At 37.5% G+C, this 129566-nt stretch overlaps 1 protein-coding gene across 3 annotated transcripts; it reads left to right on the forward strand.

Moving 5' to 3' along the window:
* The first annotated feature begins 23740 nt into the window (after positions 1-23740).
* Positions 23741-121413, forward strand: MTM1 (myotubularin 1). 3 transcript variants are annotated; one of them, XM_074206707.1, is made up of 15 exons: positions 23741-24004; positions 56214-56286; positions 58903-58975; positions 61179-61273; positions 74691-74801; positions 89358-89459; positions 93699-93782; positions 96690-96839; positions 103591-103779; positions 107441-107626; positions 109553-109759; positions 111043-111135; positions 113231-113344; positions 116116-116292; positions 118836-121413. In XM_074206707.1, the coding sequence occupies exons 2-15, from the start codon at positions 56224-56226 to the stop codon at positions 119001-119003; spliced, it is 1812 nt and encodes a 603-aa protein (XP_074062808.1). In that variant the 5' UTR covers positions 23741-24004; positions 56214-56223; the 3' UTR covers positions 119004-121413. The 3 variants fall into 3 exon arrangements, with proteins under 3 accessions (XP_074062808.1, XP_074062810.1, XP_074062809.1); XM_074206709.1 differs by having other exon boundaries at positions 23880-24038; XM_074206708.1 differs by lacking the exon at positions 23741-24004 and adding an exon at positions 49262-50562.
* Positions 121414-129566: the final 8153 nt, after the last annotated feature.

A 129566-nucleotide genomic window follows, 5' to 3' on the forward strand; every position in this document is an offset into this window, starting at 1 on the left:
AGAGAGCAGGGCTCTGAGTGCTAAAGACTGAAGCAAACAATGGGATGCACATTTCAAAGGCATGTTCATCAAAATAAAACCTTCCATTCAACTCTGTCCAGAAATCCTTAGGTTTGGGCAATACCTACCTAGAGCAGCCTCCTCCACTAAGGGAGACTTTGTTGCCACAATCAGGGAAGCAGGATACTGAGCTATGGGAACAATGTTGTTAGTTGGTTTTAGTCGATAAAGACTCTGTGACTCCAATTTGAGTTGGTTTTCTTTTTTGGCAGAGATACTGAGTGGTCTCCAAGGTCTTCCTTCTCCAATTCCTTAGACAGATGGAGAAACTGAGGCAGACAAGGTGAAGTGTCTAACCCGGGGGTCACATAGCTAGCAAGTGTCTATGGTTGGATTTGAACTTGGGAAGAGAAGTCTTCCTGACTCTAGGCCCAGCACTCTACCCACTGTGCCACCCAGCTTGCACCCTCCTCCACCCTTACAAATCTAATCACTGTGCCACTAGTAGACCCTAGCTTTGCAGACAATAAGGCAGTGATTGTTGGCAATAGTATTACTGAGAACAGCAACCCCTCTCCTACTCTGAGACTATAACAAGGATTCTTTTCTTTTAAATTGATTGATTTATTTATTTTGAATTTTACAATTTCCCTCCCCCATCTTGCTTCCCTCCCCCCACCCCCCACAGAAGGCAGTCTGTTAGTCTTTATATTGTTTCCATGGTACACATTGATCCAAGTTGAATTTGATGAGAGAGAAATCATATCCTTAAGGAAGAAACATTAAGTATAAGAGATAGCAAAATTACATAATCAGATAACGTTTTTTTCTCCCTAAATTGAAGATAATAGTCTTTGGTCTTCGTTCAAACTTCACAATTCTTTCTCTGGATACAGATGGTATTCTCCATTTCAGATACCCCAAAATTGTCCCTGATTATTGCACTGATGGAGTGAGCAAGTCCATTAAGGTTGACCATCACTCCCATGTTGCTGTTAGGGTGTCCAATGCTCTAGTTCTGCTCACTCACTCAGCATCAGTTCATGGAAATCCTTTCAGACTTCCCTGAATTCCCATCTCTCCTGGTTTCTAATAGAACAATAGTGTTCCATCACATGCATATACCACAGTATAACAAGGATTCTTAACCTGGGGTTAATATGCTGATGATTTTTATATCTATTTATCTAGCCCTAACCTCTTCACTGACCTCCAAGCTCACATTTCTACCTATTTATTGGGCATCCTGAACTGAATGCCAAGAAGATTTTACTTTTTTTTCTTTTCTTTTTGCCAAGGCAATGGGGTTAAGTGACTTGCCCAAGGTCACAGAGCTAGGTAATTGTTAAGTGTCTGAGGCCACATTTGAACTCAGGTCCTCCTGATTCTAGGGCCAGTGCTCTATCCACTGAACTACTTATCTGCCCCTGCTAAGAAGATTTTAAACCCAATATATCCAAAAATTTATTCATTATCTTTTCTCCCAAACCCTACCCTCTTCCTCCCTTCCATACAGATGTAATTATACATTATATATAATTTATATGTATATAGATATATAGAGAGAGATACAGAGAGAGATATAATTATATATTATATATAATCTCTCTCTATATATACAGAGAGATGTAATTATATATTATGTATAATCTATGTATATATACATATATACAGAAAGACGTAATTATATATTATATATAATCTATGTATATATTATATATACAGAGAGATACAGAGAGATATAATTATATATTATATATAATCTATATATATACACACAGAGATGTAATTATATATTATATAATCTATTTTATATATTATATAGAGAGATATAATTATATATTATATATAATCTATATATTATATATACAGAGAGATAATTATATATTATATATAATCTCTGTATATATACATATATATACAGAGAGATGTAATTATATATAATATATAATCTATGTACATAGATTATATAATATATATACAGAGAGAGATACAGAGAGAGATGTAATTACGTATTTTATGTATAATCTCTGCATATGCATATTATATATGTATACAGAGAGAGAGATACAGGGAGAAAGAGAGAATTAGGGGTCAAGGATGATACCTTGGTTGTGAGCTTAGGTTTTGGGGAGGACAGAGAGAGATGTAATTATTAAGTAATGTAATTAAGTAATATAATTATTCATTTGAACTCAGGTCCTCCTGACTCCAGGGCCAATACTATATCCACAGAACCACCTAGCTGCCCTGACCCCTCACTCACTCCTCCATATCCAATCTAGTTGGTGCTTAGGTTCCCTTTGGCAGCTGAGTGGAAAAGGATGAACTGAATTGGGGAGAGATTTGAGGCAAGGACCTGATCAGCAGGTTATTGAAATAGTACAAGAATTAAGTGATGAGAACCTTTCCCTGGGTGGTAGTAGTATAAGAGAAAAGGGACATATAAGAGAGATGTTATAAAGGTAAAGGGACAGTAATAGCAGCCAACTTTCAGGGTTGTTGTGAGGATAATGCCTGCCACATAATAAGCACTCTATAAATGTTAGCAATTCATTGTTTATTTATAGGTTTCTTTATGGGTCTGCTTTTGTTTTTCCCCTTTTTGATGGGTTTCTGGAGAAAGTATCACACACTAGAATGAATTGCAAACCTCTTGTCTTAAAATACCTAGAGTATTTTAAAAAACAATTATGATACTGTATAAGCTATTTGGGAAAATAGGCAAAGAAAGAATCCTACCATACTCTTTATGGCACAAATCAAGAATTGATACCCAACCCAGGAAGAGCCAAAACAGAGAAAGAAAATTGTAGACCAATTTCCCTAATGAATATTGATGCAAATATTTTAAATAAAATACTAGCAAGACTATAGCAATATATCACAAAAATCAGACACTATGACCTTGTGGGATTTATACCAGGAATGCTGGATCAGTTCAATATTCAGCACAACTGTCCATATCAATAACAAACCAACAAAAATCAAATGATTATCTCAATGGATGCAGAAAAAACTTTTGACAAAATACAATACTCTTTCCTATTTAAAACAATAGAAAGAATAGGAATAAATGGAGCTTTTCTTAAAATGATAAGCAATATCTATCTAAAAGCCAAGAGCTAGTATTATCTGTAATAGGATAAACCAAAGGCCTTCTAAATAAGATCAGGGGGTGAAGTAAAGATACTCATCATCACCACTATTTTTCAATATGGTACTAAACATGCTAGCTACAGCATTAAGAGAAAAAGAAATTGAAGGATTTAGAATAGGGAAAAAAATATTACTGTTGGCAGATGATATGGTGGTATACTTGGAGAGTCCTAAAAATTCAACCAAAAATCAAGCTGAAATCATTAAGCACTTTAGCAAAATTACAGGATATAAAATAAACCTATATAAAGCATCATCACTTCTGTGTGTGTGTGTGTGTGTGTGTGTGTGTGTATAAAACCAACAAAGTCCTGCAGCATGAGACAGAAAAAAGAAATTCCATTTAAAATAACTTTAGAAAATATAAAACACTTGGAAGTCTACCTGCCAAGACAAACCTAGGAATTGTATGAAAACAATTATAAAACACTTTTCACATGAATAAAGTCATATCTAAATAGCTAGGAAAAATATCAATTGCTCATGAGTAGGCTGAGCAAATATAATAAAAATGACAATACTATCTAAATTAATCCACTTATTCAGTGCCATACCAATCAAATCACCAAAAATTATTTTATAGAGCTAAAAAAAGAATAACAAAATTTGCCTGGAAGAACAAAAAATCAAGTCTATCAAGGGAGTCAGTGAAAGAAATTTATGAAGGAAAGTGGTCTAGCAGTATCAGCTCTCAACCTCTATTAGAAAGCAAATATATCAAAATGATCTGGTACTAGCTAAGAAATAGAGTAGTAGATCAGTGGAATAGATGAGGTATATAGTAAGTACACAGTAGTAAATGACCATAGTAATCTAGTGTCCAGTAAAGGGAAAGATCCAAGCTTTTGGGACACTGACTCACTATTTGACCAAAACTGCTGAGAAAACTGGAAATCAGTTTGCCAGAAATCAGGTATGGACTTTAGACTAACATTGCACATCTCCTAAAAAGAGATGCCAAAATGAAAACTCCCATGAATACTATGGCCAAATTTCAGATCACCCAGATCAAGAAAAAAATATTACAAGCAGCCAGAAAGAAACAATTAACATATCGTGGAGGCACAGTCAGCATCACACGAAATTTAACACTTCTGCATTAGAGGATCAGAGATCTTTGCAGAAGACAAAGGAGCTAGGATTGAAACCAAGAATACCCTATTCAACAAAACTGAGTATAATCCTTCAGGGGCGAGGGGAGAATGGATATTGAATGAAATAGAGGTGTTTTTATTCAGTATTGGAAATTTGTACTTTATTAAGTTGGCAATACTGGGTTTTGAGGACAGTGATATGAGGACAACACATTTACTCAGATATCAGCGTGAGGTATGGATTGGAAGGTGATTAGTCTAGAGGCATGGGGGCAGCTAGGTGGCACAGTGGACAGAGATGGGCCCTGGAGTCCAGAGAACCTGTGCTCAAACTAGACCTCAGACACTCAACAACTACCCAGCTATGTGACCCTGGGCAAGTCACTTAATTCCATTGTCCTGCAAAAAAAACAGACCAGAGGCAGGAAGACAGATTAGTCTCTTACAATAGGCTGTTCAAGAAGAGAAGACCAAGTATACTACGTGTTTTAAGGAAATTGGAAAGGAAGTAGCTGAGATTAACTTTATTGCAATACATTCTGGTAGAAAAGATAAAATGTCCCTGGATTTCATTATGATAAAAGGCATGATGTGATAAATAGGATAAATATTAAGGCTATGCAATGTAGGAGAAAGGTGACTAGCTTTGGAATAAGAAGTAAAAATCATTTTTTTGCTACTTATTAACTTCTGTGATCGTGAATAGTTCATTTAATCAACTCTGGGACTCAATTCCCTCATCTGTAAAATGGAGTAGATATTCTAGATTCTAAAGTCCCTTCTTGCTTTAAGCCTGTAATTTCCAAAATCCCAAGTACAATATAATAGTAACGAAAAAAGTATCATAGAGAAGGAAGAGTGTTCTTTTGATTAGTGATAAGTGAGGAGAACTTTAAAATAATAGTAATAATACATAATACATAATATTTTTATTAAAGATTTTATTTATTTTGAATTTTACAATTTTCCCCTAATCTTACTTCCCACCCCCACCCTAATACATAATATTTCCTTAAGGTTTAAGGTTTTCAAAGTACTTTGTAAATATATTATTTGATCTTACAACAATACTGAGAAGAAACTATCATTATCCTCATTTTACAAATGGGGAAACTAAGATGAACAGAGATTTAAATTATTTGTCCAGGATCACATGGCCAGTATATGTCTGAGATCAGATTCGAACTGAGATCTTCCCAACTCCAAATCCAGTGCTCCATACACTGTGGCACCCAACTGCTTCTATCAATGGAGACTGGGAGTCTAAGACGGATACATGAAAACTAGCTACCCAAGTATAGTAAGTACCTTACAATCCCTAAAATTATAAGCAATGTCAAGACACCTAGTTGAGTCAGTTAAATAGCATTATTATTTTCTTGTCATTTCTTCTATTAAACTATGAGCTACTCCAGGACAGTAACAACTTTTGCTTTACCTTATGTCCCCAGTCCTTAGCCCAAAATGAATTTAATAAATGTTTGAAATAGAGGTTTGTTGAGCATTCCTGATGAAAAGACCAGAGCTAAATAGAAAATCTGACTTCCAAAATTACTCAAAAGGTCATAAAAAGGTATAATAAATAATAAAGCATTCAATAAAGTTAAACTGTTTGCATTTCTATATGGGAAGATGATAACTTGCGACCCCTAAGAACTTTATAATTACTTTTTTCAATGTGTTCATTTTTTTAAAGATTTTATTTGAGTTTTGAGTTTTACAATTTTTCTCCCAATCTTACTTCCCTCCCCCCACCCCACCCCCACGGAAAGCAATCTGTAAGTCTTTATTTTGTTTCCATGTTGTACATTGATCCAGCTTGAGTGCGATGAGAGAGAAAACACATCCTTTAGGAAGAAACAAAAAGTATAAGAGATAAGATATGTTTTTTCCTAAATTAAAGGGAGTAATCCTTGAAATTTGTTCAAACTCCACGGCTCTTCATCTGGAGACAAATGGTATTCTCCATTGCAGACAGCCCAAAATTGTCCCTGATTGTTGCACTGATGGAAGGAGCAGGTCCATCAGGGTTGAACATCACCCCCATGTTGCTGATAAGGTGTACAGTGTTTTTCTGGTTCTGCTCATCTCACTCAGCATCAAGAACTTTATAATTATTAAGGCAAATTAGAATGAATATACATAGAAAGGGCACAAGTGTGAGTTGACTATAATAGAATGATATTAAAAAATACATCAAGGAGTGAGAAAAAGGGATTCACTAGGAGAAGGGGAAAGAGAGAGGCAAAATGGAGTAAATTATCTCATATAAAAGAGGCACAAAAGGAAGAGCTTTTACAATGGAGGAGAAGATAGGAATGGCAGGAAACACTTGAACCTTACTCATTGGAATTGGCTCAAAGAGAGAATAGCATATGCCTCAGTTCCTTATGGAAATCTATCTTACTCTACAGGTAAGTAGGAAGGAAAGGGGATAAGAGAAGGGGATGGGAGTTGCTAGAAGGGAGGGTGGATTAAAAGAGGTAGTAATCAGAAGTGAAACAGACTTTTTAGGAAGGGTAAGATTATCTTTTTTAATTTTATCAAAGAAGAGAAAGAAGGATCACCAGGGGAAAAAAGAATGGAGGTAAATACAGAGTTAACATTCATAACTTTGAATGTGAATGGGATGAACTTACTTATAAAACAGAAGTAGATAGCAGAATGGATTAAAAATCAGAATCCAACACTATGTTATTTACAAGAAACACACCTGAAACAGAGAAACACACAGAATAAAGATAAGGGGTTGGAGCAGAATCTATTATGCTTCAGCAGGGATGGCAATCATGGCTCAGACAAAGCAAAGGCAAAAATAAAACTAATTAAAAGAGATAAGCAGGAAAACTACATTTTGCAGAAGGTACCATAGACAGTGAAGTGATAGCAATACTAAAAGGCATAGCATCTAAATTTATAAAGGAAAAGTTAAATGAGTTATAGTAAAACTACACTATGGGGGACCTCAGCTTTTCCCTCTCAAAACTAGATAAGTATAACCAAAATTAAATAAGAAAGAAGTTAAGGAAATAAATAAAATTTTTAAAAAGGTAGATATGATAGAACTCTGGAGAAAACTGAAGAGGAATAGATAGGAGTACAACTTTTTCTCAGCTGTACATGACACCTTCACAAAAATTAACCATGTATTTAGGACACAAAATCTCATAAGCAAAGGCAGGAAAGAAAAATATTAAATGCATCCTTTTCAGACCACAATGAAATAACAATTATATTCACTAAAGAGCTAGGGAAACAGATTAAAAATCAATGCAAAACTAAACAATTCTAATAAGTGAGTCAAAGAACAAATCATGGAAACAATAATTTCATTAAAGAGAATGACAACAATGAGACAACATACAAAATTTGGGGGATGTAGCCAAAAATGGTACTTAGAGGAAAATTCAGATCCCTAAATGCTTACATTAATAAATAAAGAACATATTTATGACTTGCGCATACTGCTAAAAAAATCTGAAAAAGAACAAATGAAAAAATCTCCAATTAAACACCAAATTGAAAATCCTGGAAACCAAAGGAGAGATTTATAAAATTGAAAGTAAGGAAACCATTGAACTAATAAATAAAATGAGGAGCTGGTTTTATGAAAAAACCAATAAAGAAAAGGAGCAGAACCAGAACATTGCACACAGCAACAATAATATTGCACACTTATTTCTATTTAAAAACTCTAGAAAGAATAGGAATATATCCAACCTTCTTTTATCAGTCTTGGTGTTTTTTTTTGGTCTGGGTTCTCTTTTGCAATGTGGTTAATATGAACATTTTTTGCATGACTGCACATGTATAATCTATAGCAAATATCTTGCCTTCTCAAGGAGGAGGAGGAAAGAAGAGAGGAAAAGAATTTTGAACTCAGTTTTTTAATGTTAAAATTTTTTGTTTACCTGTAATTGAGAAAAATAAAAAATATAAAATAATTGTTTTTATATGTGAGAAAAAATAAAATTTTGATATGTGAGAAAAACAATTGTTTTTATATGTAAGAAAAATAAAATTAAAAAAAAGAAATAACATTTGGCAGACCCACAAAGCAAAATACCCAGAATATACTAAATATGTATTCTTATGTGTTAATGACTCTCTTTGACAGTTGGTGACAGCAATGTCCTTGACAAGACCACATGAGTTATTTTCTCTTTGCTCTTATTTCCCTATATCATGGAATCCTGGCAGACAATGGTCAAGGCTGCACCTACTTCCCTGCATAAAATAGGTCTATATTTGATTCATAATGCATAGGTACCAGTTTCAGACCAGGCAACAGGTTACCCTATAGCACATCAACTCCAAGTAGAAGAAAAATAATCCCTTCTTTCTCCACCTTCCACCCAGATGTTCAGAGGTATGCTCGGACCTTCTTGGGATTGGGATGAATATATTCCTTAGTCCCCTCCTGCCCACCCAATTCCAGTCACTATTTAAAATGCTTTAATAAGTAATATCTATCCCCTGTCCTTTTCAGTAGGACACTCACCATACCTTCCCCATGGTTCAATCTCTAAAATATTCACCATCCCCATTTGTTGAGCCCACCAACATATTGAATGCCTTCCCTGTAATGGAGAGAGACTTGATTATATTTTTAGGAGGACCTGGGTTGAAGTCTTGCTTCTGTCACATAGTAAACCCAAGGCAAATCACTTAAATTCTCAGCACTCCAGAAAAATCTTTATAAAGCTGTAATTTAATAAGTTGGCCACCTGCATCAATAGAGGGAATTTCCATATTGGGAGTTTTCCACATATATGAAATCATGGGTTTGGATCCTCCAAAAAAAAAGGAAAAATATTTGTACTACTAATTTCAGGTTTATCATGAGAAAAGCCATGTCCAAGCCTTAGTATATCATACAAATGCAAACTGCCCTGGTGGTGGTAGTTGCTATTCTTCTGTCACTCTTTTCATCCCCACCCCCAAAGGACACCTGCTCCCCCAGACATCCCAATGGTTTCTCTGGCAATCATTCCACTTTAGTGTCACCCTGATCTTTTAAGGCATGTAGACTAGAGCAGAGCAACACCCCACCCCCAACAATTCCTCCCAATGCCCAGCATTCAATCCTGTCACCACTTGGAATGAGGCTGAATTTTTTATTAGCATGGGTAATCTATCCTGTCTGGAAGGAAATTCCAAAAAAGAGAATTGCTAAGCCTCCCTCCTCACTGACCTTTATAAGCATGGTAGCCTATTTCTCTGGAGGCTCTCAAGGCAACTTTTAGAAGATTTTATAAAATTTTACAAGATTTGCCTTAGTGATAATTTTATTCTTTAAAAGGTACAGGGCTAGGTGATGCAGTGGATAGAACACTGGCCCTGGAGTCAGGAGGACCTGAGCTCAAATCCGACCTCAGACACTTAATAATTACCTAGCTGTGTGGCCTTGGGCAAGTCACTTAACCCCATTGCCTTGTAAAAACCTAAAAAAAGGTACAGGAGAAGAAGAATGTTGTATTCTAGATCTGATTCTTACCAATAGAGCAGAATTGATTACTGGGGCAGAAATGATGGGAAAGCGGATTTCAAAGGATTATGAGAATGGATGGGATCCTGTGGACTTAAATTCTCTAGAAGTGAAAAATGTAGATATATAGAGAACTCCTCAACCAAAGAAATATGCATAGGATGCTAGCTAGCAAGACCAGATGATAAAGAATGAATATGAGTGGAGCATGGTCCTAAAAAACCAGGTCAGAAGTGTTTAAGGTCAGAATGAGTGGAGGCTGGTAACAAAAGAAATAAGGACAGCAAAAAGGGAGGATTTGACCATGTTGAGGAAAAAAGGGAGGGTCATTGGCATTGTTTGGAACACTGCTGACTGACAACTGGGAGAGATGACCAAACTACCCAGTGCTTACTTTGTTTCTGTTTTCTTGGCCAAGGAGAATGACCTTTGTACTTCAAATGTCAGAACAGGGGGCGGTTAGGTGGCGCAGTGGATAGAGTACTGGCCTTGGAGTCGAGTATCTGAGTTCAAATCTGGCCTCAGACACTTAATAATTACCTAGCCGTGTGGCCTTGGGCAAGCCACTTAACCCCACTGCCTTGCAAAAACTAAAATAAAAAAATGTCAGAACAAAAAGGACTAACTGGGAGCTGCTACTCAGAGTTAAGAAAGCAAACAGTAAGAGGAGCACCTAGTTGCCCTTGTTGAGTTCACATCATCTGGTCCAGATGAACTATATCCTTGGGTTCAAAAACCAGGCACATCATAAATACTTAAAATATGCTTACTGACTGTAAAGAGATGATTGAAGAACATTTCCAAATGGATGTAGTGATTACAAAGAGTCATCAAAATAGGTCACTAAGAGATGATTGAAGAACATTTCCAAATGGATGTAGTGATTACAAAGAGTCATCAAAACAGGTCACTACAAACTAAATTTATTTTCTTTTTGACAGGACTGCTAAATGGGAGAAATGCAATAGATATAGTTAAAGGTTTCAGCAGAGATTTTTTAAAGCTATTTCTTGCTACTTTTTGAGGCAAAGATGGAGAAATGGGACTGAGCTATAATTCAGCTACAGTGATTCAAAACTGGTTGGATGGCCAGTCTCAAAGAATAGTGTTTGAATGTTCATGTAACAGAAGGTCTCCAGTAGAGTACCCCAGGGGTCAGTTCTTGGCTCCACCCTGTGTAACATCTTTATTAATGACTTGGATAAAAGTACAGATGGCATAGACTTCGTATTTGAAGGTGACACAGAGCTGGAGGCACAGTTAACACACTGGATGCCACCATCAGAAACTAAAAAAGGTTTTGACAGGCTAGAGACAGAGGCAAGCATTCAGGGTGTTCTGGGTATGCCCTGGATCTCTCTGTTGTTTCAAGGCATTAATATCCTACAAATTTAGTTGTTCATTTTAAAAATTAATTTTGTTTCTGGATTTTTTGTTCGACTGATAAATAAAAACAATGTCCTTTGTAATTAATAAAATAAATGTTTGCCTTTAAAAAAATAAGTTGAAAGGTACATACCATAATAAAATGTCATACACACTTGTGAAAACAAAGAGCTGAATCTACTAAGGTGACTTTGAATAAGGATAAAAATACTTGGGTACTAAAAAGTCAACTTCACAGGTAGAAGAGGGAAGAGGCCTGGCTAGATAAGACTTTGTCTGAAAAAGAACTGGAAGGCTTAGTAAACCAAAAGCTCGATATGAGTCAGTAATGTCATGTGACAGTCAAAAAAAAGTTAAAGAAATAATAAGCTCCATTAAGAGATAAATAGTTTTTTGAATCAGGAGGTTCCTCTGTATTCTACCCTTGTCAGACCTCCTCTTGAGTACTGAGTTCGGTTCTGGACAACTGGGGTGACAAAGGGCCTGGAATTCATGGATTTTGCTGAAGATATTTAGGTTCCTTAACTTGGAGAAGAGAAGATTCAAGTAGTTCAAAGACTGTCAGATGGAAGATGGATTAGATTTGTTCTGTTTGACCTCAGTGGGCAGCATCAGAAACAGTGAGTAGAGGTTCCAAAGAGGAAAGTTTAGGCTTGATGTCAGGAAAAAACTTTTCATTAGAGCTGCCCCCAGACAGAGTGGGTGGCCAGTTCCCCTGAAGACGACTAGTTGGTACAATGGATAGAGCATTAAAGCCAGGAGCTGGGAAGGTCGTTCAAATATGACCTCTGACACTTAATAACTGTGTGATCCTGGGCAAGTCATCATCTCTGCCTGCCTCAGTAGAGGCAAATTTCAACTATAAAATAAAACTTCAACTATAAAACTATAATAGTAGCCTCTACCTCCCACAGATGTTGTGAGGATTAAATGAGACCATATTTCTAGAGCACTTAGCAGAGTTCCTGGTGCTTAATAAATGTTCCTTCCTTTCCCCTCTTTGGAAGTCTTCAAGGAGATAATGAATGACCACTTGTCAAATACATTGTATATTCTTCTTAGTATGGATTGGATTAGATAGTAACTGAAGTCCCTTCCAATTTTCCAAATCTGTGATTCTGTAGAAAGGAAGTCTTTCTCCCCAGACCGTGAGTATTCATAGTGAGCCTTTTGATTTAAACATACCATGGCTCTTTGTACTGAGGAATGGCATTGACAATGGAGAGAGCTGGGTTTTCATGTGTGATGGCAGCCAGCTGTGTGGTTAATATAGCAATAGGTCTGTCTGGCAGAGTCCATATATGCTGTAGCTAGAGCAACCCATATTAGGCCAGTACTGTGACACTTTGCTTACTGATGGGATAGGAAGCATCCTAACTTCTAATAAAATGAATTCTTTTTAATGTTGTTTATTTTTATTTCTTTCTAAAGTACATGTAAACAAAAAGTTTTAACATTCATTTTTTAAAATTTTGAGTTCTCAGAAAAACACTGAACACACTAACAGCAACATGGGGCTAATGATCAACCTTGATGGACTCACTCATTCCATCAGTGCAACAATCAGGGACAATTTGGGGCTGTCTGCAATGGAGAACACCATCTGTATCCAGAGAAAGAACTGTGGAGTTTGAACAAAGACCAAGGACTATTACCTTAAATTTCGGGGAAAAAAACTGATCTCTTATACTTTATGTTTCTTCCTTAAGGATATGATTTCTCTCTCACCACACTCAATTTGGATCAATGTATACCATGGAAACAATGTAAAGACTGACAAATTGCCTTCTGTGGGGGTGGGAGGAGGGAAGTAAGATTAGGGGAAAAATTGTAAAACTCAAAATAAATAAAATCTTTTTTTTTTAGATTTTTCAAGGCAACGAATGGGGTTAAGTGGCTTGCCCAAGGCCACACAGTTAGGTAATTATTAAGTGTCTGAGGTCAGATTTGAACCCAGGTACTCCTGACTCCAAGGCTGGTGCTCTATTCACTGCACCACCTAGCCACCCCCAAAATAAATAAAATCTTAAAAAAAAATTGAGTTCTAAATTTTCTCTTTCCCTCCCTCTTCCCCACTTCTTGAGAAGGCAAACAATTTGATATATAGATATACATGTATGTGTACAGTCATACAAAACTTATTTCCATATTAGCCATGTTACAAAAGAAAACACAGACCAAAAAAAAACTCCAAGAAAAATAGAAAGTTCAAAAGAAAGCATATTTCACTGTATATTCAGACTCTTTCTCTGGAGATGAACAGCATTTTTTCATCAAAAATCTTTCAAAATTGTCTTGGATCCTTGTATTGATAAGAAAGCTAAGTCATTCACATACAATATTGCTGTTACTGTGTGCAATGGTCTCCTGGTTCTGCTCACTTGACTTTGCATCAGTTCATGGAAATATTTCCAAATTTTTCTGACAGTATCCTACTCATCATTTCTTATAGCACAGTCCTATTTCACCATAATCACTTAGTTGTTCAGCCATTCCCCAACTGAAGGACATCTCCTCATTTTCCAAAGCTTTGTCATCACAAAAAGAACTCCAAAATATTTTTATACATATTGGTCCTTTTCCTTTTCCTTTGATCTCTTTAGGATATAGACCTAGTAGTGATATTCCTGGTTCAAAGGGTATGCACAGTTTTATAGCTCTTTGAGCTATAAACTCCATTCAAAACTCTACTAACATTGCATTAGTGTCCTTTTTTCCCCCTACATCCCCTCCAACATCTGTCATTTTCATTTTCTGTCATGTTAGTTAATCTGATAGGTATGATGTAGTACTTCAGAGGTGTTTTCATTTGTATTTCTCTAATTAATAGTGATTTAGAGCATTTATTCATATGATTTTGGATAGCTTTGAGTTCTTCTGAAAAACACTCAGCAGAACGAATTTTTTTAGGGTTTTTTTATTTTTTGCAAGGCAAATGGGGTTAAGTGGCTTGCCCAAGGCCACACAGCTAGGTAATTATTGTCTGAGACCAGATTTGAACCCAGGTACTCCTGACTCCAAGGCCAGTGCTTTATCCACTACGTCACCTAGCCGCCCCACGAATTTTTTTTAAACATTTATTTTTGTGCAGTTTTTTTGCAAGGCAATGGGATTAAGTGATTTGCCCAAGGCCACACAGCTAGGTAATTATTAAGTGTCTGTGGTCAGATTTGAACTTGGGTCCTCCTGACTCCAGGGCCAGTGCTCTATCCATTGTACCACCTAGCTGCACCAACAGAATGATTTCTAACTGATAAAATCTAGTGTCTTTTCCCAGAGTCATAATCAGGAATTCTGGCACCTAGTTCAAATTCAATTGTGGATAAGGCCCTGGTGACAACATAAAAGACATCCCGACTGCATAAAGTTAGGTTAGGTTGGGAGACTGAGGCAGCTGATCTGCTGAAGAGTCTGGACTGAAACCTCAAAAGGGTTGGGAGGGGAAAGTGAGTCCTGGAAGAGGGGTGCCATAACAAAGAGATTCTAGGAGTGAAGGTCCTAGGAGTGGTTATGCCATACTGGGTTCAGATTGGTGGAGGAATGCAAAGTGAGGTGGAGAGACAGTGGTTGCCTTATCCCAAGTCTGAACGTTGGCACACTCCAACAATGCATCCTATGCTAGCTGGTCTACCTAACACCTAGCCTGGGGCTCCTTCCACTTCTTTCCAGAATGCCTCATATAGCAAAATATTAAAAAATAACAGCAAAAGACTAAGATACATAAGCTGGGTCAGTCTTTAGGCTGAGAGAGAGAGAGAGAGAGAGAGAGAGAGAGAGAGAGGGAGAGAGAGCAGTGAGAACTGTCAAGGAACTTTCCAGAAGCTGTTATCATAGTCATATTCCATTCACTAAAGGAAGAGACACTGGGCAAAGTGAACTTTTTAGTAAGTCAGTCAGGGTCATAAAGATAACCCTTGGTCTCCCTGTCCCAGATTTTATAACCATATAAGTTGCTGTCTTTCACTGCTTAGAAATTGTAGGAATGTAGTCCTGAACCTTGATCTTTACTTCCTACATGGGTGTGCCTCAGCCACTCTGAGCCAAATCATCTTAGTCTCTTCTGAAGAGTTCAGATCAGTCAACCTCTTTCCTCATAAACAAATAATTCAGAATGAAATGAACCTCCTTACCTCATACCTCTTCCCTAGTAAGTCAGTTTGTAAGTGAGTCCATGCTGGTAAGTGTGGTTTTGGAATCCTGCAGCCCCAGGCTGGGGGGTCTTCACTGGTCCCATGTTGTCCTTGAAGGTTCAACCTGATTTCTGTCTTCATAGTCCAGGATGCTTCTCTAAGAGACCAGATCATTTCTGGGATTGGTTTCACTTGGGAATTTATGTATACTCTAAATCAGAGGTATCAAACTCATTGGGCCAGGCGCAGGAGGGTCAGTTGCTCAATGATATGGTCAGTCCGTGGATGCTGGCTACCTGAGTGAGGAGTAGCTATGTGACAGACTGAATGGACTGAAGATGTGGGCCAAACCTTCATTCTACTTGACCCAAGGTTTCCAAGCACAGATCTATCCAAAGGAGAAGGCCTTGCTGGGATGCCCAAATTCAACCCCAGCCCCTTCTGGCTTGGCTGGGGCTGGGATGGGGTCGGGGGGACACCACAAGCACAAAACAATCTTCAGGTGACCACAACAGACCAAGGCCCTGTTGCTCCTTCATAGCTCTGGTTTCCCCAGGACCTGGTCTCTGTGGCCAACTCCAGGGCCCTCTTTGTCCATTACAGCAGGATTCAGGCTACTGTTGGGGGCGGGGGGGGGTGGTTCTAGAAGTTTAGCCTCTGAATAAGTGGAAGGTCCAGGACTATGGCAAGCCTGTCTTCATACTGGGTACATGGACTGGGTACAGGCACACTCACCCTCCTCTTTTAGCTACTGACTGATACTCTTGGGGAAAGGAAGGAAACTGGTTCCTGCGAAATGGCTTCATGTGGAGTTGCTCTTTGACTTTTTTTTGGTCTGGTTCATGCTGTTGTTGAGCAGGTCACTCTCAGGATCTATAGAGAGTAGACAATGCACAATTCACATGAGAGCTTGCATGGTTCTCAGAATGCTGCTTGGCCAGAGCAGCTGGGCTCTCTTTGCTTACAATCAAGGCCTGAGACAGGTCTTCTTTTTTTAATTTTTGAAAGATTTGTTTTTGAATTTTACAATTTTCCCCCAATCTTGCATCTCTCCCCCAACCCCCCACAGAAGACAGTCTGTCAGTCTTTACATTGTTTCCATGGTATACATTGATCTAAGTTGAATGTGATGAGAGAGAAATCATATCCTTAAGGAAGAAACATAAAGTATGAGATATAGCAGAATTACATAATTAGATAGCATTTTTAAAATTAAAGGTAATAATCTTTGGGCTTTGTTCAAATTCCACAATTCTTTCTCAGGATACAGATAGCATTCTCCATCGCAGATAAATCAAAATTGTGCCTGATTGTTGCCCTGTTGGTATGAGCAAGTCCATCAAGGTTGATCCTTACCCCCATGTTGCTGTTAGGGTATGATGTTCTTCTGGTTCTGTTCATCTCACTCAGCATGAGTTCATGCAAATCCCTCCAGGCTTCCCTGAATTCCCTTCCCTCCTGGTTTCTAATAGAACAATAGTGTTCCATGACATACATATACCACAGTGTGTTAAGCCATTCCACAACTGAAGGACATTTACTTGATTTCCAATTCTTTGCCACCACAAACAGAACTGCTATGAAGATTTGTGTACAAGTGATGTTTTTACCCTTTTTCATCATGTCTTCAGGGTATAGACCCAGTAGTGGCATTGCTGGATCAAAGGGTACGCACATTGTTTGTTGCCTTTTGGGCATAATTCCAAATTTCTCTCCAGAAAGGTTGGATGAGTTCACAGCTCCACCAACAATGTAATAGTGTCCCAGATTTCCCACATCCCTTTCACCATTGATCATTGCCCTTTCTAGTCCTATTGGCCAGTCTGAGAGGTGTGAGGTGGTACCTCAGAGATGCTTTAATTTACATTTCTCTAATAATTAGTGATTTGGAGCAATATTACCTATGACTGTGGAGTGCTTTGATCTCCTCATCTGTAAATTGCCTTTGCATAGCCTTTGACCATTTGTCAATTGGGGAATGGCTTTTTGTTTTAAAAATATGACTCAGTTCTCTGTATATTTTAGAAATGAGTCCTTTGTCAGAATCATTAGTTGTAAAGATTGTTTCCCAACTTACTACATTTCTTTTGATCTTGGTTACAGTGGTTTTGTCTGTGCAAAAGCTTTTTAGTTTAATGTAATCAAAATTGTCTAGTTCATTTTTAGTGATGTTCTCCAACTCTTCCTTAGTCACAAAGTGCTTCCCTTTCCATAGATAGGTAAACTAGTCCTTGATCTTCTAGTTTGCTTATAGTATTGGTTTTTATGTCTAAGTCCTGTAACCATTTGGATCTTATCTTGGTAAAGGGTGTGAGGGGTTGGTCTAATCCAAGTGTCTTCCATACTAACTTCCAATTTTCCCAGCAGGTTTTATCAAAGAGAGAGTTTTTATCCCAATAGCTAGACTCTTTGGGTTTATCAAACAGCAGATTATTATTATCGTTTCCTGCTATTGCACCTAGTCTATTCCACTGGTCCACCACTCTATTTCTTAGCCAATATCAGACAGTTTTGATGACTGATATTTTATAATATAATTTTAGAGGGGGTGGCTAGGTGGTGTAGTGGATAAAGCACTGGCCTTGGAGTCAGGAGTACCTGGGTTCAAATCCGGTCTCAGACACTTAACAATGACCTAGCTGTGTGGCCTTGGGCAAGCCACTTAACCCTGTTTGCCTTGAAAAAACCCTAAAAAATAAAATAATATAATTTTAGAACTGGTAAGGGTAAGCCACCTTCTTTTGCACTTTTTTCATTAATCCCTGGAGATTCTCGACTTTTTATTTCTCCATATGAATTTACTTAGAATTTTTTTCTAACTCATTAAAGTAATTTTTTGGAATTTTGATTGGCAGGGTACTAAAATTATTTGGTAGACTTGTCATTTTTATTATACTAGCTCAGCCTATCCATGAGCAGTTGATATTTGCCCAGTTATTTAAATCTGATTTTATTTGTGTGAGGAGCATTTTGTAATTGTTTTCAAAAAGTTTCTGAGTCTGTCTTGACAGGTAGACTCCCCGATATTTTATATTGTCTGAAGTGACTTTGAATTGGATTTCTCTTTCTAGTTCTTTCTGCTGTATTTTGCTAGTCATATACAGAAATGTTGAGGATTTATGAGAGTTTATTTTATATCCTGTGATCTTGCTAAAGTTGCTAATTATTTCCTAGTAGTTTTTTTAGATGATTTTTTGGGATTCTCTAGGTATACCATCATGTCATCTGCAAAGAGTGAGGTCTTCTTTGGTAACAGCCTGGTTGTCCAGTTTCTGCAGACTGGGTAGATTGCAGAGCACCATCTGTAATGCTTAGGTCAGTGCCACAGCAAGGGTTCTCTTCCAACCGCAAGATCTTCAGGCAGGGCAGATCCTTCAGGTAGAGGAGCTAATCCAGGCTGGGGATGCTCATTTTCCATAGGTAAAGCTCACTCTGAATCAGGCAGTGGCTCACAGGCTCCAGGAATTGAGATACTGCTGATGCTAAGTGTGATCACTTTGATGCCAGGCAAGCTTCAACAGGTGGAAATACTGGCAAGATGGTCCTGAGGGCCCAGCAAGTGAGCTTGGGACCAAGACAGACTCCTAGACATATCATATTAATGTCATTGGACAGTGTTTAAGAAAAATAAACAAAAATATGATACAACACAGATAATGTTAATTTGTGGGTTTCTATGTCAACATGAAGTCTACAGGGATCCATTTCAATTTCAGTTTGGTCGGACTGCTCTACAGTAGTCCAATTCATATTAGATCACTAAGTACGAGGATACCCCATCTCAACCCTAAATAGCCCTGGAAAACCCAGCTTGTCTTTGAAGGGCCCTCTCTGGTTCTAGCATACTCTATACTAAAGGAAGACACAAAGCTGATATGGAAGACTAGCCACGGAAGTGGAAAAGTGAGATCCTGATCACTTGTTCATCCTTGTATGGCAAACCCTCTCTGCTTTCTCTTGCTCAGTTTCATGGACATTCTACATAAAAGTGCAACTGAGGCCTTAGAGTTCTTTGCATTCTTCCATTTCTTAGATAAATGAGCCACTCTTCAGCACTCTTAACGTTTTCTCTACCAAAAAGATTTAAAACTCTTTTGACAATTAACCACAATTCAGTCCAAAATGTCTCATGGGTTTTACTAATGCTCAAAAGATCACTGAAGTCACTAATCTCGTGTAGTTTGGTAACCAGCTAACTCTGTTTAAAAAATGTATTTTTTTCCTTAAAGGAAACACCAGAACAGGAAAATCTAAGCACATGTAGTTGACCCTCCATCTTTCATTGGAGGGTCATTCCATCATTCCATCATTCCCCTTCCATCTATTGAAATCCTTGTGTTGGAAACTCCATATCATGAAAGGTCCATTCCAATTTGGGGGTTCATTATATCTCACTATATCTCACTGCCTCATTTGCCTCTCTGGGGAAACTTGGATAAATGTATGTACAATAACCTCCCTTGAGACTGTTTCCCTGCATGCAAGGTAAATTCCTAAGCATAGTCTGGTTCCTCCCTGTTTGGTTTCCAGTTGATCCCAATGATAATTTCCAGGTATTGCTCCCAACAGGCACCATCAGATTTTGTCATGCATATTTTGGGGAGAATGTGCCATAGATTTGTGGTGGAAATGTTCTCTTGCAAATTTTTCTACTATGGTGTTTCATGAAATACATTTGCTTTGAACTAATTGTGTCTTCTGACTGACTTGAAAAGAAGGAAATACATTAGTGAGTACTAATAAGCAATGGTTTTAAATGGATTTGGACCCACAGAGGACTTCATACCTGGGAAACTTATTCTTGGGGTTCCAGGTGCTACAGCAGAATGTGTGAGGGAGAGTAAGGTAACTATGTGGTACAGTGGGTAGATTGTTGAATCTGGAGATAGGAAGGCCTGTTCAAATTTAACCTTAAACTGTGTGAACCTGAATTCTATGACCTTAGGCAAGTCACCCTCTGTTTGCCTCAGTTTCTTTGACTATAAATTGGGAATAATAGCAGCACCTACCTGAGAGAATATTGGTACAATATTGTACCAATGTCAGGAAAATGGTGGGCAGCATATAAATGCTTATTTTCTGTCCTTCCCCTAAAATAAATAAGAGTGGAAAGGTAGGTTGGAGTCAGATTGTAGAGGCAAGGGCAAAGAGTTTTTTGCTTATCCAAGAAGCAGTAGGCCACTGAAAAAGATACTTGAGCAGGGAGTTGGCATAGTCTTAGGACACTGAGGTTGATTGTTGTGTGGAAGATATATTAGAAAGGCAAGAGATTGGAAGCAAGTAAATCAAGTGAGAAACTATTGTTATAGTCTAGGAGAGAGTGCCAATCAGGCAGCACTTTGTCTAATTGTAGATAGTAATCTGGACATGGATCCTTTTCCACTAGTTTTTCCCCCTTATTGTTTTATATTAAATCCTCTCTTATGTTCTGATGTGGACACAGCAACTTTTTTTTCCTTTTCTTCCTTTGTATTTAACTTTAAAATAATTTAATTTCATTTATTTGAATTAAATTTATATATCATATATATTATAATGTACATAATAAATATGTTTATATATAATTATACAAAATACAATATAATAAATAAAAAATTATTTGAATTAAATTTATATATAATAAATTAAATAAATTATGTAATAAATATAAATATAACTTTACAAAAATTAATTTAAAATAATTTAATAAAGTTATTTATCAAAAGAAAATTTTCACCCAGTGTCAATGACTAGTCCATAAATTTCACTGAGAAAGCCCTGTAATGTTCTAGGGCTTGACATAATCTAAGCAGTAGCATCTGAAGGGACCTCACCTGTAAGGAATTTCTCTTCTGTTTGGATTCCATGAAAGATACCTTCCAAGGAATACCTCTGGACTAGGTGAACATGTCTTCTTCATCTAAACCTGTCTTGATATTAATAATCAGAGGATTATTGAGAAAAGTTCTCTCTTTGATTGCATTTGATATATCATCTAAGATTTATTCACCATTCCCAAAATAGGAACATATTATAGATAGATAGATAGATAGCTACATTTATATAACATGATTCTCCACTGTAAATTCAAGAGGATGACGGGGTGGCTAGGTGGCACAGTGAATAAAGCACTGGCCCTGGAGTCAGGATTCCCTGGGTTCAAATCCGGTCTCAGGCACTTAATAATTACCTAGCTGTGTGACCTTGGGCAAGCCACTTAATCCCACTTGCCTTGCAAAAAAAAACAAAACAAAACAAAATTCAAGAGGATTCTACAATGCATCTTTCTAGGTTTTGAAGAGAAATAAGGCTCTCTTTTACATCCTTTAGTAACATAAGCACAAAAGCTATTTCAATGGAGTAGCTGTTTACCAGAGGGCTTTGCCCTCTCTTAGCCTCAGACAGCATCCAGGTTCAGTTCAAGTCTCAATAATCAGATTCCAGTGTGTTGTTTTGCTAATTTTTCCCTGAGTCTTGCTGCCTAACCATATTTCCCCCATATACTTACACTATTCTTCCCCTAAAGCTCTCCTGTGAGGTTTGAATTTCTGGTACCTGATTCTTATTTCTGTCCTTGGATTCCTCAATAGCCTGTGCTCTTTTGACCAGTCTAGATTCCTAACAATGATACCAGATTTTTGCCGAAACAGTCTTCATATCTTGCCTTTTTCCCTCTGATTTGGCAGGACACTAACCTAGTTTCATTCTCTGGGATTCATAGAGATGGTGGGATCTCATTTATATTTACTGGCATCCATAGATGTGATGTCTTCTGTGGATACTTCATCTCTCATCTCTTTAACTTTACATTACCTGACTCCCTATACCTCAAACTCCTGGAATCCCTGGTTTCGTCCAAGTTTCAGTTCAGTAGTATGTCATACTACAGGAGGTCTTTTCTGGTTGCCTCAGCAGCAGGCCTCTGCTCCCAGGTTACATTGCATCTGATTTGTCTATACATTCTTCTCCTCCGTTCTTCTCCTTTCTGCTACGTCCAAAAAAATTGTAGAGAAAGGTTAAAGTCCTTCTCTTTCCCCCTTCCTTGGACATTACCCAGCAAGTATACAGCCCTGGTAGGACTTGAATCCAGGTTTTCCTGACTTCAAATCTGGCTGGCCATGCCTTATTATCAACTGTCACATTATTATTATTTTTTGGTGCAGTGATGATGATGTGTCTTTTGTTCTGGAAGAAGACCATGAGCACATACATTGGATTTGAGGGAGGGAGGCTGTAAGGCTGCCAGCCTCACTTTCTCCTTCCAGAGCCAACTGGGTCCAGTGGCCAAATAGGAATCAGGATGACTGGAGATGGGCCTGGATGTGAGGCCAGCAGGGTTAAGTGACTTGTTCAAGGTCACACAGCTAATAAGTGGCATGTGATAGAGGCTGGATCTCTTGTCCTCCTGACTCCAAGACCAGTACTCTATCCACTGTGCTACCTGTGTAGCATAGTGGAAAGAGCTATTGTGTGGAGGAGGAGGAGGAGGAGGAGGCTGAAGGCATAAGTACACCAATAACTAGATAGCCATATAACTTTTAAGCCATCTACTTCCTCATTCTGCTCCTCCAGTGTTCTAAGATCCTTTGCAGATCAGCCATTCTATGGTAATGGAATGATATCGAGGAACTAAAAGAGATAAAACATAGCAACTTGGCCGTGTAAAGGTAACACATGATACGCATTTCACTCAGTGGGTCGGGTTCCTTTTTCAAAGTTTTCTTTGATTGCAATTTTAAAGTGCTGGAGCACAGTTATCATCTGTAATCTGGAAGTCCCCTAGAATGGACATTTGCTCACAAGTTAAACAACAGGAAAGGGGAGGTTGTTCTGATGCATCGCTGCCCTTTGACTCTCAGGAGCGTGCAGAAAAAAATGGGCTATCTCTATCCCAGAAAAACTTGCAGGCGGCGGTCAGGCGGGTAACTCAGAGAATCTGTGCTAGGCAGTGACTGTTCTTTCTCTCCTTCTACCCTCTTCTTCCCAGTTTAAACGATCTGGAAGGTCATTTGCTGCAAAGACCCTAGAGGAGAATTTCTTTGGTGGGTTTTCCCCCTTTGGAACGAAACGAGGAACAAGCTCATGGCAATTCTGGGGTCCTGAACTACATTTCCCAGCAGATGCCGTTCTGATTCTAAGGCACTTGAGAAAGTGAAGAGAAAGTACCCCTTTCGGCTCCATTACACTACAATTCCCAGCAGCCCTTGCAACTTCCCGAGCATTCCAACTCAGAAGAAATTTCCCGGTCACCATCGCGGCAACATTCCCAGCCAATCACGTAAGAAAAGAGAGACCGGGGCAAAAAGGAGACCCTTTCCTTCCCCTCGGTTCTGATCCACCCACAGCCGCCCGCCCCGCCCGCCCCGCCCGCCCCCTTGCGGGTCACGTGACCCCCCCCCCCCCCCCGGGAGCCTGTGGGAGGAGAAGCGCGAGGAGGGAGGGGAGGAGAGGAAGGCTGGTGGGGTGGGGAAAGGGAGGAGGATAGGGAAGGGGGTCGTGAGGGGGCGGAGTGCGGCCCCCGGCGCTTGAGCAGCCTTGGCAACAGCAGCAGCGGCCGGGCCCGAGGTGCGTCAGGCGGCCGGGGCAGCCTTGGCTCCAACCCGGGCGGCGAGGACACTCCTCTCCGTGCAGTTGAAGGAGGCGGCGGCAGCGGATCCCTGAGCTTCCTCGGCCGGACTCCTCGCCCTCGCTGCCAGCAGGCCCCAGCTGCCCCTTTCGGGAGCCGCCGACGGACGGCCGGACACACGCCCGGGCAGCCTCAGGCCGAGGTGCGGAAGGCTGGCTGTCAGGCCCAGGCCGGGGGTGAGCGGGCCAGCAGGGCGCCCACGTGCTTCCCCCCTTCTTTCACTCCTCTTGCTCCCGCTGGCCCTTCCCTGCCTCCGCTTCTCCGTGCCTTCCCCCTTCCTCCTGCCCTGTGTGGCTTTGCCCATTGCACGATGCTCTCTGGCCTTTTCCATGATTGCCCCTCTCCTCCCTTGCTCCCCCTTGCCAGCCCTTTGCGCTTTGCCCCCTTGCTTCCCCGGCCTTCGCCCTTCTTTCCTTCCTTTCCCCCGGAGCCCCCTTCCCCTTGCCTCCTTTTCCGCTTTTGCCTCTTTTTCTTCTTCCCTTCTTTTCTCCCCTCGTGCCTCCACCTGTCCAGCTTCCCTCCCAGCCGCTAGCCCCAGAAAAGGGAGAGGAGCGCTTGGCTCGGACTCCAAGCTAGGCAAGGCTGGGAAGGGACTTCCTTGACCTGCTTTCGCAGATTTCTTGAGTAGTCGCTATCGGAATCCAGCTTCCAGTGGGCTGGGAAGCAGCACAGCCTCTCTAACCTGTTGCTTCTCTTTTGCTCACATCCATTTCATTTGGGCTATCTGGACCCTGGATGGATAAGGAAGTTGGCAAAGGAAGCCACTTTTTCATCTTGGCAAGGTTTACTCTGAGAATGTCGTCCCTGGAATTCCACAAACTCCCAAATATTCTAAATAGGGAAACTAGACATCGGCTACCGCCGTGTGTGTTCTCCTTCAGTGTCTCCACTGAAAAATGTTGAAGGTTCATTCTGATTGCCTTTGGAGACGCTCATTACATGATGACCTGGAAAGAGTCTCGGATTTATATCCCAAAGATCTTTGGAATCCGGGATTTATTGCGGGAATTGAATGAAGGCTCTTAGACTAAATGATTTCCAAGGCCCCTTTTAGCTTTAATTTCTATAATCTTCTGATATTTATGGAGCATGCATATTTTACCAGATAGTGCACACAAAGCCAGTCACCTCTCTTCTAGAAGTTAAAATACTACAAAATCATATGGAGGAACCTTCCCCCCCCCCCCCTTCTCACAAACTGGGAAATTTGCACTAATCTACCTACATACAATTAAGAGGACAGCTTTTGAGGAAGTGTGAGCCTCTCCCTTACTTTGAGAGAAAGAATAGACATTGAAATTGTTACGGGGAGCTGAGAGAGCAAACTAAGAAACTAAGTATGCCCTACCAGTTACACGCAGCCAAAAGTATATGCAATCTGGATAACTTGTATTTTAATTTGCCATGTACTCAGGAAATCCAAACTATTTTAATATATCCTTAAGCAAACATAATTAGAAAGATCCAAAGTGGGAAGGGACATTAGATACCATCTTGTCCAAAATTAACAGGGCAACTTCAATAATGGATCATCTAGGGGCAGCTAGGTGGCACAGTAGATAGAGCACTGGTCCTGGAGACTGGAGGACCTAAGTTCAAATCCGACTTCAGATACATGATAACTTACTAGCTGTGTGACCTTGGGCAAATCACTTAACCCCATTGCCCCCACAGAGGACAGAAGGAGGGGAAGGGGGAAAAATTAGTCAACTAGCTTTTACTTGAAAACCTTCTGTGAGGGGACATTGCCTATCTCCTGAGTCAGACCACTCTACTTTTACTTTGGGTTTTTTTTTGTTTTTTTTTTAAGGTTTTTACAAGGCAATGGGGTTAAGTGGCTTGCCCAAGGCCACACAGCTAGGTAATCATGAAGTGTCTGAGCTGAGATTTGAACCCAGGTACTCCTGACTCCAGGGCCAGTGCTTTATCCACTGCGCCACCTAGCTGCCCCCAAAAGATATCCTTTTTTTTATATTTTTGCAAGGCAAACGGGGTTAAGTGGCTTGCTCAAGGCCACACAGCTAGGTAATTATGAAGTGTCTGAGCTCAGATTTGAACCCAGGTACTCCTGACTCCAGGACCAGTGCTTTATCCACTGCGCCACCTAGCTGCCCCCAAAAAATATCCTTTTTTTTTTTTTAGGCTTTTGCAAGGCAAACGGGGTTAAGTGGCTTGCTCAAGGCCACACAGCTAACCACTACTTTTAGATAGTTCTGATTGTTAGAAAGTTTCATTCCTGCATCTAACTGCCAGTTTTAACCTTACTCTTAGTTTTGCCCTCATTAGTCAAGAAAAACTGGTCTTAGCTATCTTGTTTCCCCTAAACATTCTCTAGGCTAAATAGATATTGTTTCTTCAGGACTTTCACTGTTCTTGTTGCCTGACTGTGGATGGTCTCAGGCTTTCTAAAACATGGTACCTCTAATTGAATTCAGTGCTTTAGAGGTGGTGGAACTGTTACTGTCCTAGACTTAGATTACTATCCCTTTCCTAATACAGCCTCAGTTATCACTGATTTCTTTTTTGTGCTTGCTGTATAAATATGCTGGGAAACAGTGTAGCTTAGTAGATAAAGGGCCAACCTTGAATCGGGAAGCTTTGGATCCGAGCCCTGATACTGAAAGAACAATCAGGAAGCAAACCTTTATTAAACACTTACTACTAACACTGGAAATACAGAGACAAAAGTGAAATAGTCCCTGCCTTCAAGGAACAGATATATATATATATATATATATATATACACACACACACACACACACACACACACACACACACACTCAATAAACACATATAGGATGATGTTTGCTTTTGAAGAAGACTATGACATCAGGGAGGCAATGCTATGACAAGCACATGAATTGGTTTGGGGGGGGGGGCTGTGCTAAGTCATCAGCCTCACTTTCTTTTCCTGAGACATCTGAGTACAGTGGTCAAATAGGAATCAAGACATGACCCTGAAGTGACTTGCCCAAGGTCACATAGTAAGTGGCTAAGGCCAGAGTTGAAATCAGGTCCTCCTGACTTCAGGGTACTCTAAGCACTGTGTTATCTAGCTGCCCCACACAAAAGCATACATATACATGGGGCAGCTAGATGGCACAGTGTCTATAGCACACTGGACTTGGAGTCAAGAAGTTCTGAATTTGAATCCATCCTCAGGTGCATTACTTGTATGATCCTGGGCTAACCACTTTACCCTGTTTGCCTCATTTTCCTCATCTGCAAACCACTCTAGTATCTGCCAAGAAAACCCTAAGTGGGCAACCATGAAGCAACTGAACAGCAACAACAATAACATATACTTACGTTTATCCATGCTCATCCATATGCATACACACAGAATGGATACAAAATGATTACAAGGTAGTTTTGGAGGGGTTGTAGTAGCAACCAGAGGAGTTGGGAAAGGCATCATGAAGAAGGTGATGCTTGAACTCAGTCTTATAGAAAATCAAAAGGTGTCTAGTGGCGACGAAGGAGAGAATTCTGGGTTGAGACACTGCCAGTATAAAGGTGTAGAGATGAGAGATGTAGCATTGTGTGTGTGGAACAGCAAGTAGGTTAGCATGACTGGATCAGAGAACAAAGGGAGGGAAGTGGAATATAAAGGGAAGAAAGCTGAGGCTGAGTTGTACAAATGTTTAAAAGTCAAGCAGAGGAGTTTATAGTTGATTCTTGAAACAATAGGAAGCCACTGGAGTTTATGGGGGGGGGGGATGATATGCTTTGGAAAATCTCAGATATGTGGAATATGGATTGGAGTGGGGAGTGATCTGAGACAGGGAAACCAAATAGAAGGCTGTTGGAATAGTCTAGGTAGGATGAGGGCCTAGATTTCAGTAGTGGTTATGTAAGTAAGAAGAAGGGGATAGATTCAAGAGAGGTAGTAGAAAAACATGATTTGGCAAGTGATGCATATATGAGGAATGAGGCTGGCATTGAAATTATAAACTGGATGAAAGAATGATGATGCCTTTGATAATAAGGAAGTTTGGAAGAAAGGTGGGTTTTGGGGGTGGCTAGGTGGTGTAGTGGATAAAGCACCGGCCCTGGAGTCTGGAGTACCTGGGTTCAAACCTGGTCTCAGACACTTAATAATTACCTAGCCGTGTGGCCTTGGGCAAGCCACTTAACCCCATTTGCCTTGCAAAAACCTAAAAAAAAAAAGAAAGATAGGTTTTTGAGGGAAGATAATGAGTTTTGTCTTATACATATTGAATTTGAGGATGCCTATAGGCTATCCAGTTGGAAATGTTTAGGAGGAAATTGGTGATGTACATTTGGAACTTTGCAAAAAGATTAAGGAGGGCTGCATATAGTGATGTCTCTAGAGAAACAGATAAAAGCTAGAGAAAAGAGACCAACTAGAAAAGGGTGGTCAATGATATCAGAGATTGAAGAGAGATGAAGGAGGATCAGAACGGAGGGAAAAAACCTTTAGATTTGGCCAGGAGAATGTCATCGGTAACTTTGGAGAGAACAGTTTTGGTGAAAGGATAAAGTTAGAAGCCAGATTGCAATAAGAGGAAGTAGACTCATCATGTACTACTACAAAGTGCTTTTTCAGGGAGTTTAGCTGGAAAAAAAGTAGAGATACAAAGTGATAGGAGGGAATCTAATGAGGATTTCTAAGGAATGGGAAAGTCTTGAGTAGTTTGTAGGTCGCAAGGAAGGAACCAAATAGCTACAGAAAGATGAAACATTAGAGGGGGAGATGAGAATGGAACAGTTTACTGGAGAAGAGGGGGTGGAATCAAGGATGAATGTAGAGTTGACCTTAGTGAGAAATATCACTTCTTTGAGGCTGGGGTAGAGGATGTAATAGTAGGGTCATTCTCTCAGGGGTTTCTAAGGAGAAGGGGAGAAAACGGAGTTTTTGTTAGGGAGACTCAATTATTTTCAGAAAAATATGAAGCAAGAGCCTAGCAAGAGCATGGCAAGAAGGCTGCTGTTGGAGGTTGAGGAATGAAGGGAAGCCAGAAAGCACATGTGGCCAATGTGATAGAAAATCATTTTGTTGTTGTTTTGTTGTCAGTTGTGTCATCTGTAACCCCATTTGGAGTTTTCTTAGCCGAGATCCTGGAGTGATTCGTCATTTTCTTTCTCCAGCTCATTTTACAGATGAGGAAACTGAGACAGAAAGGGTGAAGGGACTTGTCAGGGTCACCTGACAAGTAAGTGTTTGAGGTTGGATTTAAACTCAAGTCTTCCTGACTTCCAGCCCAGCATTCTTTCTGCTGCAGCATTACCCAGCAGCCTGGAAAATCAGTTAGGGAGAAATAAAATGTTCCTTGCTGCAGTGAGGGTTTAGTTGAGATTAGATAGCATAAGTCTGTAGTGAATCTAGTCAGCACAGCTGCAGGACTTTCTCTGGCTCCATTCAGCAACATACACTAGCTGTCAGTTAACCCCTTAGTTGCCCCAAACAACTCTTTAAGTCTCTTCATCACAGAGAATTCCCAGGCTCTTTCAGTAGATGAAGTTTCCACAATGACAAAATCCCTAACAAAAAACTTTTTCATTTTGCCCAATGACACTACTATTTGAACCCATTTTTTGGACTACTTTCAAACCAATTTGAGCCATATGAGGAAAGTGGTTGACCCCAAATTAATTTAAAGAAACTGAACATATACTTTATTCACCAGTCTTGAGTCCCAACAATCTTAGAACGGAGCTGAAAGGGACTGGAGAAACTGAGGAGCAGAGAGATTACATGACATATCCCAAGTCACACAGATAGGTGATGGAGCTGAAATTTGAACCCAGGTCCCCTGACTAAAATGTAATATCTTTTCTGTTATACCATTTTTGCCCTGATTTTTGGATTTTGTCAAAAATGAAATCCAGTGTCAGGAGGTAAAGATTTCCAATTTGGGGGAATATTCAACAAATTATGCTAGGCTCTGAAGAGTCACAGATATTTTTGAGCCATAGTGGAAAATTAGAATAAATAGTCCTATGGTGACTACTTAAAAAGAACAAAGATCATTTGGATGTACAAGTTGTAGAGAATAGCATTAAGAAAAGTTATCAAAGGCCTCCCTATGCCTCAATTTCTTCATTTTTAAAATAAAAAGATTGGATTAGTTCCTTTCAGTTCTTATCTACAAGCCTGTGAGTCATAGGAAAGACTCTATTGAGTTAAATAGTTTTCCTTTATGTAAAATTTACAGAGATATAGACAAGAATCAAGGAAGATGGCAAGGTATGCATAGGGTATGATTTCTACCACTAGAGTAGAATACCTCTATCAATGAAATAATGGATCCTCGAAAGAGACTTTTTAAAAAAAATTCTTTTTTATTTCTTTAAGGCAGTCGAGTTAAATGACTTGCCCAAGGTCACACAGCTAGGCAATTATTAAGTGTCTAAGGCTGGATGTGAACTCAGGTCCTCCTGATTCTGGGGCCCATGCTCTATCCACTGTGCCACCTAGCTGTCCCAAGAGACTTTTTTTTAAAGATCAGTCTTATTATTTAACATTCACACATGTTCTGCATCAAATTATTTCTTGTTTGGTGGTGTTGATGGATTTTGGCAACTAACCAAGTTGAAATGAAAATCTACCCAAACCAAAGGATTTCTTTAGATTCCTAATTTCACATCCCATACATTTCATCAATTTTGATAACTTATTCATATGCTAGGAAAGTAACAGTTTGGGGCAGCTAGGTGGCACTGTGGATAGAGCCTGAGTTCAAATCCAGCTTCAGACATTTGACAAATACTAGCTGTGTAACCCTGGACAAGTCATTTAACCCAGACTGCCTCACCAAAAAAAAAAGTAGCAGTTAAAAAATATCTAAATAGACAGTCTTTAAAGCAACCATGTTTGTTTTTAGTTCCTTCATAAAAATCTATCTAGAGTTCTCTATTTGTCACTAGTTCAAATCCATTATCTTGTCAGAGTTGTCAAAAACTTCATTGCAATCTGCAACACTCCCTAGTGCCTATTGTGGTCTAAACCAGATTAAATTGTAACTAGGAAGTATTTAATGAAATAAAAATACAACAGAACCATAGATAATTCTAATATGTGGTTTTTCTAAGTCAATCTATGGCCCTTGGAGACAGATCCTTTTTGGATGTTGTAGCCTTTCAGGCAGAAGAGGCCTTAGAAACCATGGAATCCAAGCCTACCATTTCACAGATAAGCAAGTTGAGGACCAGGGACATCTTATGTCATAAGTAGTAGAACTGGGATCCAGACTCAGATTATTTTATTATAAATCTGGTACTCTTTCCAATTCATCATGCTAAAGATTGCTTTTCTCATTTGACTTATCAATCAGCAAACGTTTATTAAGAGCCTACTCCGTGTCAGGCAGTAGAGTTAAAAATCAAAGTGATAAAATAATCTCTACTCTCAAGGAAGTTATGTTCTAGGAAGGGAGACAACAAGTACATATGTAAGTACAAAGAAAAATAATATAAAGAGAATGCTAATAAATTCAAGATAGTTAAACATACATTATTGGGGGAAAGCAGAACTTAGGCTATGACTTGAAGGAAAAGAGAAATAATGGGAGGCAAGGGTGAAGATGGGATTAATTTCAGGCATGAGAAATGACCAGTGCAAAGGCACAGTCAGAGGTAATGGAGTGCTATGTGTGAGAAACAGAAATGTGTCTGGACTGTTAGAATATGAGAGGAGATGTAGTAGACCAATGAAGCTGAAAAGACAGGTTGGGGTTGGGTTCTAAAGGGCTTTAAAAGCCAAACAGAGGTGTTTACATTTCATCTTAGAGGTAGTAGGAAACCTCTGGAATTAATTGAATAAGGGAGTGACATCATCCTATCTATGCCTAAGGAAAACCACTTTTTAGCAACTTTGTGAGGATGGACTGGAATATGGATAGGCTTAAGGCAGGAAGACCAATTAGAAGGTTGCTGAAGTCTAACAGAGAAGTTGTGAGGGCCTGGACTAAGGTGAGAAATAGTGTTAAAGAGAAAGTCAGATATATGACAGAATGTGGAAATAGAAATGATAAGATCTGGCATTTGATTGAATATGTGAGATGAGAGTGAAGAGTTGAGTTTACGAGCCATTGAGGCTCAAAGAATGATGAGGGCTTCAGCAGAACTAGAGAAGTTAAGAAGTATAGAAGCTGTGGAGGAAGAATGAGTTCTGTTTTCGGCCCTTTGAGTTTGAGATATCTTCAGGACATCTCATTGGAAATCACCCATAAACAGCTGAGAGAGAGTTGAGGGCCTGAAGTTCAAGGGAGAAATGGGAACTGATTAAATGGGGCTTGAAGTAGTCTGAATAGAGATGATAAACTCTTGGGAGCTAATGAAGTCACCAGAGAATGGAGAGAGAGAAGATGTACTATAGATGATGAACCAACCAAGGAAACTGAGGAAAGAATAGACAAAAAGAGAATAGAAAAATCTAGAGAAGAGAATATCCAGAAGAAAAGTGATCAAGAGTGTCAAATGCAAAAATCAATGACTGAACTAAGCTGATTCATTTGACAATTAAGAAGTCATTGATGACTTTATGCTTGGAGGTTGTTAGCTGAGCCATCCTGTTGTGTTTTGTGGGGCTGTCAGAAATTATCTTTGAAGGATGCCAGTTTATTCTTGGGGATTTTGAAAATCATAATTGAGTTCCAGACTTCTCAGCTTGTCCAGAATGAGTTTAGTGTACTAAAAAAAGGTCAATGTTGTTGGCTTTAAAAAAGTATATCTATTTAGTGTCTTCATTCCCTAGATCCTTCCTCTTCCCACTTAAAAAATGCTTTGAAGAAAATATCACCTGTTTAAAACCTGATGAAGTGATTCAGCTATAAGGATTTTCAAATGCTTTTTTTAACAGAAATGAAAGGGGAAGTCTAACAAGATACTGTTTCCAATTAGTTACTGAAAGAACATGTGATTATAGTTCTAATGGATTCTTTTTTTTTTAGTTTTTTTTTTTGCAAGGCAAATGGGGTTAAGTGGCTTGCCCAAGCCCACACAGCTAGGTAATTATTAAGTGTCTGAGACCGGACTTGAACCCAGGTACTCCTGACTCCAAGGCCAGTGCTCTATCCACTGCACCACCTAGCCGCCCCCTAATGGATTTTTAAACAAGAAATAGGAAATTTTCACTATAGACAAAGGGTTTCAAAGACTATACATTCAAATTATTTCTACATCTGGGGTGACTTTCTCAGAAGTTCATCAAACATATGAAACAATAGAAACATCTAGTTCTTTTGGTAATTCTTAGGTGATTTTTCTCCCCATCTCTGCTTCTTTTAAAATTGTTTTATGGGACAGCTAGGTGGCGCAGTGGGTAGAGCACTGGCCTTGGAGTCAGGAGTACCTGGGTTCAAGTCCGACCTCAGACACTTAATAATTACCTAGTCTTGTGGCCTTGGGCAAGCCACTTAACCCTATTGCCTTGCAAAAATCTAAAAAAATAAAAAAATTGTTTTAAAAATAGTTTTATTGTTGCCTTTTTATAATAATTTCTGCTGTAAAAACGTTTCCCCATTTCTTAGCCTAAGACTTGACTCCTTTGTAATAAAGGCAAAAAAAGTTAAATATAAACAACCCATATGTTGAACATCTGACTTGATCTGCAGATATTTTACCCCCTTGTAGCTTTTATTCTCCTGAATTTCTGCTGAGAGAAGTTATATTTCATTACCAATCTTAGGCAATGACTTCTGGTTTTAAATATTTGTCGGTTTTCTATATATTTTATATATCAGACATATCAGAGATATTTGATGCAAATAGTTTTTCCATTTTTTTTATTCTATCTGCATTTATTTTGTGGTACAAGATATTTTAATGTTATGTAATTGAAATTGTCAATCTTGGCTTCTCTAATCATCTCCATGCCTTGCATGACTGAAGAATTCTTCCCTTGACTATAGCTACAAAATATATTTCATTCATCATAAATGATATATCCTTTTATTTTTAGGTTGCATATCTGTTCAGATTATTGGGGGATATAGCATAAGTTGCTACTCTGTCAAATGCTTCCCAGTTTTCACAACAGTTGTTCCCAAATAGGGAGTCCTTCCCTTGGTACCTTATGTTCTGGTATTTATCAGCCACTGGGATATTGTTTTTATTTGCTTTTCTAGCCTGTTCCATCAATCTATTTTTTCTGGTTTATGTTTTAATCAGGACCAAAACCTTTAAAATGGTTTTTGCTTCATAATACAATTTGAGGTTTGGTTGTACTATATTCCTTTTGTTCCCACTTATAAAAATTATTCCCCTTGAAATCAAAGCCCTTTTGTTCCTCAAAAGGTATTTTGTTACTTTGTCTGGTTCTACAAAGTAACCCTTTGGTAGTTTGGTATGACATTAAATCTATAAATTAATTTAGATAGTAGCAATATTTTTATTTTATTGCCAAGGCCCAATCATGATCACTGAATATCTCTCTGGTTATGTAAAGTCTGTTCTAAAAAGAGAGTTTTTAGTTTAATTTATATAAGTCCTTAAATGTTACCATTCTTCCATTTATCCTGAGTTTTGGTGGGGTTTTTATTTTAATCCAGACATGTGATTTCATAGTACATGGACCTCCCTTTGTAGAAATTTCCTGTCCTACTGATGATTAGCAACTCCATAACTGATCATGTTATTTGTTTGAACCACTGAAAGATTACCCCCGAACCATAAGACTATTCTCTTTCCACTTTGCCAGGCTGTCTCTGTCTTAATAAGTTAGGTATCAAATTATCTTATGGGTTTTGTAGTTATTTTGAGTGCTCTTTTCTCTTAGCATTTCTTCTAGAATTTTGTTATTCCAACATAGAAATATCAGTGATTCTTGTGACTTTATTCTGTATCCTCTTATATTACTGATGTTATTAATCTTCTCATTTTCTTCATTGAGTCACTGGAGTTTTATAAGTAAACCATATGCAAATAGAGATAATTTTGTCTCCTGATTGCTGCTGTTCATACCTCCAATTTTCTCCTCTTGCTTGATTGCTCTGGCTAGCAATTTTAAAAAGTCTTTATTTTTTTTCAATTAACAAACATTAATTTTCTCTCACTCCCATCTCTCCCCAGTTGAAAAAAAAGAAAAAGAAAAACCAAAACCCTTGTAGCACAAATACTCATAAATAAGCAAAATAAATTCTTGAATTGGCCATATCTAAAACTGTAGGTCTCATTCTTCATATTGAGTCTGTCACCTATCAGGAGGTGGATAGCTTGCTTCTTGATTCATGGTTGGTCATTTCATTGGTCGGGTTTTTTAAGTCTTTCAAAGTTGTGTGTCTTTACACTGTTTCATTGTATAAATTGTTCTAGTTCTGCTCCCTGAGCTCTGCATCTATTTATACAAGTCTTCCTAGGTTTCTTTAAAACCATGTCTTCCATCATTTCTTCTGGCAAAATATTTCCTTACATTTATATGCCATAATTTGTTGAACCATTTCCCAATTGATGGACACCCCTTTGGTTTCCAGTTCTTTGCCATTGTAAAAAGAGTTATACTATTTTCATACATATGGATCCTTTCCCTTTTTTTCTTTGATTTCTTTGGAATTTTGCCTATTGTGTTATTTTTAGATCAAAATGTATGCACAGGTTAGTGACTTTGGGAGTGTAATTCCAAATTGCTTTCCAGAATGACTGACCCACTTCACAACTTCACCAATGGGGCAGTATTGTATCTGTTTTCCTATAGTTTTCCAAAATTTTCCTTTTCTTTTTTTGCCCTCTTCACCAATCTGATAACTAGCATTTTAGAACAGTGTCAGATAATAATGGTGGAAAAGGGCATCCTTGATTTGTCCCTGTTTGTATCAGAGAAATTTCCGTTGTTCTACCTTTGCCAGCATTGCTAGCTCTTGGCTTTAGTTTGTCTTTGTGTCCTATTAGTGAAGGTTCTTTCCATGTCTGTGTGTTTTGGGAGTTTTAACATGAATGAATCCTGAAATTTGTTATAGTATTTTTTATGTTGTCCTTTATTTTTTAACTTCTCTGTTCATAATTCTATTTTTGTACAAAACCAAGAGCAAGTTTTTCTGCAAAATTGCATGTGCCATTTGATTTTTACCAACTCTATTCTTTTTTTCTTCAAAGACAACTAAGTCTTCTTATAACTTTTGAAAGTCATTGAGGTCTGTTTGATTTTACCTATAAATTTCTCTGTATTTATCTCATGGTTCTTTGCTCAGTGCCTAGAAAGAATTATTACCCTCCCTAACCTGGACAGTGTCGTGCACCAAATCAGGTACTGCTACTTTCATCAAGCTTTCCCTAAACCCTAAACTTTCCAACTGAAAGTGATCTTTCTTTGCATTTCTGATACTTTATTGAGATCTGTTCCTGGCACTCACCTCACTCTCTCTTGTATCTGCAATCATTTTCCATATTCAGTGACCCATCACCTTGAGAACAGTGTTTGTTGTAGGTTGAGGGGGAGAGATTGGAATGAGGGAGGGGAAGACACCTGCTTGCTAGAGTCTTTATCAATGTAAATCTGTGACTTAATGTCTTAGTTGCCAAAACACCAGTACTCTGGCACTCTACCAGGTTTCCTTGGACTTTAGACATAGTAGAGAACTCTGTAAAATATCTGTTGAAGTGAATTGCCCAGAACTTTTTATATAGATACCTTACCTCCCTGATTAGTAACAATCAGCTAAGTTTGTCCCCAGCAAAATTTATCATACCTTTAGACCACTGTTGTATTTGCTTCTCTAGACCAAAGGTAAATTAGGAGGCTTTTTGTCTTTTTCTTTTGGTTTCGTGGCCAGGGTCTATGATGTGCCAGGAAAGTGAAAATAGCTATAGTCAAACCTAGCAGTTATATAACTATCTCGAATTAGAGAAATCTTTTGGAATATGTTTGTTCCCTAACAGTCAGTAGGTGTTAAAACTTTAAAGATTTGCAAAGTACTTTATCATTGGATTCTCACACTCTTAGATTGCTTTATTATCTCCATTTTGCCGATAAGAAAGCTATTGTGACTTACCTAGGGATACACAATTAGTCTCAGAGACAAGATTTGAATCTTTTTGCTGTCAACACACTGTCAGATCCTTCCATCAAAGGAAGTATCATCAGATCATTTTTTTGCTTCTTTGACCTGGACAGGTGACTATTAGTGCACTTTTCCATTTCTCATTTTAGTTGTGTGTGTTCTGTGAATGGTAGTGCTGCAAGCATGAGAAATTCAGGGTAGCAGATAGATCCAACCCTCTCCCTTAATAGAATACCAATATGAAGAAAACTTGGTTTCTACACTTAGAGCTTATTGCTTCATGACTGCTTGGAGATCCTTTCCCCTTTTTTTTGTTCTCAGCTAACCGGATCAAATACTCTGCCTCCTGGAGTAAGGGTAGGCTGGGCAGGGTTTAACAGAATTTCTTGTACTTGAGTTTGGTACTAGTTCTCTTTCTGCTGATGGAACCATTGCTTTAGATGTTTAATTCTTTTGACATTTCTCTGGTCCGAGTTCATATATGTTGATCTTGGGGCTGCTAAGTGGTGCAGTGGGTAGAGCACCTGCCCTGGAGTCAGGAGAACCTGAGTTCAAATCCGACCTCAGAAAATTAATATTTACTTAGTTGTGTGACCTTGGGCAAGTCACTTACCCCTATTGCCTTGCAAAAACAAAAATTTTATCGGTGCTGTAACAAGGAAATAGCTTTGTTAAACAGGTCCCTTCTTTGTAATAGTATGTTGTGTCTCTCTGTGTAGTGACCACAAAGCGTGGCATGGTGCAGTGTTCTTCAAATGTTTTCAATCCAGCACCCCACTAGTAAAAGAAAACTTTTCAACATAATCTCACAACAGAAGTATAATGTTAGTACATATTAGAAAGATATTAGTATGATATTGCATGTATATAACTTATAAAAATGATAAAAAAGTATTACTAAAATGTTTTATGCTTTATGAAACACATAAAAATAGACATTAAAAAGAATTAGGTGAAGTTTAAAAAAAGATTTTTAAAATGTTTATTTCACTAATGATACAAGATTCATGTTTATTTTACTAATGGTACAGAAATGGTTTTGTTCTAACTATATGATGTTATTAATAATATTTTGTACTGAAATCAATGTGATTTAATGTGATGCATTATTTCTTTAAATCTTTATGTCCTTGGGGCAATGATGTGACCTTGTAAATAATTGATGATAATTGATTATTAAATTAGATTAATTATTTTTAAGATACTTTTATTTTAAGACACCGAATGCAGCAATCACGCAGCAGATTATAAGTCACTGCCATAACTTTTTGACAGGAGTCATATTTCTTTGTGTGTCACTGAACACAGTCCAGTAATAACAAGCAGGAGTGAATGGCCTCTGATTTAAACTGAGCATAAATTTTTCAGTATTATCCTTTTTTCTTAACATGGTCCTGCCTGAGAGATAGCAGCATACCTTAATTTAGTTTCCTAATCCAGATTCTGGTAGCTATTAATGACTGACTCCAGGACATAATTCCTTTCTCAATGAGTTTAGTATTTGATTCATAGTCTTTTTTCCTTTTCCTAGGGTATATGCTGCTGTTCCCCCTAGTCCCCCTAACTTCCAAGTTTCTCAGTCTATTTTTTTTTGCAAGGCAGTGGGGTTAAGTGACTTGCCCAAGGTCACACAGCTAGGTAATTATTAAGTGTCTGAGGTCAAATTTGAACTCAGGTACTCCTGACTCCAGAGCTGGTGCTCTATCCACTGTACCACCTAACTGCCCAGTTTCTCAGTCTATTTAACTTATGTGACTCCTTTCACCCTGCCTCAGCTATGCACAGGGATGGTCACTGCCTTGATCTTGACATTACCCATAAATGTTCCACTTTCATGTTCTAGAACTTGGAAGTTTCCTTCAGAAATGCCTCATTCCTTCTAAAACTGTGACTACAAAGATCTCTGATCTCTGCATTGTTCAGTAATATCCCAGGCCCTCACCCTTGCTCCCTTCCCAGAAAAGCAGAAGACAGTCCCTGCTGGCAGAGAGCTCACATTCTAAAGGAAGAGAGAGAACACATCTAGTTGGTTCAACTGTAAAACGAAATGGGAAGTACCTTGGTCCTTAGGATGCTGTAGCAAGGAAGATGATAATGGCACCCTCTTTTGTGTCATTTCCACTGATAAAATTATCTGTTTCTGCTGTTGAACTATTTGGCAGTGCCAAGACAGCTTGGGTCTGGAGTCAGGAAGACTCCTAAAATTCAAGTCTAGACTCAGTCATTAGCCATAGTACTCTGGGCCAGTGACTTAACTTCTGTCTGCCTTAGTTTCCTCAATTGTAAATTGGGGGTAGTAGCACCTACCTCCCAGGATTGTTATGGGGATCAAATGAGATCATATTTATGAAGTGCTTAGCACAGCGATTGGCACGTGGTAGGTGCTTAATAAGTATTTGTTCCCTTCTTCCCAGCTCTTCACCCCCCCCCCCCAAGGACTTTGATGTTGAGAACCTTTTTTCCTAGATCTTCAGGATCTGTAGTTTCTGAGGTGGTGGGTACCAGAGAACATGGGAAAGGGAATATAATAACCAATATTAAGGCTAGAAAGGCAATTTGGAACTAAGTAGCTACGTGCTTTCAGTGCCAAATGGAAGAGTTTCTATTTGATCCTAGAGGTAATAGGGACTTCCTGGACTTTACTGAACTGGTGGGAAAAGGGGGGGGGGTAGATGGGACAGGGTATTACTGCCTTTGCTTTAGGAAAATCCCTTTGGCAGCTGTGTAGTGGTTGAAGGAATATAGGGAGAGACTCAAGATAGAGACTAATTAGAAGAGACCATTGCCATAACAGTCCAGTGATCTAGCGGCAGAGATAGGTAGGGGAAGATCATCATTATGATTTTCCTAATGGCATCTGTTTAGCTTTTATTGTGTATGACTGATGGCATTTAACTTAAAACTACCCTAAGTAGCCAGAACCCAGGACAGAAGGGGAATGGTCAGAAGCCTAAACAGTGGAGGGCAGAGCCAGACTTAGAGGAATGATAAGAAAGAATATGGAAAGAACAGGTGTAGTAGTATTGAAGGCAAGTCCCATTATTGGCTGTGGTGGGCAAGGTGGGAGGATTCTTCTTCCCAGCTTCCATGTGATCACATACCCCTTGGGGTTGTGCTGGATCCCCACTTTAGAGGTCTCTGGAATAGTAAAGAGAGTGATGGATGTGGAGTTAGGAAGACCAGGGTTCGGGTTTTGCTGCTGACACTTTGGTTCTGTGTGACCCTGGACTAGTCACTTAACCTGTCTTAATCACAGTTTCCTCTTCAGTAAAATAGGAGTATTAAGACCTATAGCACCTATTCCTTGGGGTTATCATGAGACTCAAATGAGATAGTATGTGAGGAATGCTTTGCAAATTTTAAAGTGCTATATTAATGTCACATGTCTGCCATCATGATTTCCTTGGTCTTGAACCTGATGGATGAAAATACAGTTTCAGAGGATTGAAAGACACCCTGTGGAAATGCCAATTTGAACCTCGCCAGGGCCTGTGAGCTCACTGGCCCTCGTGGTTTTTGAAAAGTTGCTAATGTCAGAATGTTCCTCATTGTATTAGGCTGAAAGTTTTTCCCTGTAATTTCTCCCCATTGATCCCAGTTTTGTTAGTTGGAGCTACACAGAGCATTATTCTTCTTTTGTTTGTGTTGGAATACACTGTCTTATCCCTTTTGAATCTTCTCCTGTTCATATTATACCTTACTAGTCCCTTCAGTCATTGCTCATGCTTTCCAGATCCTTCACCATCCCTTCTTTAGACAAGTTCTTCTCTGTCATCTTTTTTAGGACACAACACCTGGAGCTGAACGGAGTATGGCAGGAGGAGTCTCACAAGTGCTTTGCAAAGAGGGATGCTACCCAGAGATCAGGGCTGTGCAACTTATTCCAGCAGGGTTCTTCAGCCAAAGTAGACCGTAGGCATTAGTTATTCAGGAATAGGATGGCATGAGATGAACGACTGATTCAGAATTGTAGAGTTCTAGTCCATCCCTCTCAGTTTTTTCACTCTATATGTTTTAAAGAGAGGTTTGAGAATTGGGAGTAGAAAGAGAAATTAGAAACAAATTCTGGAATTACCAATTGTCAGAATTGAAAGAGACCTTAGAGAACATAGGGTAGGCATTGGATTTGGAGTTAGAGATTCATATCCCCCTTCTGTACATCTTAGATTAGTCACGTCACTTCACTTTCCTGGCCCTCAGTTTCCTTATCTGTAAAGTGAGCCCGCTGGGCTAGATGGTCTCCAGTCCCCTTCAACTCTAAATCAAGGTACATACTTCATCTTTCAATTCTAGCCTGCATGAGATTTTAGCAAAACATTTTATCTAATTAACTGTCACACATGAGCTTATAGGTCAGTAACCTCTAAAAATCCTGTCTATGTGGCCAAATGTCTGGCTCCACTTGGCTCCTTGAAAGCTGAAATTCAAATTCCTGTGACTTGAACATTTGAAGAGTGGAACTTTGACAAGGTAGGAAGGAAAAAAGCACAGAGTTGGGGAAGGACAGTGAGGGAAAAATTGTGGGATACTCGTGTTTTTGGCAGCCTTAAATCACGCTTTGTAGGTGGTTTCCACTCTTAGTGTTGTTGGTCCTGGAAGCTAGCCTGAAATCTTTCTATCTGGCAGGACAGTGTTGTCTCAGTCAAACTGACAGAGACAAAGACCCTTTTGTCCTGTGTCTGTATTTCACCTACTAGTTTTAGAGCCTTCCTGTACATAGCCAATGAGAGAACACTTGGAAGCACACACACATTTAAATCAGTACTTGAATTAGCATCACTTTTTTCATAGTATGTCTCCTGTGGACCCTGAGAGAGAATGATTGCTTTTTAAGTACCAATGAAACTTGTTTCCCCTTTAAAAAATCTCCTTACGGAGTTTATATTCCCTTGGTGAATACAACATATAAAACAGATAAGATATGATTTTGATGAAAATGCTGAAATGGTAGTGGCCCCCAAGTTCTTGGATATCTTTTTCATGTGAAATTGTTTTTCTGCTCATCAGATTTCTCTTGTATTGTGAAGTGTTTATTTCTTTTTGCTTGATATGCATATCATCTATGTTGAAAAATAATCGTGAATGCCTTTAATGCTTGCTTTTATTTTCCTTTTGTTACTTTTCTTCTTAGTTTTAAAAGTCTTCAAATCAGAAAATCCTTTCTTCAATATTATAATCATTCCTCTAAATTTTCCTTGTTTCATGTTGTTTAGCCCTCTCACGTGCCTCTTCCATATATAGTCAAACTGTATTAATGATTTCTTACCATAAGAACACAAACATACGCACACAGACATACACACATAAATAAACCCACACAAAAATATACCTACAAAGCACAATTGTACCACATTTATCTCTTTCAAAAATATTCATCAGCTTCATTGTGATGGTTTGTTAAATCTTTTTTTGAAACTAAATAAAACATACTTTAAACAATCAATGTTAAATGAAACTATTGGGAATTTTTTTTAACTGTCACCATCACCTTATTACCATTTCTGGATTTGGATTCGAGCTTTATTTAGATAAAGCTTAGATAGTTGTACTTTTTAAGACTTCTGTAACTCATCTAATTGCTACTTTGAGGGGTGGCTAGGTGGCGCAGTGGATAGAGCACCGGCCCTGGAGTCAGGAGTACCTGAGTTCAAATCCGGCCTCAGACACTTAATAATTACCTAGCCATGTGGCCTTGGGCAAGCCACTTAACCCCATTGCCTTGCAAAAACTAAAAAATAAAATAAAATAATAATAATAATAATTGCTTCTTTGAAGTTTACAATTTTTGTCTTTAAGAAAATATTTTTGATCCCTCAAGCCAGCTTTTCTACTTGCTCAGAACATTGATTCAGATCAGTTGGTTCTAGGTAAGTGACATATTAACATTTTATTTTTAGGCATTTCTGAAACTGTGCCAGGTTTACTTGCCTTTTTGTTCGTAGAGAATAATCTTTAAAATGAGCATATGCTTTCGCTTAAAATCAGATTTTGCTTAAAGAAAAACATACATAAAGCCGTTAGATATTTGGTATGCAATAATCCTGTGTTATCTAATACTAATTAGCTTATTTTAAGTATAACATGTAGTTATCATTGTGGTGCTGATGCCACCTTTGATAAAGTGAAACCATAAGTCAGCAAATAGTTATTGAACTATGCTTTATGCTTAGTGTAATCCTTGGGTCCTGGTTAGCCACTGTTCATTTTAGTTGTCAGATAAGAGGGAAGTTGACATTAGGTGGATGAGAACCATCAGATTCAATCAGAGGCTGGAGCTGTTTTAGGTGGATTGTGGAAAACTATGACAGGACATGCTGCCTTTCCTCCAGTAGTCCAGAAGGGTTTGGAGACTAAGGGGGAAGCTGACTCTTCTACTGTAGGTAGCTTGTTGATGATACAGAGAGTCAAGTTATTCATATAGTTATTTTTGAAAATCATTGTTCTTTTAACCCTTCCCTCATTAATAATCTTTTTTAGCATTCAATAACTCAAAGACGAATATTCTTTTGAATTCCCAAAGATAATATCAGTATTACTTAAGCTCTAGAAGTAAGTACAGGCCTGGTAATGCATTGTGTGTCTGGCATCTGAGGATCAGCCAAGTTAAGTTTGGAAAAGCTCATCACCGGAAAGTTGGCTGTGAAGAGATTTTTGTTTTCAGCCATAGCTACTCAAGAAACTTTCCCCCTAAGTATTTAGGAGCTACTGTGTGAAATGGTGGAAGGTTTCTTTATAATGATGAAACCATGAATCCTTCAAGTAATTGTAATCATAATCTTAGTAATGAAAGGTAGCATTTTTATAGTGCAGAGGAGGTCAGCAAGCTGTATTGTGGGAGCCAGATCTAGTATTCCAATTGTTTTTATATGACCCACAGAATGGTTTTTACATTTCAAAATACAATAAAATTTTTTTCAATATGTAAAAACCATTCCTTTCTCATTGGCTATATCAGAAGAGGGAAAGGATGAGTACCATAAATTTTCCAGCCCCTGATCTCATGAGTGCTTTGAGGTTTCTAAAACACTTTCCATGTATTCTCTCATTTGATCCCCATAGCAATCTTCTTTGAAGTTCTTCACTTCCTCTTGCTAGGTGTTTGTGGTGCTTATCAGAAACACTGATGGAAACTCTGTCTTCAAGCAGCTAACAAAAGCTACCTGGGAAACTCAGACACACACATCGAACTGAGAAGAGTACAAGTAATAGTAAGCCTTAAAAAGTACAACATATGTGATGCACTTAGGAAGTAGTAGGGAGAGATTTAATGCAGGCTGAAGTACTTGAGGGAAGCTTCTTGGAGGAACTGAGCTTTGAACGACTGGGAAGATTTAGATTAGTAGCTAGGTGGCACAGTAGATAGAATTCTGGAATTCAAATCCAGCCTCAGACACTTACTAGCCAAGTGACCCAGGGCAAATCATTTCACTCTGTTTGTCTCAGTCTCCTCTTCTGTAAAATGAGCTGGAGAAGGAAATGGCAAATAACTCCAGTATCCATACCAAGAATACCCCAAATGGGGTTTTGAAAAGTTAGACTCCAGGACTGAATAACAACAATAGGAAACTGCCCTGACTTGAATGACAGGGTTGTGAGTACTGGGAGTTAAGAGCTAATAGACAAGTTGTGGTCAGATTATGGAGAGTTCTCAAAGGCAAGCAGAGAAGTTAGATTTGACACACTAAGAAATATGGAGCCACAGAATATTTTTAAAAAAGACACGAAAGTAGTGATTGAATGAAAATTATTAGTGAGAAGGGGAACACTAGAAATCAGAGAAGTCAATCAGCAGGCTCTTTTGGTTATTCTTATATGAGATGAGAGTTAGACTAGGGAAATGAAGGGACAGATACCTAAGGCATGCCGAAGGAAGGAAATTATAAGCATTAGTAACCAAATCTGAGAAATAAAAGAGAGGGAAGAGTTAAAGATTATTCCAAGATTTTAAGTCTTAGAAAGTGGGTAAGCGATGGCATCATTTACAGGGATGAGATATTTAGAAGAAGGAACCAATCAAGTGGAAGAAAACGAGTTTGAGGTTATATAACATCTAAGAAGAAATATTAGAAATAAGGGAATGGACTTTGGGTAAGATGATAACATTTAAAAAAGAAATTGTGTAAGTCTTGAAGGGAGAATGTATGTATACACACTTTACTTCCCCATGTATAAGACACATCCTTTTTTTCAAAAAATTTGGGGTCTAAAAACTGGGAGTGCCTTATACAGTGGTTATAGATTTTTTACTTGCATTTCCTACATCTTCATGCTTATTGTCTTCATGCTCATTGTTTCTCATTTGTTACTGGTATATTTGCTACGTTCTGCCTAGAAATAGCTCAGAAAAGATTTCCATACAGTGTTGAGTTCAAGTTCAAAGTGATTCAGTTTGCAAACGTGAATGAAAATCATGCTGCTGAACATCAGTTTGGTCCTCCTCCAAGTAAGACAACATTCCAAGACTGGCTATGGGAAGAAGAAACCTGACTGAAAAGGCCCGGCGGAAGAAGGCCATGAGAGGCAAGGCAGCCAAATGACCTGATTTAGAGAAGGAATTGAAGAGATGGATTGAAAAGCAAGGGACCGTTGGAATTCCTGTGTCCAAAAAGATGGCTCAGCAGGAGGCCAGAAGAATTGCTGATAAAAAGAAGTGACTGATTTCCAAGAAGGACACCATTAGTGCTTCAGGTTTATGAACCGGAATGGATTAAGCATGCATCCATGCACCAAACTTGCCCAAAAGATGCCTGAAATCTGTGAGCAGAAGATCCTTGAATTTTATGATGAATAAAACTTGAGTTCAATAACTTAATGTAATATTTTTTCCAATTTTGGGCCCCCAAATTAGGATTCATCTTATACATGGAGGAGAAAAGGAACAGTTGATAAGTATTATTTTATTTATTTGGGTGTGTCCTACCTTATATGTCTCCCTAATATTTTGAAAGAAAATTATTTTAAAAATAATTCTTCAACCCCTTTTCTTCAAAAAAAAGGGATTTTTTTGCAGCTGTCATTGCTAAGACTTGTTTTGTATAGTGTCACAGAGTATAAAACTATCAATGGGTGGAAATGAGAGAGACCCATTTCAGCTATTTATATGGGGAAAAAACCTTTCAAATACAGCAGTTTCTGATGAATATCATAGGATCATAGTTATAAATTTAGAATTAGAAATGACTTAATCCATAGCTTCTTAATCTGACTCTATGAACTTTACCAAAAAAATTCTCTTTTTATAACTGTATTTCAGCATACTTGATTTTCCTTTATAATTTTATATGTGTTGTTTTATTCATTTAAAATGATTACTCTGAGAATGTATCCATAGGCTTTATCAGAATGCCAAAGGGATCCCCAGTAGAAAAAAAAGATAACATCTAGTGCAGCTTTCTCGTTTTATAGATGAAGAAATTGAAACCCAGTAAGGTTGAGTGTTTTGTCCGTAGTCACACAAGGTTGTGAGCCTTAATTAAATGAGGGGTTGGACTAGATGATCCCTGAAGTCTCTTCTAACACTTGATCTCCACAACCACTTTGTGAGACAGGCGCTACTATTGTCTCCATTTTACAGATGAGGAAACTGAAGCAACAGAGGTGAAGGGACTTGCCTAGGATCACTCAGCTAGAAAGGTCAGATTGGAACTCAAGTCTTCCTGATTGCACATTCAGTGCTCTGTGCCCTGTGCTACCAGCTGCCTCTCATGCATGCACATTGAGAGGTTCAATTAAATGACTCTCAAGATCCCTTTCAGTTATGATTCTTTGAGTGGGTGACTATGGAAAAGAAATGTTAAGTTCATAATAAAAAATGAAAACTTGAAAAGCCTTTAAAACAAGGTATTGGTGCATAAGTTTAAAAAGGGTGTATTAGGTAGAACTTAGCCCTTTCTTTGCTTCTACTGATGTTGATGCTATTTTTAAAAACTTTGCCTCTCCATAAAGTTTCATATGTAAACATTAAAAGTAATTTTTCTGGCTTATACAACTTTAGGGGGAAATTCAACAAAAGTTTTCTTATGATCTAGAGTCAACAATTCAATTCAGCAAACATTTTTATGTAGGGGGGTAGAATTTGTTGGATGCAGAGGTTGCACTGCCAAGTGATTGGTACGTTGGCACAATTTGGTCTTCTTGTTCTTATTATTTTAGACCTTTGTGCATGCTCAGATATTAAGTCCATGGTGGTGATTTGACAGATCCCACGTAAGTGGGTATGTGGTAGGGGTTGAAGGAAGTGATATTTTTGGATATTTGAAGTGATTAATTATCTTAGTTATATAAAAAATTTCTAGTTCATGTAGAAAACTTCCAAATGTGTTTTTCTTGTGCCTTCCTATTTCCTTTCTATATAATGGTACCATGGTTAGGATAAAAAAAATGTCAAAGTTCATACTAATACTTTTGCCTTAAAGCACATAGACTTGAGATTCACTGTCTTATTGTTGGTAACCTGGGTCGCATGGGTGATACAATCTTGAGTTTGTATACCTTAGACCCTGCTTAGTAGGCAGGGTGATATTAGGGTGTCAGGTTCTGGTTCTAACCACAGTAGGCTTGATGACTTGGGGGTTATGTATTTTTGTGGTGACTTTGAGTTCCATGCACTTGTTGATTGTGGGTTTGAAAGTCATAACCTTGGAGTATGTGTTGTTAAAGACCACCAGTTCTAAAGCCTGCATCCAAGCAGGGGTGAACAAAATTCACCCCTGCTTAGGTGCAGGCTTTAGTTAGTGGTCCAGATCTTTTTAGTCCTTTCTTCTTATGCCTCTTGGGTACTTGGGTTTAACATCCTTTAGACATACATATCTCTGTGACTTGGACTTCTATTTATGTTTGTTTGTGCTTAGTTTTGTTATTTTTTCCAATTAATAAGCCTTTTTTTCTTCCTCCACCCCCAATTTAAATAACCAAGAAAAAAAAGAAAAGAAACAAAGAAAGCTCAAATAACAGATATGCATAGTCAAACAAAGAAAATTCCCTCATTGGCCATTCTGTATTTTGAATCCTATACCTCTTCCGAGAATGGGTACCTTAAGAATTCTGGTTTGTCTTTGTATTTTGTTCACTCTTTCAAGGTCATTTGTTTTTACAATGAAGTCATTATAAAAACTGTTCTTTTGATTCTGTTCAGTTCCCTCTACATCATTCATACAGATCTCCCCAGTTTTCTCTGAAACTGTCCATTTCATCATTTCTTGTTGTACAGTTCATTCCATTCATATACCAAAATTTGTTTGGTCATTAACTCAAAAGCTGGGCACCTCTTTAATTTTCCAGTTTTTTGTTATAAATGGAAAGAACCAGTATCTTTGATTCCTTTGCTATTTATACCTAATCATGGTGTCATATGGTCAAAGGGTATGCCCAATTTAATGACTTTTGGGGCATGGTTCCAAATTGTTTTCCAGAAAGGTTGGACCAATTCATAGTTCTCCCAACTGGGAAAATGCTGCTTATTTTCTCATGCCTTTGTCATTTTCATCCATCTGATGGGTATAAGATATAGTCTACGAGTTGCTTTCTTTAATTTGTATTTCTCTAATTACTATTGTTGGAGGATTTTTTCCCACATCTGTTGCTAGCTTGGATTTCTTCCTTTAAAACTACCTGTTCATATCCTTTGACCATTTATAGAATGGAGAATGACTCTTATTCTTACAAATTTAGATCAGTTGTTTATATATTGAAATAATCAGATTGAGGCTATGTCTTTTTTAATTGAGACTATTTATAGTTAATTGATTTTTTTCCTGTAATTTATCTAAATCATGATTCCTTGTCTCTGAACTTTAGTTCAGAAATTCAACCAACCTGTAATGAGTTAAGTTTAGACATCCAGTTCTCCTGATCATCACTTTTCTATTTTTGTGTCATGAAAATCTCTTTTGAAGGAAGCAGATGGACACCAGGAATTTTGGTCTAGAATCTTTATACCACCTACCTATTCTTCAAAGGTGTGTGTTTTGATATCCAAAGAAATTTGGTCTGCTGTCACTAACCTTACTGGTAGATTCAAACAATGAACATTTCTTAGTCACAGAAGGGAAAGAGGAGATTGTTGCTAGTCCCCCTTTTTCAATTCCCAACCAATCATCATCCCTTCATGCCTAACCTCCGTAACCAGTCATATTGGTTTTGTCATTCATGATGCTGAACTCTTTTAACCAGTTGTAACTTGTCCTGGTCTTTGTTCGGTCCTCCTCAAAACTGTAAAAAAGAGCTTTCCCCCTCAAAAGGGTCTTAGTTTTGCTGGGGAAGCTAAGATCCTATTTATTGGTAAATTTGCTCTTTTCTAATATATTGATAATTCTCATATCTTTGAGCCTCAGTCTCCCTTAATTTTAATTGTTACATTACCCTGGATATGAGACCTTTATCAGAGAGACTTGCTGCAAAGATTTTCTTCCAGTTATACAATTCCCTTTGAATTTTAACTACATTGGTTTTATTTGTACAAGTTTAAAAATTTTTTTATATTTTCAAATTTGCCTATTTTATCCCCTATGATGCTCTCTGTCATAAACTCTTCTTCTATCTGTGTATTAGAAGGGTAAATTCTTCATTGCTTCTCTAATTTCTTTATGATGTCACCCTTTATAAAATAAGTCTTGTATACATTTAGAATTACTCTTGATATCGGGTATCAGTTATTTGATCTTGGCTTCTTGATGTTGTTTTAGTCATTTGTGATATAGTTCTTGAACTTGACCATCTTTGCCTTGCTCCTGGAGGTACCAGAGATTGGAAGCAGGGTGTTTTCCTAAAGAATTTACAAAATATTTTCCTTTTGCAAGTACTTTGATGGAAATTACTAGGGTAAATTTAGGAAGATGTTCCAAAGTCACACCGTTCATGTATAGGCCATTCAAATATCTTGACATCTTTGTCATTGGTCACAAGCATCTCTGTGGCTGAATTTGTCCAAGACCCTCACCAGTGTAAGAAAAGTTTAAATAATCCAAAACACATTTCTTGGCTCAGAATCTTATTGTTCTTGGCTGAAGGTTATTATGTGTTTTATAGAACTAGGACCTTTAAAATTTACTGTAAAGATCAATAGGAAACAAAATTAGAGTGAATTTCTAAGTGTAAGAAAAGGTAATATATTAAAGTTGATTGATTACATAGAGTCTCCTCTATGGGTCATGTAATCAACCTCTTGTTGATAAGCTTACCCTTTAATTTTACAGATAAAGAAGCTGAGGCCCAAAGAGTTTAATGATTTGCCCAAGGTCACAAGCTGAATAAATAGTACATAATTGTCTATTTGTTTTTTCAGCTTTTGTCCATGGCACAAAAGAAAGAAATCTGAATTAGGAGTCAGAAGGTTCAAATTTAGGTAATATCACATTAGCTGTGTGATATTGGGTGAGTCACAACTTCTTTAGCCTTCATCTTCCTTTTTTTTTAAAATGAGAGGGTTGGTTAGATGATCTCTGGGGTTCCATTCAGTTCTAGATAAATGATCCTATGATAAGATCTGGTATAGCACCAGGTTTTGTTTTTTTATTTTATTTTACTTTTTAGGAAACCAGTCTAATTAGATCCTAGTTCTTAAAATACATATTTATTACGGACAGTAAATACTTTATTTCTTCTCCCATTGTGCTCAACTAGATACTAGTTAACATTACACCCTCAAGAAACTTCTGGCATGGTTCTGGATACTTGGGGCCAAACAAAAGGAAATATACTAAGAAATTATCTGTTTGGACCTCTACAAGAATAAATACACAGGGTGAGTCTAATATAACTGCTTATGATCATGAAAATGGACACTTTTTAGAAGAATATAGCTAGAAAGACTTATTTCAGCTTTGGAAAAAGTGAGACTGACCATGTTGGGATTACTTTTGCTTATCATAGCTGACAAAATTTTTGAAATGGTTGCATCTAAAATCACTGACTGAGATGATTCGAGGATGCATTGTGTTAATTGATGAGGTATCCAAGGCATACATAAGCATTGTGCTATTAATTTTTTGGGAGAAAATAGACTAGCCCTGAAGCTGTCTATAGTAGTTATAAACATAGTACTTGCAGTTTTGAGGTTGGACAGACATCATTTTAACAGAACATAGCCTAATGATATTGTCTATAGATTAGAAGCATAATCTTACAATACGAGACATAGTACACTATCCTTTTCCATAGCTAAAGAATGCTCTTTTTCATTTGGAAACAATCTACTGTGATAGGTCAGAGGAAAAGTGTATAAGATGAAACAAATGATCGTTGTTAGTTTTGATAATTTGTATTTAATTTTTTAAAAAACTAAAAGCTCGAAAAAAGAAATAAATGAGTATTGACATATCATAAAATGTTTTCAAAACTGGTAGAATTATTAACATCTTTTCCTTGCTTTCCCAAATTTCTTTTGTTGGGGAGAAAAAACTTTAAGGCTTGCTTTAAATTTACTTGTCATCATAGGTAGCCTAATAATCTGAACGCCTTGTTTATACAGTGTCACAAAGTATTATGTAACTTAAGAACTGCAAATCAGCATGAGCTCATACAGTAAATTATGGGTTAACTAGCATTTAAATTATAGAAGGGAACTCTCACTTAATTGACATTTTTTTCAAGGATAGAAACACCAAGCTCAGGAAAAGGCAGCCTCAGATAGTACTTGAAATTCTTTGATGCTCAACCTACATAAAAGTTGAGACAAAAGAAAAAAACTTTCAGAAATCCCCTGGAACGGTTTTACTTATTTTTCAAATTTCATGCTTTTCAAAGATACTCTAGGTATAATAGTATTCTTGAATTTCACTTCCCCACTTCCCTGGAAAAGTGAAAAAACAAGGGAGAAAGTACACTTATATTTAGCCACAAACAGTTCTCAAGGTAAAATAAAAACCTAGCTAATTAAAATTCAATGCTTGTGATTAGGAGAAATACAATCCTCCTTTGCCCATATAGGCTTGCCTCTTATCCAGTTGTCCCAACCAACATCTTTTCACAATAACACTATTAATACCTTACAATCAAGACCTTCTCTTTAGTCCTCGAGCCAGCCCCAGGAGACCAGACCAGCTCACCCCTGTTGATCAATTTGAGTCTTTGTTTTTCCTTTGTGTTATTAAATATTGCCAAATAATGTTAGGCACTTAGAAAGGCCAAACCTTCCCTAGAAGTGGCCCTATTCACAATAAAGAAGCACCAAGTTGATTATTGATTGTTCTCCCTTCTGAAACACAAAAAGAAGAGAAAAATAATGAAGTTTTTGAAAGCTTAAAAGCCCAACTTGTGGAAGTTCAAAGCCACTTCCATTGGTTGCCCAACTCCTTTAGTCTCTTGAAGAAGAGAGGTCAGGGATTTGGCTTCTAGAAACCTCCTCCCCCACTCTACCTTCTTTTTTTCCCCATCCTCTAGCTCTGATCATTTACCTTTTCCTTTCTATATGCTGTATTAGAGCCCAGTACTTTACTGTTGACCTGTTTCTCTAGGGAGATGGTTTTTACCTTCCTGAGCTGTGGATTCATTTTTTTTGTCGTTTTGGAGAAAAGAGAGAAACAGGAAAAAGAAGCTTTCATTTTCTCTCTTTCTCTTTCTCTTAGAGAAACTGAAGGGAGGAGGAGGGGGGATGAGAGGGGAGAGGAAGAGGAAAGGAAAGGGGGGAGAAGGGGAGGGAGAAACTGTTTTTCTCCAAAAACAAAGAAGGCAGAGTAAAAGAAAAAGCTAGAGAGTCTTTAAAAAGAGTAACTTGTTCTGTTTCACTTAGAGAAAGGGAAAGTAACTTGAGAGAGAGAGAGAGAGAAAGAACAGAAAAAATTTCTCTGAGAAAAAGCAGATAGAATAAAAAGAACTTTTTCTTTTTTTCAGTCAGAGAGAGGGTGAAAATTTAACTTTCTATTTCTTTTTAGAGAAGGAGAAAGAATAGAGGAAAGGGGAAAGAAAGAAAAGGAGAAGGAAGAAAAGTGGGAAAAAGAAATTAAGAAAAGAAGAGATAGAAACCCTTTTGTTTCTGTTTCTCTAAGAGAGACTGAGAAAAGAGGAAAAGAGAAAGAAGGAAAGGAAGAGGATCTGGGAGGAAGAAGAATAAATTTCTCTTAATCCTGTCTTTCTCTTCTCATCCCACCCTCCTACTCTAATCATTCATCTTCTCTCTTCTACTTTTTGTACTTGGGCCTAGTACTGTTCTGTCACCTTGTTCCTCTTTCGAGATGAATTCCACCTTCCCTGGCTGTGGACAAATTTTAATAGTTGAGAAACAATGCCCAGATTCATGAGGGTTGTCATTTCTAGCCAGATCTTCAGCAAGAGGTTAGGAGATTCAAGAGAGAGTTCCTCTTCCCATGATGTCATGAGATTCTTGCTGCTTGTCTTCTTGCCAGCCTTTAACCCTCTTGACTATCTCAGGGACCCCTCTAATGACTTGGTTTGTCAGGTTTCCAAGTGGCAGGTCTGTTTGCATATCCAAGTAGCCTAGCCTCATTATACTGTACTTTCAAGTCTTTGTAATGACCTATTTTAAGCTTTTATTTATAGTCTAAATTTTGGCTGTCTAATTTATTGATTCAATATATTTTTTTAAAATCATTTCCTTGGTCAGGTTTTGATCAGACTTTCATATGTTGTTTGTTCAATCAATAAATATAAGAAGCTTCTTTTCTTGTCTTTTGGGGACGGCAAAAATAGCTGTGGTGCAGTCAATCTGTCTTCATTCTCTCCTTATTTGAAAACATACAGTAGATGGAGCTGCTCCTCTCATGAGAACTGAACCAATACAACTGAAATTTGTTTTTTATTCCATAATGCAGACTTTATTTAGAGGTCACATTGATCTAAAAAAAAAAAAAAAGCAAATAAAGCACAGCTTTAAAATGCATATGGCATCCCTCATAAAAATCAGTCCTCTGGCACTAACTAAATTGTGAAGAATATTTATATATAAAAGAATATATTTTTTCAAGGAAGGCTTGATTAAATCACATTTTCTGGACACATTTAAACTGATTTAAATCAAACCCATTATCTTTTTAAAACCTTTTAACTTGAAGAATATATATTTATATGTCATATTAAATTCTTTAAAAAATTATTAATTAAAAAAAGAAAATTTTATTATTTTTATTATCTCCTACATTTTCCAATATATCTGTTCCCCCACTTTAAGAGAGCCATTCTTTATAATAAAAGAAAAACAGTTCAGCGAAACTAATACACTGAAAAAAGTCAGACGTGTAATGTTTCATACCCATAGTCCCCACCTCTGAAAAGAAAAGGAGGAAGAGGTACTTTTTCCTTTCTTTTCTTACCAAGTTTAGTCATTATAACTTCATGGCATCCAACTACAATTATTATGTTGTTTTTCTTATTTACATTATTGTGATCCTGAATGATATTTTTCTAGTCTTCCTCTTCTACTTTGTATCAGTTCATATAAATTTTCTGATACTTCTCTATACCCATCATAGTCATAATTTCTTATAGCTCACTAATTTACTATTACATTTGTGTACCACAGTTTGTTTGACCATTCCTCAGTTGGTGGGCACCTATTTTCATTTCCATGTTTTGGGCACTACAAAAAGTACTGCTATAAGTATTTTGGTGTATATGGGGCCTTTCATTTTATCATTGACCTCCTTGATGAATTAGGATCTTGAGGACAAAAGCCATGATTATTTTAATCACTTGCTTAGCATAATTCCAAATTGCTTTCCAAAATTTTTGTACCAATTCACAGTTCCACTAATTATGTATTAGTGTCTGTTTTTCTACAATTATACAACATTGATTCTTTCCTTCTTTTCTTCACTGCATTAATTTTCTGGTTATGAGGTAAAACCTTAGACTTGTTTTGATTTGTTTTTCTATTGGTAATTCAGAACCACATTTTTATTGTGCTAATGTTCTTTTGAGATGCATGTTAAACTCTTGATTCTACTTTCATATCCTAATTATTTCATTATTCCATTTGTCTATAAAATTAGGATATGTAGGGGGTTTTGGGGGGGGGGTTGCAAGGTAAATGTGGTTAAGTGGCTTGCCCAAGGCCACACAGCTAGGTAATTATTAAGTGTCTGAGGCCACATTTGAACTCAGGTACTCCTGACTCCAAGGCCAGTGCTCTATCCACTGTGCCACCTAGCTGCCCCCAGGATATGTAGTTTTGAGGCTTGATGAAAATATTTATCAAATATGTGTTTCAGGCAGTGTTTAGCAGGGATATTCATCTAAATTTCATGTGTGAGTAAATGTGGACTTTTAGGAACATGCTAAAAAAATATATGCTATTTCTTGGGAAAAGAACATTTAGGAAGAGGTCACTGTAAGAAAGTGGGGGGAAATTATTGGCTGCAATATTTAAGTATACAGAATTGTGTAGTTATGTATCTGGTATTCAAAATTTTGCTGTTATATCTTACTTGTTCCTCAACTTTCCACATCCTGTCAATCACTTTATAATTTGTCCAGTTTCTGTCCTCTTCTTCTTTTCTTTTGCTGCTGATCAGGTGCTAAATAAACCCTTAATAACCATCTGGTTGAATTCTTGGAATAGCCTCCTAATAAGTTTTCCTTCCATCCCCCCCCCTTCAATCTATCTTTTTTGTTAGAGTTGCCAAGCTACTGTTTCCCTATGAAGAGTTATGATTAGGTCACTATTTTGCTCAAAACCCTTCAGTGAATCCCCAATGACTACTGAGTAAAGTTCAGATTCTTTGACCTAGAGTTCAAAAGGTCTCTAAAATCTTTGATTGGTTTTTTTTATCATACTGTTCCCTTCTACATGCTGAATACTCCACCCAGACTGAACTACTTGCCCTCCCTTACACTTTATGTGTTTTCCTACCTCCGTGTCTTTACTCGCTTTGTTCCTATGCCTAAAACATTCTTCCCACTCAAGTCTGTTAAATTCTTGTCCATCTCTTAAGTCCAGTTTAAAGGCTAAACTTTTCAGGAAGCCTCTCCTGATTCATCTAGTCAAGGATGAGAATCTTCCACATGGACTACTTTGCTTATAATACATGCATCTCAGGATCATAGATTGAGAGCAAGAAGGAAAAGTTAAACCATATATGCATCTATAAACCTATAAGGAAACTGAGGGCCACAGGTTAAGTAGCCTAGCCGTAATCACAGAGATGCTAAGCAATAGAGTGGAGATTTGACTTCAGGTCCTCTTGACAGTTATTTGGGTGTCATTTTCTACCTGACTAAATAAGTAGAGGATAGGGACCCCCTTTTAAACATGATCTCTTTTTTTCTCCCTACCCCCCTCCACCCCTGCACTGGACAATGCTGTCTCTCTGTGTTGTGAGAGTTAACAAGTATTTGTTGCATTGAATTGGAAAATATATAATATTCCAATTTAAGTTATTATTTATGCTTTGGTTGGATACACAAATTCACAGGATGCTTAAATGTTACATTTCTTGTCAGATTTTCCAGTATGGCTTCAGCACCCACCCCTAAATATAACTCCCGCTCCTTGGAGAATGATTCTATCAGAAGGGTAAGTAGGTCTTTTCTGCTTGTTTTTATATTATGTTCATTAGTTGATCACTTGAATTTTTCTTCTGTTATTATATTGATATAATACTATCTGTTATGGTGGATAGAATGGGATTAAAATTATAAAAGACAAGTTTAAAATAGATTTGTGACATATATTAATTGTTAGACCCTGAACAAGTCTCTTAAACTCTCTGTGCCTTTATCTTCTAAGTCATAAATGACTTTATTGATGGAGGGAGCTCCCTTACTGGTGATTAAAATCAGGTCCTTTCTTATTTGCTTTTATACTGAAATAATATTTGATATTTGTGAGTACTTTTCAAAGCACTTGTCATGAACTGCTTAGAGCTTATAAAAAACCCTGTGAAGTCAGTAGGAGAGATACTTCAGTTCTCATTTTACAGATGAAGAAACAGAGACTCAGAAAAGGTTAAGTGATTTGCCAAAGATGGACAGAGTGCTGAACCTTGAATCAGGAGGACCTGAGTTCAAGTTTGACTTCAGGTTCTGACTGACTGGAGCAGCTCAGTGGCACAATATATAAAGTGCCAGGCCTGAAGTCAGGAAGATCCATCTTCCTGCATTCAACTCTGGCCTCAGACAGTGACCCTGGGCTAGTCACTTCGCTCTGTTTGCGTCAATTTCTTCAGCTGTAAAATGAACTGGAGAAGAAAAAATGATTAGACAATAAATTTACTAGCTACATGACCCTGGAAAAGTCACTTTACCTCTCCCTACCTCAAATTCCTCATCTGTAAAATAGGGCTAGTAGTAGCACTTTGCAAACCTTCAAGCTCTTGATGATGCTTAGTGTTATCACAAAACTGGGGCTAGAACTCAAAATCTTTCATATCTTCTTGAATCAGTGCTAAATTCACATGGTGACCCAGGGAAACAAATTGAATTCTTATGTAAAGTGGAGTTGTCAGACATTCCTGCAGGTTGCCTGAACCAAATTAAATTGTAATTGTGAAATATTGAACAAGATCAATAAAAATGTAATAAAACATAGATAACATTACATTTTCTAACTAAGTCAGCAAGCAGCCATCAGAGCTCCTTGGACTATTCCAGTCGAGGGCCCTATTTCTATTTGAGTTTGACATTACTGTCTTAAAATATAGAATTTCCCCAAAGTCTTAATGCTGTTTAAAGTTAATCTCTAAAATTGCACTAAGTCTTTTAGTCCACCCTATCTATCCTGTTTGATTCAGATACTAGTTGCTGTTATCCAGATGCTTTTTTTGAGAGTGATCATTAATGCTTTCTCCCACTGGCCCAGTAATTTGGTTTTCAAAAGGTCCATAGAGCAGTTATGTTTCTGTCTGCTTCTTCTTAGTGAAATGAAGTATTAACTGCCTGTGTCAGTTTCTCCTCGGTTTGATGATTCATGACTTAGTTTTCTTTGTGTGTCTTGAGGGGTAGGGTGGGGGGGAGAGGGAGAGTTAGTAAGACATTCCTGGCTTGAAGCACTTGTGTAATATTCTCCTCATTAAAATGTGCATTACAAGCTTGCTGCAAACAAATGCAATTTACATTTTTCTAAGGCTGCCCGGTAAACTTGCTTCTAATCTGAAAGAAAACAGGTGGTCAGAGGAGCCTCTGGCATTCTCCAACTAAAGCCCCTCTCTGGAGGGGGTGGGCTGAACACTGCTCTGAAATTCACACTAAGGTATTTATGGCATTTACACATGAATTAAATGCAAATTGGAAAATGACAAAACCGTGGAGAGAAAGAAGTGAAAGACTTACATGAAAAGCACCAAAGAGCCCTCCTAAAGCTTGATGGTTTATTAGGTGGGTCCTTATACTTCACAAGTCACTAGGGAAACTAGGCAACTAGGCCAGGATTACCACTAAACCCTGAGGTCACAAGAGACCTCTTTTTTTTTTTTTTTTTTTTTTTTTTTTTTACCCCTTGCCTCCATGTTCTGTGAGTTTGCCAGACCTTGAGTGAAAACTTGAGGTTACTAGCTGCTAGCTTGGCTTCTTAATCAATTACCTTTGGGAGAAATCATTTTAGTAAACTCTGAAATGTAATATATATGATGAGCTAGACCTGAGAGAAGGCCAATTTGTCATGCCGGTGAGTTGAGACCACATGGAAACAAGACTTTCCCTTGATCCTAAACTATAAGATTACTCTGATGAATATTACATATTGTATGCAGAAAACTTGCCAAAACAGACTTGCCTATTATGCTTATGCTAACATTTTTTTCTGGGAATAATGGGAAATCTAGAATATTTTAAAAGTATTTTTAATGTTTGGTTTTTAACTCTAAACTAGGTTTTTATTGGCCGTGCAAAGCCACTGTGTCATTGATTTGAATAATTTATAGAAGAAAATGGAATCACTTGATGACCAATGCCATTTTTGAAAAATACTCAATATTATTTTTAAATCAGACAGCAACTGCATAGCAAGTGAATCGATAGTAAATTCCTTTTGTTTTTATTAGAATGTGACTCGCTAATTTTATGCCATTATTAATATCATTTTTCTTCAGTTTTTTTTGTTTTAAAAAAGTATCTTTCTCAGTTTGTGTTTCTGAAATTTAAAGAACCTGTACAAGGTATTAGAATTGTTTCTGACACTCCTATTTTATTTCAGAGCTCAAGAGATGGATTCACTCGAGACCTCTGCGAAGAAATTCCTCGACTTCCAGGAGAAACTAGAATTACGGGTAAGGATTGGTAGAAATTGGTGAGATGAACAGAAATATTAGGTGGCTGTGATTACTTTAGGGCTTCCCTTCTGAAAACAAAATTTAGACAAATAGGACACTTTTATTCAGGACTGTTGAGAAAGAATTTTATTTCTTTCATTGACTCTTTGATGTTATATCTATTTCAAGAACTTTGTGTTAACTTTATTGTAATTGCTATTTTTCCATTCCATAGTCAGAATTGTTTAGGAAATCTGGTATTTATATTTAAAAATTTTCCTCTATGAACTAAAAACTGATTATTTATATAGTAGGTCCAACATATTATTAAGTTATTTAGCCTCCATATTTTAAAATATTTCTTTACTTAGAATTGTAAATATACCTGCTATAAATACTTATTTGTGAATTTTAAAAATTAAAATCTAATATATTTAGCCATGATCTCTTATTAAACCTCAAATTATAAAGTCCAGCAACTTAGAAGGTAGCATTCTAAAAACTCGGTAGGTTTATAGATTCACAAATTATATTTTAAAACTATTCTAGTTGGAAGTGATTTTCCAGATAAGAAGTTGGTAAGCATTAGTTTATTTTTTTCATGATAATTTATCTTTAAAAGGTGCTACCTTCTTTTTAATGGTAGATCATTCAACAAGAATATTCATGAGCTTTATCTGAGCCAAGTACCTAATACCATAATGTTTTTAGTTCTTATAATATTCCTCTATCGGTTTCATATTTACTCCTTTGACATCCTGTGTACTTACTAATTGTGGAAAGCTGTAGGAGGCATTTTTCCCTACTGGGAACTCTTTTGGTAGGGTATTTTTTTCTTTAATTTTAAAAATAAATACTACTTTTCTTTTTTAAAATATTTACTGTCCACTAATGCTGTCCCTACCCCAAGTCCCCACCAGTCTGATCAGTGATGCCTTATTCTCTTCCAAGGGGCTTTTTTTTTATTCACATGTGCTGGTAACTTTTTCAGACTAGAAATGGTAGTATCTTTCTAATTCTTGTCAACATTTAAAGAAAAGAGTCTTGTTGGAGTGTGATCAAGGATACTGAGGCATAAATTCTCAATAATTTATCATATCCTATTGCAAAGCATATTAAGTCAACAAGTCAAACCAATATGTGTTGGGTCCAGGCAAGCTCAAGGAATAGTATTCATGGAATGTTATTGTTGAAAAACATTTCATAATTTGCAGATAGTAGAGGAATTGTTCATTAGGATACATTATTATTATTATCTTTTAAATCCAACTAATACTACTCAATACTGAAAACAAAGCATGTTAAACATTGTTTCAGGAGGGAAGATTGTAGAGATGAAGTCTGAATTGCTTACCATCCATGAGACTAATGAGATCAAGTTTACAGGATTGGACCCATTATAGACCATTAACTTGACTCAGGGGATAAGTGTTAGTCCATGGTCACAGTCCATACATACAGAATCTCATGCTTGTGAGATTGTACTTTTGACCCTAAAGGGAACTAGGTGAAAAGTGTGCAACTTGCCTACTCAGGGAAAAGCACCACAAAATCTATATCCAGCTCAACTCGTCACTGTCCCATGTGAAAGAATATATAATTGTCAACACCATTTATAGAAGGCAGGACCTAACTCTTGGTAACACTTAAAGGTTGTCATTTAAGTTACTGTGAAGTGGACTTATGTTATGACTGACTTTACACTTGAGCAGAAAAGGGATATCTATTATAAAAAATGAAAAGTAGTTAAGTAATTCAAGTTACTCCATAAATACATTTAGCCTTCTAATTTAGTTTTTCTTTATGCTTCATCTTACCACAGACTCTGTCATTGTCCTTTCTTATGTCTTTTTAATGCTTAAATATTTGAACTTAAACTTAGCCAAACTTTTTGTCTAATGTCTTCTAAGAAGAGAGTAGATTAGGAACATTTGGCAGACTTCCTTTTCATAAGAATCCATTAATTACCAAAAACTATCATTGTAATATTTGTGTGTCTTAAACCAGAACTTGGCAAACACAAATACTTAGATTCTTCCATGCCTCAGGTGTCATGATGACTGTGGGAAAGCTCAATGAGGCATTCCTTCTACCCTGGATGTGTCACATACCAATTTATTGTAATGCTTTATACTTTCTTGGCATGATAATGTAAAAACATTGCCAGTGCTTACTTTAAACCTCTCTAGTTCTTACTTGGATACTTTTTTTATTTCAATAGACAAAGAAGTCATTTATATATGTCCATTCAATGGCCCCATTAAAGGACGAGTTTACATCACCAATTATCGCTTGTATTTAAGAAGCTTGGAAACGGTAAGTAGAACATAAGAGCTTAAAGATGACTATGAATGATTAGAGATTATAAGCTGGGTCCTTAATTTTCTTTTGCCTTTAGATATACTGAATGTTAAATATTCATGTTGTCCAATATATTTGCTACTCACATAACAATGATTGGATTTACATACAGTCTGGAACATGAGATCTTTACATAAAGGGATATAGGCAGACAGTTTGATGTTTGTAGGGGGACAGAGAGCAAAAAGTTTAGGATGATCTAGTTTAGTAGTTCTTTATCTGGGTTCAATGAACTTAAAATATTTTAAAATATTTTAATATCAGCATTTTTATGTAATTTGTTTTCTTTGCAATCCTACATGTTATACATTTAAAAACACTGTTCTGAAGAGTCCATAGGTTTCAGCATATTGCTAAGAAACTCCATGACACAAAAATGCATAAGAATCCCTGATGCAGAACATATCAGCTCTACAAAACAGTCAAGTTTATAGCAGCTTTGAGAGCTTAATTAGGTCTTTTCCTTGCAATTTGTATTCTTAAAAAACATATGGTTTTGTGGTTCTAACCTAGGGTTTGCTAACCTTTTTTCATTGTGTTGCAAATTTGGAAATTTCCAAATTTGCCACTGCATACCAGAGAAAATCTCAGTCACTGCTGAAAATTGGTGAGGTAGGGGAAAATGCAGTTGACCAATGATAGTGAAGGGGAAGAAAGGGAAGAGAGATAGGAGTGGTGGTCACTTGGATACACCTGCAAGACTTTCCAGTGTTATAGATTGCTTGTGCTCAAAGCAAGTGGAAGGTAGTAGGGACTTCATGATGAGAAATTACAGGGCAAAGCAGGGATGAATGTGTGTCGGGAGTGATCCTAGCAGCAGGCTGTGAATGAAAGGATCAATATGCTAGTTCTTTAGGACAGCAGTAGTCTCTTTTTTTTTTTTTCAAAAAATTTACTTTTCATTGATTTGTTTTGGAATCTCACCCACATTTATAAAAAATTCCCCCTTTCCTCATCTAGTGAAATATCCTTTGTAACATGAATAAAAAGGAGGAGGAGAAGCAATTCAGTAAAACTAATGTATTTATCAACTGAATCTGACAGTATATGTAATATTCCACATCCATAATTTCACTTTTTAAAATTTTTTACCTTTTGTTCTGATTCTTCTTTCACACTCTGACCAATATTGAAATATGTATAACTTGACTGTGTATAGATAAAACCTATACTTGCTATCATAGGGTGGGGGAAGGGAGAAAACTTTACAAAAATGAATGTTGAAAATAATCTTTACACAGTATTGGAAAAATAAATAAATTTATTATTTGGAAAAAAAGAAAAGGCCTGAAGCTGAGCAGAGTAGGAATAACTGTCAACTGGTCAACTTTCACTTGTACCCTAGAGTTAGGTCACAGATGTTTTATCATTAAGGTATTGATCTTCATCTAAGAATGGTGACCAGGGTAAGTAGCTGTCATGGCCCTGAGACTGTACTGGGCAAGAAGCAGAAATAGAAGTGAACAGCAGCTGTGTGACTCTGATCCAGTCCCCAGCTCTATCTGAAGACTGCAATTGAATAATCAGTGCAGGGAATTCAAACCAAAGGGAAATCTGCAGTTATTTTGTTCTTTCTCAGTCTCCAATTAGCTGAGAGAATCGAGGATCAGAATGTCCATTTTGGAACTCCAAGCAGGGGCATGACCAAAGATGTGTTGCCTAGACTCAAACTGAGATCAGAAGCTTGCAAAGCTCAGTTCTGGGGAGCAGTGTTCAGATTTCACTTTTCAGTTAGACTGCTTTGGGTGCAACTGAAAGCTTGCAAAACACCAATCTGAGCTTATCCTGATATACATAAAGAACATAGCACTCAGTACCCAGAGAATGCAGAAGTAGGACCCAAGAAAATATAACACAGGACCATGTAAGGCCTAGATGTTCCTTCTAGAAGCATTGAGTGTGGCCCTAATACAAAGTCCAAATTTGAGAAGTAAGGTTAAAAAAAATAAGTTTACAAAAAAATGCTTCCACCATAAAGAGCTGTTATGAAAACAGGGATTCCTAAGATATAACTTAAAAGAAAGAATGGCTGGGGGCAGCTAGGTGGTGCAGTGAATAGAATACCAACCCTGGACTCAGAAGGACCTAAGTTCAAATTTGGCCTCTGACACTTAATAATTACCTAGCTTTGTGACTTTGGGCAAGTCACTTAACCCCATTGCCTTGCAAAAAAAAAAAAAGAAGAAAGAAAGAAAGAAAGAAAAGAAACATTTGTAAACAAGGACTCAAAACATAGCTTCACAACAAACTCAACTAGACTTTCTAGGAGAAATGAAGCAAAAGGTTTGTTTTTTTTAAGAGTTAAAAATGGTTTTTACAAATTAAATCAGAACTTTATAGCAAAGAACTACAAAAGAAACAAGGGCTATAGGAGAATTAACAGCATAAACCTTGCTCAAGCAATAGATTCCTTGAAGATTAGCATGGTAAAATAAAATTGAAATACTGAATAAAAATGGAAGAAATTTTAAGATATTATGTGAAAAATAATTGAACTGTGAAACAGATCAAGGAGAGAGAATTTTTAATCATTGGACAGCCTACAAATCTTGACAAAAAAAAAGAACCTGAATGTTGGATTTCAAGAAATCATGAAAGAAAATTGTCTAGATCTAAGAGAACAAAGTGAAGATAGAAAGAATCTACTTGATCACCTAGAAATCCAAAAGGAAAACTTGGCATATAATAGGCGCTTAATAAATATTTTTTGACTTAAAATAGAGTATTTCTAAGTATCTCTGATGAAAAGATTGTAACTAAATAGAAAATTTGAAATACAAGAGAATCAAGATAAACATAGCAAAAAAAAAAAAAGCCTAAACACTGTCTTTCAAGAAATCACTATTGAAAGCTGTCCAGATCTGTTAAAACTAGAGGGCAATGTAAAGATAGAAAAAAATCTACCAGTCACCTCCTGGGAAAAAAGTAACAGTTCAGGATTAGCCAAGATCTAGAGGTCCCATATCAAAGAAAAAATACTTCAGATTTCTATAAAGAAGCAATTCAGGTACCAAAGAACTACAGTGAAAAGCATACAAAACTTGGCAGTTTTTTTTTTGTATACCTAAGATCTTGCAATATGATATTACAGAAGACAAAAGAGATAGACTTACAACCAAAATCAACTTGTTCTGCAAAGGTGAGAATACTTCTTTAGGGAAAACTTTTAAGCATTCCTTATGAAAAAACTAGAGCTGAGAGGAACTTTGAAATGCAAACACAAGATTCAAAAGAAACCCAGAATGGTCATTGGAAAGGGCTATATGATGATATATAGTACTGACTTTCTACATGGTGGGGGGGATGGAAACCAAGTGATCCTTCAGAACCTAAATATCTTGAAAAAAGAAAAATAGAAGGTCCAAGTTGGCCCCAAGATGGTGGTGCAAAGCTAGGAAGCTCCTGAAGCTTTTCTTGAAACAATTTTGAATGAAGCCTCATTTAGGAAAAGGTCTGTCATATGGATTAAAGAGGAGTATATCCCAGTGTAGGTGGGAGAGCTGAAGCAAGCAAGAGACTTTTATCTATGGTGTAGCTAAGGTCCCAGCACAACTCTGGCAGCTCTAGATCCCAACCTCAGCTCAGAGGCAAGGTTTTGAGCCCTGGGGAGGTGGTGTGTGGTGTTGGGCTACCTTAGTGCAAGGAGCAAACTGGGAAGGCTGTAAACACCATAGTAGAAAGCCAGGACCAGAACCCCTGGTCCCCAGCAAAAAAAGTTTAAGACAATATGCCCATATAACAGGAGCAGCACTCAACTGACAAAATGACCAGGAAAATAAAGAAAGCGCTATTGACAGCTACTATTCTGTAGGGGTGATAAAAGCACCATTTCAGAAGAGGAAAAACAGTGAAAAACTACCTACATGTGAAGACTCCTATTTTCCTCTAACCATAGCTGACAAGAATAGTCACAAATAAAACAAACTTCCTGATCCTGAATAGAATATTAACATGAGAAAATAATGGGGGGGGGTGAAGAACTAGAAACTAAGAGAGTGCCATAATTGCTTTAACAAATTGTAAATAACTGAATTTATTGTGCTATGGAAATATAATGGAAGATTATTATGCCATAAGAAATTGTGAAAGAGACAGTTTCAGAAAAACCTGGGGAATGAACTGATAGAGTAAACAAAAGCAGGAGAACATTTTATACAGGAGTAACTACATTGGAATGACTCAGTGTAACAACATTGAAAGACTGAAGATCTCTGATATTGTAATAACCAACTCTGTCTCCAGAGGACCTGTGATGAAGCACATTACCCATCTCCTTACAGAGTGGTGATGGACTGAAGGGGTAGAAAGAGACATATACTTTTTTTGGACATTACCACCGTGTGGATTCATTTTGCTCTAATATGCTTGTTACAAGGTTAACCAACCTGGGGAGAGGTTTGGAAGAAAGGTCAATGGCAACAGTGATCCAGCTTTCTGAGGCTGGATATGTTAAGGGGCTTCCAAAGTGGTCTGAAATAGGATTGAGACAGCTAGGTGGCTCAGTTGGTAGAAGGCTGAGCCTGGAGTCAGGGAGACCTGAGTTCAAATATGGTTTCAGACATTTACTAGCTTTGTGATCCTGGTCAGGTCATGTAATCTGTTTGCCTTAGTCCACTAGAGCTGGAAATGGTATAAACTCTACCATGGTGGTTTGGTGGGTGAGGATGATAAGGAACCAAGAAAGACCCTTCAAAAGTATGGTCCATGGAATCAAGTAGAGTTCAATACAACTGAATGACTGAACAATAACAGGACTGCAATTGCCCCTGGTCTTATTTCACACTTCCCCTGAAAGAGAACTGCACAGAGATTAGTGTTAAGGATATTGACATTTATTAGCTAGAAGGGTAGAGAATAAAGTGAGTTAGTAGATGAGTTAAGAACCTGACAGAATTCTCTGTTTAACCTTCTTTACCATACAAGTCAAAGAGTTTTATATAAACATTTTGATCTATTAGCCATGACCCTAAGTTTCTGCAGGTATAAAGGTAGGCAGTTACTTGAAGCAAAACTTTGTATAAAGAGAATCACCTAAATTAGAGAAAAGCATAAAGTCACAGTGGTACTTTTTGTACTTAATGTAATAATAAAGAAAGGTGTTGATTTTACTGATCAATTTGGAAATGTGAATGTGCCACAGAGCTGTCAGTTCAATTGCATTTTTTTGTAGTGGATCCCTGCATATTTCAGGTCCTTTGGAGATATGTAAAAATGGTATTAAGAGAACTCAGAATCTGTGCAGTTGATTCTAATTAAGGGTGAGTTAGTCAAAAGAGCCATTTCATAATCTGGAATTGGACCTCCATTCCTTCTCCTGAATGAACTTTTCTGGTAATCCCTCACAGCTCTCTATATTGTGATGGACAGAAAAAGTAAGGCTAAATAATGGAAGTGAACACAGTGAAGTATCCCTTTTTATTATAGATACAGCAAACTCCCCATACAGACACTTATGGTCACTTCTTAGTATTAGATCCCAGGAAATTTCAGCAACATTTTAGCATCCCTATATTTAAGCACCAATATTGCTTCCGGACCACAGGAATAAGTAACTCCGGGATGGCTCTTGAATGGATCTGGGTATTCTGGAATTGCCCCCTGGGTACAGGCCAAGGCTACAACCTTATTTTTGAGGTTTGTAGGGCAGCAAGTTTTTTCCATAGTTGCCTCCAGGGTTAATACACTACTGGTGAAGATCTAGTTCACACCATACCATTTACTACTGCTATCAGTGCTCCTTGAGAGGAGTCAGGTAAGAGACAGCAGATGGGAAAGAGAGCTAATTCATTCCTGTGGCATCTCTAGGCTTAGAGTAGACACACTGGAGATGGTTTTGGGATAATATTTAGAGCCATGCTGATAATTCCTAAAGTCTTCTTGAGATTCATTAACAATAAAGAATTCTGAAATTCCTATATTAGACCATAAATCAGTTATTTTATTTCTCTCTGTCTCTCTGCCATCCTCCTCTTCTCCTTACCATCTGACCCTGGACTCCACCCCCACCCCAGTAAGCTCCAGTAGCCCCTTTTTTGCCTTTAGAATCAAATATAAACTCCTCTGTTTAACTTGCCTTTCATAACTTGGCTCAGCTTCCCCTTTCAGCCTTGTTATGTAGTACTCCCCTTCCTTAAAACCTTAGTACTGTTAGACTGGGCTTGCTGCTACTCCAACAGAGCATTCTTATTTTCTGTTTTATAGCATTTTCACTGGCCTCCCCACAGGCCTAGAAGGTACTCCCTCCTCACCTCCTCCTCTTAGAATCATCTCTTTCCTTCAAAAATCAGCTCAGATGCCACCTTCTGCCTGAAACCTTTCTGAGCTCCCTCCCTTTTATACAAAATTGTCTTGTGTTTCTTTTTATATATGCTTGTATATGGACAGTTTTTCTCCCCAGATAACTAGAAAGCAAGGACAGGGATTGTTTCATTTTTGTATTTTTATTCTTAGTTCTTATCACCGTGCTTCATCTGTAGTAGGTAGGTACTCAGTAAATGCCTCTTGAAAAATTGATTGATTTGGGGCAGCTAGGTGGCACAGTGGATAGAGCACTGGCCCTGGAGTCAGGAGGACCTGAGTTCAAATCTGGTCTCAGCCACTGAATAATTGCCTAGCTGTGTGACCTTGGACAAGTCACTTTAATCCCATTGCCTTGCAAAAGAAATTTTTTTTAAATTATTGATTAGGACCTAGTGATCAGTTTGTTATATGTTTAATATAATATTAACAGAACATTATATATTATTTTTATTATCTTATATACATAATACTATGTATTAATATAGTAACATGAAGGTGTAATGCCTGCTTTCTTTACAAAAGAACTTGAGATGGCTCACAAACCACAAGAAGTGCAAAACAGCATTTCAAAGGATAAAACAGAACTTGAAAGAAGCAGGAGGAGTACATGCTTTGGGGCACCCAAACTGGACACATTTTTTTAATATTTGGGTAATCAGTATGGCTGTAAATTTTCTGGCTGCTAAGATAAAGCAAACACGTTTGATTGTAGAGTTTTTGTTTTCCGACAAAAGAACAGATGTAAATCCATTTAGAGACAGAATCTTTTCCTGGAACTAAAGTCAAACAAATTTATTGTTTGAGTTCCTATGTAAACGGTTATTGAGTGACATAATGAACAGATACCTTCAGCTGTAGTTTTGCAAAAGATAAACAAATGCTATTCAACTGTCAGATTTTCTTATGACCTTGCTATATAAGACACATCATCATATTATAAATCACCAAAAGGATTTGTGCAAGGGCTTGAGATACATTGATTGGGGACTTCTGGGATAGAGCCAAAATGGTGGCGTGAAGCTAGGAAGCTCCCGGGGCTCTTCCCAAAACAGTTTTAAATGAAGCCTCTACACAGACCCTCAAGCTGCAGATCCCACTAAAAAAAAAGAGAAACCAATTCTCAACTCAAGGTTGCTAAAGGCCTGTCTCTTCTGAGTAAAAGGGAAGTATAGTTCAGCATAAATGGAAGAGCTTGAAAGCCAGCAGGAGATTCTTAGCCGCAACACAGCTCAGGTCTTGACTCAGTAAGCTAGTAGTGCAACAGGCCAGCAGTGAGTGTCCCAGTCACTTAAGAGACATAGTTGAGAAACATTGGTTGGCTTTCTGTTGATAAAATGGGAATAAAACTTGGAGAAGCTAAGATCAGACATAAATAGTTAATGTGCCCATTAGTTGCAACTCTCAAATGTTAGATATCTTAACCTTTGTAGAGGGACTGGAGCTTATTGAAGTCAGAATAAAATCATCTAACACGTGCCAGTAGTACTGTTAATTTATATTGTTCATTACAATGAAAGCTATGAATTTGGTAGCATTGTGACCTAGATTTGTGTTCTTTTTCAGTCCATCCCATATCAGCACTAACAAATAGGCAGCAGGATTGGCTACTGATAGATTCATCATTTTTTTTCAAGAAATAGCATTTAAATCTTCTCAAGATTACAACCATTTCAATTCAGTCTCCTTTCCAACTGTTTTTGGGACCTGTTTTCACTTTCATTTTTATGAAAGTGACCATGAGAAATCCTAGTGTAGTTCTTAGCTATATAGCATGTAGAAGCACCTTCCAACCTTGAGGTCTGGCTCATTTGAGAAATGAATGGTATAAGATTTTATCTCTGTTGTTCTGTAATGATAACAGTTATTTTTCTTTTTGTAGTTTTATTTACTTCTACTCAAAATTAGATTCAACTCCTTTACATACTTAGTCATATTCATAGCCCTTTGGTGCCAAAAGGAACCCTAGAGATCATTTGCATATTTAATAATATTTGGTCAGTTAACACTATCAAGAGAAGGCAAGGATAATTTTCTTATTCCTGGACCTTCCAGTGTGTAGATAGATAGATAGATAGATAGATAGATAGATAGATAGATAGATAGATAGATAGATATCTGGGCAGCCAGTAGATAGCCTGTCATTGCAATTCTCTTTACCCAGGATCCTTTCCATTGGATAGGTTAGTTGAGCTCAGTCATAGAAGATAAAATATGTATGTCTAGGCTTAATCTCCAGAATACAACATTACAATTCAGATCACCAGTGGCTCTGGACCAGCATGGGGTTAGACCGCAAAGCCATATGCTAGGCCCTCAGGGAATACAGATTTGCCATGTAAGCTCCTGCTTGCCTCTCTCAGAAAGATTAATGTCCAAGGCCACACCTAATATGGAGCTAAGTGGAAAATACTAGCAGATTACTATAGCTAGGCCCCCTCTGACTTCTCCAGAGCCTCCCTGGCTGCTTACCTTAAGCATAGTTCTTCATGAAACTCACAAAGGATAGGCTGGCTTGACATTTGTACATTTGTCCAACAGTATTGACCACAGTGTTGGCTTCAGGGTGGGCCATACAGAAATGCTTTATTTCCTCTTCCCTAGTGCTTATTACAAACACCTCTACTCCTTCAGAATCCTCTTTTCTCTTCTGTCTTGAGTCAGTTCTACTGTACTTTCTTAGGGGGTGCAAAGAACACAATGATGTCCTCCACGGTTTTTGTTTTTACATTCTGACATAAATGTTGGTTGTAGAGTAGTGAATGTTAACTTAGCATGCAAGTATATTTTTCTTAAGGAGATGTTTCAGAAGTTGATAAATACAGTTTAACATTTAAAAATTTCACAGAACTCCATAAATCTCAGTGGAGCATAGACATCCTTATTAAAGGTGCCTGATGTTTTCCAATTATTTGGCAGTAGGTGAAAGTTCTTTTTTTAAATAAGTTATTGGGTAACAATTTTCTCTTAAATCAGTCAAGTTCAAGTAACATGGTAGTGTCTCCTTGAGTCATGGTAACATCCAGAAAAATGTTACTTTAAAAGTGTAATCCAAAACATTAATGGAATCTTTGACAATTGATCTGAATAAATAAAATCACAATTTTTGCAGCTTTTCCCTCTTCTATTCCAGGTTCCTAAATGCTTTGATTTCTAGACAAGTTTTAAAAGTTGTGTTTAAATTTTATAAAGAAAACATTGGCTTTTAGTATTCATTAATTTGACAGATATTTATTAGATGCCCATGCCATGAGTAAATATTGCATAATTTAGCTATTTAAAACTTTGTGTCCCTAAAAGGTGATCAGTTGGCAAGGGGAAAAAATGAATAATGCCCCAGTTTCATAAGAAGTATATAGATGCACTGATTGCAAATCTCTAGAAATATAAGTCATTAATCCTTGATTTTTTTCAATCAGGATCTGCTATAGATGTTCATTTTCCAGCATTAACAATTGCTGGATTAAAGATTTGCCTTGAGCATTGAATAAGGAAAGAAAAATGTTGAAAGTGTGAATAAGGGTACAAAAATGCAATTTAAGTAAAACTCTGAAGGTTGTGGAATATGGCATCAGATTATAGATTAAATGTAGATTATAAATTTTTAGAGGTAGAAAGACCTTGAAGTGTCATAGAATCTCATCTCTTCTTTTTCCAAATTTACAACTGAGACCCACAGGTTAAATGACATGCTCATGATCATACATCTTGGTATAGCAGAGCATACTGAGGCCTTTAGTTTTCTCCTCAGAAAAATCAACAATGGAGGAAGGGAATTGTGGAAGTTAGTAGAATAAGGTATGAAATTCTCCCCTCATTTAACTTTAAAATAATGCTTCAAATTACATTTTAGAGTGGCAGAAGTAATAAGTAGTCCTGTTAAAGCAGTCATCCAGTCTAAAACAACCAGAGAAAATGTTAGGAAAGATCTTATCTTCAGGTTGGTGGTCTGGCTGGGAGGGATGTGTCAACAAAGAGCAAGCCCTTGGAAATGAGTGAAGGGCAGCAACTGTGTGACTTCTGGAACTTTTACCCCAGTGACAGAGTGAGGGTCACAGTTGATTAGGGAGCCCTTTACTGTTAATGGATCAAGACCCAAACTTATTGGCTGGACACAGTCTCAGGGTAGCCGTCATAATCTCAGACAAAATTTAAGCTTAACTAGATTAAACAGGGAAACTATTAAGTTTAAAAAGTGAGTGGGTCAAAGAAAATAATCATAGAAATGAAAAAAATCATAATAATGAGACAATTTAAAGCAAAACTAGGATGCAACAAAAGCAGTAATCAGAGGAAAAAATTATATGTCCAAAGCTTATATCAGTAAAATAGAGAAATCAGTGAATTGGGTATGCAATTTCAAAAAATTAGAAAAAAAGAAATTTAAAGTCCCAATTATGAGAAATCCTGAAAATGAAAGGTGAGATCAATAAAATGTGACTGTGAAAAACCCATTGAATTGGGACAGCCAGGTGTCTCAGTGGATAGAGCACTGGCCCTGGAGTCAAGAGTACCTGAGTTCAAATCCGGCCTCAGACACTTAATAATTGCCTGTGTGACCTTGGGCAACTTACTTAACCCCACTACCTTAAATAAATAAAAATTTAAAAAACCATTGAGTTAATAAATAAAAAAGGAGCTGGTTTTATTTATTTATTTGTTTGTTTTAGATTTTGCAAGGCAATGGGGTTAAGTGGCTTGCCCAAAGCCACACAGCTAGGTAATTATGAAGTGTCTGAGGTCAGATTTGAACCCAGGTACTCCTGACTCCAAGGCTGGTACTCTATCCACTGCGCCATGGTTTTATTTAAACAATAAATAAATAAATAAATAAACCCTTGGTTAATATGATTTTTAAAAGAGAGAAGAAAACTAAATCACTGGTATCAAAAATGAGAAGGGTAAATATACTACTAAAATGAATATGAAATTAAAGCAGTTAATAGGACTTATTTTTGCCCAATTATACACAAATAAATTTAACAATTTAAAGAAATGGAAAAATACTTAACAAAAATATAAACTTCCCAGAATAACAGAAGAGGGAATAGAATATCTAAAAGGACATCTTTTAGGAAAAAAAATTGAACAGACCATAAATGAACTTCCTAAGAAAAAAGCATCAAGACCAATATTAAATAAATTATTTGGGCTAATAGGCAAAAAAGGAGTCCTATCAGACCCCTTTTATGAAACAAATTTGGTGCTGATACCTAAACCAGGAAGAGCAGAAACAAAGAAAGAATTTCCCTAATGATATTGATGCAAAAATCTTAAATAAACTACAAGCTCAGAAACTACAGTAATATATCACAAGTTTTATACATTGTGACCCAATGGGATTTTACCAAGAATGCAGAGCTGGTTCAATATAAGGAAAATTATTAACATAATTAATTATATCATAAAAAGTATCAAAAATCATGATTATATTAATAGATGCAAAAATATTTTGATGAAATATAACACTCATTCATATTAAAAACCTTTGAGAGCATAGGTAGAAATGGATTTTTCCTTAAAATGATAAGAAGCAGCTACCTAAAGCTATCATTAAGCATTTACTGTAATGGAGGTAGGCTAGAAGCCTTCCCAATAAGATCAGTAGTGAAAAAAAAAGAATTTCCCTTATCATAAATATTGTTTGGTATTGTGCTAGCAATGGCAATAAGAAAAGAAAAAGAACATTGAAAAAAATCAGAAAGGGTAATGAGGAAATAAAACTCTCTTTTTGAAGATGATATGATGTTATACTTAAAAAATCCTAGAGATTAGTTGAAAAAATAGTTGAAATAATAATTCAAGCAAAGTAGCTAGACGTAAAATAAACCCATATAAATCATCAACATTTCTTTACATCCCCACCAAATCCTGACATGAAGAGATAGATATTTCATTCAAAGTAACTATAGACAATATGAAATACCTGACAAGAATTGTATCATTATATCAGCACAATTATACATTTTTATATAGAGTGAGATTTAAACAATTCAAAAATAATCACTTCGTCATAGATGGTAATCACCAATATAAAATGACAATTATGTCGAAACTAATCAACTTATTCAGGGCCATCCCAAATAAACTACAAAATATATTTTATTGAGCTAGAAAAAATAACAATTCATTTGAAAGAACAAAAGGTCAAGAATAGCAAAAGAATCAATAGAAAAAATGAAAAGAAAGGAGATTTAGCAGTGCCAGATCTTAAGCTATATTATAAGGTAATAATCATCAAAACTATCTGGTACTGACTAAGAAATAAAATGGTGGATCAGTAGAATAGAGTTGTATGCAATATATAGAAGTAAATTATTATAATTTGTTTGATAAATGTAAAGATCTAAGCTCTTGGGATAAGAACTCACTATTGGCAAAAATTCCTGGGGAAATTGGAAAGTAGTCTCTCAGAAACTCAGTATAGACCAATATCTTATACCACCTACCAAGAGAAAGTCAAAAATAGATACATGACCTGGACATAAAGGGAGATATCATAAGTAAATTAGAAGAACATGGAACTTAGTACCTATCACATTTATGCATAGAAGAAGAATTTATAAATAAACAAGAGATAGAGAACATTAGGGGATATAAAATGGATCATTTTGATTACATTATATTAAAAAGGTTTTGTACAAATAAAACCAATGTACCCAAGATTAGAAGGAAAGAAGAAAATGTGAGGGAAATTTTTTATAAAGTTTTTCAGATAAAGACCTCATGCCTTAGTCAAATTTATAAGGCATGAAAGCCTATTTTAATCCTTGGTGTTTATGTATGTTCTATTTGTCTCACTTTTATCTATAAAGTTTTAAGATTTCAAGATAAAAAATTCTCTAGTACATTGCCTGTGAAGTTTTGATAATTCATGATTTGTTTAGGGCAGAAGGATGGGAAAGTGATTTCATTAATGTAGGAAACTACCGATGAGGACAGTCTCTCTGCAAATGCAGATCAACAACTAATTTATATCATAGAGTTATGAAGAATTGCTTAGGACCCAGAGAAGTACTATTGACTTCTTGATTTTTAACAAAAATATTTCCTTTTTAATCTGTGTCTTGTTTAGGATACTGGAGCATTACTCGACATTCCTCTGGGTGTCATTGCAAGAATTGAAAAAATGGGAGGAGCTTCAAGTCGGGGAGAGAATTCCTATGGACTAGACATTACTTGCAAAGTAAGATATTTAACACTCTTATCAGGAAGCAAAGGATAAATGCTACCAAACAAAAATCTTTAGAAATTGAAGCACCTGTATCGGCCTAAGATTTTGAAAATGTTTCTCTATTAAGATGCTTATCTCCACCCTCAATTGTATCATACATTCTCAAGATTTAATTTCAATATCCCTATATCCCTTTAGTATAATTATTAGCACAAGAGCAGGGGTATAAGGTGTATTCAAGGAAGACTAATATCTCTGATGTGAGGGCTGCCAAGCACTTTTCAGGGCTCCTTTCCACCTTTGATGTGCCCCTGAGCCACCTAACTCTCATCTGTGGCTTTAAGAAGCTGTAGCATGCACAGTGGCTAACACCCCGGTAAATTGTGTCAGCAGATAGGTTCAACCAGGTTGAGACTAACTGAAAGGTCTCAAACCCATTGGTGAATTGGGGGTATCTACCCCAAGCATGTGAAGTGTTCTGTTGATAGAATGGGAGGATGAGAACAGTTTGTCCAATGGCCATGAAGTTAGCTGAAGCAGGTACTGTGGAGCACTTAAATCTTAGTTAGACATTGAAGAAGACACCAAGGTCATTCACTGCATATAGAGCCATGAGCAGTTGTCTTGACTCTGTCTTGCCACTGGACCATGATGACCTGGGAAGGAGAATGAGGCTGATGATTTCATGTAACTCTGCCTCACTTAAATCCAATTTATGCATGAATCAAGAGACATCACACATACCATTTTTACTATTCCTATCTCAGAGTCTTGTGGCAACAAGCAAGTGACAAAGCAGCAGGTGCAGATACACTGGGACCACAGGTGTCCCACAGGGTAGTCTCCTCACTGGAAGCAGCAGTGGGATTTGGCAACCCCCTGGGCTTCTGAGCAACCTTTTAAGGATCACAGTGCTCACCTCCTGGTGTGAGTAAGGGGCTAGAAAAGGTGCCCTAAAAATTGTCTGCTTACCTAAGGTAGACAGGGATCCCACTTCAATAGTGGACAATGCTATTGTGATTTCCTGGTCACCAATGGAGTGAAACAAGGTTGTTTCCTTGCTCTCGTGCTTTTTAGCATGACTTTTTTCAGCCATGTTACAAAACAGTATCACCAGGGATGAACACAGCATCAAGGTCAGCTACCATACTTCTGGTGAATTCTTTACCCTGAAAAGGCTGCAAGCCAAGACCAAAGCGGAGGGAGTGTTGGTGCATGATGTTCTGTTTGCAGATGGTTGTGCCCTCAATGCAGCCTCTAAAGCTGAGAGTAACAAAGAATGGATTGATTCTCTGCTACTTGTGCTTACTTTGACCACACCAAGAAACCACAGGTGTTCCATCAGCCAGCACCACACCATCCATAGTGGAATCATCAGTTATAGCAAATAGAGAAATTTTGAAGACTGTGGATAAATTCATTTCCTTTGTTAGTGTACTTTCCAGGGGGATTAACATTGACAATGAGGTTGACACACATGTTGCCAGAATTAGCTCAATATTTGGGAGGCTCCAAAAGAAAGTGTGGGAAAGAAAAGGTATTAGATTGACTACCAAACTGAAGGTCTACAGAGCCATTGTGCTGACCTCATTGCTATATGCTTGTGAAACCTGGACAGTCTACCAGCACCATGCCAGAAAACTGAATCGCTTCCATTTAAATTGTCTTGGGGGTGGGCAGCTAGATGGCACAGTGAATAGAGCACTGGTCCTGGAGTCAGGAGGACCTGAGTTCAAATCCGGCCGCAGATACTTAATAATACCTATCTGTGTGACCTTGGGCAAGTCATTTAACCCCATTGCCTTGCAAAAAACTAAAAAAATTAAATTGTCTTAGGAAGATTCAGAAGATCACCTGGCAGGAGAAAGTACTAAATACCGAGTCCTTTCTCAAGCTAAACTGCCAAACATCCCAACATTACTACAGAGCACAACTGTGGTGGGCTGGTCATATTGTTAGAATGCCAGGTGTTAGCTTGCCAAAAAAAAACTATTTTATGGAGGACTCACACAGAGCAAGTGCACCATGGTGGGGGGGGGGGGTGTCAGAGGAAGAGATACGGGGATACCCTGAAGGTCTCTCTTAACTTTTGGATCATGCAGTACAGTCATGCAGCCTGGGAGACACTGGCACAGGACCACCAGCATGATGTGCCCTCATTAGAGAGGATGCCACACTTTATAGCAAGGCAGAATGGAAGCAGCTCAAAGGGAATTTGATATACGTAATGTTAGAGTAACCACCCCAGATGTGCACATGAACTATTTGTGTCTGACCTGTGGTAGAGCATTCCAAGTTAGCACTGGTCTGATCAGCCACAGATATTCTGTAACTCATCTCTAACCTAGTGATGCAATTTTGATCTTCAATAATGAAGGACAAGAACCAACCAAGCAAGCAAGCACACAAGCAAGCAAATCCATTTTTTGGAGGGGGCATAGGAGAGCAGTATATTGTTTTTTCCTGCGGAATTTTCCAGGTGGCCCTTCCCAAGAGCATGTCAGTAGAGGTTTTGATTTTAGTAAATAAAGCATGGTTTTATTGAAATAGAAAGAACTTCATCAATTTTTGGCTCACTGAGTGATTAGAGAATAAGGTAGTGTTTTAACATAGCACAAGTCTATGCCTTCTTTTACTTTCAGAGGAGACAATAAAATTAACTGCCTTTTAATCAGTGAGATTTATTCTTCTATTAACAGGAAATAAAGCAAAATCCCCTTGGAAAATAAAGCTAGCCTTTGATGTATTTTGTATTAGAAATGTCATATATAGAATACTTATATCATAGACTCTTAGAACTGGAGAGAAGATATCTAGTTCAACCTTCTCATATTACAGATGAGGAAATTGAGGCCTAGAGAGAGAGCAAGGGACTTCCCAAAGTTCAAAGATAGAGCTAACAACTAGAACCCAGATCTCCCAACTTCTAAGTCAAGTGATTCCAGATAGATTTTCTAATTTTCATAGTGAATATAATTCCCAGTGTGGGGGTTTTCCCTTCAGTTTATTAAGAAGTAATTTACTGCTGTGTTGGAAACTGAAGAAATTTAGGAATTCTGTCCAAAGCAGAAACATGTCTAAATTTTTTGTCCAATTTCTCTTATTACTGTTAGTTAGCTGTAACTAACAGCTACAACCTTGATATGCTTCTTAAATCAACATTATATCTCTTGATACATAAGTGACTTGATCAGCTTGAACATGGGGAGTGATGATTTGTCCTTATTTGGGGGGGGGGGGCTGTTCCACTTCCTTCTTTTTCATTGTATTTGGAAATCCACTGATAGACAAACTTACATTTCTGATTGAAATTGAGCTTCGGTGAACATACAAAACTTTTAATAGTTTAATTTGAGATCTCAGTATATTGGAAATATTTTCTGCAACCTTCAAAACTCCATGCCCCAAGCAATGGTTTTTCTTAGAAATTTATAAGATTCTATTTTATTAGTGTTCTCAGAGACTCACTTGAGCTCTTCTTATAATATTCAGAGAAAAGTGATTGTTAAATTGATTTTGCTGGTAATGCTGTTACCAGAGTTAGAGTGATAGGACCATTCATTGGAATCATTAATACTTGAAAATAATTGTTAATGAAATAATTTAGAAATTGATTAGATTTTTTTAGATGAGCAGTTATGTATAATTTTGGGGATGTTCTTTTATTCCTTTTAGATATTAGGAAACAAGTTGTTGACAGTTGAAAGAACCGAAATGCTTCCATTTAGAATGCTGGAGCCTTAGGAGTGAGTACAGATGTAATCAACCATTATAGTTGCAGCTGTGGACAAAACCTAGCTTTGAAAAAGTGCATTTCTTCCTCCATTTGGCTGGCACTTGGATTTATGGAAAGACAATTAGTATTTTGATTTTTTCCAACTATGCTTTAAGTTATTCAAAATCATTATGATGTGAATAATTAAATGTATTTGTCAGAGTTTGTATTTAGGTGGTCTTGCTCTTTTAAAATTATATAGAATAATAAAACTGAAAAGACTGTAGAAATTCATCTGAATAGCTTGATCAATTTTGAATCATTGATAAAATTTTGAACCATAGTCTTGTCTTCTTACTATATATATTTTGTGGAATCCTGCATATAGTAGAACATTTGTTGAATCTGTCAAAACATCACATGTATTATATTCAATGAAGGTTTATGAGGACTTCTGTTCAAGTTAGTTTCCTGAATAGAGTTAGGCAGCCTAACCCCCACATATCTAGTCTAGCACAAAACCTAAGGATTAATGTTCAAGAAATCCATTAAAAAATGACTTCACAGGGCAGCTAGGTAGTACAATAAATAGAGCACCAGCCTTGGAGTCAGGAGTACCTGGGTTCAAATCCAACCTCAGACACTTAATAATTACCTAACCATGTGGCCTTGGGCAAGCCACTTAACCCCATTCCCTTGAAAAATCTAAAAAGAAAAAAAAATGACTTCACCCACTCCAGAACTACACAAAAAGTTAGCCAGAATTCCATTGGAGCTAGAAAACAAGGCATGCAAGAAAATCCAGTTCAGCCTGCACAGTCATATAAGAAAGAAGCTTCATATTGTAACTAGAGATACCAGAGATACCTGACTTACAAGACTTTGTATCTAGAGGAAGAAATATCAGAGAAAACCCAAGATTGATCAGAAACCCAAAGAATAAACTTTAGAAGCAAAGCCCCAAGACTCCATTTAGGGCCCTCCAAATCTAGTACTTTGAACTTTAGAAATCCAGGGAAATCTAAATCATATCAGCACCAGTAGATGAAAGTCAGTGCAAAAACCCAAGATACCTATGTTGGGACCAAACAGAGCCCACCATTCCACCCAAAATCACAGTTGGCTCTGGCACAGAGCCACAATTTAGGAACTAAGGTTAGAGATATAAGTAAACAGAAGGCACCAACAACTATAATTACTATAGAACCAGAAATACCTAAAAAGTCAATCTAGAAGGTTAATAACTCCACAATAACTCAAAATAATGATGCCAAGGAAAATTTCCCATGGGGACTACAAGAATATCTGGAAAAAATAGACTAGAAATAAAAATAAACTAAAATCTCTAGAAGAAATAATGGAAGGAACAAATACCTTAAAACAGGAAGTGAAAAACCTTACCCCAAAATGCCCTAGAATGTGCTAGAATCAAATGTTGTAGATCAATCATAATTCAGTAACATCACAAAAATATAAAGTATTCATAATCAAACCTGAAAAACAGGCCTAGGAGATAACAAGAATCAACAGACTTCCTGAAAAACCATGATTCTTAAAAGTCTAAGGGCAGCTTGATGGCACACTGGATAGAGCACAACTCTGGAATTAGGAGGATCTGAGTTCAAATTTGACCTCAACCATTTAATTACCTAGCTGTGTGACCTTGGGCAAGTCACTTAACTCCACTGCCTTGCAAAAACAAAACAAAAAAAAAGCCTAAGTACTATATTTTAAGATATCATAAATGAAACCTATTAGAACCAGATGATAAAGTGAAGATAGTAAGAACTTACCAAATATATCCTTAACACTGAAAGAAAAAGTACTAAGTATTCTTAGCTATTGCCAAGAACCAGAGCTTCCATATCAAAAGTAAAAATATTAGAGGAATCCAGAGACTCAAGTTCCAAAGAACTACATTCAATATCACAAAACGTAGCATGTTCTTCTTAGACTGAAGGAGATCCTGGAATACAATATTCCAAAAGGAAGGCTTACAACCAAGAATAACTTGGTTGCTGTGTATAACAGTTGAGTATAGTCCTACAAGGGAAAAAAATAAACTTTTAATAGACTAAAAGACTTTCAGGCATTCCTAATGAAAAGATGAGAGCTGAATAAGAACTTTGAAATGCAAGCACATAAATCAAGAGAAAATTAGAATGGCCCCTGTTTATTTGAGCAATTGAAGGTGGGCTTTGCAATGATAAAATGGTAACATTTTACTAAGAGAAGTAGTAAGTATCCCTTTAATATCTTAGTTCTAGTAATTAGAGCTAGTAATCCTGGCAGAGGTAAAACCATAGCAAATGGGTGTAAATAACTTTTCTTCCTACAATTATTTGTCATTGTTCTAAAAGCTAGATCATACCTATCAGATTGGCAAAGAGGATACAAAAAGGAAATGACAAGTGTTGGAGAGACTTTAGAACAGGCAATATTGGTGATTTGATCCAGCTATGACAATTTGAATCTATGCCTCAAAAGTCAATTAACTGTGTACACTATTAGAACCCCACTTCTGTCCCAAAGGGATCAAATGAAAAGAAAAAGGAGCCATTATATGTATGTGTGTGTATATATTTATATATTTATTTATACATATAGATTTATATCTATAGTAGCACTTTTTTGTAGTAAAAAACTGGAAATTAAGGAAGTTTCCCTCACTTGAGGAATGAATGAACAAATTGTGGTCTAGGAATATAATGAGATAATATGCAATGTACAAAATGATGAAAGAGGTGATTTCAGGAAATCCTATGAAAACTTATACGAACTAATATAGACCAATAACAACATTGTAAAGAAAAACAACTCTGAAGGACTTGACTCTCATCAAGATGAGTACCAACTATGACTCTGGGTAATCTCTGAGAAAGGTTCTTTTGACAGAAGGATTATAGACCTAACATATAGAAAGAGTGTGTGTGTGTGTGTGTGTGTGTGTGTGTGTGTGTGTGTATTAGATCCATTATATGACCTTATTTTGATGTGTATGCTTGGATGTGTTTAATTCAGTTTTATTCTCAGATCCACATTCTCTACATCCTACCTACTTTTCGCTGTTCCCCATTATAAAAGCAAGAAAAGCAAAATCCCTGTTACAACTTTGTAGAGTCAAGCAAGAAAAATTTTCCCATTGGCTAGATTCAAAAATAAAGTCTCCATACTGCATCCTGAGTCCATCACCTCTATCAGGAGATGGGTAACATGTTTCATCATGAGTCCTTTAGATTATCAATTGGCCATTATACTAATCAGAGTTCTTAAGTCTTTCATAGTTGTTTGTCTTTATAATACTATTGTATTGAATAGTATTGTATAAATTGTTCTTGTATACTCATTTCATCCTCCATCAGTTCATATAAGTCTTCCTAGGTTTCTCTGAAACTATCCCCTTCATCATTTCTGAGAACACAATAGTATTCCATCATATTCTTGTACCCTCACTTGCTAATCCATTCTTCATTGGATGCTTACCCCTCAGTTTTCAGTTATTCACCAAATTTTTCATTGGCCATAACCTAAAAAAATTCTCAGTCTGTGATCTGAATTCATTACATTTCTAACAGGAGTTAAGTATCATGTTTTCATCATGAGTCCCCAGGAATTATGATTGTTTATTACACTAGTCAGAGTTCCCAAGCTTTTGTTTTATATATAATAAAACCTTCTCACATCTAACCTTACCCCTTTTGAGAATATAAGAAAAACAACCTATTACACACATGAATAATCAATCAAAACAAATTTCTAGTTTGGCCATTATTCCCTATGTATTCTGATAAGATCTTTATGAGGTTTTATTCAGAGAGTTCATGAATGAGAACTTTAACAGAGAAACTTGCTGAAAAAAACATTCCCGTTTATCTTCTTCTCTTCTGATTTTAACTGCATTCGTTTTGTTTGTGCAAAAAAAATAACTTTATTAAATTTTCCATTTTACCTCCTGAAATCCTCTTTATACCATATGTTATATACATATTTGTAGCTTTTCTTGGTGTATATACAGTGTGAGATGTTAATCTATACCTAGTTTCCTGCCCCATTGCTTTCCAATTTTCCCAATAGATTTTGCCAAATAGTGAGTTCTTACCCTGGGAGCTGAGATGTTTGGGTTTATCATACAGTGGATTTCTATTATCATTCTACTGTGTATACCTACCCCAATACCAAATTGCTTTTATGATGACTGCTTTGTAGTATAGTTTGAAATCTGGAACTGTTTTTTTTTTCATTAATTTTCTTAATATTCTTGACCTTTTTTTAAACTCTAGAATAGTTTTGTTTTTATTTTTCAGTTCTATAAAGTAACCCTTTAGTAGCTTGATTAGTGTGGCACAAAATAAGTAAATTAAGGTATTGTCATTTTTTCTTTATTTCCTTGGCCTACCCATTAGTAATTAACCATTCTCTAATTATTTATATTTGCCTTTATTTGTGTAAAGCATATTTTGTAATTGTGTTCATATAGTTCCAGTATGTGTTTTGGCAGGTAGACTCCCAAGTATTTTATTCATTGTGCAGTTGCTTGAGTGGTATTTCTCTATCCTTTTCCTGTTAGATTTTGTTAGCATTATACAAAAATATTGGTGATTTGTGTATATTTGTCTTATAGCCTGCTAAAGTTGTTATTTAATTTAGTTTTTTATGTGATTCAAGGATTTTCTAAGGAAACTATTACACCATCTGCAAAAAAAGTGATAATTTTGTTTCTTGTCTTATGCTATAGCTAGCATTTCTAGTACTATCTTAAACAGTAATGGAATGAAAATCATTGTCATACTTCTTCGTTATTTCCATTACAAATTATACTGTCTCTTGGTTTTAGATGGATATTCCTTATCATGTTTAATGAAAGATTCATTTATTTCCATGTTTTCTAGTGTTTTGAACAAGAAGAGGTATCATACCTTGTCAAAAGCCTTTTCTGCATCTTTTGACAAAATCATATTTTTTGTTCTTGTTTTTAATATAGTTAGTTATGTTTATAGTTTTCTTAATATTGAATCACCCATTGCATTCCTGGTCATAGTATATAATCTTTGTGATATGTTGTTTTAATCTCCTTGCTAATATTTTATTTAAAATTTTTGCACCAATATTTATTAAGGTTATTGATCTAGAATATTTTTATTATAAGATTTTTTAATAACTGAGAGGTAGGGCTTTAAGGGGGAGAGAGGCTAATAGGAGTGATTTTCCCTCCCTCTTCCTTTCACTGGAGAGAAGAGCACTAAGACATTTTTAATGTACAGAAGAGAACAGAAGCACAGACAGGCAGGATGGCTTTGAAAATAATATGCTGAATTATATACTTTTTCAAATAACAACACCACCACCAGGCTATATGCAATAGAGATTCACAGTTTCAGGTACAATTATCTTTTATGTTCTTCTTGGCATATAAAAATGTTCACTTTTGGGAGGGTTTACTTTCAGAATTTTAAAATGTTCATTTTTAAAATGAGAGATTAGAAGAGTCCAAGAATCTTGAGTTATTTGATGTTAGAATGTCTTGAGAAGAACAAAATGTTGTGCAAATACTTTATGGGAACATTCAGTGATGTTAATCATGTAAATTCTAAGTTATTATCTAGCTTCAAATTAAGTTTCACTCATAGATACTCTTATCCATATGAAAAGTACAGCATGGCCTCCCTCCTGAAAGCAAAGGTAAAGAGCTCAAAGAATGTTTCCACTATCTAAATGATCAGGGAGAATGAAATGTTCCTTTACAAAAGAAGTGAAGAGCTTCAATGTAAAAACAAGAAAAAAAATAGGATCTGAAGAGGCAGAGGCAAATTCTCTCCAATGTCAGGAAGAAAAAAGAAAGAAGAGCTGCTGTTCCTGAACATGAGGAAACTGGACCCACTGCAGGCGAAGCAGATGCTTGTCCTTCAAGGAATGTTCATGTGAGATGCAGTATGGTATAGTGGAAAGAAATCAGGAGTTATGAGTTTGAATGTGGGTTCTGCCACTCTCATCTTTGTGACTTTGAGCAAGTCAGCCTCTCAGAACTCATTTTCTTCATCTGTAAAATGAGGGAATTGGTCTGGATGACCTCTAAGGTCTCATTCAGCTCTAAATCCAGGATCCTGTGATAGGTAACATTAGATGAGAAATTGTCCAGTAAAGGTCAGAGGAAGAAGCAGTCAGGCATTGGTGGTTAGTGACTCCTTGACAGCACCAGTAGAGAGCTCCTCTATTCCCCTAGGGTGTGCACCCAGACCATGACAGAGAACTTCCCAAGACTTGTCATACCTGATGATGACTACCACTTCTGGGTGTGGACAGAAATGATCATGCCAAAAGGGACCAAGAAAGCATTGCTAATGCTTGAAAAAACAAGGACCTTAAGGGCATAGGTTGTCTTTACTCACTGATGCTGCTACTCATTAAAGAAAAAATGATTCAGAAGAGCAACAGAGTTGGGCTGTGAACAGGTTAAAAGCAGCTTTTGAATAACTGGCCTAAGGTATGGGAATAATGTAGAAAAGGACTTAACAAGGACTGGGGGGAGGGAAGAATGTAATTTTCTAGGATCTTGAGAACCATATAATATTATGTTATAATGTGATATGATGTAATAGAATGTAGAAATTGAAAAGCAAGGGCAGAAGGCAAACAGTAATGTCTAGCTAGCTAGATCCTCCAAGAAAAATGCCATTGAGAAGAGCTGCAATGTTGGAAGATTAGCAGTAGATAACCCAATAAAGGATTTAAGTAGAAAACCCATAGCCTCAGATTTCTATTTTTAAAATGTACAAAGTATTGTTAAGAGAATGAGTTAGAGGGGCGGCTAGGTGACGCAGTGAATAGAGCACTGGCCCTGGAGTCAGGAGTACCTGGGTTCAATTTCGGTCTCAGACACTTAATAATTACCTAGATGTGTGGCCTTGGGCAAGCCACTTAACCCCATTGCCTTGCAAAATCTAAAAACAAAAAGAGAGAGAGAGAGAGAGAGAGAGAGAGAGAGAGAGAGAGAGAGAGAGAATGAGTTAGAGCTCCTAACTCAGGAAAGCAAGTTTGACCTGAGGTTCTCTAATTCCAGATCTGTTATTTCTTACATAGTACAAAGACAAAATAGCAGTATAGCATTGTAAGAATGCACACTCACTGAGGAAATTCAGGAACCACAGGGGGGAAGCATGGAAGAGAACATTTAAGTGAAGATCACCAAAATCCAAAAAAGAAGCAGTCTTGGTTTCAGAGTATATTCTAGACCATCTAGAGTAGACAGAAGGCATAGACAAGAGTCTAAGCCTAGGAGGGAGACCTGATCTAGTAGCATTGCCTTTCTTGAAAGATTAGAGCTAGCACCATTCAAACCCAGATCTTTCTAACCCAAATTGAAACACCCTAGCCAATATGGGCTTTTGCCTCTTACTACACCACCCTGCTTTTCTTTCCCTGAGAAAAAGGAGGGAAGAGAAAGGGGAAGGTACAACAAGAGGAAATCAGGGCTTAATTCTGATAAAAATGTTAGACTTTAGAAGAGTAGATTTCTGAAGAGTGGAGAGAGAGAGACAGAGACAGAGAGACAGAGAGACAGAGACAGAGAGAGACACAGAGAGACAGACAGACAGACAGACACTAAGTGGGAAAGAAGAAATTAGAATCCCACGGATTAAAATTCTCCAGTCGAAGTCAGACCAGAGGGATGGAAAACTCAGGAATGGAACACTGGAGACAGTAAAAGAAATAGTTCTGAATGGGAGAGGGACAGAGAGGCAGTTGGCTAAAGAGACAAAGGGAACCCCAACCATCTGAGATTTTGAAAAGCTCCAGAAGATGAAAGTAATGACAGGTAATTTTACAGCATAGCACAAGCTAATAAAAAAAGTGCCAGAAGCAGTAACTTTCCTAAACAGCTGAGGGATTTTGGAGCTTTTTTAAAACTATACCAAGGAACAAATGAAAAGAGAGTTGGAGCTGCTTCTTGGCATGGCCAGAAACATACTAGCAAGCTTCTGGAGGGAGGACAGAGCTGCCTATGGAGTCATCTTTTCATTGAAAAGGAAGGAACACAAATGGATAACGGGGAGTTAGTACCTAGGTGATGGTCCCAGAGGTCCAAGCTCAACATCTTTGAAGCATCAGTCCTGTGCCATCCACCACACTATGTGCCAGAGGTTCAGAGACAAAAGCTCACATTCTAATGGCAGAGACAGGATGTAGTTCTATAAATATATGTATGTACAAGAAACAGACTGATATTAGAAGCATAACCTCTAGGGTGAGCAAGGAAATCCTTCCTTGCAGAAGATGGCATATGAGCTCAGTTTTGAAGGAAATCAGAAGTTTGAAGAACTGCAAGTAAGAAGGGAAGGCATTGCAGGAATGACAGACAGCGCAAAGACCCAGAATCCAAGATGGAGGGGCAGCAAATGGGCTTTTGGGGATGGACCAAAATAGGAAGGGGCCAACTTATGAAGGGCTGTAAATGCTTAGCACTGGAGGCAATATTTGATCCTAGGAGCAATAAGGAACCACTGAGGTTCCTGTGATTTAGGGAAATCACTGGCAGCAGTATGAAGGAGAGATTGGACTGAGGAGAGCTTTAAGGAAGGAAAACAAAATAAAGAGCTGGAGGCTGGACTTGAGAGATGAGGTCAGAGGTCACCTGAGGGTCTGAACTAAGGTGGCTGTGTGAATGGAGAGAAGGGGAATATAAGCAAGAGATGTTATGGAGAGAGAATTAGAATGTATGGAATAATTGAGAGGAAGAGTCAAGAATGAACACATGGTTTTGAACCTGGGTGACTGGAAGGATAAATGATTTATAAAAATAATTTTTATACCTATTGAATTGCCCCTCAAATGATAATTTGGTACTATTATACAGTAGAAATTAATTGTGGGATTTTTATTTAAGGTATTTTATTTAAGGCAAATTCTCTAGTTTACTAAGGAGGTAAAGCTCTAACAACATATTGATTTTTGTTTGTTTGTTTTACCAAAAATATGTTCTTTGATGTTGTGGGACTCTTTAACATAGTTTAGAAAGCTATCAAAGTGAGATTGGACATTGAAAATACACATCTTGGGGGGGTCAACTAGGTGGCACAGTGGATGGGGCACTGGCCCTGGAGTCAGGAGTACCTGAGTTCAAATCCAGCCTCAGACACTTAATACTTACCTAGCTGTGTGACCTTAGGTAAGTCACTTAACTCCACTGTCTTGCAAAAAAAAAGTTAAATAAAAAGAAAATACACATCTTGAACGAAACTATAAGGTACAATTCAGTTTTTCCAAATATTACTCTGGCAAAAAAGTACTAGAAGAAAATGGCATATTTGTTGAGATATTTTAAAATTTCATATAGTTTGGTGACATTGATATCCAACCTTTTTAAAAGTAAAAATAAATGCTTTCTAATTACCTAGAAATAGTTTTATTAACATTCAAGAATCATAAACTGTTAAATTTTAAAAACTAAAGTGTAATCACTTGGGAAACAAAAAGAAAACCCCTAGTCCAATGCCCTTCTAAGGCACCTCAGGCCTAGGGAGATTAAGGGTCTTCTGCTTTCTAGTCTAGCCCTTCTGCTTCCCTGAGATGCCTATCCCCATACTCAGTTCAATTCAGTGATTCCATAAAATTCAAAAGGCAAGGAATTTTTTAAGCTTAAAATTTTTGCCTTCTCTTTAAAGGTTCTGTATTTGTGGATAAACTCCATTGAGGAGGCTGTCTTTTCTTTTCCTCTCACTCTTAACTTTCTGCAGTCTGACTTCAGAACTCATCATCATTCAACTCAAACTGCTCTCCCCAAGTGACCTTGTACCTACCAAATCTAATGGCTTCTTCTCAGTTCTCATCCTTTCTATAGTTGTTAGCACTGTTGATGATCCTCTTCCTTAATATGTTTTTCTCTAGGTTTCTGTGACCCTGCTCTCCCCTAGTTCTCCTTTTATTTGTCTGACACTTGCATCTCATTCTTCTTTCCTGGATCTTCAATTAGGATGTAATTCAAGAAAATGACATATTTTTAAAGATGTTTTAAAATTTCATGTATTTTAAGATGTATATGATGACATTGATATCTTGCTTTTTTAAAATGAAAAACCAAGTATTCCTAATTACCTCGAAATGAATTTTGTTATATTTACAATGAAGAATCATAAACTGGACCCTCTTCTCCCTCTGTATTCTTTCACTTGATGTTCTCATCAGTACCCTCAGATTCAACTTCATCATTTTTACCCCCTGGCTTCCCTGAAAATCTTGAAATTTAAGCAACAGTCCTACAAAAAGCCTTTCCCAGGCTTCCATTATCTTAGTGCCTTCCCTCTGAGATGATCTCAATTTACCCTGACTGTATTCTGTTTGTACGCAGTTATATGCATGTTATCATTCCAGGAGATTCAGAGCTCCTTGAGACCTAGGACTATCTTGGTTAGGTATTTTTTTTTTGCCTTCCTTTTCCAGTATTTAGCACAGTGTGGTACATTTTTATTGTTGTTCAATCATGTCAATCATATCTGTTTCTTGATTTTCTTGTCGAGACTTTGGAGCAGTTTGCCATTTCCTTCTCCAGTTCATTTTACAGATGAGGAAATTGAAATAAACAGGGTTAAGTGACTTGTCTGGGGTCACACAGCCACATTTGAATTCTGGTCTTCCTGACTCCAGATCCAGTACATTATTCACTGGGCCATCTAGCTGTCTGCCTGAGCTTAATAAATGTTTATTTACAATTTTATAAAATCAGACTTTTTTTACTTACATAGAACAATTGTCCTTTTAAAGTTCATTCAATTTAAAAGTTTGTAATTGATCTGAATATTTTTCCTTCAAATGACTGTGAGGATGCTGTAGTAATCTTTTTTTTTAACTCTTCCCTTTAGGATATGAGAAATCTGAGATTCGCTTTGAAACAGGAAGGTCATAGCAGAAGAGATATATTTGAAGTCCTCACAAAATATGCTTTCCCACGATCACATGGTTTGGTAAGCTAATGTTTTTTCCCTTGAGTTCTGGAGTGTCTATGTTCCAGAATTTTATTTCTTTCTTGTTTCATTCAGCAATAAATTTTTGAATAAATTAATGAATGAATAAATTAAGCAAGCAAGCATTTATGAAGAGCCTAGTATGGTAGTTGGTAGGGGTTGGTGGTTGCTGGGGATACAAAGGCAAAAAAATGTAATAGTCTCTGCCCTCAAGGAGCTAACATTTTGTTAGGGAAAACATCTCATACATAGAGAAGTAAATACACAATTAACACAAAACCATTTCCTGAGGCTACTGCCTAGTATCATCTGGTAGGCCTCATGATAGTCCTCATATAGATGATGGTGCTTGAGCTGAGCCTTGAGAGTAGGGAAAGAGGGAATAACAAGTATAGAAGTAGGAGTTATGAGAAAACCCAGTAACTAAGCTAGTCTGAATGGAGCCGAGACTGTATAAGAGAGGATAATGTGCAGTAGGAAGCAATGCCGAACAAAGGAATTTGCATTTTATTCTAGAATCAGTAAGGAAATATTGAAGAGGTGCTTGGAACAGGGGAATGACCCAGGGCAGCAGGCCTGTATCTTTGTAAAGTTGGTAGAAGCTGGATTAGCAAGAGGAATAACTGGGGTCAGGGAGAAAGGAGGAGTCAATAGTCTTAACTAATCAGGTAGCCAAATGAATAGGAAGGAACAGGTGTGTGAGATACTTTAGATTAGAGGTTGAGTCAACAAAATGTGGCAACTGATAGATTGGGAGGGGTGAATGAGCTTGGAGAATTGAGGATGAGTCCAAGTTGTAAACCTCAGAGATGAGAATGATGGTGGTACAGCATCAACACAAATAGGGAATTTAGGAAGGGGATGAGTTTGAGGGGAAAGAAAATAAATTCTGTCTTAGATGTGCTAAGTTAGAGATGCCCACATCCATTTAGAGATTGCCAACAAACAGTTGGTGAGGCAGGATTGTAGTTCAGGGGAGAGAGGAAGGCTGGATATGTGGGTCTTAGAATTATCTGTGTATAGATGATTGTTGAAACCATGGGACCTGATGAGATCACCAAGAAAATGTTTTTGGAAAAAAATATATATAAAAAGAAAATGCTTTTGGAAAGAAGGACCAGCCCTGAAGTACACCTAACCATAAGGGATGATCCAACAAAGGAAAATAAGGAGAAGAAAGATGAGAGAACAGAAACCAAGAAAGAATGCTCCAGTACCCCCTCTTACCCCCCCCCCCAAAAAAAAGCCAGAGAGGAGAGAATGTCTAGGAGGAGGAAGAAGTCAACAGTGTCAAATACTTTGGAGGAGCCAAGAAGGATAAGAACTGAGAAACCATTGGATTTGTTATTGAAGAAATCATTGGTGACCTTGCAGAGAGGGGCTCCATTTCTGCAGTGATATTCCAGGGACTTGGTAGGTGATGAAGTCAGGAGGCAGATTTCAAGGGCTTGAGGAGTGTGAAGGAAAGGGGTGAAAGCAGTGAATAAAGAAAGTGTTTTCCAGGGAGATTGGTGATGGAAGGGAAAAGAGAGAAAGGACAATTCTTTATCTTGGATCCGCACATATTAGCCTGGCACATGTTTTTCTTTAACACATTTCATTTAACCCTAGTTTCTCTATAGAGACTTCCAGTATATTAATTCTTAAAAGAAGATAGTGCACCTTTAGTCTGAGGGTAGTGGAAATACATTTAAGACTTAACAGTGTTACTGCCTGAACTCAAAATGATGAAAAGGCTACCTTGGAAGAACTTGTCTGTTTCTAACTATCTTGTGAAGCATTTTTGCAAAGACCAGAGTAGACAGCAAAAATGGGATTTCTCCATTCCCATGTTTGTGTTTGAATTATATGTTACGCTTTATTAGAACGTTCTTTGGCTTTAAAAAATCAGTATATCGTTTTAGGAGGTTTGTTATATCATGCATGATTTTATATCAAGCTCTTGTGTTCAAAATGTTCTGAAATGATAACCTGTTAAAATGATTGATTTTACAAAAGTTCAATTTATATACACCTTTTTTCAATACAAACCTTCTGCCTAAAGTGAGATATGCTTGTGTTGACTTCTACATGTATTGCTGTAGAAATATTTAAAAATTGAAGAACCGGTTATATAGCAAGTAAGTGGTAGAACTGAAACCCCACCAAACTTTTATAGACTGCTAGAGCTTATTTGAAGCCAGGGTTAGACTTGCTCAGGTTACACTTGCTTTTGGACTCACAGAAATAATGTCTGGAAACATAAAAACGCTCCATTCCAAGTCAAGTCATGAATTGAATAGATTATGGGTGTTTTTCTTCTTCTGAACCACCCTCTGGCCCCTCTTGCTTCCCGTTGCAGGCAAACAGTCTGTTCACTCTGTGGCTTGAACTTGGAACTGAGCTTTATTTACCTTCCACTTAGAATGGCCTACAAAAGAGCAGTTTGGATGTGCTCTAAGTAAATTCACTGGCCTGATCTCATTTCTTAATCTGCTCAGATTCTAAGTTGTAGGGGATATTCCATTTTTTCAAAATAGCATTCATTGCCCTGCTTTCATTTTCTTTTTGGTATTGTGAATTCTTATAAGTAGATTATTGCAAAAATGTTGATTATTTATTAACTGTGACAGACATTTGTATCGCATGTCTTTTTAAACATAATTTCTTATCAATATGCTTTAGGATCAAAAAGGAGAAGTTTTCACCTCTGGGCCTTAGTTTCCTCCTCTTTCAAAGTGAAGAAATTGGGCAAGATGATCTCAAAAATTCCTTCTAGTCCAAATCTGTCTGATCCCTTACACAGCATAATAAAATATAGCAAAATGCTTTGGGAAATAATTAGGTCACCTTAAATCTCTATAGTTCTTTTAGCAAATGTGGCGTTTTGTTTAGTTTCTTCAGCAAAGCATTTGAGATTATAAATGAACTATTTGGCTACCAAGGGAGAGAAAAAGAGCACTCTCCTGGGAATCAGAAAATCTGGGTTCTGGTCCCAGCTCTGCCACTGACAAGCCATATAACATTGGGGCGAGTCATTGGATCATTTCCCTCGCTGTAGCAAGTGGAAATCTTGTGCCAATTTTGTAAGATGATTAAAGAGACAAATTGGAGGGATTTGAGCTTTTTCAAAGAAAAATGCTGCTCTAGAAAATTGCTTATTCTTATTGGCACAGCCATGAGCATATTGTGAAAAAGTATTAATTGAAAACTTGTAGGATATAAGAGGGCAGAGCATAATCAAGAATGCATCTTAACTTGAAACATGCAAAATATTGAAAAGAAATTACAATAATCAGAATTTCTTGGGATCAATTCTTTCTGTTGTCATTTTTTCACTTCAATAAATGTCATTTAAATTTGTATTTCTATTTGGTTTCTTCTGATGGTTTGAAGCATTTTGGCTTAAGTTGCTTTGTTTTATAAAACTTCCTAGGTAATTTTCTAAGTTTTGATCTGAGTTATATCGGTGAAGTTAACTTGGGATTTCTTTCCCCTAATCCACAATGTGGGGGTGATACTCTGGGTTCCTGGATGTCTGCTGGCAGAGTAATCTCCTACAGCTTCTACCAGACTCAAAAAGCTGCCAGCATGGGTGGCCCAGAAGTAAACTGTATGTCTGTTGTCTGAAGAACAACCTGGCTCAATTTGGAGGTGCCCATCACCAATAAGTTGTCACCTAGTGAGGAACTTTTAAAAAGTAGTTTCATGAGTTGTGATTGGTAAAAGAAATCTGCTAAGGCCTTGGGTTGAGGAGGGGTTGTAAAGGAAATACCTTCCACTGATGTAGTTATGGATCCTAAGAATTAGGTTAATGGAGGTCACAATTTAAAAGACTTTTGAATGGATGATTAATCAGAAGTAGACTTGCCAGCTTTGGTTTTAAGAGAACAGCAACTTATTTTAAACATTTTTGCTATGTAAACCAAAAACTGTCTCCCGAATAATTACTTGATGATTCAGGAAAAGGACAGAATCAATTAATAAGTAAAACCTTTTTGGAAAAGATTCAACATTATTTGCAGGTGTTTTTTTAATGCTTTTAATGCTACTCTCCTCCCACCCTAGCTACTATTGTCAATTTGTCCTAGTTTAAAATTGGTAAGCCTAATTTAAAAAAAAAAACTTAGTTTGCTTAAACTTTGCTTATGTGCAAGTAGAAATTTGAAGGGAAAAAAATTAAATTATAGAATCTATTATTGAGTCATCATTAGTTCCCCTGATGTAGACATTAAATGTTTTTCCATTGTCCTTCCCTAGCCTTTATTTGCTTTTTTAAATGAAGAAAAATTTCCTGAAAATGGGTGGATGGTCTATAATCCAATTGAAGAGTATAGAAGGCAGGTAAGTTGACAAGTACTGTTTTGTGGTTCTCATAGCAAATTACAAAAAAAATTAGTAAACTCAAAAAGACATGGTGTAATAATCTATAGTTTGTTTGGAAATCAGTAATATCCTGACATCCTTTTGAATGGTAACAGAACAGTTGACTCCAAATTGTAGACAACTTATACTTCAGTTTATTCTGTGGTTACTCTTAAACCCAGCATATTCCCATAGCCACAGTTGCCACTTCTTCAGGGATCTTATTGATTCCATTTCCTAACTTTCCTCCCTACACCACTGAGGAAAGGTCTTTGTTTTGGGCATAAAATAATTCTAAGCCATTGTTGTAGATTAGGTTTTCACACTTAACTACTTTATATTTTATTTTTTCTTTCTGAATGAAATGTTTTAGTCTAATAACCTAACTTTTTTCTATACACTAACAATTGGTGGCTAATATAGAGCTTTTCAAGACAAACTTGGCAGAGTTAAATCTGTTGTCTTCATGAAGTTGTTTGTTTTCATAACTGCTTACCCACAAGAAGTTTTGATGAAAGGATGTGATTATTAGCACTAACAATAAGCTCTCAGCACATTGATGTGTGTGTGTTAGTTATGTTAATCTCATGAACTTCACAACAGCTCTGAGCTTAGAATTTGAGGATGACTATAGGTTACTAAAGGTATCATCATCCTGATTTTACAGCTGTTGTAACAGACTAGGAAAAGATAACAACCTGGTGCCAAAAGTGCCAGACTTAGAGTCCAAGGACATGGGTTTGAATTCTGTCTTCAAGGAACTGGTCCTCCATGCCCCATTGCCCTCATTTGTAAAATGAGGTGCTTGAATTGGATGGCCTTTAAAGAGTCCTTCCAGCTTAAATCTACAAGCTTGTTAGCATAGAATAATGACATTCCCCTCCTCACCCCTATCAGATTTAAACTAGGATCTCTCCTGACTCCATTCCAGCCTTCTTTTCACAGCTCCCTGATGCCTTAAAGGTTATCAAGAGCCAGTGAATGTCAAGAGACAGACCTAGGGCTGAAGTTTACCTTCATTACTTCTTAGCTAAGTGGCTGTGAGGAAAGGTCTTTTCACCTCTGTCCTTTAATTTCTTTATTTGTAAATGGAGAATAATATTATTTCTAGAAGCCTATTCCAGAGTGGAAAATACTTTGTAAACCTTTATGTGTCAGAGAAATGGGAATTATCATTTAAGTGAATAGTCTCTTACACTGATGGGTGTTTTATTTGGGAACTTAGTTACAATAGAACCTAAACCTGATGTTAATGTGGGGAACAAGACCTGTATCTACAAAGTCCTTGAGAGTTTTAGTAAAGAGATGTCTAGCATGTCCTGCTGTAAAGAGGAGTATGATTATTGGCCCTTCATATAATCAAACCTGGCATATCCAGAGCAAGTTACTATCTTATGAAACATTCTATTTTTCCTAATCATGACTATATAATTTTAAAAATCGTTTGAAGTCACAGGATAAGTTTCAAAAATCAGATTCCATGGTTTGTATTTGTATTTTTTTATTTTTTGTAATCTTCTAAAATGAAAGTCAGAAGAAAATTCTAGACCTGAAGACCTTAGGAGAACTCATCTGTTTTCCTTTGTTGGTTGTTTTATACAGTTTGGACACTGGATCATCATTGGTTTGTCATCAGATCTAATGTGCTGGTATTTTGTGTTTGAGTGTTAAGTTCTGCAAAGAGTCTATGTGAGATATTTATTAGATCCCAAAAAGGAATTCAATTTGGAATTGAGTTGTATGGTGATTTGTTACATCACTTGCCATTTCTGCATCTACTGGCTATATTTGAAGTAAAGAGGAAACTTCACTCAGACATGTAGAGCATGTGGACCATTTTTACTTTATTTTTAGAGTGTTAATTGCCCAAACTAAGATTTTTTTCACTTGGAACAACATAGTGCTAGTTTCCAGGACTGCATGTATATAACTGGCAAAAGGATTTTGTATTGGACACCATTTCTATTCAATCTTTTATTTATTTTTCCTTGTTACCTGCTCAACTAAGGAATGTCCAGACTTGTCTCCTGTTTGGTCCCATGCTCTTTAGGCCCAGACCTAAGGAAAAGGCACAGCTTCTACTCCACTAACCAATGCCCTCACAAACTCTACTTCTTGTGAGCATAGCAGTAAATAGGGGAACAAGGGAAGGGAGTAATCCACCCCCCTCTTGAATCTGTTTAGATTTGATGCCTAATTTTATCTGGGTTAAGTCAGAGGAAGGGAGTGCCGTAGTTACCATATTGCCATATTTATAGTCTATTTAGTTTGGAAGTGAGTACATTCCCCATATAATCACAGACTGTAATCAATCCTAAACAGCAACTTTATTTAAGACTCAAAGGAGCTGGCAAAAATGAGTCTCCCCAAAGGAGTGCCCCCTTTATACTTTTCTTGATAGATTTGCCCTCGAAATTTTGAATAGAGTGAAAAATCCATAGCCTTTTGAAAGAAAGAGAGGGCACTTGCTGACTCTCATCTCTGTCCTCAAAGTAAATACAAGACTTAATTTGGTGGGGAAAGGAAAATATGAGTTTCATTGCTATTAATTAGTCTTAAAGTTAATGTTATCTGTATTATCTAAGTAGTAAAATGAAATTTAATGTAACAAAGAGACCTCAAATTCAAGAGAGTCTCTAACTAAAAGACTGTTTCTGTAAACCATATATAATTGTCTCATGTCTTTAAATTGTCTAATTGTCATTTTTGTGACTTCTCTAAGATAAATTGGTAAGTTATCGCCACCATGTGGTCAATGCTAAGTACAAAACTAATACCAGAGGAGCAAAATAGTCACAGAAATGAAATGTGGCTTTGGAGTTAAATTAAATGTGAGATTAAATCAGACATGAAGTAATGGAATTTGCTCTTGTTATTTGTTTTAAGGGATTGCCCAATGGCCAGTGGAGAGTATCTTTTGTCAATAAACGCTTTGAAATGTGTGAAACTTATCCTACCATTCTGGTAGTACCATATCATTCCACAGATGATGATCTCAGGAGAGTTGCGACCTTTAGATCCCGTAATAGAATTCCGGTGAGTCTACCTTAACAGCAGTTATCACAAAATAACTTTTACTATTTGAGTTGTTCTTTAATCTGAGGAATGAAATTTAATTCCATAAACCTTCTGTTCTTGTGACCTAAATGGACTTGAATTTTGGCAAAATCCATTATAAGATATTTTGAAAACTTACTAATTTTAAACCTACTAATTTGGAACTTGTGATCATTTAATTGTGGGGTTACGTATTTTCTGGTCCTCTATCACCTGTTCTCTCTGTGGTCCTGGCTAAGTCACTTGAGCTTTCAGACAATTCTCTAGGATTATGAGTTCCAGAACAGTTACTGGTGTCTGACAGTAGGACAAATTTACATTCAACAATGAAATCACAAATCCAAAGCAAAAATAAATTCTATGTTATAGCACTTAGGAGTTGATTTTGATCTGTACTCATCCTTATTATCTAACTAGCTGCTTATAAATAGCAGAGGAAATGGGGCAGCTAGGTGGTACAGTGGATAGAGCACCGGCCCTGGAAACAGGAGGACCTGAGTTCAAATGTGGCCTCAGACACTTAAAAATTATCTAGCTGTGTGACCTTACACAAGTCACTTAACCCCATTGTCTTGCAAAAAAATCAAATAAATAAATAAATAGCAGTGGAAGATTGGAATTGGGTGAAGAAGATTCTTTCTGGTATATTTCATCCATCACAGAGATTATAGAATTTGAGAATTGAAAAGAACCTCAGCAGCTATCTATTCAACCTATATTCAAAAGAGAGACCCCATTAAAGCATACCAAGTAAGTAGCCTCTGATTGAAAATCTCCAAGTTAGGGCAACTTACCATCTCTCAAGGCAGTTAATTCCACTTTTGGACAGCTGTCATGGTTTGAAAGGTTTGATGGGGTTTTATTCTGCCATCACACCTAAATTTGTCTCTTTGCATCTTTAATCCATTACTTCTGGGAGTCTGACAGAACAAGTCTGATCTTCCTCCACATGCCAGCCTTTGAGATACTTGAAAATAGCTCTCTTCCCTGAAACTTCTCTTTTCTAAGTTAAATATCCCCGTTTCCTTTAATCAGTGTTTTGTGTTCTATAGATAGTTGTCTATATAATTATTACCATCCCATTTGTCTCCTTCCTCCATACTCTCCATCTTTTCACTGACTTTCTTAAATTTAGGTTCTGGAGGCCAGAACTGAACAAAGTACTCAAAATGAGGTCTTACAAAGGTAGAAAGACATAGCATTATCACCTACTTATTATTAGAAGCTATGGCTATTTTAATGTACCCCAAAATCATTTTAGATTTTTTCACTACCACATTACACTACTGATTCATGTGGAACTTAAATTGTAGTTCACCAAAAAAAAGCCTCAAATCTTTTTCAGAGTAATTGCTATCTAACTATGCCTCCCCTGCCATATACTGTGGGTTTGTTTTTTATATGTCCAAGTGATAAGACTACTTTTCTCTCTCATGAGCTTCATTCAGTAGATTCAGCCCAGTGTTCTAGTCTCTCAAGATCTTTTTGGACCCTCACTCAGCCAATATGTTAGCTCTTAGTTTTATGTCAGTTGCAGATCTGATGAGCATGTCATCTATGACTAAATACATCAATAAAAATGTGAACTTGGTCGCCTGGGGTCCTCCCTGGAAACCTTCTGCCACATGGACATTGACCTGTTCACAAGTTCTCTGTGAATCCATCCATCCAACTAGCTCTGACTCCATCTACTTTTATTCTCATCTAATTCACATCTCTCCAACTTCTTTCTTTTGTTAATATAAAGACAATTTTTAGCATTCATTTTTATAAAATATTGAGTTCCACATTTTTCTTCCTCCTTCCTCCTCCCCTGTCCTTTTCTTAAAACAGTAAGCAATTTGATACAAGTTATGTATGTGTGCAATCATCTCTATCTTCTTTCCAAGAATAGTCTAAGATACTTTAGCAAAAGGTTTGCTTAAGTCTAGGTAAACTATATCCATAGAATTCCTTTCATATACTAGTTTTGTAATGCTATCTCCCCCCCAAAAAAAGGAATTGAGGTTAGTCTAGCATGACCTAGTTTTTTTTATTTCATTTTTTCAATTACATACAAAGGTAGTTTTCAGCATTCATCTTTTTACAAACTTTTGAGTTCCACATTTTTCCTACCACCTTTTCTTCTCACTCCTCCTCCCCAAGCAGCAAATAATCTGATATAGGTTACATATGTACAGGCATGTTTAACATATTTCCATATTAGTCATGTTATAAAAGAAGAATTAGAACTAAGGGGAAAAGAATCCATGACAAAAGAAAGAAAAAACATAAAAGAAAATTTTAAAAGTAAACATAATATGCTTTGCTCTCCATTCAGAATCCATAGTTTTTTTGGTTTTGTTTTGTTTTCTGGATATGGATAGTATTCTCCATAACTGGTCTCAGAATTTTCTTTGATCACTGAACTGCTGAGAGGAGCTGCGTCACAACCTGTTTTTGATGAAAGCACCATGCAGGCACTTTGTTGTTTTGTTTTACATATGAGGTCATGCAAAATATAATTCCACATTAGCCATGAAGAAGGAGGAGCAGAGACTGCTTCACTCTACATTTAAAGTCCATCACCTCTCTTATCTGAAGCCGATTAGCTCACATTTTTCACTTGAAGTGCTTTGGAATTGTTATGGATCATGGTATTGATCAGAATAGCTAAATCTTTTACAGTTGATCATGATTACAATATTGCTGCTACTGTGTAAGTCATTCCCCTAGTTCTATGCACTTCCCCTTGAATTAATTTATATGTCTTCCCAGATTTTTATTTTTTTCTTTTTGCAAGAGAATGGTGTTAAATGGATCTACCAAGATCACACAGCTAGGTAATTATTAAGTGTCTGAGGCTGGATTTGAACTCAGGTCTTCCTGACTCTGGTGCTCTATCCACTTCACCACCTAGCTGCCCCTTCCCAGGTTTTTCTAAAACCATCCCCCTCATCATTTCTTTTTTTTTAAGTTTTTGTAAGGCAAAGGGGGTTAAGTGGCTTGTCCAAGGCCACATGGCTAGATAATTTTTAAGTGTCTGAGACCAGATTTGAACTCAGGTACTCCTGACTCCAGGGCTGGTGCTTTGTCCACTACGCCACCTAGCTGTCCCCATCATTTCTCTTAGTACAACATTCATATGCCACAATGCATGGGCATCTCCTTAGTTTCCAGTTCTTTGCCACCAGAAAAAGAGCTATTATTGAAAATAGTGGTCTTCCTTTTCCTTTTTCTTCAGTTTTTTAGAGTATAGACCTAGTAACAGCATTGTGCAGTTTTATAGCCCTTTGGTCATCACTCCATATTATTTTGAGGAATGGTTAGACTAGTTCATTACTCCACAGTAGATGGGTAGGTGACCCTGTTTTTCCACACCCCCTCCAGCCATGTTGGCTTTTTATAATCATCTCTTCTTTTTCCAGATATTCAACAGCCATCTCTAGAATTTTACCAAGAATCCAAATCAAGCTCACTGGCCTATAGTTTACAAACTTTTAACTAATTATTTTGTTTTGTTTTGATTTTTGCAAGGCAATGGGGTTAAGTTATCCATATGTTAGATAAGCAGGAGGTCCAAGAGTGTCATAAAAAGCCAGAATCCAGGGTAACCAGGAGGAGCTGGTGTCAAAAACCAGAAGGATGAGGATTAAGAAAAGACTATTGGTTTCAGCAATTGAGTAAGCATTAATGACTTTGCTGAGAGCACTTTCAGTCCGGTATACTAGCAGATTAAAAGCCATATTGTAGAAGAGAGTGAGAGAGGAAGTGGAGGCAATAAATGGAGGAGTTTGGCTGAGAAAGGAAAGCAGAGATATATACAGATGCATGTCTGCACACATACATACAGACATACCCATATGAAGGGAAAGTATGACATACATAGCTAGGATCCAGGGAGGATTTTTTTTAAATGAGGGAAAATCTTTTGTTTGTAATAGGTGCCCCATGTTTGTTTGTAATAAGGATCCAGTAGATAAGACTGACAGAGGAAATGATTGGGAGCAAATTGCTGCCACTGTAGCTCAAACACAGCTTAGGCCAGATGGCAGGAGGGCTGGAGGGGATGCCTAGATGACTTGATAGAGGGATTTTCTTTTTTTGGTTCTCCCCAGTGCTGAGTATAGTGCCTGGAACATAGGAGAGCTTTAAAAAAATATCTAGTAGAGTGATTGGTATCTGGGGCCAGCTCCTAAACAATAAATATGGTGCTCTGGTTTGTACTTGCTTAGTCACCAGTCATCTGGGTTATTAGAAATAAATTACTCTTTGTGTTCCCTTCTGCATCTCCCCTCCTGTCCCTTTGTGCACAAGGGTCATCTCTTCATCAGACCAGAGTAAAGTTAGGAGGAGATAGTGTCAAGGAATTGTGAGGTGAGGGAGCTTGAGATAAAAGCCCTTCCCCTCTAAGGTTACTTTGATCTTGTCTGTAAGTAACTTGTAGTTATCTATTTGTGTATCTATTTCCCTTTGAAATGTAAGTTTCTTGGGGCACCTACATAGGATGATGCCAGGCTTAGAATCAAGAAGACCTGAGTTCAAATGTGACTTCAGACACATACTAGCTGCATGACCCTGGGCAAATCACTTCATCCTGTTTGCCTCTATTTCCTCATCTGTAAAATGAGCTAGAAAAGGAAATAGCACACCACTTTAGAATCTTTGCCAAGGAAATCTCAGACAGGGTCACAGAGAGTCAGCCATGACTGAAAATAGCGAAAATAAAAGCAACTGAAGTTTCTTGAGGTCAGGGGCTGTTTGTTTTTGGCCTCTCTGTTTAGCATTTAACATGGTGGCTGGAATATATTTGTTGTCTGATTAGAATAGGGAGGGGAGGTTCTCAGCTGAAGGTGAGAAGACAATAAAGACTCAGCTGTACTTAAAGGGGTGTGAGGCTCTTGGCCTTATTGCTCCACTAAGATAAGATCATGCTCTCATCAGTTGTGTTCTTCTCCATCTTGTTAATGCCTAAGGCTCCCTCCATTTGACTGTTGCCACAGAGTACCATTAGACACCAAGGACTTTTAGTAGAAAATCGACCCATCTCCAACTGATGGCATTTACATAGACAGCTTGGTTTGGAAAAGATAGCAGAGATTGGATTTGAAAGTGATTAACTTGCATTTGGTCCCCAAAATAGTTTATAACTTTAAGCCAGAGCTTCCTCTCAAGATTTTTTTCTTCGTGAGGCTTTATCATAGAGCACTCAGAAGAAGCTCCCTGACTTCAGCCTTATGGAGTTCTGCTGCTTGCCTTCCTCATTAAATTACCATCATTGGAAACTTAGGTTTGCTGATGGAACACAAGCCAGAAAACAGTCTCTATTCCTTTTTGTAGACTGGCTTTTGTTGAATGTGCTGATAAGTGGTGAGAAATCTATCTTTCTAAGGACAACTTTGGAACTTAAGCTTTATGGTTTTGTTTAAACTCAAATTTCTTGACAGTGACCAGCAATATGTGTTCCTTTAATTACAGGCCTGACAAAGTTAATTCTAGGTATCATTAATATTTGATTTTTATTAGTCCTGATTCCTCCTACAGAAAATGACTAATCTGTAAACATGTTAAACACAAATATATATGTACAATGTTCACCAGACTGCCGTTGAGGGAAAGGGGTGCAAAGGGAGGGTAGAAGGAAATGATATAATTTATAAATATGCATCTGCATGTGGATGAATGTTGAAAAACTTTCATAACATAGAATTTGAAAAAGAAAATAGCAATTGGGAAAAATGTATATGATTTTAACTACAATTTTAAAGTGCCCTTCTACGCAAAAAAAGCAGAAAGGAAATTCAAATTGTTGTATTATACAACCAAATCATGAATACAACATTCAAAAACACTTCATTTTTTCTGCCATCATGAATAAATGAGCTATTCCACAGAGACTATTTGTTCTTTTTAAATGTTGACATGTTTTTACTCTTTTGATGCAAGTATTTCCCAAACATATTCTCCTTCTTTTAACTCATTGCTATGGACATAAAGTATTGTTTTAGAATAATACAGTTCTTCCTCAGAAGATACTGATGTGTATCAGTGGTCTGTTTACCCTTAAACCAAGTTGCCCAAGACTACTGTGTTTGTTTTGAAATTCTTTATCCTTCCTTTTATAATTTTTCCTCTCCCTTCCTTCCCTGTCAGATGTTCCTTCTTACTGCTGTCAGCCGCCTACTTCTAAGACTTTCTCTTAGTTCACTCCTATTCCCCAATTTCCTGCTTCTGATCTGATAGCAACTGGGAAACCAAATCACTCTTGTTTATTAGTGTTATGTCTCTAATGAGAGTAAAGAAGCTCAGAGTGAAAGAATGACGGGTTCTTCCCAGCAAGAGCCTGTACACAAGTACTGAAAAGCAGAAAGTCATCATGTGTGCAGAGATTTCTTCTTTGCTCTCTCTCAATCTCTCTCTCTCTCTCTCTCTCTCTCTCTCTCTCACACACACACACACACACACACACACACACACTTCTTTGTTAAGTCTATGCCTGTATGGCAGCTTCAAAGATACAATTAAAAAAATGTCTTTTTAAATGATGACATATCTTTTTAACCATTGTAATTCATTGTAATCATACTGTGCAGTATTTTCAGAAGTGTTCAATGTTGTGGAAGGAGGGAAGGGCCATAAAATTACATGTGAATAATAATAATTTTCAGTTGATTGATATGCTTTCCTTCACAGTGGCACACATTTTATTGTTGTGCTTCTTGGTGACTGACAGTTTCTGAACTTTACCTAGGTGCTTTCCTGGATTCATCCAGAAAATAAGAATGTTATCATGCGCTGCAGTCAGCCTCTCGTTGGTATGGGTGGCAAAAGGAATAAAGATGATGAAAAATACCTTGATATTATCAGGGAGGCTAATGGACAGATTTCCAAACTTACAATATTTGATGCAAGACCCAGTGTAAATGCAGTAGCCAACAAGGTAAGCATGCTTATTTATTAATTAATGACATTACTGGAATTGATTTTTCTTAAAAAGAAAGTATTTGATAGGTCTGTTTAGGGGGTTTTTTTGCATTAATTAAAATTAATAGAGCTCATAGAATCTAGAATCCTAGATCTAGAGCTGAACAGAACCTGAGGCCAATAGTCCAATCTTCTCTTTTTATAGGTGAGGGAAACTGAGTCTCTGGGGAGGTTAGGATCATTTACTCCAGCTTCTTCCTTTTATAGCAGAGAAAATGGTGAGGAGGAAGGGGTGTCAAAGAGCAGAAGTGAAAGTCAATATCAAAACTGAAATAAGAACACTTTGGTTTGTTTTGGTCCTAAAATGAACTTTGGTAAAAGTTGTTTTGTGTAATATGCTATATCATAATGTAGTCATTTAAACAATAGTCAGCACATTATAAGGCAATAGAAATATCCTAATCTTGTACTTCAGGACTTATGGACCCACTACTGCTGTGTCAGTGTATAGAAAGTTATTAAAGGCTATCAAAATAATAAAATAATTTTCAATTCCAGTCTTATGTGCCTTCATTTTTGTGTTTTTATAATGGTACCTCAATTATCTCCCCTATTTGAAGAGATGTGTCATGTCAAAGAATTTTCCAAATAGTGGAAAGTGCTAGAGTCTTTTTGATTTTAAATATTTTTGACACAAATCTTATAAAAGTAATGCTTTTCTGTCCCCTTCTATAGGAGTTTCTGAAAATCATTGACCATTTTCTTGATGGTTAATAATGAATATCCATTATTGCTTGCATTGGGCACTTATTTGCCCCCTACACTCAATGGCTCTGGATTGTCTGGCAGTGATTGTTTTTTTTAACTTCTTGTGTCCATCCATGGTAGCTTTGTCTTCTTTTGGGGGGACTCCCTGTTCATATTTATTGAGTTATTGGCTGCCATTTCTTACTTTTCTATCATTTGCCTACATTGGGCAGGCCTCTTCTTTACCTCCTTAGTGTTTGCTGGTCCTAATCTGCTCTAGGCTAAACATAGCAGTCTTGGGTAACTTAGTATAAGGGTAAATAGACCACTGATACACATCAGTATCTTCTGAGGGAAGAACTGCATTGTTCTAAAACAATACTTTATGTCCATAGCAATGAGTTAAAAGAAGGAGAATATGTTTTGGAAATACCTGCATCAAAAGAGTAAAAACATGTCACTTTTCTCTAAAATGAGTCAATGGGCTGTGAGGGCACCAGTGTTAGGCAATCGCTATTTTGGGTCCTCTTAGCTGGCATCTAGATAGCTAGAATTGCTGGACAAGTTGTCCAAGCATAAGTGAAGAGTTCCTCCACATATCTTTCTTTTTCAGAGGATAACGCTACATATGGCGACTACCTTGCCAGGGTGGTTAGACTGTAGAGAATCTCATGCACTGGATTGAGAATGGGAGGTACCAAGCACCTCTTGTTCTGCCTCTTAACGATGTGACCTTGGACAAGTCATTTAACCTTTCTGGGCCTCAATTCCCTCACCTATAAAATAAAGGAGTTAGAAAAGCTACTTCCAGGGTCCCTTCCCCCTCTATAAATCTATGATCCTATGATAGTGTCTGGAATGAAACAAAGGACTCTGAAAAACCTTCTGGTGCTTCCTTAAGTGTCAGCTCATACTCATTAATCACGTAGAGTGAAATGTTTGATCCCAGGTAAGCTCCCCTCAGCATGCTCCTGGCTCCCTGTTTGTGCCTTCAAGTGATTCAGATGTTAGAAGTGGTAAAATCAAATCTCATTTAAAAGCAAGATCCTTACAGTCTTTCCAAGTCAAATATGAACTGCTTCTTGGATTGGCCCCAGTTTCATAATATAGACCTTCTGTTCCTTTCTATCAGGATTTGTTACACAGAATTAGTGGCATAAAGAAAATTATATTTTATTTCCAAGGAATTTTTTTGTTATTTGGGTATTTTAAACATCCCTTCAGGCATTCAGAGGTTGTTGGATACTTTAAAAATCATATTTGAATTTGTAGAACACTTCAGTCATATCTCTGTCCAAATTCAATTCCATCTACATCTGTATTTAGTAAAAGTAGCACTCTCAGTAAATGTGGCAATCACTGAGTTGCAGGTGACAGAAGTCAGAGGACTTGGATTCAAGTTTTGTCCCTGCTACTCACTCTCTCTGTGACCTGAAGGACCCAATATCTCCTCATCACTTTCCTGGCTGTACTCCTGACTTTTCTCAGCATCCCCTAACCTCCAACCTGGACCCCTGGTTTTCAGCTTCCTTTTGGGTCTTATCTTCCTCCATTATATTGGGAACTCGTTGAAGTCAAGGAGTGTCTTCTTTTTGACTTCTCTCTCCAGTGCTTAGCATGTTGTAGACACTCAATATTTATTAACTGACTGTTGCCTGGTATCATCTTCACCTGCTCACAACATCACTGCATCTTTCACTCTCATCTCTCTTTGCCCTTCTCCCTCACATGTTCTACTCCAGATCTACCTTTCCTTCCCGTTGGGCTCTCTAGAATGCTTGCTCCATAATTAATCGACTTGTTTTCATCTGAAACCTTTTCCTTTCTCATTCCTTCCATCTTCTGCTACTTGTTGAGACCTGGCTTCCATCTGTTGAGGAAAAAGGTGACCATCCCTGGCCATTCTTTCTAATATCAGTTGTACTTTCAATCATATCTCTGACTCACTGATTTGCTCCCCATTGCCATTTTCTTTCTTTTTTTAGGTTTTTGCAAGGCAAATGGGGTTAAGTGGCTTGCCCAAGGCCACACAGCTAGGTAATTATTCAGTGTTTGAGACCAGCTTTGAACTCAGGTACTCCTGACTCCAGGGCCGGTGCTCTATCCACTGCACTACCTAGCCGCACCCCCCCAATGCCATTTTCAAGCCCTCCTTCTACCAACATCAGCAGCACTGTCTCCTCCTTTGAGGTTCATTCAATCCAAATTTATCATGCAGTCAAGACTCTGTATGCACAGAGCCTGGCTTAGAATCTTTCTCTCTCCTTCCCCCTTCTCTCTCCTTTCCCCCCTCCCCTGCCCTCCTTATGGCCACTGCATCATTTCCCTCTCAGAGTTAGAAATAGACAGGAAAGGGACCTTCATGTGACATCTCTTATATGACTGTCTTTTTCCAATCAGATGGTTTCTTGGCAGCTGGCCCTACTAATGCCTTTTTGCTCACTCTTTTAGCAGGCAACTTGAAGTTAGCATGTACTTTCCTTCTTTAATAACCTTTAATGCAGACGATCATGTTCCTTCCCTTGGATTGCCAAAAACACAGACCCCAACTCTCTTCAGACAAGTGAATATTCCTAAATCAGTGTTTCTTATCAAAGTAGCAGGATGATCCAATGCTCGGTGGAGCAGATTTAAAAATGAGAGGCCATAGTAATTACCAGACAACTTTCCTCCTTTCCTCTCCTAAGTATTTAGTGCTGACCTTAGCTGCATTGTTAAAAAAAATCATTTGGAATAGGAAGTCAAGCATATTTATTTCTCCCTCAGTGTGACAGAGTGTGTTCTCTTTCCATGATTAATTCACTTTCCTTTCCCTAATTTTATACCTGGGAATTTGTGTAGGACCTTTTAAGCCCTGACCCCCTTACTTCAATTCATTTGTAAGCATTTGTGATTATAAAGCAATTTGAAAATATTTTGTATTTTTTTAGGCAACAGGAGGAGGATATGAAAGTGATGATGTCTATCACAATGCAGAAATTTTTTTCCTGGATATTCACAATATTCATGTCATGAGAGAATCCTTAAGAAAACTGAAGGATATAGTTTATCCTAATGTCGAAGAATCTCATTGGCTGTCAAGCCTGGAATCCACTCATTGGCTAGAACACGTCAAAGTAAGTCCACTTTAAAAATTAAAATCAAGGGCTTTTAAATTTACATTATTTACATTATCAACTAATTTGTGAAATGTATGTCTTTGGAGTAATGTATGTTTGAATTTATTACTGCTGTTCATTTATTGAAGACAGCCTAGTATGTTCCTGAATTTGCAGTACGTGTTGATTCTGGAACCTGGCTCCTGATCAGTACTTTCTGAAAGTAGAATACATAGCCCATTAAAAGAAGAAATCCCAGGGGATCTAGATCCAGGTGTTTCTCTAAGACTCCCCCCTTCCTATTCTAATGAGATTCATTATGCTTTTAGGGTACCAGGAAGCTTATCATACATTCCTTGGTGTATTATGCTTATGTAGAGCCTAGGATCATGCTAAATAGGAAGGGGGAAAAATTTCCAAGAAGGGAATTAACAGGATCTAGTGAATGATTGGAGGTAAGGAAAGAAGGAAAGGGAGGAAAGAAGACTAGATGGTAAAGATGATTTAAAAAAACCTCATTAACAACACTTTAATTTTATAATTTTTTGACTTTCCCTTGAATGGTACTAGATTAGAGAGGTTTTACTATGGTACTATAGTCAAGAATAAAACAGGAGTTTGTGACATGACCATTAGAATTTTGAGAGTTCCTTTCCATATGACTATGAAAATGACTTGTTGAAGTGATCTCACACACACATACACACACACACACACACACACACACACACACACACACACCCCCCTAAAAATGCTTACTCCAAGGCTTGCCTATCTAGCTGCATGGTATTTCCCTTGGTAATGTATGTTTTGTTTTTCACCCACTTTGTTCCATTGTAGATACTTAGACCAGTCTTTTCCAGTCACTGAGTGAAGCTTTTGTCAGGTTCTGGGACTCCATGTGATTAAGACAGTGTTGTCTGTAAATAGTATGTGGAGAACTCCATTGGGAGAGAGTCCTTCTGTTTGATCTCTGAGCTACAGATCTTCCATGCCACTGGTGACCACATTTTGGAGGAGAACCTTTAGGGCTGAATTTTGTTCTCATGAGTCAGAGGGTTTTTTAAGCTCCAAAACCTCTTCTGTTCTCAACACTCTTCAGCCAGTTGTTTGCCTTTCTTGCAAAGGTGTGGCTTATTGTGGAAAATATACTGGGAAAGGCCTGCCTGTTTCTTCCTCACATTCATGTGCATACTGTTGACAGAAGTTTTCTAGAGCCAAGAACTCCACAATTGTTGCTCTTTTCTTGGATACCCTTTTTGCCAGTCATTTTGTCCTTTCTTGTGCAGCCTTCACCTCTTAGAGGTTGAAGTTCCAGTACTGCCCAAGCTACTGTTTAAATCATCTAGAGCAGAGATGTCCTCTGCAGCTTCTGCCTTCTCCCTCTAGAAAAATGCCTGTAGATCTGGCCTTCTCCCTTATTCTTCTTTGTTCTTCTGCTTCTGAGTAAATATATTCCCAGGGTGATTAGACTTGGGTACCGCTTTAGACCAAGTTCTTTAGACTCATTTCTTCTCAATCCTTTTTTTTTTACTATTCCTTCTCATAATCTTATTCATATTAATATACATGCTAAATACAAATGCTCACATGCATATAAGCAAATTAATTAGGAAATTTTCTATTTCTTGGATGAGTTTATGTTGGAGAAAACCAGCTGATTTATGTGTCCAAATCTTCCATGCTTAGAAATTTCTCTGTTGGGGGAGGGGGAGCGGAAGAAAAGGAGGAAGGGAGAAAAATGTGGAATTCACAATTTTACCAAAAGTTAATGTTGAAAACTATCTTTACGTGTAATTGGAAAAAATAAAGAAAAATTTCTGCCTTTGAAATAAACTTTTTTAAAACAGAGGTTTTGCTGATATTTAAAACATTTTAATCATAGCAATATATTTCATCCTCTTAATTATTAGCATTTTTAAAAGCGATTTTTTTGTTTCACAGTTTGTCTTGACAGGAGCTATTCAAGTTGCAGATAAAGTGGCCTCTGGGAGAAGCTCAGTATTGGTGCACTGCAGTGATGGATGGGATAGAACAGCACAACTCACATCTCTAGCCATGTTAATGTTAGACAGCTACTACCGGACCATTACAGGCTTTGAAGTATTGATACAAAAAGAGTGGATAAGCTTTGGACACAAATTTGCATCGGTAACTTTTTTAAAAGCAAAATCCATTTTATTATAATTTAATATTATAGGCAAAATAATGGAAAAGCTAGCTTTTGTTTAAAGTATGCATTTCCTTTAGTTGTAATGTACAACTCCTTGCATTATTCAAAAAAGTGTTTCTAAAACTGTTTTGCCATTTAAACACATTACAGTTGAGTTCTTAATAAAAGACAAGTTTTTATTACTGAAAATTTTCTAAAATCACATTAAACAAAATAGCTGTTTTCTATAGTTTAAAAATCATAATTCACCCAACATTTATTAAGTGCCTGTTATTATTAAGGACCTGTGCTAAGTTGTTTTTAATTATCTTTTATAGACTTTAGTGCTTCATCCAAATCCCCTAGGGGACCAAAAATTAATTGGAAAGAAAGTGGTGAAGAAATATGCTTGGTTTTTGTTTTTTGTTTTTAAAGGCAGAGAGACTCATTCCTTTATCCATGATCATCGGATTATATATCTCATTCTCAAAAGGATTTTAGAGACCATCTGGTTCAACTTCCCTATTTTATAGATGAAAAACCTGAGGTCAGAGGCAGGATTTGAACTCTTACTTTATGATTGATTATTGAGTGCCCTTTTTTTCACTGGCCATGCTTACTCTCTGGTTCAAAGTTGTACCACCTAAGTTGGTACCTTGGTAACTGAAAACCTGGACTTTTTTCATTTTTCTCCTAAAACATGGCTATTAAATAGCTTGTTCCTTTCTATCCACAAGTGTCCCCAACCCAAATGTAGCCCAGCTAGATTCAGGTAAAAATAATGGAGAACTTTTCTTCAATAACACAAAATAGTTGTATTAATATTGTAGAGTATTCAGGTTTGAATTTCTTACCTAGAGGAATCCACATACTGAATTCCTAGCATTTCAAAAGTCTGGACCATTTCACACATACACACAGACACACAGACACACACTGATTTGTAAGTCTCTGCTGTCAACCTTCTCCAATCCTTCACAGTGATGTAGAAGTCTCACACCAAGCTCTGCTGACCATACTGGCAGTCCTGGCACTCGAGTGTACTTCAGTTCAGGCTCAGGGCAGAGGGATGATGTTTTTTGGCCACAGCAATCTAAGTGATGAAGGGCTTTGGGAACTGTATCAGTAAAGGGATTAGCTATAACAATGAAATCAGAAATTCTGGAAGAGATAAAGTACTTGGCTGGTGTACCTCTGAAAAGAAGTTTAGGTGCAAGGCAAATTAGAGTGCAACTTGCTTCCTTGAAATTCCAATCAAATACTTTTCCTTGTTTCATTTCAGAGAATAGGTCATGGGGAGAAAAATTATGCTGACACTGACCGCTCTCCCATTTTTCTCCAATTCATGGATTGTGTATGGCAAATGTCTAAACAGGTAAGGCATATATCAAGTTAGAGAATGCATTTCATTTTATAGACAAATTTAAATGTAACTAGAGAACAGACATCTCAAGAAAAAGCCCAAGATTATGTGGGATAGTCTATAAATGCTATGAGAGCTGAGAGAAGAGAAATATCAGTTTGAAGTAGAAAAGCAATAGCAAGTTTCTTGGCATGGGAAGGCCATTGAAAGTTGTGTCGTTGAAAGACAAATAGGATCTCCATAGGCCAAGAGGAGGGAGGAGAACATTATAGGCAGAAGAATTGAAGGACCATAATAAAAATGCTTTAGAAAGAACAACTGGATCAGAGCAGGGTCCAGGGTAGGTTAGAATGAGGATTGGTGGAAGGACCTTTTAGAATTCTATCAGTCATCTACTTGGGAAGTTAGCTAGTGGTTTTCATAGAATGTAGAAAAAAGGGTTATAGGAAAAACATCTTGTCAGTTGGTAGCATGTCTGCCTCCCTGAGGTAATTAGAACTAAATAACAGTACACCTTTCATGAGTCCAGTGCTGGACATTCTACCATTTTTTTGAGGTTCAAAATAAAATCGGTGACATTGTAAAGGAACAAAAATCCACCCAGAATTGTTTGAGATCACCAGCTTTTCCTATCAGATCTACTTTTCCTGCTTCCCCAGCATTGGCTCTTACAATTAAACACGGTGGACAAGTGGGTGAGGTTTTGTACTCTTCTTTACCCAGTCAGAGGGGAAATGGGCAGGGGAGAGCTTTGGGGAAGGGGAGCTATCTCCCCACAGGAGATTGCAAACATGACAGAAGAAAAAAGTGTTGGTAGGTACATGGCACAGATTGGAAAAGGTAATATTTAGAGTTACCATTTTGGTATTGGTCCTGCCACTGTCTTTATAGTTAGTCTGAGGACTGTTGAAGCAATTCTTTAGGATACAGAAAAAACACAGCATTTCCAAAGCCATCGGAATACACCCTCACTTCCTATGTGTGACATGATGCACATCTATACCTCAAAAGGAACTGTAGGCTTAGAAGGCTGGCCTTACTCTTCAGCATTCAGCTCCAGGATTGTACTCAAACTCCATCAACACCATTTATTCAGTGTTTACTATGTCACAACCATAGTACTAAACCTCGAGTATACAAAGAAAAGCAAAAAACCCAGGCCCAATCCTTAAGGAGCTCACCAAACTAGCAAGTAATTTTGTTGTGTCCTCTCTTCAATATAAATACTCATTTTATAATTTATCTTTTTAACTTTTTTCCAATTACATGAAAAGATAGTTTTCAACATTCATTTTTTGCAAGATTTTGAGTTCTGCATTTTTCTTCATCCCTCCCTCCCCCCTCCCCAGGACAGCAAATCATATGATATAGGTTATACATGTACAATCATGTCAAACATTGTTTTCATATTAGTATGTTGTGAAAGAAGAATCAGAACAAAAGGGAAAAATCTGTGAGAAAGAAAAAATATATGACAAATTTTAAAAGGTGAAAATAGTAAGCTTTGTCTGCATTCAGATGCCATGGTTCTTTCTCTGGATGTAGATGGCATTTTCCATCACAAGTCTTTTAGAGTTATTTTTGATCACTGTATGGTTTAGAAGAGCTAAGTCTATCATAGTTGATCATCACATAATGTTGGTGTTAAGGTGTACAATGTTCTCCTGGTTCTGCTCACTTCACTCAGCATCTGTTCATGTAAGTCTTTCCAGGCTTTTCTGAAATCCACCTGCTCATGATTTTTTTTAGGTTTTTTTTTTTTTGCAAAGCAGATGGGGTTAAGTGGCTTGCCCAAGGCCACACAGCTAGATAATTATTAAGTGTCTGAGGCTGGATTTGAACTCAGGTACTCCTGACTCCAGGGCCAGTGCTCTATCCACTGCGCCACCTAGCTGCTCCCCTGCTCATGATTTCTTACAGAACAATAATATTCCATCACCTTCATATACACATGGTTTGTTCAGCCATTCCCCAATTCTGGAATAGTCTCTCAATTTCCAATTATTTGCCAATAATCGATCCTTTTTAAAGTTACCTCAGAAACCAATATCTTGTTTTTTGTCTGTCCTCTGTGTGTGTATGTGTGTTTGTATGTATGTTCTGCCAGTTTCCTACAGCCTTTGAATTCAATGAACAATTCTTGATCACCATTTTGGATAATCTCTACAGTTGTCGATTCGGTACTTTCTTATTCAACAGTGAATATGCTCGAGAAAAAGAGGTGGGTAGATTCCAATTGCATATGACAAGCATTTATTAGTTTAAAAAATTCATCTTTTAATACAAACTCTAGTTTGTTCAAAGTCTGACATGATAGAAAATAATTTGAAAAAAGTTGAAGATTTTTTTGGCTGTTTTTTGTATTTATTGCCATTTTGTCATTCACATCAAAGCTAATGCCTGCCTGCAAAGGAAATAACTTGAAGACCTATCACTGTAATGAAATGCAAGCTCTGGCAAGTTAGATCAAGTTCACAATTATTTATGAAGCACATACTATGAGCCAGGCATGGGACTGAGCACTGGGATATAAGGATAAGCAGAAAAAAAGAATATCCCTACCTGCCTTCAAGAAGCTTTCGTTCTTATGAGAGAAGACAACATATATTGAAAGCTGATGGGAGAAGACAACACATAATGAAAGCTTGAAGGAGGCAGGGAGAGAGTGAGGAGTGGAAGGAGGGAGGAAAAGCACCTGAAATAGGCAGGAGTAAAGCCTAGAGAGAAAAATAGATGAATCTTTCCAAAACGATATCTTAAAGTCAACATGGCCAAAATTGAACTCATTCTCTCCCTTCCAATTTCCTCTTCCCTCAACTTCCCTATTACCCTGGAGAGGGCATCACTGTCCTCCCAGTCACCCAGGATCACAACCTAGATGTCATCCATAACTCCTCATGCTCTCTCACCTCCCATATCCATTCTGTGGCCAAATTCTGTCATTTCTACCTTCCTAATAGCTATCACATATAGCCCCTTCTGTGCTCTGATACTGCTACCACCTAGATATGACCATTCTGTACCTTACTTCAACCTATACTCCACTCAGCTGTCAGTGAGCTTCCCGAAGGGCAGGTGCCACCATGGGATCCACCCCTGATTTCATAAACTCCAGTGGCTCCCTATCACCTCTAGGCTCAAAAAGAAAATCCTTGACTTGACATTTCAAGCCCTTTATAACCTATCTCCCTTCCCCCCAATCCCAGCTTTTGGTCTTTCTACATCTCCTTCCCCTCTCCCTCCCCCACCATGGCTCAGTGACACCAGCCTCCTTGCTGCTCCCCTCCCCACCTCCCCAGAGACACCTCCTTCTCCTGCTTTCAGGCATTCTCCCTGGCTGACCCCCAGGCCCGAAGGCTCTCCCTCCTCATCTCTGCCTCCTGGCTTCCTTCAAGTCCCAGCTACAATCCCACCTTGCACAGGAAGTCTTTCCCAATTCCCCTTAATCCTAGTGCCTTTCCTTTGTTGACTATTTCCTATTTGTCTTGTCTATAGCTTCTTTGTACATAGCGGTTCACATGCCGTCTTCCCCTTAAGACTCTGAGCTCATTGTAAGCCTTTCTTTGGATCCCCAGGGCTTCTTATAGAGCTTGACACTCAGTAAATATTTCTTGTCTGACTCTTTAATAGCTTTGAGTCATAACTGTAGTAATAGAACATAGGGTCTCTTGTAGTTGCCCAGGAAATAATTTTATATTTTGTGTTTTTATTTATTTTGTATTTATTTATTATCTTTAAGTATTCTTTATTTCTTGCATTTATTTCTATATTTTTATTTATTTTCCAAGCTCTTTTCCCTCCCTCTCATTTATCATTAGTATTTGAAAGAAATTATAAACATGTAAAAACTGACTGTTTTATAAGATAACAGACATCTCGATTTTAAAAACTGAACATTCAGTGAACTGGATGGCATTTCCAGATCACTTGTTTGGTTCTGTGTTAATAAAGTATCTGGGCACTTTTTTACTCAGGTTCACTCTGCCCTTTTTACTTCGCTTTTTGACTCAGATTCAGACTGCGTTAAAAACATCCTAGTCTTCACAAAAATAAAACCAAATTATCTGCTGCAAACACTTTCAAATGAAGAAATAGGTGTTCGGTCACTTGGAATAAAATGATCAGTCCATATGTGCAACACATTTTGGGTTTGTCAAAACACTTTTGCTTGGCTTGTGGGGCCACTCAGCGTCCTCATGCTGTTTCCTCGTTCTTAAGTCCCATGTTCACCACCCATGATGATGGACTTCCCATTGAACCTGGTCCAGTGGAAAGAGCCTTGGCCTTGGGCTCAAGAGGGCCTGGGCTGAGCTGGACGTTCTGCTGCCTGCCCGCCTAAGCCCTCAGGACTTATATCCCCCTCTGTCAAATAGCAGCTAGCTTGGCTCTGTTAGGCTGTTTTTAAGGCTTTTCAAGTATTGAACGCGGCCTCATTTGGTACTCACAACAGTCTTTGAAGTAAGTGTTCTTCAAATTCGCATCTTATAGATGAAGAAACTGAGGGTTAGAGAGGTTAAGAAACTTGCCCAGGGTCTAGTAATCATCATCATCATAACAACAACAACTAACATTTATATAGCAAGCACTCTGCTAGGCACATTACAACTGTGATTCATCTGATCCTCACAACAACCACCCTGGGAGGTAGGTGCTGTTTTTTTCCCCATTTTACAGATGAGGAAACTGAGGCACGGGAGTTCAATGACTTGCCTGGGGTCCTGCAGGTAGTCAGCATCAGAGGTAGGATTTGAACCCAGCTCCTACTGATTTCAAATCCTATACTCATCCTCTTGGCCATGCTGCCTCTCTCAGGTCTCTTCTACCTCTAATTCTCTGTTCCCTGGGATCTTTGGCAGCTGTTCTTGAGAGTAATCCAGTCGTCCCACATCGGACACACTTGTCTGAGAGGCCAACGTGCCCGAGATCATGCTTACCTGTTTGGATGGAGCTTTCTGTTTTCACTCGGGCTTTCCGGTTTTCTTCTTCCTACAGAAAGTTATGATGAAAACTCTTTCTTTGTGGTCGATGATAAACAGTGAGAAAGGAAAGTACACAAACCCTTTTTATACTAAGGAGCTGAACCGAGCATTATACCCAGTTGCCAGCATGCGTCATTTGGAACTCTGGGTGAATTATTACATTAGATGGAACACAAGGATGAGGCAACAAGTAAGTGAAATTGAATTATTCCCAAGACGGTGATGTTGGTTGGAGATGTCAGTAATTCTTTTCCATCTTAGATCTTGCTTCTGGGAATGTTTTTGAATATCATGAGAAAAACTACCAAACCCAAAAGAAGTACTTGGAAATGAGGTTTTTGTTTATTGAAAAGTTTTATGTAGACCAGTAGCTCAAATAAATTTAAAAGCCAACATAGACACTATGATGTTTTATAAACTTCCTACCATCTGCAGAAGTTTGGAAGTTTCCAAATTGTGTTGGTCCAGGAACTTCCTTGATCATCATAAACAATATTACACTCTCTTATATACCCATCTACTCAGGACAAGAAAATGGATTATTCCCTTTCCCTGTTCAGGTCTTGCTAGATCTGCTAGGGTCCTAGCATGGGAATTAGTTCTTTTCAATGAGGACCTTACCTCCCAAATCAGGATAACTGACTGGTTATTGAACAACAAGTCTTTGGAAACATACCAACCAAAAATAAAAGCCATGTGTGTGTGGTTTTTTTTTGTTTGTTTTGTTTAGTAAAAAGCCCTGCATCTCATTTTGAGTCCATAGAGCCTTCCATTTACTGAACAGCCTGGTATCCCTCCACATAGCTATTTGTTCTGAGTATTGCAAGTATTCAGTATTCTTGTGCTTAAGTTTTTCCCTGAAGTTTTGGTGGTGAGATTTAGGAACATGCTGTATCCAACAGACCAACCTTTACAATCCAGCCTTTGGGAAGAAACATGCTTTTATTGAGATAGGAATTTTTGGGCACCAGCAGATTCCCTTTTTCTGTGTTCTGTCTCCTATATTGTTTATCCCATTCAGGCAGCTGGTTAGATGCCAGGCAGGGTACTCTTTTCTCCCATTGGTATGTTGCCAGTTTCAAGCTGGCACTTGTGTTTTAAGGTCTCTGATGCTTGCATGAAAAAGGCTCCTGCTGCTTAGCGATGTGTATTCTTTTGGGAAGCCTGAGATTCCCAGGCCTGAGAACATTGGCTGGCTCACTCTGTGATTTCAGAAGCACACTTAGCAAGTTTCAGTGTTTCTGATAGCAAGTAAAGAAGTAAACACTTTTCCAGGGTTACTGATTTTTTTACTACAATTATAGAAAACATTTTCCTTAAGAATACCCCATAGCTCCAACACTCCACTTCTCTTGTAAAATGTGGCTTCTCTATGTTTATTTTGACCTTTTTGCCACCAGCAATTATAAGTAATAGGGCAAGGCTTTCTGTAGAACCAATCAGCTTCCTTTGCATTTTGGCAATAGGAGGTCCCCTTGAAAATCAGAAGAATTAAAAGCAATTCATTTGTGACCAGAGAAAGGCAGAAATAACAAATGAAGAATTGTATTTGAAAACCCATCTTGAAAGGACAAGTAGAATCTATTTCCCTTATATTCACATAAGCTCAGAGTAATTGAAGACTTGGGGATGTAATTGAGCTTGGATGGATAGCGATGTTCTTCTTTGAGAGATTTTCATTTGGAAGACAACAGAGGAATAAAAGAAGTCAATTGTCTGGATGATTTACCACAATGGGGTGCATGCTCATATCTTTACATCCAGGAGCTCTGCGCCTGGGCTTTTTTCATAGGATTTGTTGAGAGAAAAAGACCTTAAAATGAATTGTGAGTTAATGCGGAGCAATTCTGCCCAGCATTTAGGGATTAGTCGAGAAGCCAGGGAGTCAGCAGCTGTTGTGACCCAGCTGGTAAACACACACTGATGGAGCACCTGAGGGGTATATGGAATGTGGGTGGGCACCACAGAATGTTGAGGTGGAGAAAAGAAGAAACCTGGTCTAAGCAAAAACTCCAATGTCTTGGGATCTGGGAACCCCTGCAGGGCATCCAGAAGCTCTTCGATGCATCAGTTTCTCCCCAACCCCCGCCCCAGACAAGTGAAAACAAATATTCCCAGGTAGAATTCGCAAGACTAAAGGTGCTTTTGGTGTAGTACCAGTCAAGCTTGGTTTTTTCCCCCTGATATCCTCATTAATTTGAAGCAGAATATTCCCAACAGAATCATTGTTATATTAGGAGCATCAGCACTCTAAGAGACTAGCCTCACCTTTCATGAATCAGAATGGACTTGGTTAGGACTTGATTAGATCAAGAAAAAAAGGCCAAGCATTCCGGCAATTCCTAAGCTGAAACAGCATGGGATTGAGTCGTGTTTAATTATTTTCAAAATGTCATTCCACTACAGCTGTACTAGAAAAATTAAAAGGAAAACAGAGAAGCTTCTATTTTGAGACCTTAGATATTTCTACTAACATTGCTCACTGCCTAATGGACATACATTTGTGTGCTATTGTCTGCTGCCTGAACTGGCCCCCGATTTTATAATGGGTATCCTCAGAATGTGAAGTTAATGGGGGGGAAAATGAGATTGAGAAATGGAATTTTGTTCTTTGCTCAGCTTTACTGAAATATACTCGTTTCAAGGCTTCAAGGTAAATTCGGTTAATTGAATAGCATTTTGCAATATGGTCAAGGTAAAGAGTGCCCCTTTTGTGTGTGTGTGTCTCTCCAGCAGCCAAACCCAGTGGAGCAGCGTTACATGGAGCTTTTGGCCTTACGGGATGAATATGTGAAGAGGCTTGAAGAAATGAAAATGACCAACTCTGCCAAGCTCACAGGTTCCTCAGCTTCCTCTTCAGCCAGCTCCCAAATGATGCCTCATGTCCAAACTCCCTTTTAAAGGGAAAACCCCAAATTAATTTTGATTTCCTGTCCTGAAAAGAGGAATTTTTGAATGCTTCCGATTTGCACATTTTCCTTAGGGTTTTCTTTTTCTTTTTCTTTTTTCCTCATTCTTTTCCCTTTTTTGCATACACATAGAGCTTGAACTAGTGCAGTCCTAACTTCTTAAACATGTGCCTTTCATAGTTGATCATCCGAGGGGAGATGCAGCATTCTCGCAGCCAGCAGAATACTAGCAAGGATCGTGAGAAAAAATGTAATGCAATTAGTTTTTTAAAGTGTTTTATTAATAAAACTGTAGTTTACATCTTAAATGCTATGGATACAATCTATGTATTTAAACAAAGCATCGGTGTTTTGAATTAGGCTTTAAAAAATTAGGAATAGATTTTTTTCCAAGTTTATTCTAACAGCTTAGTGTTAATGCCAATATAAAAATCAAACTTATTTAGCATAGGTCTCCAGAAGTACGATGTTTAAAATAATGGCCAAATTCTTTACTATTTCAAATGATGCATTTATAAAAAGTCATCGTAGGTGAGAGTTTTTCCTCATTTTGGAAATGAAACTTTGTCTCAGATATATTTAAACTCACCCCATGGCAAACTTATGGAAGGATGTAGAAAAGAGTTGCACACAGTCTGGGCAAGCATGGATATGTAAGGAGCTGCGCTGTTGGAAGGAACACCCTCCCCCCCCACAATGCAGTCACAGGTCCATTTCAGTGTATTTAAGAGAGGTTTATTTTTCCGAGAAAACATCTTTCTGGTAGGTCTCAATTAAATATGATAAAACACTTAGAAGCTTTCCAATCATTTTCTAAATATCTTCTGTTCAAGAAGTTGTCTAAAATAGGGCCTGGTTTTCGATTTGGGACAAAACTTTATTATAGCCTCATTGTAGATGTCACCACTGTGCTGCTCTCGTCAATATTTTCTGAAAATCTGTGCCTGACCAGAGTAGCTTGCATAAGTACCAAAGTTGAATTGAGCATCGCTCCTGGGGGTTTTTGCTGCGTTATAAATCTAAGGTGACTCTCCATGGGTACATTTCATCTGACAGTGTATGTCCTTCTTGAGGGGATTGTGAGAAGTTTCAGTTTCAACAGTTTTTTCCAATTATGACAGAAAACTGATTCTACAACCTCTTACTTGAAGCATTTGGCAATTTTACTTTTTTTCGGGGATGCCTTTTCGTGCTATTAAATGAAGTTTAAGAAGCACAAACCTTTCTCTTTGCTATTTGAACTAATTCACATGGTAACCCTATTTGGGGAAGCATTTAGGCTATTCAGATACATTCAGTATGTTTTACAGTCATTTGTAAAGAACTATTTATAGCTGATGTGATTATATATTCAAGTAGTTATCTGAGCAAGGAGAAATTGATCTTTATAAATTATTGTATAGGCCGTAGCTACGTGGATCTACCAGATACACCATCCGGTGTACAGTGGCATACGTAGAGAAACGGCTTTCGACATGATCATGCTTTTTTAAAAAAAAAAAAAAAAAAACACTGTAACACTGTAAATAATAGTTCATGCATTGCATTTTAACCACACGTTTTAGTCCCATAAAAATTAAGCATAATAGCTTAATAAGACTTTGGGATGTGTTATAAAAACTTTTTCACTGCAATAATAAATGAACACCTGCTATGATCAATGTATTGTACTAAAAAAATTGCACTATATTTTCAGGGAAATAACTATTTGTATTATGTTCTAAATTCCCAGGATTTCTACCCATAATTTCCTCTTTCTATGTTTTGTATGCTTTTCATTGTATTTCAGTAGCAGTGTTCGAAATAAGGATCTTCAAAAGCTCTCTAAATATTAGTTAATGGGCATTTAAGTAAGTACATGAATTCAGTGAGCAAGGAGACTCGAATATGTTTTCTGCTTGGAGCAATTTCTCCATATGTAACTTTATAATACGGATTTGAAAGCATAATTGCCTTTATTCTGGATTTTGTTTTTAAAATACTGGTTGGAGATCTAGAGTGAAGCTTCATGGGAGAGAGAGCAGTTGAGAGTATGGGAGAAATTATAAAGCTGAATTTGATTTTTTACTGAATCAATATTTTATGAAAATAAACTCAACTTAGGTTAAACTCTTAAGACAAGAGTTACAACCAGTGGTCTTACAGTTTCATAACATTAAGCAGATCCCCTTAAGACATCCAGAGGCCAGATGAGATGGTATCCTCTCTTTTGATGGAGTAAGTCATTCATTCCAAGACTGCCTGGAAAAACTTGTTCAGTTGAATTGTGCATCAGAAAACAAAATGTAATGGGATAAGTTTTCATTTGTCTTTAAAGTGAAGTTAATTGGCTATTGTTAAATAAAAGGCTATGAAAATACTTTTAATGTTTTGTGTTCTTTTAAAACTGGGAGCATCTTCAAGTAGAGTCTGAGTGGTGGCACAACTGGTATGCGTCCATGAAGCTCCTTTTGTTAATAGGTTCTTTCTCTGTCCTTAGTTTAAAGTTCTTTAGTCTGAATTTTCTTCTTTTGAAGTTTTTGTTTCACCATTTTAAATGATATCCCTTGCTTGGATTAGTTCTCTGTAATCCAACATTTTGATTTCTTTGATTTATCTTTTTATAAGATAATTATCACTTCTTCAACAGGAAGATACCTTATTTCCCCATGTATAAGATGTACCTTAATTTGGGGGCTAAAATTTGAAAAAATATATTACATAAAATTATTGAATTCAAGTTTTAGTCATCATCAAATTCATATAATTCCTTATCACTATCAAAATTCCCATCCATGAGCTTGTCCTCATCTGTATTTGATGATGAATCATTGTCTTAGGAGAAGCTCCACCTGCTCTCCTGCCTGGGCTCTGGTCTGTGGTTGACCACAAGCCCTCCCTGGGCAACTGGGGTGTGGACAAATACCTAGTCCATTCTGGATCATGAACCTGAAGCACCCATGGTGTCCTCCTTGGAAATCAGTCACTTCTTTTTCATCAACGATTCTTCTGGCCTCCTGCTGAACCATCTTTGTGGACACAGGATGGCCCTTTGCTCTTTAATCCATCTCTTCAATTCCCTCTTGAACTCAGGCCATTTAGCTGCCTTGCCTCTCGTGGACTTCTTCTGCCTGGGCCTTTTCAGTTGGGTGTCTTCTTTCCATAACCAGTCTTGAATTGTTTTCTCAGTTGGATGAAGACTAAACAGCAGCCTGATTTCCATTCTCTTTTGCAAACCGGATCCCTTTGAACTTGAATTCGGTACTGGACAAAAATCTTTTCTGAGCCATTTCTGGGCAGATTGTGGCAAAAACGTCACCTAATATAGTGGCAACAAATGTGAAACAATGAGTGCAAAGGCAATAAGAGTGAAAAAGTGGGAAATACAAGTAAAAAAATTTACAACTACTATATAAGGTACTCCCAGTTTTTAGACCCCCAAATTTTTCAAAAAAGGGTGCATCTCCTACATGGGGAAATCCAGTCAATATTCACCTAAATACTTATTTTTATAGACTTACATTTTAAAGGACAATACTTAAATTAAGCCAAATTTTATGGAATCTCAAATCCAATACCTTTTCCTTTTTTGTAAAAGCTTTTGAGAAGTAGAGAATGAAGTATAAGTGAAAAGGAGGCTAGATTTAGTAGTCAGTCAAGGCCCTCTTTGACTTTGGATTGGGAAAGCTTTCTAACCCCTCTGAGCTTCCTCTTCTTCATCTCCAAAATGGAAAGGTTGGACCTAGCAACCTCTAAGATCCTTTCCATCCAATGATCAAGACAATCAGTGACTAGAACGATCACTTTGCCAATGTCCCCCTTTCAGTATTTACAAATTGTAAATGTACAAGTTGTTTCTTTCCTTTTTTGTATCTTTTTTTTATTCATTATTGGTATTCTCTGAGACTAATGGCAGGAGTTCTCTCACTTGGGAGTGCCACTAAAATAAAGATCCAGATTCCCTATGAATCTGAGAGGGCCACAGAGAAACTTCATTGGATTTGGAGTTGGAAGAGTTTTCTATTTTAGCTCCTTCACTGCCCAGAAGTAGTAAGGGAGTACCAGAGATGTTAGGCAGCCCAGAAAGTAGAAAGTGTCTAAAGGGGAAATGGAAACCCAGATCCTTCAACTTTTGAAATCCAGTGTACTTTTTCCACATAAATGCAGATATCCTTCCCCACCTATCCACCCCACCCCCAGTTTCAAATGGCATCTGTTTCTTGAATGCTTTAGAGGCTGTGGTTTTATTTGATCATTTAAAGCACTTGGAAAAGAAGTATTCAACTTTTATTTTTTATGTGTATTGCAGAATTGTAAAACCCATCATGACAATTTATTTTAGTTTGATGGTGTGACAATTTTTTTGTCAATGTAAAAATGAGATCCTTTCCTGATCAAAGACATTTCTTTCTGTGGTTCCTTTGTCTTTATCATTCTGCTTGATGATACAGACACTTAAATCATCATATTAGCAAAATGGTGTCAAGCAAAAGTGGTCCTATAGAAAGAAACAATTTCTAAATTATGAGAATATAATTTTTATTTACACCAAATTAGTAAAATTAGGTAGTGAGTAGTAGGGGTTTAGACCAAGGAAAAGAACCAAAATTCCTGTCTAAAACTGGGTACTTTAAAACACATAATAATGAATGTTTAGCATATTGATCTGAGAGTGACTATAAGATTGAAGATGTCTTCCAGTGACTTTTTCAAGTTTGCAGTAGCATGATGGAGTACAAAGATAACTGGTTTTAGAGTGACTGAATCCTGCCTCAGATGCTTCCTAGCTAGGGGACTATGGGGAAACTCCTTAATCTCTCCCTGGACTCCAGTTGCCTCTATGTTTAATGAGATTGGACTCAGTAGCCTCTGAGGTCCCTTTCACTTCTTTTGTGTCAAATAAGTCGTCAAGTTTCCCCTCCATTTTTTTGTCCAGATATACATGTATTATCATTTTATCCATGCAGGGGCCTCACTCTGTGTCAATTTCCTATGACAATGACAATACTATGAAATATAAGAGAATAAGAGGAAATAATAGGGATAGGAATACTAGAATAAAAAAAGAATAACAGACAAAAAAGGCCTTTGTCCTAGGACCATTCCTACCTGGGTTCTAGCCAAGAAAGATGAAAACAAGATGAACAATAATGGCAATAGCTAACAGTTATGTAGGATTTGAATGTTTGCAAAACACCACATGTATCTTGTTATTTTGATCCCTTACAACTGTAACATGGATACTGTAATCATCCCTCTTTTAAAGATGAGGAAACTGAGGCAAAGAGCTGGAACTCCAACCTTCTTGACTCCAAGGCTAGTCTTCCATCCTCTTTCCTAGGAGCACTGCACATATCCATTGATAATGAAGGCAACAGCCTTTCCGGCTGTCAGATTTTGATTATTCATGCAATTACAAGTTTTACCACAAGATGGTGCTTTCCTCAATGGAAGTTGTTAAGCTTGCTGAGTAAAAGGAAAGGGCAGACAGGAATGGGGTTTCCTTGTCTTCATTTACATAATTAATGTAAGGAATTTAATTTTCAATTTCAAAACCCACAGGGATTGGGGATGTAGATAAATCTATTTTTTTTTACAGGGTGTGGGTTTTCTTTTAACCTACTTTAATTGAACTTATTACAGTTATTCATTGAAGGTTTATCTTTCTTTCTGGAGTTCCTAACGGCAAGCTGAACACTCTTCCCCATATGGTCAGAACAGGACACAATACATTGGGCCCATCACCTCCTATGTTCTAGATCCTGAGCCTTGACAAGAAGTATGATGTCCTACTGTGTGCAGTAGGAACAAAGACAAAAATAAAACAATCCCTGCCCTCATTAAATTCACATTTTAGCAGAAGTATATGACATGTAAAGAATCAACAGAAAGTATTATTAAGAGAGAGAGGGTACTAGTCGTATAGAATCAGGGAAGGCACAATGCCAGAAGTGGAGAAGATATGAAAGGCGTATTACTTCGAAGATTTAGTAGACAAGAATTCATCACTCACTGAGACCAACCTGATGGTGGGTTTGTCAGGACCTGACAGAGCTTGTACTTCATGGCCTTTGGGAACCCAGGGTCACCTCCAAGCCATAAGACATGGGAGCTCCAACAAAAGAAAAATGGGGGCGGCTTAGTGGTGCAGTGGAGAGAGCACCAGCCCTGAAGTCAGAAGGACCTGAGTTCAAATGTGACCTTAGACACTTAATAATTAGCTGTGTGACCTTGGGTAATTCATTTAACCCCATTGCCTTGCCAAAAAAACAAGAGAGAGAGAGAGAGAGAGAATGGCTACAAGGCACCTCCAAATAGAAGGCTTCCTAGAACTTGCCACTGGTAACTTTCTATGGTTGCAGCCTATAGGATCTGGGATTTCTCCCTTTTTGATCATGGACTTAGGAACACTTTTACTTCTCTCCTAACATCCCCCTGCCATTTATTAGGCAAAGGCTGTAAGGGAAGCTAGGTGGTAGTGTGTAGTGCACGCTGGGCCTGGAATCAGAAAGACCAGAGGTCACATTTGACCTCAGACACTAGCTATGTGACCCTGGGCAAATCATTTAACCTCCACCTGCATAAAACTGGGGAAGGAAATGGCAAAGCGCTCCAAGAAAACCCCATGGAAAGTGTTAAAATGATAAAGGTATGACATTGGAAGATGAGCTCCTTAGGTCAGAAGGGCCTGGCCTGCTGTGGTCCACAGGTCATGAAGAGTTGGGTACTCTTGAACAACAATTTATATATAGATACGGGTGTTAAAGTAGGCAAATGGAAGCATGTTCTCATTTAATTGAGCCTGACGCACAAACACGGATTAGACTTTTACAAGTGCCTAGAGTCTCACTTCCTCTTTCTACCTGTGCTGCTATCCCCATTCTACATGACTGAGTCTTACCTGAGTAATTTGTTAAGGGCATATTAAAGATCTTTCTTGATAGGGAAGTGTAGGTCAGAGGAAGGAGGCAGAGCACCTTAGCACCACCATACCAGAGGTGGGGGGGGGGGGGGCAAAAAGAGAAATGCACCCAAAATAGCTATCCCCATCCAAAAACAAATTTAATGCAGATGAAATAGAGTAAATATCTTCAGCTCCTGAGTTTTCCCAGCTTCTTCTAAGCCTTTCTAAATGCATCAAACATAATTTTGAGTGAACTAAAGTATCACCAAAACTTATTAAATGCCTCTTATGTTGTAAGGTCAGAGAAGCAATATGGTATAGTTCAGTAGTTAAACTCAAATAGAAACAGAGACATTTAGTAGATAAGAATCCCTTTGGACCTCTTATTGACTTTGTTTTAAAATTATGTATATTTATTGTATTTTTGTTTATTTTGTTAAAATTTCCCAATTATATTTTAATATGGTTCTGACAGACAGTGCTGCAGCTGGTGTGTTTGATATTTCTGATATAGTTGGTAGAAGGCAAGTCTGGGGTCAAGGGGATCTCCATATCAGTCCTACCTTGGCCACAGGCTGACTGTGTGACCCTGGGTCAGTCCCTCAGTAAACATTTATTAAAGATATGTGCTAAACCCTAGGAATACAAAGAAAAGCAAAAGATAGCCTTTGTTCTCTAGACCTCACAGTTTCATGGGGGAGATTTTGTGCAAACTACTCTATGACAATGGAAAGATCTAATGGAGATAATTACTGGAGGAGGAGATCAGGAAAGGCTTCCTGTAGGAGGTGGGATCTTAGCTCTAAGGAAGCTAGGATGGAGAAATGAAGGAAATGGGGACAGGCAATGAAAATACGTAGATTCAGGGAATGGAGCATCTTGTGCAAGGAACAACAAGACCAATGACAGTCCATGGTAGAGTGTGTGGGGAGAAAGCAGGGAGGGAGAGAGTGTAAAGTTGGGGTGGAATGAGTTTAGCTTTGGATATGTATCACAATGTCTGAAAATGAAAGAGTTGGGGTGGCTAGGTGGCGCAGTGGATAGAGCACCAGCCTTGGAGTCAGGAGTACCTGAGTTCAAATCCGACCTCAGACACTTAATAATTACCTAGCTATGTGGCCTTGGGCAAGCCACTTAATCCCATTTGCTTTGCAAAAATCTAAAAAAAAAATGAAAGAGTGGAGCTTAGGTGAGAGGCTAGAACTAGATAAATAGATTCAAGAATCAGAGCATAGAGATCATCCTTCAATCCATGGGAGCTGATGAAATTAACAGAAGAATTCGTGTTGAAGAAAAAGAGCCCAGGACAGAGCCCTCTGGGACAACTAGGGTCAGCAGGTATGATGCTAAGTCTGATACACTTTAATTCTATATTTCTGATCAAAAATTGTTTTGTCAGCCTCACATCAAAATGTGTAAGTCTGAATGTTAGCCTCCACCCTCCACAATGTCTGTGTCTCTCCTGTTAGAAATCTGAAAGCAGGCTCTATGACCCCCTCTTAATTGCATCTGCTAGTTTGACTTCCACAACTGTATAAACAAAGACCATCCTAAGAAAGCAGGAAACTGGTCTGGTTGTCTCTATTAGAGACTAAAAAGATTCTTATGAGATTCTGGAAAGGGAGAAATCCCAATGTTTTATGTCTACTTCATATCTGATAACAACATAAAATATCAAGTCAGACGAGGAGACAATAGTCCTGTTGCTAATTGGATCTTTTTCAGTTCTAACATAGAACAAACCTTACGGATGGGTTAGAGAATTGTAAAATAATCAATGACACCTCTACAAACTAATGTATAAACTGACTGGTTGACCTCCAAAATTTTACAATCCTCCGTGAGATTTCTATATTGCTTCTTCATTAAGCTCTTTTGCTGATCTCTTTAATGAGATCATCCACCCATGGATTTGGTAAGATCCTAGAGAATAAAACTTCATGGATAAAACTAACTTTTTTGTTATTTCACTTTTAGACTAAGAAAATTGTGGTTACCAACCTGGACTAAGATCAAGCAAAGAAGCCGAAGGAGGGGTACAATAGGTAGAAGAACCAGGAGAAAGCAATATCATCAAAGCCAAGAGAAGCAGGTAATAGTGTCAAATTCTGCAGAGATCAGAGGGAAAAGGATTGAGAAAAGAGTTTAGATTGTGCACTTGTGATCACTGGTAACTTTGGAGAAAGCAATTGTGGTTAAATGATGAGGTTAGAAGGCAGATGGTATTACCAACAAAGTCCAACAGCAAGAGATAAATTCGATTCAAAAGAATTGTAGATAATATAACATACTTGTGAGTCCACCTTCCAAGACAACCCCAGTACTATATGAACACTATTACAAAACACTTTACACAAATAAAGTCAGATTTAAACAACTGGGAAAATATAAATTGCTTATGGTTAGGCTGAGCTAACATGATAAATACAATAATTCTACTTAAATTAATCTACTTATTCAATGCCATACCAAACTATCCAAAATTTATAGAGCACAATTTGGAATTATGGCTAAAGGACAATAAAAATGTGCATCCCCTTTGATCCAGCAATACCACTACTGGGTCTGTATCCTTAAAAGGTCATGAGAAAAGATAAAAATTTCACATGAACAAAAATATTCCTGGCAGCTCTTTTTGTAGCGGCAATAAAACTAGAAATTGAGGGGGTGCCCATCAATTGGGCAATGGCTGAACAAACTGTGCTATGTGAATGTGATAGAACACTATTGTTCTATAAGAAATCAGGAGGGACGAGATTTCAGAAAAACTGGGAAGACTTGCATGAACTGATGCTGAGTGAAGTGAACAGAACCAGAAGAACATTATACACACTAATAACAAGATGGGGTGATGATCAACCTTGATGGACTTTCTCATTCCACATGTATAATAATCAAAGACAGTTTTAGGGGATCTGTGATGGAGAAAACCATCTGTATCCAGAGAAGGGACTGTGGAGTTTAAATGAAGACCAAAGCTTATCTTCAATTTTTTAAAAGTTGTCTTATGTATTCCATAATTTTGCTAGCTCTAATGTTTTCTTTCTTCCTTTAGGATCTGTTTCTTCTCCCACAAGAACCTCAATTTTGATCTATACATGTTACAGATGCAGATGTAGAGCCTATATCAGATTATCTTCTGTTGGGGGAGGGAGGAGGGAAGAGAGGGAAGGAGAAAAATTGTAAAACTCAAAACCTTGCAAAAAAAATGATTGGTAGAAACTACCATTGTATGTAATTGGAAAACAAACTATTTATATAATAAAAAATTTATAGAGCTAAAAACAATAACAAAATTTATCTGAAAGAACAAAAGATCAAAAATATCAAGGGATTTAATGGGAAAAAATGCAGAGAAAGGCACCCTAGCTGTACCAGATCTAAAACTATATTATCAAGAGGCCGTTATCAAAACTGTTTGGTACAGGATAAGAAATAGAATGGTGGGGGCGGCTAGGTGGCGCTGTGGATAAAGCACCGGCCCTGGAGTCAGGAGTACCTGGGTTCAAATCCGGTCTCAGACACTTAATAATTACCTAGCTGTGTGGCCTTGGGCAAGCCACTTAACCCCATTTGCCTTGCAAAAAAACTAAAAAAAATAAAATGGTGGATCAATGAAATAAGTTAGGTTTACAAGGCAGTAATAAATGACTATACTAATCTACTGTTTGA

Source organism: Macrotis lagotis, chromosome X, assembly GCF_037893015.1.
Source record: "Macrotis lagotis isolate mMagLag1 chromosome X, bilby.v1.9.chrom.fasta, whole genome shotgun sequence".
Classification (NCBI taxonomy): Eukaryota; Metazoa; Chordata; class Mammalia; order Peramelemorphia; family Peramelidae; genus Macrotis; species Macrotis lagotis.

Coding starts and splice junctions, on each gene's coding strand:
- MTM1 (XM_074206707.1), top strand. CDS start 56,224: ATGGCTTCAGCACCCACCCCTAAATATAACTCCCGCTCCTTGGAGAAT. Junction 61,274..74,690: donor ATTTAAGAAGCTTGGAAACG/GTAAGTAGAACA, acceptor TGTCTTGTTTAG/GATACTGGAGCATTACTCGA. Junction 96,840..103,590: donor GATCCCGTAATAGAATTCCG/GTGAGTCTACCT, acceptor AACTTTACCTAG/GTGCTTTCCTGGATTCATCC.